The 144,179-nt window shown below is 42.6% G+C and overlaps 4 protein-coding genes across 8 annotated transcripts in view; all 4 read right to left on the bottom strand.

The window, feature by feature from the left end:
* The window catches only part of CD164 (CD164 molecule), a 29,564-nt gene extending 17,303 nt beyond the window's left edge, over window positions 1–12,261 (bottom strand). Inside the window, exon 1 of the mRNA XM_063443526.1 lies at window positions 12,049–12,261. Coding sequence (XP_063299596.1) covers window positions 12,049–12,109 — 61 coding nt within the window. The 5' untranslated portion in view covers window positions 12,110–12,261. The remainder of the gene's footprint in view (window positions 1–12,048) is intronic.
* A 14,554-nt stretch (window positions 12,262–26,815) lies between these two features.
* On the bottom strand, window positions 26,816–64,614 carry PPIL6 (peptidylprolyl isomerase like 6). Of its 2 annotated transcripts, none has more exons than XM_063441295.1 (8): window positions 64,445–64,614; window positions 60,465–60,560; window positions 58,113–58,301; window positions 49,780–49,842; window positions 45,799–45,946; window positions 38,889–38,945; window positions 32,618–32,753; window positions 26,816–27,375 (listed from the first exon to the last, which is right to left on the bottom strand). In XM_063441295.1, the coding sequence occupies exons 1-8, from the start codon at window positions 64,523–64,525 to the stop codon at window positions 27,264–27,266; spliced, it is 882 nt and encodes a 293-aa protein (XP_063297365.1). In that variant the 5' UTR covers window positions 64,526–64,614; the 3' UTR covers window positions 26,816–27,263. The 2 variants fall into 2 exon arrangements, with proteins under 2 accessions (XP_063297365.1, XP_063297366.1); XM_063441296.1 differs by having other exon boundaries at window positions 27,313–27,383; window positions 32,625–32,753.
* Window positions 64,615–68,555: 3,941 nt separating this feature from the next.
* ZBTB24 (zinc finger and BTB domain containing 24) lies at window positions 68,556–100,227 on the bottom strand. 4 transcript variants are annotated; one of them, XM_063443521.1, is made up of 7 exons: window positions 100,147–100,227; window positions 95,648–96,583; window positions 84,353–84,520; window positions 77,178–77,261; window positions 76,465–76,548; window positions 71,493–71,574; window positions 68,556–69,765 (listed from the first exon to the last, which is right to left on the bottom strand). In XM_063443521.1, exons 2-7 carry the CDS (start codon window positions 96,555–96,557, stop codon window positions 68,952–68,954), a joined length of 2,142 nt encoding a protein of 713 aa, XP_063299591.1. In that variant the 5' UTR covers window positions 96,558–96,583; window positions 100,147–100,227; the 3' UTR covers window positions 68,556–68,951. The 4 variants fall into 4 exon arrangements, with proteins under 4 accessions (XP_063299591.1, XP_063299594.1, XP_063299592.1 ...); XM_063443524.1 differs by lacking the exon at window positions 100,147–100,227 and adding an exon at window positions 99,982–100,043; XM_063443522.1 differs by lacking the exon at window positions 100,147–100,227 and adding an exon at window positions 99,924–99,982.
* A 43,326-nt stretch (window positions 100,228–143,553) lies between these two features.
* The window catches only part of AK9 (adenylate kinase 9), a 113,557-nt gene continuing 112,931 nt past the window's right edge, over window positions 143,554–144,179 (bottom strand). Inside the window, exon 39 of the mRNA XM_063443519.1 lies at window positions 143,554–143,787. Within this exon, the coding sequence (XP_063299589.1) occupies window positions 143,585–143,787 (203 nt within the window). The 3' untranslated portion in view covers window positions 143,554–143,584. The remainder of the gene's footprint in view (window positions 143,788–144,179) is intronic.

The following is a 144,179-nucleotide window of genomic DNA, read 5'->3' as shown; positions in this document are numbered from 1 at the left end:
ATTATTTATTTATTTAACACAAAAACTGCACTTTTACTGGTGATATCGTAGTGCTAAGTTTTACATTTTAAAACACTAATATGTGTTCAGTGAAGTCTTTCGAGTATAAGAATACCCTCCATGTAAAGGTTTTATGGTGTTTTGGAAAGTTACAGGGCTAAATATAGAGCTTGCCAATTAAATTCTCTGGGACGATATGCCTGGGTTGTCAGGCAGTTCCCACAAACCATAATTAATAAAATAATTACCGGATATACTCGAGTATAAGCCGAGTTTTTCATTACAAGCCCGGCGGTCCTGTTGGGGGCCGGAGCAAAGTGTTACTTACCTTTTTTTTTTTTCAATTTGACAATTTTTATTGTTTTGCAAAGTAAAACTTGGGGTACAGAAGAGAGTGGGGGGGGGATACAGTGTATGTTCAACACAAATCACATTTCTCCATCTTTTCGTTGGTACAGTAGGCTTAGTATTACATCACAGTGTAAACTCTCTTATTCCTGGCTAGTCCCCGTGTGCCTTACTTGTATTCAGGGTCTAAGATCCCCTCCGGTGTGTATCTACCCTCTCACATTGTCTACGGCAGGCCAGCTGCTCTTGGGTGTTGCTCGTTCTGTACCTATTTTTGCGGTTGTCTTGTGCAGTTATTTAGGCCCTCCCATACTCTTCTTCGGGGGGGGGGGGGGGGGGTTATGAACCAGGTATGAGAGGGAGAGATGGGGGAGGGGGGGGGGGAAGGGAGCGAGATTCCCATGTCCTGTCTGCCGCTCAAGTTCTTGCTACAGTCGGGATCCTTTTGGGGTTGTACCCTGTTGGGTGGTCCTTCTGATGTGACTAACAGTTGTGTCTCTTAAGTCCGGGACTTCTGTCCTGTCCTGTGGGTGTCCTACCCTGTCCTGTCTATATCCCTTTTCTGTCGTTGGTTCGAACCTGATGTATAAGGCGTGTGTGGGATGTCCACTCTAATGCCCTTCGTTATTGTGAGCTTCCCATCTAGTTATGGCCTCCCTGAATCTCTGGTTGTTGCCCTGTGCTTGTCTGGTCACGGCTTCATACCTTAAGTTAGTAGATATTTGTCTCTTCAGGGAGGGTATTGTCGGTGCTGTGGTAGCCTTCCATTCCCTGGCAATGAGTGTCAGTGCTGCTACGAGGATGTGGAAGGTCAGGATTGTCTCGCTGTTTCGTCGGAAGCTCATGTTCATGAATAGAAGACATAGTTCTGGAGTTATCGTGACGTCACTATCTACTGTCATCTCGATAATGGCTCCCACTACCTCCCAATAGGGTCTAATCTCTTTGCATGTCCACCAAATATGGTACATTGTTCCTTCCTCTTCCCCACAATGCCAGCATTGGGTTGGCGTTCCCGGGTATATGTGTGCCAGCCTTGTCGGTACCATGTACCACCTATAATACACCTTCCTCATCAGTTCTAAGTGCGATGTGCAGGAAGACCTCCCTCTGTACGCTGTGAGTGCTTTCGACCATTGCGTTGCCTCAAACGTTTTCCCCAGGTCTGCCTGCCAGGCTACCCTGAACCTATCCGGAGGAGCCGGAGTGGGATCCATTAGGAGTGAGTAACATAGTGAGATAGTCCCCTTCTTATGTTTGGGGTTCAGACATGTTAGTTGAAATTTTGTAAGTGTACTTGGGCCCTCTCTAGTGGGTGTCTGGGATCCAAGAATAGATTTAATTTGTAGGTATGGGAATATAAGTTTAGGGGGTAGCCGGAACCTGTCCTGGAGTGTGGGGAACGGCAGTATGTCCTGCACCTTTACTAGATCCTTTATGTGTGTGCAGCCCCTCTGGGTCCATTCCCTATGTGCCAGGGTGTCATTGATCACGGTTAAGCTAGATAGTGGCGTCGCTGGCGACCACGGTGTCAGGGATGTTAGGGCGTCTTTAACCTTGTCCCACGTCCTTAACAAGGTTTTTGTTGTTTGTAGCATGTTGGGTTGTATCGGCCTCATCTGCTTGGGCACCCAAAGTAGCTGTCTAAGTGTTGTTCCCTGTATCCAGTGGTCCTCTATATCTATCCATTGCGGGGAGGAGCCTCCTGAGTGCATTTCCACCACTGGTGCCAGTAGTGACGCCTGGTAGTAGGTCCTAACGTTGGGGAGTGCCAGTCCCCCTTCTTGGGTTGGCCTGTAGAGGAATTTTGCCGCCACTCTCACTTTCTTGTTGGCCCAGATGAATTTTGAGATCAGTGTCTGAGTCTTGTGTAAGTAGGAGGTTGGTACATCTATCTGCAGCGTCCGAAAGAGATACTGTAGCCTGGGGAGGAGAGACATTTTAACTGCTGCCATTCTCCCCAACCAGGAGAGGTGTTTGTCTCCCCATCCGTTCAGTCTGGTTTCTAGTTCCCTGTATAGGGTCTCGTAGTTAGCCTTGAATAGGCCACCCATCGACTTAGTCAATTTAATTCCCAGAAATGTGACAGTCTGTCCTCCAGTCTAGCTCAAACTTTCCCTGCAGCACTTGCATTATGTCATTGGGTATCCCTATCCCTAGGGCCTGGGTCTTTGTCACGTTCAGTTTGTAATACAAACTATCCCCGTATTCCCTTATTACATTTAGAAGGTTTGGCATGGAGACCAGCGGTTGGGTCAGGGTCAGCAATACGTCGTCCGCAAACAGATTAGCCTTATATTCCCTCTTCCCTATGGTCACCCCATGAATAGATTTGTGCTGTCTGATCCTGGCTGCTAGTGGTTCCAATGCCATGACGTATAGCAGGGGTGAGAGAGGGCACCCCTGCCTCGTCCCGTTGGAAATGCTAAAGGGTTCAGATAGGAAACCTGCGTTGAGTACCTGTGCGGTTGGAGCGTTATACAGTGCCTTGACCGCTGACCTGAACCTTTCCGGCATGCCAAATTTGGTCATAACCGTTTCCAGGAATGTCCAGTGCAGGCGGTCAAAGGCTTTCTCCGCATCTAGGGACATGATCAGTCCTCCCCCTTTGTGTAGTTTGGGCAAGCTGTGTAGTATATCCAGTACTTTGCGTGTGTTTTCCGCCCCCTGTCTCCCTGACACAAACCCGACCTGGTCGTTGTGAATTAGCTCTGGGAGGATGGTGCTCAGTCTGATTGCGAAAAGTTTGGCGAATATCTTCACGTCCGTATTGAGCAGGGATATGGGTCTGAAGTTTTGGGGGTATACGGGTGGTTTCCCTGGTTTCGGCAGTGTAATGATATGTGCTAGCAACGTATCTCGTGGTAGGGTCTGTGTGCTGGTCGCCTCTGTATATGAGTGCGAGATGGGGCACCAGAATGTGTTGGAATTGTATATAATAGGTGTTGTCCAGCCCATCCAAACCTGGGGCTTTGCCCTTCGGCAGGTTTTTTATCACAGAGTGGAGTTCCTCTCTGGTTATGGGCTTAATGAGGTCATCGGCCTGTTGTGGTGTGAGTGTCGGTAGATCTATCTTATCCAAGTATGAATTGATGTGTTCCTGTGTGGGCTGAAATGTGGATTTGTTTGTGTTCAAATTGTACAGGGTGGCATAATATGCTGCAAATTCGTCGCAGATATCTTTAGGGATCATTTTCTTTTCTCCCGATGGGGTCATAAGGTATGCTATTTTTTGGTTCGCCCTTTGTTCTTGCAGCCTCCTAGCTAAGAGTTTGCTAGCTTTGTTCCCCTGTGTGTATTGTCTTGCTTTTAGTCTCTGGAGCATATAGGCCGTTTGCTCTAGTGCTTGTTGGTGTAACTTGTGTGTGGTGGAAATTTGCCTTTTTAATTCAGGGGTCGGTGATAGTTGGTTGCGAGTGTTCAATTGGTGGAGTTCTTTCCTCCATTGGGTGGTTTGGGCCGTGGCCTGTTTTCGCAGGAATGCCGCTCGCTTTATAAATATCCCCCTAATCACTGCTTTGTGGGCAGCCCATATTGTGTTCTGGGGCATCCCTGCGGTGGTGTTCTCCTGAAAGTATTAATTTAGAGCCTCCTCCACTTCTCTTTTAAATGTGGGGTCTGTGATCAAGGAAGCATTCAGTCTCCAAGGGCTTCGCTGTTTATAGTCGTATTGGTCCCTGACTATCAGTAACTGGGGCATGGTCTGTCCAGGTAATCTGGCCTATGTCGCAACTTGATATTTGGTTCAGTCCCTGACCCTGCATGAGAATCCCATCTATTCTTGAGTATGTATTATGGACTTGCGAGAAGTGCGTGTATGCTTTCTCTGAGGTATTAGTGATTCTCCACATATCGTAGTAGTGGTGTATACTAAGGAGTTTCTGTATCTGTTTGCACTGCCTGTTCAGTATTTTATATCTCGGGCTATGTCCTGAAATGTTTGTGTCTAGTTTCGGGTCCCAGACATGGTTAAAGTCCCCACAGATTATGGATATCCCTTCCTGTAGAGTTTGCAGTTTTTGGAGTACATGGCTCAGGAACTGACTCTGTTTCGTGTTGGGGGAGTAAACACTCATTGTATAATTCATGTTATTAATAGTACATTTTACAATTATATAGCTCCCGTTTTCGTCCACCTCTGTAGAAATCAAGGTAAACGCTACTTTCCCAGATATCAGTATGGACGTCCCTTTAGATTTGGTAGAGGACGTCGCATGGAATTGGTCCTGGACGGCGGAATGTAGTTATCGGTTTTGTAATGCGTCTCTTGGAGACAAACGATGTCTGCATCTAGTCTTTGGAGTTCCCTATGTAGCTGATGTCGTTTGACCGGCAGATTTACCCTCTAACGTTTAAAGAGGAAATTTTCATGGGGGTTTATACCCTGTTTATTGAAGGTTATGTCAATAGGTGAGTTCCAGCACGGGGGGTTCGCTCGCCCCAGCAGCATCAAGTCGAGCGACCTTCCCCTAAAAGAGGGTTGGGTGTGGGCATATCTCGCTCAGTGTTACTTACCTTTACAGCTACACTGTGAGCAGAATGGAGCTGACAGGGGAGCTGCACGGAGGTGAAGGGAGCTGACCGTAGCTGCTGTAAAGGTAAGTAACAGCTTGTTCCGGGCCCCCCCACTGGACCACCAGGGATTCACATAGCCCCCCTCCCTGGCCAGGCAACAAGCAGGGAGGGGGACGACAAAAAAAACAATTAAATAACAAAAATAATACAAATATTAAAATAAAATAATATTTAACCCCTTAAGGACCAAACTTCTGGAATAAAAAAAAATCATGACATGTCACACATGTCATGTGTCCTTAAGGGGTTAAATTAAAAAAATTATATAATAAAAATGCCCTTACCTCACCCAGTTTACACACACTACATTCATTATATACACACACTGTAAATAAATATTCAATTAATGTAATTTTATTGGGATCTAATTTTATTTAGAAATTTACCAGTAGCTGCTGCTTTTCCCACCCTAGGCTTATACTCGAGTCAATAGTTTTTTTGTGGTAAAATTAGGGGTCTCTGTTTATACTCGAGTATATACGGTATGTAAAATGGATATACACACACACATACACCTTCTATTGCGGCCATGTGATCATATGGCCCTTGAGAGCTGGAGCTGCTGCAGGGGGACTGCTGGGCTCTCAGGCAGCCCCCCACCCCCCGACCGGGATCGCTGGTCCAAGTAAGTGTAGGATGGCAGAACGGTGGAAGGACAGCTTGGCAATGCTGCCTTCCGGTGTTTATGTCCACCCTTTCAAGTACGGCATAGTACGCCCCCTGTCCTTAAGGGGTTCAATCACAGCTTGACAAAGGCACCAGGCCACCATGGCGACTAGGAATTTTGTCCTGGCACCTGGGCATGTCATTCCATTCAGCACCCGAGGTGACTGGCTAATTGGAAGTGGAGGCAGGTAGGTGGCCGGGCAAGGAAAACAGAGATGGCGAGTAACTAAAATCTTCTTGCTCTGCTCCTTTGCATGCCCTGCTGTCATGCCAGGAAGCGAAATGACATCACGCTGGCCCTGGCATTACTGACAGGATCCACTCCAGCTCTTCCAAAAGTAGGGAGATTGGGTAGAGAAATTAAAATAAAAAATAATTTGTAAGTGTGTGAGAAAATGTGTGAGTGTTGCAGGATCAGTGTGTGCCAAATCAATCAGTGTGTTTAGGTGATAGGTCAAACTTTTAGCTCCCCCCCAAGCCGATGTTGCTGTGGCTGGCCCCACCTCCATGGCTGAGATCAAAAATATATAAAAGTATCTCATATTTTTCAATGCAGGGATGAGAGAGGTCTTTCCATGCCTGAATTGTCCTTCAAATGATAGGAACACTTTGAGCACCATAACCACTACAGCCTGCTGTAGCAGTTATGGCATCAGAAGTACCCTTGTACTATCCTACGGCAATCAACCCTTTTTGGTATGGTTTGACAACTTGCCAGGGTCCCATTGGGCTACTTCCAGTCTTTTTTTTTTAGGAGAAACTGGTTATAGAGTTAAGCTTTGCCATGCAGTGTGAGCTAATTGGTTGAGAGCAGGAGCCAAGAGTACTATACATAATCAATGAGTACAGCCATGTCGAGCTCTGTAAAGCTAATCAGACTCATCTGCAGAATTAGACTAGGAATAGGGGCTTTGGAAGCAGGTGCCCAGGGGAACCTAAGCAAATTTTCAAACAGTTTGTAGTGGCTGTAGTTATGGAGCGTTTCTTTAACCCCTTAATGACACATGACATGTGTGACATGTCATGATTCCCTTTTATTCCAGAAGTTTGGTCCTTAAGGGGTTAAAAGGATTGCTACAATCTTTGAAAATAATATTTATAGTTTGCCTCATTGTGTAGAAATAAAAATCAGTGTGTTGTTCTAGGTGTTATTTTGGTAAGAACATACGCAAAATCATTTTTGTCCTATTCTCATTTTAAATACGGTACAGAGGTTACACTAACCAAATTCATATTTTTCAAGAATTAACATCTGCGGATATGAGTCACATATGCTCACTGCTGAAATTTAACCTGGCTAGCATTACCAATTATGCCTCATCTCTAATTACTATGCATTGCACATTCAGTTTAACCCTCCTGTTGTAAATCAGATGGATCACTAAAGCACCTAGCTGTAAAGTAGTTTGTTCATTTCACCAACACAGAAAATCTATGGGCTGAGGCATAAAATAGTCTTCCTTGTTAAAAATATTACTGTACATGTTATTTGGAAATAGAAAAGGGTCTGCCTTAGCACAGCATCAAGGACACAAATCTGTAATATTGCCAGAGAATGACACTGCAATTTTGTACCAAGAGCTCTTACAATTGGCTATCTGCCTTGCTGATTTAAGAGAAAGTATTTCCCTTGTGTTCATTTACTAAGAGTGTAGATATAAAAATTTTATTTTCTATGATGTTTTTAACAAATGATTTTCATGCAAACACCACAGAAGCATCCATTCAATAGTAAACAAGACACAAACTGAATGTTTGTGTCACATGAAGAATGCAAATACTAGGCATAATCCAGCTTTTGTTACACCTCAAACTGGCATAGCCTTGGTAAGAGGCGAAAATATCACCTCAGTGTCAAATACTCATGTGTCATCCTAATTGAAAAGGGAATTTTGCAAATTACTGATTGTTGTTACTATGGGAAAAGTGAAGACTATGGTAGACCAAGTCCACCTTTTATCTACTGCAACAGTAACATATCTAATCGTTTTGGAGATTTATTGTGATAAATCCAATTTTACTTTATGTTTTTCTTACATTAGACTGGATCAATTTAAAGAAGAATTGTAACTAGTGAAATTTTCATACAACTGCGTAGCTAGTAAAAAGTAAGCTGTTGGTTGTGCTATCAATGTATTTAACGAGCCGATTTGTTTTAACATACTCTGCGAGGCATACCATTTAAAATCAAACTTACGGTAACCCTGCAGTGCCATACACGTATACAATGATGCTGAAGAAACCCTTGAGTGTGGATAAGCTCGTATGGCATTTCATTGCTGATGCCTGAGACATTATGAGACTTCAAAGATGGCCACTACATGGAAGTGCAGTGGAGGTAAGCATGTCGTCGCCACCCCCTCTTTCTTTTCCATACTTGCCTCCACTGCTTTGTTGACTGGGTTGGGGGAACAAGGAACTGACACTTTCAGAGAAGTGACAGGTCATCTATAGCTCTCCCTTTGCCAAGTGAGGTGCCTATTACAATAGAAAGCAGATTTCCAGTTCTTAAAGAATTCACATAATGCTTTGTAAGCCTTAAAGCAGAACTGTCACCGTCTGCGAACTTTGTTGAATTTCAAAAGATCTCTGATGGTGACACGAAGGACCACTTCACACCATAAGTCTCTACTCATAGAAATTGATACTTATTAAATACTCTAAAACACCCCATGGCAGTCAAACAGCCAGAGTCGATTACATCTTGCTTAAGTGTGCCTGCCTTCTTCTGCGCGCATATATTATATCTCTTCTCAGACATCACACAAGCGCTTACTCTGAACATTGCACAGTGTGTGCTCACAGAGTGATAGCTTCAAAGAATTCTAAATGAGACGCCTTCATTACTTAAAGTGGCACTGTCATGGCCGAATCCCTTTTTTTTTTTTTTAACCCACCTCCCGACTCCACTACATCTAATTGACCCCTAAGCCCCCCCATATTACCTATTTTTAATCTTTATTTTCTGCCCCATCTATATTCAGGGCGCTGCCATCTTAATGTGGGTAGATGAAGTCACTGTGGGACATGTCACCTGCCCACACTAGATAGCACTGAGATTCCCGCACACGCCCAGTGAAACACTTGGGCATGCAAACGGGAATTGCATCTATTCATTCAGACATCAAATGGTAAGTTTAATTTTTCTATACAGGTTAGTTATTTTATTCCCCCCTCACTATTTTTTAGGGTGAGGGGGGTAGGTAGGGGGTATTTTTTTATTTGGGTGGGTGACTAGGGGCTTGGGGATTAGGGAGTTATCTACTAAGCGGCTACAAGATGCAGCCACAGCAATGAATGGGATCGGAGTTTCATTCATTCGAATGAAATTCCGATACAGACAAAGTCCCGAATTGCGTTCTAACAGGAATGGAGAAACTGTTAGAACGCAAGTCGGCAGTTTTGCCGGCGTCCTGTCTAAGTGACAGGAAGCATCGCGGGAACAGGGAGGAAAGGCAAGGATTGTGGGAAAATTGCTGTGACCACCGGAAACGAAGCACACTTTGCTCCTCTGCTGGTCACGGCGTAGGAAACCTCCATAAGAGAAATAGTCCCTACTATCTTCTTTTTTTTTTATATATTTTATTAATTTTAGAATAGCATATTAAATGTTTCCAATATATTGCAATTAAGTGTAAGATGTGAGCATATTGACATCGTAGTGGGTATAAAATTAATGTGTGTAACAGTAGAAATCAATAACAAATAACATAGTATAGGGCAGTCTCTGCTGTTTTCATGTTGTCACTTTTTGGTTGTTAGAGGACCATAAGGAGCTGTGTCCAGTGGCAGAGTCCTGAGGACCATTGTTGCATGATGTGTCACAAATGGGGTTTCTATAACTCCTTCTGTCTCTGTGTGGTCTCCGTTACTTGTCGGATCTGGATCTTGCAGCCTTGGGCAGTGGAGTCATCTTTTTAATCATGATGTTGGCTGGCACGCTGTGTCGGCGTTTGTTAACGCTCTCTGAGTCCCCTGGGGTTTTGGTGGGAGGTGGGGTGCTTTGCTGTGGAATCTTTGTCAGGCCGGCCCTTTGTAGAAAGAGCTCTAGGTCGTCCCCCGAGGTGAGTGTGCAGCTCTCTCCCTTAATTTCCGTGAGGAGGGACCCCTCCATGCCCCAGTGATACCCGATATTGGCGTCTCTTAGCTTCCTGGCTATAGGTGCCAGTTGTCTCTTTTCCGTGAGGATGGAGAATGGAGTATCTTGTGGCCTTCAAATGATACTGTCCCCATTTCTCTGGATTTTGTGAGTATGGTAGATCTCACGGAGATGTCTCGGGTCAGCACGATTACGTCTCTGGGTGCCGAGTCGGGTGCCGCCGCAGACTTCCGCACTCTGAATGCCGAAGTGATCTGTGGTAGGTCGGGGTTGTCGGCAATGCCCATGGCTGTCAGGAGGCTGTGGGCGTAGGACAAGAGCTGCATGTTGTCAACTTTTTCGGGGATGCCTCTGAGGCGTAGGTTTTTCCGCCTGTGTCTGACCTCCATTGTGGTGAGTGTGCGTGTCATTTGCTTTACCTGTGAGGTAAGCTCTAGTATGTCTCGGCCTGCGGTGTATATTCTTTCATCCCTGGAGGTTTCTCTCGTTTCTAGGGTGTTGACTTTCTGTCGTACCTCTTCCACCTCTGTCTGCATTTTCTGGAGGTCTCCCCTCCATATCTGCCTCATCTCTACCAGAAGCCGTTTTATGTCGCCTCTTGTGGCAGGTACCTCAACTTCCTCCGATTCCGTGGCAAAGGATCTAGGAGAAGGCATTGAGTCTTCCTCTTCCAGGGAGGCTTCAGATGCCTCGGGTGTGCAGCAGGCCTCAGGCGCCATCTTAGGTCCCTGTGAGTTCACAGGCCTCTCGAAAGCCAGTCTGATGTCAGGCTGTTGGGGCTTGGCACCTCTTATTTTTCTTCCCCATTGTCTCTGCTTTGGGGGGGGGGGGGTCTGTCTCTCGGGGAAATTTCCACGCCCCCCCTCCCCCTACTATCTTCTTAAGTTTTAATGAAAACAAGAGCAGATAGGAAGAAAAGATCCTGAGAGAGGGAGAGAAGAGGAATCGATTGGGAAAAGGTAAGTTCGGCATGACAGTGCCGCTTTAAGGAAAGCCATCCTTCAATCAAAATTACAACAGTAACAAAGTTCTTCAACTGTTGTGGCACAGGATTCTACCAAAAACCTTCATTAGACTCTTCAGAGTGTTAGAGTTACCATAACAATGACAGTGCTGCTGCAGTAACCAACCGATTGTGAGTAATCTCGTGGGGTCTGATAACTAGAACATGTTAGATCCAGTCATCAGGAACCTACAAAAATAACATTTGAACACAATTTTTGGGTCCCAACAAATATGTTTATTTAGCACAGAAAGCAGTACTTAAACAAACACCAGTTGTGTACAGAATGACTACCCTATAAGGGTGTCAAAAACATAAAATACATTACAAACATGTTGATAATTTATTTTATTTTTTAAAGTATAACATCTTTAAATGATCCCAAAGTTAGTGTACTTTCACAAGTGTCACTAGCAAGCAGTCCCCTCCCTCAAACAGGAACCTCTCATCCTGGCCTGTGGGTGTAATCACCTTATTAACATCATTAACATGTCTTTTTAATAAGTAGGTTGTCAGTCCAGTTCCAATCATCACACTGGATAAGTGAAACTGTTGTATAATTACCAGTAGCCATACAAAACAAAAAAATATATATTCACAGCTGGTTTACAGTTGTGCACTCATACAGAGAGCGCAGATCTGTTTAGGACTGAGATCCTTCCTGCGGTTTGTGTCTAGCATGAACATGATAGTCAGAAGTGACAGACAGTCCAGAACGGGTACTTGTGGCTGTCTCTCTGAGGGCTGTTTCTTAGCTGCAGTGGTTTTTGCAAATTGTTACAAGTCAATCTCATCAGTGACATTGTATGCAGGCTACACTTTTGCACGTTACACCAGAACCCTTTACAATTATTCAAAGTAGTTATGGTGTTTCATGGTGATGTCTATAATATACGACCTAAGAAAAAAAAGTTACCCCGTCTTCCTCCCTATCACAAACAGCAAGATGTACTATATAGATATGGGTCATTCACCACTAAATAGGACTCAGTAACCATCTCCACAAACCGCTCAAGACTTACGATACAGAATGAGTGACGTTTTGTACTAACACGTCATGTCAGTTATTACCTCTTAAGACTCCTATGACGTGGATAGCAAACAGAAGCACTGTCACAAAACTGAGTACTGCCCGGAGACCTGGTCAGCATCAAACTGAGTGAGTGCCGAGCACTGCGGTGAGTGCAGGGCTGAGGGGGCACTCGGGGTAGTTTGTCAGGGGGTGAGCGCAGGGCTGAGGGGGCACTCGGGGTAGTTTGTCAGGGGGTGAGCGCAGGGCTGAGGGGGCACTCGGGGTAGTTTGTCAGGGGGTGAGTGCAGGGCTGAGGGGGAGTTTGGTAACAGGAGATCTCCTTACCCGCAGACAGGACAGCGGTTATGCCGATGACAAGCAGCAGGAAGGCGATCTGTCCCTTCATGGCGGAGGCTCCGGTCTGTGCTGGGCTGTTGGTGGGGTGCAGGTGTCACCTGATGGCGCGTGCACTCCGCCTGTCACTTGTCCACCGCCTGGCTCGCGCTCAGCTATCTCTCCCGCAGCCTGGAGAATCTCACGTGACAGCCGACGGACAAAACTGGCAACCAACTGCTGCGGAATGGGCGTGGCAACCTGGGCTGTACCAACTGTAGAAAAAATGGGGGCGATGACGAAGGGGTATACTTTGAAGCGCGTAATGCTGATATGATTATCCGCTCCGCTGGACGAGCAGATTCCAGAAATCCTTCCTGTTATTTACTGCGTTACATATATTCCAAACTGAACAATCAGAGCTTAAAGTTTCAACCCACCCCAGCGTTCCGTGGTACGGTCCGTGGTGACGTTGCTGTGCACGTGGCACTAGAAGGTGGAGAGCTGACTTACACATTTCTCGTGCAGTGATTGCCCATTCTGATTGGCTGTTGGGTAGCGAGTGCTTCGTTTTGAGGGCGGGGTTTCCAGTGAGTCAGGTGACCAGCCCTAAGCGGAGGAGTGATTACTGTGCTGGGTTGGAAATTCCTCGAGCTCGGCGGTTCCCACCCCGTGGCACGCGTACCCCCAATAATCCCGGTAATGGCGGCGGTGCAGCGTCACTGCAGGTAACCTGGCTGAAGGTCCATCGGGTGGCCGTGTACTCAGGGCCGCCCGATGGGAATGTGCCTTGAGGGGCCCCTTGTAATGTGCAAGGAAGGGCTGGGAGGAACCTGCCGCGCGGGAGGGAGAGCCGCAAGCATTAAGTGCCTGCCCCCACCCGCCCACAATATCTGAAAGCCGTCCCACTTGCCATATAAGCCCCGCCTCCGCGAACATAACTCCGCCCACATTCCCCTTTAACACCGCCTATGCCAAGATAACACCGCCCAACTACTACCTTAACTTCGCCCACAATCACGTAACCCCGCCTCCATAACTCCCAACACCTCCAGCCAGCAGAGCCTCCTGCTCCTAAAAGGTATGAAACGGATGGTGGCTAAATGTTTCACTTGTATGTGTGTGTTTTGGGTGACTGTATGTATGTACTGTTTGTATATCTGTTATGTGTGTCAGTGTGCTTTGTATCTGTATGTCTGTGCAACTGTATGTGTGTCAGTGTTTGCATCTTTGTGTCTGTGTATTAGCATGTGTGTCAGTGTTTGCCTGTACAACTGTGTGTGTGTGTGTGTGTGTATATATTTATGTAACAAAACATAAATGAAGATGTAGCACTAGATACATGTATAGGAGTTGTACCAGAGAGTATTCGTATAGGTGACAATTCCACAAAGAATCCCAGAGTGTACCTATAATTATAGAAATCTCTGATAGTGCATAGGCGTGCGCACGGGGTGTGCCTGGGCACACCCTAATCCCCGCGGCACGCGCTATGTATTGATGATACCGGAGAAACTGACGGAAGCAAAGCACATAGAGATGGACACAGGTTTCTTCAGGAAGGAAGAGATTCTTTATTGGATCACCGATCGGGACTCAGAGGGACTAGTGTCACCAAAATACAGCAAGTTCTGAGCCCCGGACAATAGTGCAGGCTCCTTATATAGGCATATAACTCCTCCCATATTAAGCTCCACCCGCACATTCTCTTGACCAATCAATACAAATAAGAATTAACTTCCTGCTTGACCGCATGGCCTGTCCAGCACAATGGAGGAGGGGAATACTACATCCTGTATTCTCGCACATGCTCCGTACACTACTGATCGTATCTTGCCTCGTGCAACCAACTGATCGATACGTCAGCATATGCACGTACACATGCCACGTGGTAATCTCGGCCTACTAAATTTATTTTTACCGAGATTCCACCACATTGAGACCGGCAGGGGAGATCTCAGGATCTCCCCTGCTGGCTCATGCAGAGCCGGCGCTATCCGAGCGCCGGCTCTGCTCTCAGCCTCCCCTCACCGGCTCACAGGCATGGAGGGAGGCAGGAGAGGACCGGCGGAGCTCTTGCCAGCAGCTCCGCCGGGTTCCTCTCGCAAGATCTGAGCGTTGCCGCGGCAACGCTCAGATCTCGCGTGAGTGAACTCTAGCCCTGCGGGGCTAGAGTTCACTCTCCACTGGACCACCAGGGATGGATGGCAGCCGCAGGATCCCCCCTCCCAGGCATAAGGTAAGAAGGGAGGGGGGATAACTGATCTGTCCCCACCTCCACTGGACCACCAGGGAAAGCAGCAAGGAAGGATCCCCCCTCCCTACATAAAGTAAGAAGGGAGGGGGGATATTAAGTAATGTACCCCCACCTCCACCCCCCACAATCACCCACACACATACACAGCACCTACATACATACACAGCACCCACACACACATACAGCACCCATAGACATACACAGCACACACATACACAGCACCCACAGACATACACAGCACACACACACATACAGCACCCACACACATACAGCACCCACACACATACAGCACCCACACACATACAGCACCTACACACATACAGCACCCACACACATACAGCACCCACACACATACAGCACCCACAGACATACACATCACCCACACACATACACAGCACCAACACACATACACAGCACCAACACACAGAGCACCCTCACAAACACACAGCACTCTCACACTCATTACACAAACAGCACCCTCACAAACACAAACAGGACCCTAACACACACACAGCACACTACCAGTACCCTCACACACAAACAGCACCCTCACACACAGTACATTTACAGCACCCTCACAAGTGCAAACACACACAAACAGCACCCTGACACACAGTACATTCACAGCACACTCACAAGCACGCACACACAAACACCCTCACCCACATAGTACACTACCAGCACCCTCACACACACATCACACTAACAGCACCCTCACACAGCACACACACAGCTTTGTGTGTGTGTGTGTGTGTGTATATATATCTATATATATATATATATATATATATATATACGCCGCGTGTGCTTGTGCTTTAGGGTGCACACCCTAATGCAATGGGCTGCGCACGCCTATTAGTGTGATAATGTATGTACTTTATGATTTTATGTTACTAAATAGTCAATACACTCACATTCTCCTGAGCTTAACACCTAAGCTCAGGGATAAACGCTAGTAGGTCCGTAGAGGCGACCTTCCCCTTCTTTGGATTATGCAGTCTTCTACCGTCTCTTCTATACCTTGAACAAAATGTATATATGGTGCAATATTGCGGATTACAAAATATTTGTGCACACTTGAATTAATATGTACTCACAAACGTAGAGCCTCTCCGTTCGGCTCTGTCACAGCACTGAGTGTAGTATAGGGACTACACGCCCATAAGCAGGAACCAACAGCCCAAAATAAGTAAAATTGTATAAAATATACACTTAATTAAATTAAAAGTGAAAAACAAATAAAATTAATACTTAAAATGTCTCTATAGGGCATATGGTCTTCACTGGAGCTTCCCCAGAACGCGTTTCACCGTAGTTCCAACGGCTTCCTCAGCTGGGTCCAAAATTATTCTCCATTTCCCTGGAGTCCTGCTTATGTACCTCTTCCTCATGCTGCTCTAATTTTCACCTGTTCTTTCGCTGATTACTCAGTGGTAACAGCTGATTGTGAATGTGTTCCAAGCCTCCTTCTCATGTTTACTTCAGCATGTGACGTAATACTAAACAGTCCCACGTGTCCTAATTGTCCAATGAGATATCACTATTCTCGTGAGGTGAAAATTAGAGCAGCATGAGGAAGAGGTATATAAGCAGGACTCCAGGGAAATGGAGGATCATTTTGGACCCAGCTGAGGAAGCCGTTGGAACTACGGTGAAACGCGTTCTGGGGAAGCTCCAGTGAAGACCATATGCTCTATAGAGACATTTTATGTATTAATTTTATTTGTTTTTCACTTTTAATTTAATAAAGTGTATATTTTATACAATTTTACTTATTTTGGGCTGTTGGTTCCTGCTTATGGGCGTGTAGTCCCTATACTACACTCAGTGCTGTGACAGAGCCGAACGGAGAGGCTCTACGTTTGTGAGTACATATTAATTCAAGTGTGCACAAATATTTTGTAATCCGCAATATTGCACCATATATACATTTTGTTCAAGGTATAGAAGAGACGGTAGAAGACTGCATAATCCAAAGAAGGGGAAGGTCGCCTCTACGGACCTACTAGCGTTTATCCCTGAGCTTAGGTGTTAAGCTCAGGAGAATGTGAGTGTATTGACTATTTAGTAACATAAAATCATAAAGTACATACATTATCACACTATCAGAGATTTCTATAATTATAGGTACACTCTGGGATTCTTTGTGGAATTGTCACCTATACGAATACTCTCTGGTACAACTCCTATACATGTATGTAGCGCTACATCTTCATTTATGTTTTTTTGGATTATATGTTGATGTAAATAAGAAAGATTACATTTAGGTGTTATAGCTGCTCTGTTGGTAATTGTTCCATATTGGATTGGATTTTTTGGAATTTTTTGAATTTTAGCGCCAGTATATACTCTCTATCCCAGTGTATATTTATGTGTCTGTATGTGTGTCATTGTTTCTGTCTTGGTCTCTGCATGTGTGGTAGTGTTTGTAGCTTTACATCTATATATCAGGGTTGCGCAAATTGTATTGTCCGGCGCTGGGCAGACTGTTATTTTTTTCTTTTACCCCTGCTGCGGGCTAGCAGCAGAGTTAAAGGTTTTGTTTCTTTTTTACCTAGGATCCAGGTCTCCCGCACAGCTGCAGGGGACTTGGATCCTCTTTCAAGGCACAGGCGGCTCTCTAAATAGGCGATGTAGGCGGCCGCCTAAGGTCTCGCGCTGACCCGGGCCTCGCGGCCGCCTAATTCACCTTAGAGCAGAGTGATTTGTCGGGTCCTCAGTCCATGGACTTGATATCAGGAGGAGGCCCAGCGGCTTGCCCTGTGTGCCGCCGCGTGCAAGGCCCCTCCAGTCTGCCCTGTGAGGGAGAGAGCTAGCGCCTCCAGTCTGCAGCTCTGCCCGGTGTGAGCTGCAGACTGTGCAGTATCTTGCGATCTCTAGCCAATCAGAACGTTGCTGCAGGTTACCATGGCAACGCTCTGACTTCTGGAAATTTCAAGACAATGCACACTGTGCAGCTCACACCCGGCACAGCTGCAGACTGGAGAGACAGTCCACCGGACCACTAGGGAGTGTGACAGCCAACAAGACCACCAGGGAAAAACCAAGATATTTCTAACACTCCTTACACACTCTGTCACCAGTCAGCCCCTCCCTCCCTCACTCTGCCACCAGACACCCCCTCACTCTGTCACCAGTCACTCCCTCCATCATTGTACCACCCCTCCCCCTGTCACCAGTCACTCCCTCCATCATTGTACCACCCCTCCCCCTGTCACCAGTCACCCCCTCCCTCACTCTGCCACCTACTCCCTCCCACACTCTGCCACTTGTCACCCCCTCTGCAAACATAGATTCAGTTATTATACTATGTAGTTGCAATTAGACTGAAAATTAGATACAGTAAATTCTAGTAAAAAATATGCAATTGTTGTACTTGAATTAGCTACTAAAAAATTAAATAAAAAGAAAAATGTGATTGCTACGGAGGAATATCTATTAATTTATATATTCTATTATTAAGTAAACGGATGTAATAGTTGTAGGCAGGGAGCTTTCCTTTATGCATCTGATTGCTGGATATTATCCTGCTATACGCTACAATATCCATTTGGTGCCGATCTTGGTATTACCAGCTATCACCCCACTAAGACAAAATCTTGGCACAGACGTGTGCATAGATTTATACCCGCTACATTGGTGATACGCTTTACCTTGATCCTGGAGGATTTAGAAATACCATAAGGCAGCACAAGCTGTCGACTTAGGGTGCACCGGCCCGGAGGGGGGGGGGGTTTGCTAGGAAGGAGTGACCGGCAGGAAGTGGGTGCACAGCGCTCCCTCCTGTCGGGCACTCTGTGTAGCGTGGCCGCTCAGAGCAGCACGCACCGCCGTACAGGAACTTCTGATTCCTGTACCACGGTCCGCTCGGCCACGCTACACAAAAAGGTAGGAGACACACCGACCGGGGACAGAGGGGGGAGAGAGAGGGGCACTAAGGGGGAGGGAGAAGGGAAAACTATGGGGGGTCAAAGGAACCCTATGGGAGTGGGGGAAAGAATGCTATAGGACAGGGGAGGTGGTGAAAGAATGCTATGGGAAAGGGAAGGTGGGGTAGGAATACTATGGGATGGGGGAAAGAACGCTATGGGACAGGGGAGGAGAGGGAAAAAACGCTATGGGACAGGGGAGGAGATGGAAAGAATGCTATGAGACAGGGGAGGGTGGAGAGAACACTATGGCGGAGCGGGGAAAGAACACTATGGGGGAGGTAGAGGAAGAACACTATGGGACAGGGGTAGGGGGGAAAGAATGCTATGGGACAGGGGAAGGGGAAAAAGAATGCTATGGGACAGGGGATGGGGGGAGAATGCTATGGGACAGGGTAAGGTGGAAAGAACACTATGGGGGAGGGGGAAATAACACTATGAGGGAGGTAGAGGAAGAACACTATGGGACAGGGCTGGCACAATTTTGTAGGTATAATGTTAAGAATAAGGTATAAACAAACAGCAGAATTGTCCTGTCTAGTGCTGCATCAGGTTATGTCATAGGTAAAGTACCGTAGTTAGGGAGTGCTAGGCATACGTATTAGAGGTAGTGAGGTGATATAGTAGACAGTGTAGGGTCTTTGTGTCTAGGGTGGCTTCTAGTTTGAGTTGTGCTCAGCATTAAGAGGGTTACGACTGGGTATGTTTTAGTTATCAATAATAGTAGGTCTGGGTGGGGAGGAGGTCTGGGTTTAAAAAGACCGGACAACTCCATAAGGAAATAAGACAACAGGTCAAAAGCAAATATAAAATTGACAGCATTACTGTGGCCCTGAATGTGTCAAAGTGGTAGGCCATGCTCCATTGCAAGTCCTCTTTCATCCTATGCCCAATACTGGGAAACTGTAGGACCATGTTGGAGGGCTGATGTCCCTTCTCCTTGTTGTCCGGCTTAATAGATGTTGCAGGACTCCTTGAGGAAAGTCACTGTGGTGGATGGCAAGGCCCAAGCTAGCTGTGGATTCTCCTTGACCTCCCGTTTAGCTTGGAGGTTGGCTATGAAACTTGATAGGAGTTAGGAAACAATCCCCTGCACCGCTGCCTTCCCTTTTCCCTAGCCCGGACCTTAGCAGGAGCTGTTCCTCATTGTCCACAGGTCCGTTTGCACCGGTTATCAGGGGCGCAATCTTTCCAGAGCACTGGTTCGTGGCGAGCCCTGAGGGCTGGTGGATGATTGGTCGGACTTCAAAACCCCTGCCCTGAAGGGGGTTTAGAAGCCTGAGCTGCGGGCCGCTGTGGCGGACCTGTCATAGTGGAAGTCAGGGTCGATCCGGAGCCAGAATGCTTGGCAGATGTCTCCAACTCTCCATGTCAAGTCTCCCTGTGTCTCTTGACTTCGTAAGAGCTGCACCTCGTTGGCCATCTTAGCTCTATCTCGTGGCCTTCTGTAGGACTGTAGTGTTGGCTATTGGTGCCTGGCTATCTTTCCCAGTGGGGACCAGGATATACCTGCTGGTCCAGAGGTGGGGGTAGGGGGGGGGACAGGGCTGAGTGCCAATATGATTTTGACAGACTGTACTAACCAAGCCAGGAGGGCGGCCGTCCCTTCCCACTGCAGGTCCGTAGTCTGCTAGGCCTCAGCGTCTCAGTGGGAGTGTACCATTCGGGCTCTTAGGTGGCAGACCACTAAGTGAGTACGCTGTATCGTGAGATAGGTCTGTTCAGCAGGTTTATAGCTTAAAACGGCAGGATTTTGCTCATTTTGTGCAGGAGCTCCTGTGATACACGTCCAGCCATCTTGAACGTCAGCCTGCCCCCCCCACCACCCCCCCTTCACTGAGTGCTGCGCATAGCCCACTTCACTAAAACACAAAACAAAAAATCAGGCTTTGTGTAAACTGGAAAAAAATTACTGTATCCTCTATGGAATAGTAGTTCCTTCCTACTGAGAGAAGGGACTGGTGCAGACCGCCAAGTGTAAAGGAAAACTTTACTTTTTTATCGATTTTTTTTTTTTTTATTATTATTATTATTATTATTTATCTGTGTAATGCATTAAAAGTACAGATTCATTTTTACCAGATAGTTTCGGTTTAACTGTAGCTCACAACATACAGTTTTTGTTTCTACAAGATTACAGGAGTTGGCTGGCTCAGAGAAATCTGCGGCTATGTCACTATAAAGATTTCTCTAACATACAATTGTGAACAGGCTGCAGGCCAGCCCCTACATAGCCTTAAGTTGTCTATGCTCGATATATACAGTTCAGTTGGGTACTTACTTCGTCCGATCCTGCCCCCTAGCATGACTGGCAGCCCGGTAGCTGCGAAAAGTGGCCGATCTCCAGGCTCAGGGTGAGGCCTCTACGTAGCCCCGTTAACCCTCCCTTGGACCGGTGAGGGTTATCCCAGTCCCCGCTGGGAAAGCCTGTCCTAGTGTCCTACTAAAGAAAGCCTTGGTGGTCTGCATACCTTGTGGTGTATCTAAGATGGCAGCTGCGCTTGAGCTCCCACTTCATCAAGCAGACCAAGTGTGACATGGATGGAGGAAATCCTTCTCTGCTAGATTTGATACGCTATGCGAGCATCGCATCTGCAGCCTCACTAATACTCCAATTATGGCGATGGCTTGGCCCTGGGAGCCCAGATTGAGTCACGTCTGACCCATCGCCCACATACGAACTCTGTGGTTGTCGGAGTTCGTTTAGGCCTATGATGCTGCTACCAGGAGTAGGAGGATCCGTGGACATCGGGTGTTGGATCGCATTCTGGCCCTGACTTGGAGACCCATGAACTTGGGGCATTGCAGCTGGGTTCCAACTGCCCAGCCAATAATCTGCCAGGGCAGTCATGTAAGGAAGGGACTAGAGGCACAGCCATGAGTGAAGCTGGAGTGGACTTTACATCATGGCATAGGCTGACTATCTACCCATGTCTTAATATGTCCACTTTTCTACAGCTAGTATTTACCCTATAGGCACTCAGACCACTTCAGCTAATTGAAGTTGTATGGGTGCAGTTATTGAAAAACTGCAATAATTACATTGCAGGGTTAAATCCACCTCTAGAGGCTGTCTAACAGACAGCCACTAGAGGCGCTTGCACGTTGTTAAGTGACTTTTGGTCACCTGATGCTGGACATCCTCATGCTCTGCATGAGGACATCCAGTGTCAGCTAAAACACCATAGGAAAGCATTGATTCATTGCTGTCAAATGGGGTAGTACTAATGTGAGCGCTGCATTTACCTCATTTGCCCATTAGGTCCCTGATGGCCCTGATTAGGTCAACTGACGTGGGGACGGAGCCTGACCCAGTGAGGAGGTACATCGTCACTGGATTCAGGTAAGTGACAGAAGGGTTTCTGCACTGTGAGGGGGGCACACGAGCAAGGGGCATTATAGGGTACTATAGTTCTAGGAATACTTTGTATTCCTAGCCACTATAGTTTCCCTTTAAGCATGTTCTTACCCTCAGGCAGGATCCGCACTATAGCTTTTGTAATTATTATACACAAGCTTGGTTTTAACTTGTGGATATTTAATATGTAATTTCTACTTTGTTTATCTGTATAAATCAAAGACATATTCTACTGCCAGTCTCTTAGCTATATTGCTCTATCACTGCATGCCTTTTGTGATTTATCATTTTCTTTTATTGAAAAAAAAAAAAGAGGCTTGCAACAATGGTTACAATGTCTTTTTATATGATAATCTGACATTGTTCGCGCTGCAAATGTCACTGTTTCATTAAAGGAATGTTTGTTATATATTTGCCTCAATAAAAAGTGATTGACAAAAAAAGAAAAATAAACATAACCATTGTCATTTTATTATGATATAATAATGCAGGCTGCCAGTGACATCATACACCGGTACCTTCCTCTGCTCCTTCAAGTACCATTAGATGCATAGAATGAATCCTCCCCCACTGGCAAGGGTTAATAAACTATGGGGTAGGCTTTTAACATTAGGATGAACTACACAATTGACACCAGGATTGAAAAATGTTTATTTATTTATTTATTACTGGTATTTATAAAGCGCCAACAGATTCCGCAGCGCTGTACAATTAGTGGAGAACGTACAATATACACAGACAAAGAGGTAGAGAGAGCCCTGCCTGTAAGCTCATATCTAGTCATTGGATATTGGATTTTATACAAAGTGCTTAGCTAGATGGCCCATGAGCTTACAATCTAAAGGATACAATAGGGATTTGAAACGAGGTAGCAGGGGAAGTTTGAAGGTGATGGTTGAAATAGTTAACAGAAAGAAGCAGCAATTGGTAAAATACAGAGGGAATGAAGAGGTAATTGAGTGAGAATCACAATTACCTACTAACACAGGTTAGTAGCAAAGTAAAAGATGAGGACAATTACAAGTGAAAATTCAAAGGAGACGGAGATGGCCAACAAAATGATAAGGGGAGATTGAAGAATATTGCCATTTGGAAATAGTGGGCCTCTCATATTGGGTAGGAGAGGGATTGTGACAATGAGGTGGGACATGGATACTGATGGGAGTTCCAGAGATTACAAATACTACTCAGTGGAGAGGGCCGTTGTCACTGGGACAGAGAACTACAGACATGTATATATAAATTAAAATATATACATTTATTTAGGACAATCCACCGTGTCTAGGCCTCCCAACTTAAGTAAGGACTTTCCTTCCATCCCACTTTTGTGGACACCAGGAATTTGTCCCCAGAACGTGTAGCTTAAGTGAATCATTGGACATATTCTCTCTATGCTTAAGGCAAAAGGACCACGCAGACCGTATTGAAAAAGTTATTCTTCATAATAGTTTATTGTTATTTTTCAGTGTTCTGAGCTAGTAAAAAATAATCTCCCTGTGCCCAGCACTCCAGACACATGCTTATTATTCTACTTGCAGTGCTGCCTATAAAGTTATCTTCATCATAATAGTTAATTGTTCTTTTTCCATTAGTAAAGTCCCCACCATGGAACTTATTAATCTCTTTTAAAACATACGTATAGGGCCATTCATTAAAGTGCAAATTAAAAGTGAATTTGAAATTTAAGATCAAAATAGACAAACAAAAAAAAATGATCTTCTCTAAGTCAGCTATGCCTTCACTTAAAGGGACACTATAGTCACTAGAACAACTACAGCTTATTGTTTGTTCTGGTGAGTAGAATCATTACCTTCAGGCTTTTTGCTGTAAACACTGTCTTTTCAGAGAAAATGCAGTGTTTACATTACAGCCTAGTGATAACTTTACTGGCCAATCCTCAGATGGCTGTTAGAGATCCTTCCTGGGTCATGGCTGGCTAAAATGCATCCAAACATTGTGTCTCCTCCCTCTGCATGCAGACACTGAACATTTCTCATAGAGATTCATTGATTCCATTCATCTCTATGAGGAGATGCTGATTGGCCAGGGATGTGTTTGAATAATGCTGGTTCTGCCCCTGATCTGCCTCCTTGTCAGTCTCAGCCAATCCTATGGGGAAGCATTGTGATTGGATCAGGCTACCACTTCTGATGATGTCAGCAGATAGCTTATTTTTTCTGAGGCAAACAGCATGCAGAGTAACAGCTTCAGGCTTGACTACAGTAAGATTTTGCTATATTTATGGAGGCATGGGGGGCTAGATAGTGGTTTTAACACTATAGGGTCAGGAATACATGTTTGTGTTCCTGACCCTATAGTGATCCTTTATGCTTAAAACATGGGTCTTAAATTTAAAATTTATTCATAATTCTCTCTTTATCAAATAATCCTGATTGTGTAATTGTGGGTTATTAACTAAATCTGAAATGAAGAGAATTAAATCAAGCAGAGTAAGAAAATCTTTCCATATGTGTTATTTTAGCCTTAGGTTTACAATTTGGATTTAATTCATTAAAATGCAGAGTTTAGTGAGTAGCCTCGGTTGACTGAGTTCTTTGCTAATCTTAGAATAGTATCTTGGCATAAAATTTGAGTATTGTTTAACCCCTTAAGGACCGGACTTTTTTTGCGATGTTGTACATTTGCGACCAGGCATCTTTTTTACACTTTTGTGGTGTTTGTGTTTAGCTGTAATTTTCCGCTCTCTCATTTACTGTTCCCATACAAATTATATATTGTTTTTTTCAGGACAAAAGGGGCTTTCTTTACATACCATTATTTATATAATCTCATGTAATTTAATTTTAAAAAAATGAAAAAATATGATGAAAAATTGAAAAAAATACACGTTTTTTGAATTTTATGTGAAAAATCTTTTACTCATCTACAAAAGCGAATGAAAAAAACTGCTAACACTTTGCTGAACACAAATATTAGTGTTTAAAAACGGGAAAATGTATAACAACAATTATATCATCAGTAAAAGTGCTGTTTGTGTGTGAAAAATGCAAAAAAAGTCACTTTCACTGACAATATCATCGCTGTGATATGTTTTACTGTTTTGAATCACTAATATTTGTGTTCAGCGAAGTCTCCCGAGTAAAACAGTACCCCCCATGTACAGGGTTTAGGGTGTCGTAGAACGTTACAGGGTAAAATACAGTGACAGCAAATTAAATTCTCTGGACTTTCGGCCTGGGTTGGCAGGCAGGTCCCTTAAATTGCAATCAATAAAATAACTTAATTATGTAAAAATATTACATAAATACGCACGTAGAATTTAAATATATATGCATATTTATATATTTGAAGTCTACGTGTATATTTATATAATTATTTATGTAATTTTGTATATGGACATATGAATAGTTCGCATTCTTTTTATTTATTTATATAGATATATATACAATTTCATTCTAAGTGTATTTTGATATAAATATATATATATTAATATCAAAATACAGTTAGAATAAAATTTCGTATAGATATATAATTTTTTTAAATTTTTATTATTATTTTACATTTTTAAAATTTAATTTAAATTATTTATTATTCGTATTTTATAATAATATATATATATACAATATATATAGTTATTATATATATTATATATATACGTGTGTAAATTAATTATAAGTGTATTTTTATATTAATATATGTACATATTAATATAAAAATACACTTAGCATGACATTATATATATGATATATAGACATATATTATATAGGTATAATATATGTCTATATATCATATATATACACATATATAATAATATTTTATTTTTTTTATTAACTATAACTTTAAATTTTTTTTTGATTTTACACTGATTTTACACTGGCAGGGAGACTGCCTGTCAGCACAGACAGTCCCCATGCAGGCAGAGACTAGGACACCTATTGTGACCAAGTGGTCGCCCTGTTGGGCGATCACATGGCCACAGGGGTCCTAAACCGCCATGGGGAGACTGTCTGGGCTGCAGGCAGTCTCCCCACACCGGGAGCACCGCCGATCGCCGCCGGGGGAACGACGGCGATCGGGTAAGTACATTGGGCGGTTAGGACGGTTCAGGACCGTCACCGGTCGGCAACGCAAAAATGCCGATGACGGTCCTGAACCGTCCTCCGTCCTTAAAGGGTTAAATAAGTTTATATTGTTATTGAAGACTTATGTGCTATGCAAGAAAACTGCAAAGTGGTTATAATGAAAATAATTCCTACAATAATTCTCTTGTTTTAACTTTTTTTTTAATGTAATTGGTTGCCAAGCATAACAGAGTTTATATGCCATAAAAAAAAATAATTGTTGTCAAGAGAAAAATGAATTTTACAACACAGCCTAAAGTAACTAATCTTTGACTGTAGCTTAGTTTGAAAAAGTTTCTAAATTAGGCTTATCCAGTTCAGAACAGGCTAAATTTAGCAATTCAGTTTTTCCTTCTATAACACCATTTGAAATATTTTCAAATAGTGTCTCCGTAATTGCTTATTGTATTACAAATCACAGCAGCGACTTTGGACCAGTCTTCATGGTTTGTGGGTAGATAGGACATATCCCTGGATAGGATGTGTTCTGATTCAGAGTGGCAGAACACTTTATTTTGCATCACTGGTCTATAGCATGTAAACAGCAAGAACTGCTTATCTTTTGGTACTGGGTATCAACAACCATGGCATGGCGTTTTCCTCACATGTTGGAGATGTCCAGAAGCTCCAGGTATGTACCTCAATATCTGCCCCTTAATCCACAGGTTTTGGAAATTGATCCATGATACTGTATATTAAGTATATAGAGATGGCGTTAACTTTCTATATGTTTTGTCTGAAGAGTTCGGGTCCGGCCCTTTTATACTCTTTTCTGTTACTTTTTGCATACTTCCACTCTAACTTCCATCTTTTTTTATCTCTTGTTTCTCTATCCCACTCTCCTTCCTTCCTCTCTTTTTATTCCAGGTGGAAGGTGGTTTTGCATCGCACTTGCCTTTTACATTTGTTTCATGAACTTCATCTTTCCCTTGGATTTCTTTTCCCTATATTTGCATTTGTACTTTGTATTTTTCTCTGAAAATTGTCTAGAAGTTTGAATAAAAATATTTTTTTATAATGGAATTGCCAAAGGAATTCCACTTTGTAGGCCTTTTTTCTGTGTTTTTTAATGCCCTAAAATTTGCAATTGTCAGTTCTACACAATTCCCAGTTAGCCAACAAACCTCAGTTTCCACTGGTAATAGCAGTGGCATTTAATGGCATTTTTTTGTTAAACAGTTCAAAACTAGATTCATTGGTTAGATGGAATCCACCCTCACATTCATAGCACAAAATTATTCCCCCTTACTTAAATAAGTACCAAAAAGCAGCCTGGGGTTGATGTTGCTCCTTTAGTTTACAAGTCAATGAAGGAAGATGGATGGCAATGAATAGCACTAACTCATGAAAAGGGATTGCAACTAGAAGGGAATTCATAAAAAATTAAATCTAAATTAAAAAAATGATATCTTAGGCCATAGTTTCCCTTTACATCCTTTGAAATTTTACCCTGTGAGTCTTTCTTTGAAAGGCCAATCAAAATATGTGATTTATAAGAAAAAATATAAAGATATGAAATATATAAAATGTGATAATGCTAAAGATGACATAATATAGATAAAGGTGGCCCAATGTATATATACTTTATAAAACCATGATGTTCAAGGGGTAAAGATGCCACAATCTGTAACTCTGCAATCGAGTGTTGGTCGCTCATTGTATGTTGGGATGTCTTCAAGTTTCTGCAGAACATCACTGCCTTCAATCAGTTGTCTAAAAGTGTGAATGAGAATAAAATATAAAATTATATTTCAAAATCTTATTTGCAAATTAAGTTTCAATCAATTCAACTTCTTTGAAAATGTAAAACTTTGTATAAAAAATATCTGATTTTATTTTGGCAGCAGTTCCTTATCTTTCATGCAAAGAATATTGGACACCATTAAAGATTTGGTATTTTTTGTTGACTTATAGATTGTAAATATGTCCACTGTGTTTCTGGTCTTTTACCTATTTTGAGGGAAAATAGCTAAATGTTCGTCTGTATTGTCGTGAATTTATTGCTATGTTATTTTAAATTATTTAACCACAATACTATTGTATGGTGTCATTAATATCCAGATTTCAAAGACCTTAGAGCTGCCAGACCAGAATTTGTAAATGGATAGTAAAGGCTCCTGCCTACCTGTATATATATGATAAAGGCTCAGTAGATGCCTTTTCTGTGTACTTCCCAGAGTAAACCTGGCATGGCAGGACAGAACCTCAAATTCAGATCTATCCCTATGGACCTGGATCAATTCTAAACAACTTCTAATCTCATGTTCCACCTAATTCTAATCTAACCTAAGCCATGTACTGACCATACATCCACCTCAATGCTGTCTGCAGAGGGATTCTGTAAGGTGATAGGTGATTAATTTTGTTGATTACTTTTTTGTAACAGGAATGCTCATACTACAGTGCAGTATAAGTAAAAAATATTTGTGTCCTGGATCTTATCCCCCACTGTGTATGTATGCACATGTAAGGATGTAACTTTTCCCACATACATCATCCCTCCTCAGTCCCCATGATCTCACTGGTGATGCTAGTCCTCTAGATTGTAAGTTCTTTTGAGCAGGGTGTGGCGGACCGCCTGGCACCCTGAATGGGTGCTTCCGCCTATCGCTGCTTCCTAGTGCTTACCGAGTACCACAAGCACTGCACCAAACACCATCAGCACTGTAGTCCCCACTTCCAGCATTAGAGCTTGGTTGGGGTCTCGCTGTCCTCCACCCACCCTGGACCCAAGACCAGGATCCAGCTTCCAGTGGGTAGACCTTTCCTCCAAGAGAGTGTAGCAATATGCTCTTAAAAGAGCAAGTGGGGGGGTGGGGCCTGACCGCCAAGCGATGCAGACACGGGCGACATGAGCTCTGGCATGACGGGCAAGAAACAAAGATTTAGCAGCAACTATGAAGCCATGAGGCACACCGGAGTGCGCTACTCATACAGGGGAAGCACTCCTGAAGCAGCAGACGCAACCTCGAAGCCCGTCGTGAACGGGGGGCGCTGGAATCCATATGCGGCCTACTGGAGTTGGAGCTGGGGTGAGACGGCTGCTCTCCTCGGCCCAGGAGCTCCTGAGCGACTACACCAGCACCCTACTCCCCACTCATTTGGACCGGTGGGGGTCATCCCACACTCCACAGGAAAAGCAGACTGCAGCAGTTGGCAGACTTACCAGCATCGCCGCCGGCGGGTAAGCCGCACCGCCGAGGCCCAGCCAAGATAGCGATTCAGCAGCAACCCGACTCAAAAGTCGCACACACCAAGCTAGTGACAGGGCCCCTGGAGGCTCTTGATCAGCTCTGTGTGAGATTTTGGACACTACTTTGTCACCAGGGGCTGATCCACGGTCAAGCGGTGAGAGCAGTGGCCCCCTGGATCCGCCCTGCCCGACGCTGCCATTATAGGCCCCTGCCACGTGTCCCCAAAGCTGCCACCCGGCAGGGCAAAGCAGCTAAGAGGCAACCCTACACGTGTCCTTGGACTGGAGTGCTGCGTCAATCAGAGGTACAGTGCAGCACCCCAAGCTTAGCGAGAACTACCACCCACCTGCGCCTCGGTACCGCGGCTTGCGGTACACCTCCTTACGCAGACTGCCCACGGCCGACAGGCCCACCTCACCGGAATGGAGCTCCGACCCCGCTGCCATAATGACATCCTGCCTCTTACGAAACGGCTGGATACAAAGTATTGCCGAACAGATCCTTGCAGCCAAGCGACAGGCCTCGAGATCTGGCATGGGATGAGAGCCTAGAGTGGACTTGCTACATGTGTCCCACACCAGCTTCTCACTTCACGGGGACACCTGTTGCCTCTACCCACACAGCTGACATGCCTAATCCTGGACTGCCGAGGACTCTTTTTTTCCTGCAGATAAGCAAAGTTATTAATGATTTCCTTTAGTACCTTACAGACTCCAATGCCCAGTAGCCTACCAGCCACGAGAGTATACTGCTTTTGCCCTACCACTGGGTTTGGCAACTCAGATCTGCTAGAAATGATCACCCGCATGACCTGCATTAGATAAGCCTGATCTAAAATAGATACAAGCATTGCATGTTAGGCCTTACTTATGGTATTCATAGCATTTATGTTATCAGTTTAAGCTATAATACTTGTTAATAGGTCTAAGCCCTGGTTAGCTTATCATAACATGTCCTATCAAGCGTTAACTCTAAGGCACATATAGTATGCTCCAGCATAATCGAAGCCATTACTTTAGTCTAACCTTGTCTGGACCACCCTTTATTATTAAAAATGTGCCAATAAGCTACGGTCCTACCACATTAATATACAATGTGCACTGTCCCACATGACATATACTTGTTATAATCTATATCTTAAAAATGTAAATGTGCTGTTTACTCTGCCACGACATTGTATGACATTGAATAGCCTGTACACGCGGTCGTGGCACTGCAGGCATGTTGTAATTTTATGCACAAGAAAAATAAAGAATAGAAATAAAAAAAAAAGAGCAAGTGATTATAATCCCAGGGATGTATAGTGATATAGCAATCCCCAGAGTGAATATAGCTGTCCCCTCCACACATGAGACGAGGCTCTATGTTGAAGGCGAAGAGGAACTGGTTTATTGGTAGCCACGACTGGCCTTTTATGCAAGTCCCCATGCAAGGGGCACTCCCCCCTGGACTTGAGATATTAGACTACAGTAAAAACATACATGCGATTACATTGGCTCTCAGGTCCAGGACACTCCCATACAAAATGAGGCAATCCCTCCCCTGTGCCAGGGAGATAATTGGATCAGGAACTTTACTAACTTAATTATCTCCCAGCACAAAAACACACATTTCAGCAGTACCCCGAAAGTACCCTTAAAACCCATGGAAACCCCACAAAAGTTACATCTCCTGATAGCCCCGATCTGGATGACCAACATATCCAAAAATCACCCAGATCGGTTCAGGGGTTCAGGATTTCCATAACCTGTCATATTTTGACCGACCGCACATGGGGCTCCTGCCCAAAAGAGCTCCATGAATTCAGGCTGTGCGGTCAGTCTCTTTCCGGAATACTTAATACAGTCAAAATACCGAACGTAGCGGTTCATGGGTAGGCTCAGTCTATGTCCCTCGTTCGGGAGCTTGCTCTCACCAAACGCCGCTCTTCTCATACAAATCCAGCTGAACATATGTAGAGATGGAAGTCACAGCGGTGTGCACGCCGTTGAGTGTCCGATTATAGTTCCATGCACTCAAAGACCAAACACCGCTGTATGTGTTTGCGGCTAAAGATGGCCAGCGCCATGTGTTCGCATGCCGAAAAACGACCACCCAGCCGAGCACCAATTAATTTGCAGTTAAACATAAGTCAGGGAAGTTAATGGGCTGCAGAATATCTACAGAATACAGAATATCTACAATCACAAATAACAGAATATCTACAATCCGTTCGGTAACATGGAAACATAGCATGTGACGGCAGATAAGAACCATTCGGCCCATCTAGTCTGCAGAATAGTAAGCTCCATATACCGAACCATATAAGGGAAAAGGCATGAACAAAGCCTTTCCATAGTCCTGAACCAAGGTCTAATACATGGGCCATTGTCATGGGGCAAGAGGCTGGCAAGCAGGCCCCTCCAAGAACCAGTGGCGAGGTTACTATCTCCCCCCCCTCCCCTCTCCCGCAAGGTAAGACTAACTAGATATCTGACCTCCTGTCGGTTGAGTAGCCCACCCATAAACAAGTACTGGACCTGATGACTTCTGTGGCCTGGCTCTGTCCCATATGTCACCAGTTGTTAAGTGGGCATCTAGTACTCTTGGCCTCTCTATTGCTCTCCGGCCTGGAGTTGGGGTTACCCGGTGGGCAGAGGCCAGCGGTGCTCTGCCCCGTAACCAGCGGCGCTCTGCCCTGTAACCAGCTTTAAAGCTGGGTAGATCAAAGGGTCATCAGGTCCTGGACTAAGGACAAGGGTGGGGCAGAGGCCAACTGTGCTCTGCCCTGGTGCCAGCGCTTCTGCTGGGGTGGAGTCAGTGGGTATTGCCGTCTCATCCACTAACCCCAGGACCTGGTTGGGAATCTGCACTAGAGAAGAGGGATCGCCTACCTCCTCCTCCTTTTATTCTGGCTGGGTTGGTTGGGGATCTGGACCAGCCGTCCAGCATCCCTATAGGTCTGGTGCACCATTAGGTCCCATCTGCACTATTAAGGCACGGTTCCCCTGTAGTTGGGGAGAGGGACCAGTTGTCTCCTCTCCCAGTATCTCTGGCTGCCGCTGGGGACAGAGACCAGTTGTCTCCTTTCCTTGCATGGTACACTGCCACTGGGGAGTAGGACCGACTGTCCCGGTAACTCTGACTAGTTGGGGATCTGCGCCACCTGCCCAGCATCCCTGTAGGACTGGTGGAGCGACCTTCCCACTTGCGGGTGATCCAACTGTTCAGTATCCGAACAGAATATCTACAATCCGTTCAGTAAGCCCCATATACTGAACCATAAAAGGGAAAAGGCACAAACAAAGCTTTTCTATAGTCCTGAACCAAGGTATAATACATAGTCCTGGGGCAAGAGGCTGGTAAGTAGGCCACTCCAAGAACCAGTGGTAAGGTTACTTTTGCCACACAAGGTCCTCATAAACCTACTGTTCCTGTAACATTTTGTAATTGTCGCATTTATTGTAAAATGTCCCCCTTTATAATATTTAAAGTGCTGCGGAATAAGTTGACGCTATATAAATGCCAATAATAGACTAACATAAACAATACAAACCTATAGAAAGCAACTTCCCCTATACTTTTCCATATAAAGCAACATCCCCTATACTTTCAATACAAAGATAAGTAGTCCACTTCTTATGATAGTTGAATCTGGTTGCGTAAAGTAGAAAAACATTATACAGAAATAGCATGTATGATCTCCTATATTTCACACTACAATAGCACCCATTCAGCATAACATTAATGTAAACATTTTTTACTGTATGATATCTACTCACCCAAAAGCCACAGATTTTCTGTCCAAGTATGGAGTGGCCTGTAGGGTGATGTAGAACTGGGATCCATTTGTATGGCGCCCCTTATTGGCCATTCCAAGAATACCACGTTTATTGTGAGGAATTGCATAATTTTCGTCTTCAAAACAAAAGAAAAAACGATATCCGGTTATTTTTAATACAGTGTGAATCAAAGTGTGTAGTAAAAACTTGAATTTTGTCAGAAACGGTATGCCTAAAGTAATTAAGGCATGTAGGATATAGATTTTGCTACTGTTTAAGAATATCGCACAGACGTTGTTTAGGGTGAGGTTCTTGTATATTAAGCATCTGCAGCTGTGTTCAGTTCTGTAAAACAGAACCACTTACCAATGTGTTCAGAATAGAATGGAACAGCACTGTCACTTGTGGGGATTTGGCAATCCCCACCACCATTACCACCCCCACCCTCCCCCCCCAGCCATGTTGATATGTTCTTTTTCACTGTGCTGCCTAGTAAGACAGTAAAGGTAGATGTAATTACCTTAATGTGTCTCTCTTTGGCATGTGCCTCTATACCTCTACATTTAGCACCTGACAGTTTTACCTGTCAGTAGCCTGCTTCCTGTGCACAAGACTTTAAAACAGAATCTACAGAAGATCATGCGGGACTAGCGCATTCTGCCATTGTCCACAATGAGATACCATAGGCATCTCTTGTTCACTGAGCGAGAAGTTGCCTGTTCACCTTAGCCGTTGCATAGGAAATGGCAAGATGTAGCGTCAAAATCTCCTTGGTATACACACTACCTGACTGGCTGAGCCTTGAAGTTCACAACTGGAACTTTTTCTTTAGTGGCTTTTCTTTGTCTCTACCTGGCAATCCTGCAGTCATTTAATATGTAGCATTTTGCCATATTTCTACACTCCTTATGCTACAGGTCTTTCTCCACATGCCATGATCCACACACATTTTCTACAAGAAATTTTACATACTAGAGGAATTGTACCAATATCCCCAAGTCACCCTAACCCTAAATCACCCTAACTTTCCCTTTTTACTTTTTTTTTAAATTTTTTTAATTACATTCTTTATTTTTCTGTGCATGGATAAACAAATCAGGCTCGCAGAGCCACAATAGCAAAGATAAGCCTCAACAATCATGAGAAACATTTCTTATGGTATAGAGTAGTTCTACATATTTTTTTTTTTTTATACAAGCAAAGAAAACAAGGATAGTAGGTTTGTCAGTGGAGAGAAATCAAGTGTTGTTAACATATGGCAGACCGACTGACTGCATAAGAGGTCATAATAAAAGATCACAGGCTTATGAGACAGGAGACATGCTTTGTTAGCTTTGGTGAAGGTATTACATAACATAGCAGTGAAACTCTTGCACTACAGTTCTGCTGAGTATCGGAAGTATAAGTCAGCCTACCCCCTGCACATACAGGTTATTGCCCTGGGATCCAGAGTACCCCATGTCTGCACCCCTTCTGCCATAGGCCTCAACACAGCCCAGTTTAACAAGCTCATGAGCAGGGCTTTGTCTCGAGGTCCTTCACTTGGATGCTTGTGCACCTGAGTAGAAGTAGCCCTCCGAGGGTGTAGGTGATAAGTAGGGGATTGTCCCTGCCCAGGCTGCGACCTAGGAGGATGGTGTACTCCGGCAGCACCGAGCTTTCTGCACAATGGCACTCTCTGACCCTCTCCTCTTCTTTTTACCCTCAGTGCTGTGTCCAGGCATCGCCCAGGTGGCGTGTAGTGCTGGGTGGTCTGCCGTATGGGTGGTACTGTGTGAGGAGTACTTAGATGTGGGGTATGTGAATCCCAGTTGGCAAGTAGCTCATCCAGTTTGGTCATGAAAGTGAGTTGCAGTGGCCGAGCCTCTGATGTACACGTGGCGTCCGCCATCTTGTCCACTGGGAGCTGAGCATTCTGTATGGTAAGTTGTGCAGGCATTGCTGGAGTAGCACAGGCAAGAGGCGCTGGAATATCCCTCACTGGTGGGTGGGGGTGATAGTGGGGGCAAGTCCTCTGGTTTAACCCCTTAAGGACACATGACGGATATATTCCTTCATGATTCCCTTTTATTTCAGAAGTTGTGTCCTTAAGGGGTTAAAGTAGAGCAGCGAACAGAGGGATCGGCCGCCTCCCCTATGTCCGCCGTGAGTAGGCCTTCTCTTAGGCCTCGGGTTTGCCACTTGTGGGAGCAGCCGATCTCAGCCGGAAACTCTATAAAGTCAGCAGTATAGGATACCTCCCGTCTCTGGGGTAAGTCCCCTGATTGTATTCCGTGCTGAAATATAGCTATTTAGAGGCTTTGTAGCACGGAGCTCACAAGATGAGTGAGCAGTCAGCCTGAGCTGCATATTTTCATTATACCGGGAACCCATCTGGTTCTTGTGGTTTCTATTTTTTTTTTTTTTTTTTTTTGTAAATCTGTTTTTATTAACGAATTTGCATAGTTATACAGGTCTTGTACATTGTGCCAATATTGCCGTATAATAACACAGATCGTGAAATACATTTTACCAGAGACAAACATTACGGTGTTATGTTTTCCTGTAGTTTCTTATTTCTTATCTCACCCTTAGGTGTGTCGAGCTCTGTGTCATGTGATAGCAGGTTTATGGATGGATAGGTGGGGAAGGGCAAGGGTGGGTTAGCTTATCGTCCGACACGCTCAGGTACCCCTCCCTGACCCCTCGAACCCCCCCTCCTTCGCATTTAATCGTTGGTTGCGAACTGTGAGATATATACGTACCATGGTCTCCATTGTTCTGTGTGTTTGTCTCTCCTTCCCAGAAAATCTGCTATTTTGGCTTTGGCTTTTTGTATTTCTTCCACCCTTTGTCTCCACTGCCTGACTGTTGGTGGGTTCGTCTTTTTCCAAAATAGTGTGTAGCAGAACCCCTTTTTGGCTGTCCCATCTATCGTTTTATTTGTTGGCCCTGCTGAAGTTTTTCATGCCTGGATTATACAGATTGACATTGCACCAGCTATGGACATACTTTGTTCAGTATACAAACAAAGTACCTTTACAAACGGACCACCCTGATGTACATTAATCATGCAATTTACCTCCCTGATCGTTTCTCTCATTCCCTTGGTTTATACGAACTCACTGCTGTATCCCCTGGGTGGCCACCATTTTGGCAGCCGAACACGTGGCGGAGGCCATCTTAACCCCACGAACAGCGGTGTTTGGTCGTCGAGTGTCTGGAACTCAAAACGGACACTCGACTAGCCGAACACCGCTAAGACCTCCAGGATGGCAGAAATACCAAAAGTAACTCACGAACGGCCCGGCATTCGGTAGGATGAATCCCACGAACTAGGGGATTCATCCGGTTACCGACTCAATTATGTGTGGCATAGCCTTTCGGGAGTTTTGGGGCACGAATAGAGACCGACTGCAGGGCCAGATTTCATGGAACTAATTTCAGCATCTTTACCCATGCGGTCGGTCGGTCAAAACTTTACCTTCCTATAACTCCCGAACCCCTGGTCTGATCTGGGTGATTTTTTGATATGTTGCTCACCCAGATCAGGGCTACCAGGAGATGTAACTTTTGTGGGGTTTCCATGGGTTTTAAGGGTACTTTCGGGGTACTGCTGAAATGTGTGGGTACCATAAGGTATTTCACACATATTTGGGGTACATCTGGAAAGTGGGGAAAAGTATGTACAGTATAATCGTATTAGCTGTTAAGCTAAGGGGAGGAGATGTTTGGGAGGTAACGTCTGTATGATTGGTGCAATGTGTAATTAATGTGAATCCCTCCATTGCATGGGAGAATTTCATAAAAGCAGGAATGTTGCCATTAAACATTAGTTCTACTCCTCATACTGTGTGTTGTCCAGTGATTGGGAAAGGTGATGGGATATTATTGGATTTGATTGCTGACTGTGCTGTATATTCTCTGGGATTTACTACTTGTTCCTGCATCTTCTGGATATGTTGGTGGAGTTAAGCTGTGGGAAATCAGCTCTCCGCTACATAGCGGTATTAGTGATTTTGCTGCGTTGAGTAGATGTCTTAAGATTGATCTTTTGTATCTTGAGAGTGGTACATCCATATGGTGTATTAGGGCTGTTTCTATGGTCAAGGGTGAGGGGTCTCCCAGTATGTTCTGTATTTCTTGCTCCATTTCTCCCCAGTTCGGTTTGATTTTTCTGCAGTCCCACCAGATGTGTCGGAGAGTTCCGTTCTCTTCGCCACATCTCCAACAAGTACCTGGAATTGCTGGGTTGATCCTGTGTGTAGAAGTTTATAGTTTACCTCCTGGAAGTGGGAGCTGGTTGAGCTTTTGTGCTGTAGCAGAAGTGTTTTTTCCCATTGGTTGTCTGTGTAGGTTCTGGCCGTTAGTTCTTCCCATCGTCTTTTGAACATATCTTTCTTCTCCCATTCTAGTGTAATTAGGCATTCGTATATGGTGGAGACTGTGCCTTCAGCATCCGGTGTGTGGGAGCAGTGTGTTTTGTACCAGGTTAGGTCTCTGTGTATTCTGTGTCTGTGTGGTAGAAATATTTCAGTTGGGCATAGTGGAATTGGTGCATTGTCGTTGGTGCTCTTCCTTCGGTAATGTCCTGTAGCGTCTTCATTCCTGTGTTGTTCAGTACTGCTTGCAGAGGGATATATCTTTCTTGGTTGGCTAGTGGCCATGCGGACGGTGGTTTCTATTTAGTTAATAGAGAATACAATGAACCTACTAATAGATGAACTGCACTGAATGAAATTGGCTGAATATATTAAAATCCATTCAACACTCCGGGAAGAGACCACCAAGACTATCTCTCAGTGTTCAACACAATGCTGGGGTTTAAATAAAGTCTGTCGTAGAGATGCTTTACTCTGGTGTGCATAAGATCCCCAACTACCATTTAGAGCATGGGTCGTCAACCTGGTCCCTACCGCCTACTAGTGGGCGTTTCAGGATTCCAGGTGGGCGGTAGGGATTTCCAAATTTTGCGGGCGGGCAGGTGCAAGCCGGCGGGGCCGCATATGGAGGGGTCCATCGGATGGCCCATGCTGTCTGGGCCACCCGATGGATGTGGATTGTAAGGGGGCCCGGTCAGCGATGGGCGCTTTAACAGTGCATTCGGGCCCCCTGTGATTACATCACAGAGCTGGGAAGAAGTGATTCCCCGGTCAGTCCTCCCAGCTAACACACAGACCGCGCGGGAGGAAGGTGGAGGAGGGAGTCAGAGTGGGAACTCTGACTCCCATTCACCTGAGCCACCACTGGACCCCAGGGTAAGTCACCATCCTGCACCTTAAAGGTAGGAAACAGGAGGGTGACTTAAATATGTGTGTGTTTGTTTGTGTATGTGTCTTTGTATGTATGTCTTGTGTGTGTGTGTGTGTCTGTCTGTATGTATGTGTCTTGTGTGTGTGTGTGTCTGTATATATGTGTGTCTTGTCTTTGTATGTATGTGTTGTGTGTGTGTGTATGTGTCTTTGTATGTGTGTGTGTCGTATGTATGTGTGTCTTGTCTGTGTGTATGTGTCTTTGTATGTATGTCTTGTATGTGTGCCTGTCTCTATGTATGTGTCGTGTGTGTGTGTGTGTCTGTATGTATGTATGTGTGCCTGTCTGATATAGTGGGCTATAGTAAGTAATAGTAAGTGGGATACGTAGCTCAGCCTTCCTACTGGGAATTTCTATAAGGAAGGTTAATTTTTTTTTAAAAGGTGGGGAAAAAAAGGTGGGGAGGGGAATTGAGGAGGGAGAGGAGGGGAGCTGACGCACAGATGAGAAATCATATTATGCGCAAACAGAGAAGTCGTCTGAATATCACCGAAAGAGGAGACCTTCGTTTGTTCCTTACGAAAATCAAACCAGATATTAAATATTTAGTCTTGCAGCATCAACCTCAAGCATCTTATAATTCACTAGTAAAGGTAATTTCAATTTACTTTATTGTTTTCTCATTAAACTTTATAAAGTTAAAAACATCATAAACATGCATTAAGTAGAAATAAAAAGTTAAATGTACGTACATTTATTTTTATTTTTTTTAAAACACTCTCCTTTCTAAAAAATATTCTGCACTTGCGCGAAAACTGGTGGGCGGTAAGGAAATTTTTTCAACCAAAAAGATGCATTAGTGGGCGGTAGGTAGAGAAAGGTTGACTACCACTGATTTAGAGAGATTACTGAATTGGGTAGTTGCTAGATATGTATAAAATGCATATTGAGACACTGAATAACTGATTAACTCTGAAGGCAAACATACCAATCACAAAGCTATACTATTACTACAATACGAATACACATATATGTATACCTTCAAATGTTTCTCCAAAGATAGATTCACCCCCGTTTCCTTTTCCAGATAATATATCTGTTTAAACATACAATGTAATTGTTATAATATTGGCATGTCAGTAAGAAACGACTTAAATGCTTCCATGCTGTAAAAAAAAAAAAAATATATATATATATAGTTTAGTTATTTTAAAAGAAATTGTTTATGTTTAGAATAAGCAGTACAAAAAAGAGCAGGGGCACTTTAAAGAGGGACTGTCACTAAACATAATTTTTCATAATTTAATATTATCAGGTTTATTTCATAAAGTGAGATTTCAAAGTGAATTTCAAATTTAAGGTTGAACTGAAAGTATAGCTACTACTATGGCAGAATTATTTTTACAGTTTGGCTAATTTAATGTTAAATTTGAAATCCACTTTGAATTTATACATTAGTAAATAAACATGAATCGTTAGGTATACCCTTTATTAAACATATATGTATTTGTGGGGTATTCACATGAAACTAAATGTAGAAATCCATCCATCTGAATCCTGCAAATGGGCACCTCCATCGTAGCCCCCTGTCAATCATTGTTAATAAGCTCAGTCATTTGCACATGGTAATTGGCATAGAGAAAGCATACAGAGGAGAAATGAAACAATGGAGGAGATTTATCAAAGTGTCACTGACACTTTTACATTTAATTTTTGGCGCAATTTATTACATTTGTCATTTTTTCTTCATCTGTTGTTTTTTTTGTGCCTGATTCGTAATTTTTTAATATTCGCCACATTGTTAGCAATGGAATGGATTTATGGTTTTTTTCACTGTTTTTTTTTGTGTGTGTGATCTTGTGAAATGGAAACTGGCTGAATTTACTATAAAGTAAATTGTCACTTTTTAAAACACTTTAATAATTCAGTCAAAATAATTACGGAATTTTAAACATCACTTTCAGAACACTTAAATAGCCCTAAATGTTTGTTTTTCCTCTCCATTGGAATTGGATTGTGGTGAAAAAAGGGACACTATTGTTACCAGAACAACTACAGCTTATTGTAGATGTTCTGGTGAGTAAAGTCAGTCTCTGCAGACCTTTTGCAGTAAACACTGTGTTTTCAGAGTGTTTATGGCAAAAAGTACACCCTCTGCATGGAGACACCAAACAGAGGTGATGCTGATTGGCCAGGGTAGTGTTTGGCTCTGTCCCCGGTCTACATCCTTGGCTGAGATCATCAAAATTGAGAATCTCAGCCAATTCAATGCTTTCCTTTGAAAAGGCATTGTGACTGGCTAAGATCATCACTTCTGATGGTGTCAGCCAAGGAGGCAGATCAGGGACAGAGCAAGAACCAGCAGACTGAAATAAAGATAATATTTTACAAGCAAAGTGGGCAGGGGGGCTAGATAGTGTTTTTAACACCATAGAGTCAGGGATACATGTCTGTGTTCCTGACCCCATAGTGTTCCTTTAACACATATTGGTCATAACTGATTTTACATTTTTTTTTTAATTCAACTATGTAATTTAAAAAAAATGACAAATATAAAAGGAACTTTAATTATTGCAAGGAGACTTTGTTTCATAGCAGTCATGTTGAAATATAAATAAAACAAGATATCAGTGTTGACATATGTCTCCTAGTGAAGTCCTCTCAGGGTTAGTCACTAAAGTGAAACTTCAAAGTGTATTTCAAAATTAAGATCAAACTAGTGAATCTCGAAAAATTCTCTAATCAAGCTATGCTTTCAGTTTGGCTACTCTGTCCTAAACTTTGAAATTCACTTTGAATTCTCTCTTTAGTACATAACCATAACTATCTTCTCAACATTTCTAGTTTTGCTAGCAATCTCCCTATTGTATAACGTTTATATATAAGGTGGGACTTATTTGCTCTAAAGAACTGCCATTAAAACCTGCTCTTACGATCTACCAATAGTCAAGATCTGAGAATATCTCTGTTAGTTCATAGATACAATGTCAGCTTTGATTAATTAAAGGGACACTATAGTCACCTGAACAACTTCAGCTTAATGAGGTTGTTCAGGTGAGTGCTACAGCTCCCTGCAGCCTTTTTCTTGTAAGCACTGTATTTTCTGAGAAAATGCAGTGTTTACATTGGAAGCTTGGAACACCCCTGGTTGCAGTCAATCAGATGGCCACCAGAGGGACTTCCGAGTTCAGAGGCCCTAAAAAGGCCTCACGTCTGACGTATTCACGCATGGGTGAATACTTCAGACTGTGCACGAGCTTTGTATCCTGTGTCAGCACTGCGTGGGAGTGGCTTAAGCTGACAAGTCTGAAAAGGCTGAAGACGGAGGAGGAGAGGATTCAAACAGTAAGTCAATTTATTTAGTGAGTGTGGGTGGGTGACTGAGGGTGAGTGGGTGAGGATGGATGATGGGAGTGGATGGATGATATGGACGATGGGAGTGGATGGATTTGGATGATGGGAGTTGATGGATGATGGGATGGGATTGATTTGGATGATGGGAGTGGATGAATATGGATGATGGGAGTGGATTGATTTGGGGATGGATTTGGATGATGAGAGTGGGTGGATGATATGGATGATGGGAGTGGATGGATTTGGATGATGGGAGTGGATGGATTTGGATGATGGGAGTGGATGGATGATGGGAGTGGATGGATTTGGATGATGGGATTGGATAGATTTGGGGATGGATATGGATGATGGGAGTGGATGGATGATGGGGATGGATGGATAATGGGAATGGATGATGGGGATGATATGGATGATGGGGATGGATATGAATTATGGGAATGGATGATGGGGATGGATATGGATGATGGGAGTGGATGGATTTGGATGATGGGAGTGGATGGATGATATGGATGATGGGAGTGGATGGATTTGGATGATGGGAGTGGATGGATGATGGGATTTGATGGATATGGATGATGGGAGTGGATGGATGGATATGGATGATGGGAATGGATGGATATGGATATGGATGGATGATGGGGATGGATATGGATGATGGGAGTGGATGGATATGGATTATGGGGATGGATGGATATGGATGGTGGATGATGGGGATGATATGGATGATGGGAATGGATGGATGATGGGGATGGATATGGATGATGGGGATGGATGGAGAAAGAGTGTGTGTATGTTTAATTTTTTACTACTTGTGTGTTTGCATAGAAACACTATATATAGAGAGATATCTACAGTGTTTCTATGCAAACAGTTTGGCTGAGGAGGGGGGCGGGTATAGAAAGTGAGCTGAGCTGTCAGTCAGGCAGCTCAGCTCGCGAACGCGCATTCCGCGCACATGCGCGGTTGAGCGCTGAGTTTCTTCATAGGGCGGCATTCAATGCCGCTCTATGAAGAATGCGATTGGTGCAGCACGAAACCGCGCATGCGCACCACATCACAATGACGCTTCTCAAGGAGAAGCGTCCTATTGGGCCCCGCGATTTCGTCATTTTGACTAAAAGGGGGGCGTGGCCTAGCGGGGTGCTCGGCGCTGGAACGGAGGTAAGTTTTATTATTAAAACTTACCGTATATACTCGAGTATAAGACGAGTTTTTCAGCACATTTTTTGTGCTGAAAAACACTCACTCGTCTTATACTCGAGTCAGTTGTCTGTATTATGGCAATTTTTATTGCCATAATACAGACAAGGACCGGGATTACCGTGGCAACGCTCCGCGCGGCCGCAAGAGTTGCAGAGGAAGCTGACCTGCGAGCTGCACGAACGGAGGAGAGAGAAGGGAGCTGACAGGAGCTGCGGTGAAGGTAAGTTACAGCTTCCTGCCAGCCCCCCTCCTACAGCCCATCCACTGGACCACCAGGGAGTGAGAGCCCCCCTCCCTGGCCAGCTAACAAGCAGGGAGGGGGGACGAAAAAAAAAAAAAAAAATTATAATAAAATAATAATAATAAAAAAAATAACAACATTACAAAATATATATATTACAATAATAAATAATACTAATTAATAAAATAACCACCGCCACTAATGCTCTGCACTCACACACACACACACACTGCACTCACACACACTGCATTCATACACACACTCATACACACACTGCACTCCATTCATTATATACACACACTGCATTCATACACACACTGCATACACACTGCATTCATACATACACACTGCACTCATACACACACTGCCCTCATACACACACACTGCACTCATATACACACACTGCACTGCATTCATACACACACACTGCACTCATATACACACACTGCACTCCATTCATTATATACACACTGCATACACACACTGCATTCATACACACACACTGCATTCATACATACACACTGCACTCATACACACACTGCATTCACACTGCACTGCATTCATTATATACACACTGCACTCACACACTGCACTCATACACACACTGCACTGCATTCATATACACACTGCATTCATACACACACACACACACACACTGCATTCATTATATACACACACACTGTAAATAAATATTCAGTTAATATAACTTTTTTAGGATCTAATTTTATTTAGAAATTTACCAGTAGCTGCTGCATTTTCCACCCTAGTCTTATACTCGAGTCAATACGTTTTCCCAGTTTTTTGGGGTAAAATTAGGGGCCTCGGCTTATATTCGGGTCGGCTTATACTCGAGTATATAGGGTACTCGGATTTTTTTTTATTTTTTTTTTAATGACAAGTTCATATAAAAGCAAGAAAGAAGGCTGGGGGACCTGTATTTCTTGCTTTTATATGTTGACTATAGAGTCCCTTTAAGCATATGGGAATTATCCCTGTCCATATCCACCAACAGAGGATAAGGACATTGTTCATGTAATAAAATATTAAACTCAAAAGAGAAGTGGAGAGATAAAGATTGAAATAGCCGGCTTATACCCCCAAAAATAGTTCATTGTTTCATTGGCATCTCACCAAAAGCACCATAATAGACAATTTTATTTCTGCCAAGTAACATCTATCTAGACTTGTTTTTCTTTGATGACTTTCTTTTCACTTCTACGACTGCTATTGACAAGTAATGAGATTTCGTTCCTAGTAACATGCATTGCTAACTGGCATACTCCCACAGAAGTAGTAGGGACATCTGATTGTCTTAAACAGCTGCTAAATGAACATAGTATCACATTTTATTCATCAGGGTTCTATTTTAGTGTAATGTAGGCTGTCCAGGACGGTTATAGAAGATGAAACAGGTTGTTTGCATGGTGGGTCCATAATCCGGTCTCCAGAAACTGTGGATCTGAAACTATGGATCTGGATCCGATACATGTTTCTTCTAGAAGACTGAAACCATACAACGATCCCATGTGGACTATGGAGTCCTGCCAGGTTGCTGATGATTATGACAAAATGTTTCTGTAATGGGACCTAAGTCCCAAATCTTAAAGATACAGCTTCCATTATCATCTGAAAAAAAGTACTTTGATAGTACTCATCTATTTGATGACTGATTCTGTATAAAGTTAATTTTTTATCTTTTGTTTTAAGAGCTGAAATATTGCATAATGTACTTATATTGTTAAATTAATCTTAAATTATTCATTATTTTTCTTTTAACCGCCCTTGCATACATCATATCTAATCAGTATTGCTTTGTTAATATAGTCATCTGAGTTACACTAACTGGTAAATATATTTAATTTGTGAGTTACAAATTGAGTTTCTAAAAATGATAATAGATAATGATAGTTGGTTTACTTATTTTCATGTTTGTAGAATGATTATTCCATCTCTGTTTTTACATATACATATTGTATATATTTTGCTTGCTTTATGTAAAAGTTGATTTAGTTTTTTTGTTGATTATTGTCCAAGAGGCTGTACCTATTTGTCTGTTAATGCTTGCACAAATTCAATAAAAAGATCAGGGTCATTTCCTGCCATAATAATGTTCTACGTTTAGAACTCCCAGCCATCCTTTGTAACTCAGTTCATATGAAGCAGATAATGCTACTCTAAGTTTTTGCTTCTACAATAATTTAGAAAGAAGGAATTGAAAATCTTTCAGCAGTTTCGTAGAAGTAAGCAGAGATCTAGCCATGAAAAGGCACAGATTTCATTTTTAGGAAAGTTATCCAAATTTTTTGAACAACTGGACACACTGTCTGGCATCAGCATACTTTAAAATGTATTTGATTGTTCAATCTATTAATGTGTAGCTATTGCAAAATGTAAACAGTGCTCTTTTTAAGAAACAGCAATGTTTTCATATCCAAGGCTGCAGGGGCAGCATGTATAGCCCACAATCATTTCATTAAGATAACATTATTTTGGTGCTAAGACTGTCCATTTTAACTTGGTACAACCATTCTAAGATTGTAAAATTAGCCCAGTAATCCATTCTTTAATTTCAATACATAGCAAAATAAATTCTAAAAAACAACTTAATTAGTCTCCTCTCAGTATCAAAGGGGTTTCTGATGGACTTGGGTAGTGCTGGTACTATGGACAGTGGCCAGAGGTCTAAAGAACATGACATACCAGTAGCTGTTTCTGACATGGGGGAAAAACATAGCAAATTCATTTCCAGTTTTGACTGCGTTTGAGTTGGTGCTTTCACTACACAAAATGTTGTTTAAATGTTATAAACTCTGCCAAATGTGTTGTTTATTATTTAATTGTGCCACTTTGTTTTTCATTATGATTTTATACTAATTATACTAATGATTCATTAAGATTGTTATATTTTGTGTTAAGATTTTGCCAATGACTATATTCCTGAAACCCTCTTTCATGAGCAATTTATATTACTACGCACCCATGTTGTTCTTAACCATCTTAACCGAATATTAATACTGATCTAATAAAAAAAGATACTACCAGCTGTTTAGCTGTAATGTAATTTAAATAACACTTCAGTAACATCAAGGCATCATTAATAATAATGCCTTAGAAGAATGGCTAAAGAATTTACTGGTTGGTGCAATCTTACCTCCTCCTTGTATCCATCCTTTTTTTACTAAGCGGTGGAAGACAGAATTTTTGTAATGAAGCTTTAGACCATTCGGAGAATCCCCTGCTTGGCCAGTACACAAAGTTTGGAAGTTTTGGCATGTTTTAGGGCACATATCAGAGAACAACTACACAACATAGAACAATAATGTGTTAATGCATATTCTGAAAATTCCTAAATGTAAACATTATCCATTTATAACAATTTGCATAGATACAACTGCATTACCAATCCATAAATATGGTGCTCACAGAATGATATTGAATGAACTAGCAATCTTACATTTCACATGATTTGTTGTAATCACTCTTAATCTTCTTAATTGTAGCAACTACATTCAGTATTACCATAAGAAAGATCCTTAATGCAATGCAGCCCAAACTTGGAAACTGCATTGTTAACCCTCCCACCCCTGAGTATAAATGAGTATAAATATTTATAAAGATTTAATATTTATGAAATCCTCATTATGACTGTCTTGGAATATCACTGAAATTCCAAACCCAGTCAAGAGAAAGATGCCGGTTTTCCGTAAAAGTAAAACTCATCTTACCTGCTCCCCGGCCACTGGACCCCCAATGACGATGTCACAGTTGGGTGTCTTTGCGAGTTCTGCAAAGTCCCCAGACGGTGACAGTGCAGCTTTAATCCCTTAAAGGATTACACCAGCTAGTTTTTTGTTTTTCTTTTATTATTCTGCCTTTATTGAACAATGATAGGAAGGCAGCAAACAGAATTGTAAACAAATAATGCAATATCAGTGAGCAAGGGTTAAATACAGTGGCGACTGGTGAAGTTTCAAGATGGCAGGGTGCCAGACTTCTCCCCCTAGGATTTCACTCCTTCCTATATAGTACAGAGATACTAATACAATTTAGAGAGCAGAGCATAAAACAGAGATGCTCATGGAATAGAAAAATCTGGCAACAACATAAAGATATCTATAAAATACATAAAGCTGAATACAATACAGAGATTACCATATTATTATTATTATTATTATTAACAGTGGTGAGAAAAAAACAAACATAATACACAGAGCTGGGCATAATACAAAGATATCGATACAATACACAGAGGTGGGTAGACTACAGAGATATTCATACAACAGGTAGAGCTAAGTAAAATATAGGCATCGGCACACGTGATTTGGCACTGCCACTTTAATGCTTAACTTAAGCACTAATTCATAACTAAAATTAGTGCTCGTGTTTGTGTCTGTTCGAATGCACATGTGTTTTTGTGTGTAATGTTGGTGTTTGCATGCAAGCACACCTTCACATATACACATACAGTATTGTGCAAAAGCTTTAGGCCACCATTAGATTTGTTGTTTTAGTAATGGTGTAATGACAATATATAATTATTTCTCAGTCTTTTATTAGAATACATTCAGAAAATACAGGAAATTTGTATGCAATGCCACTCTCAAAGGGAAATCAGCAAACAAACTGGATACTCGAAATGTAGCATTCAAGCTGTTATAAAGAAATTTGAAGGATCAGGAGAGGTCATGGACAAAAAAAGGACTTGAAGGTCAAGTTAACACTGAAAATCTGATGAGAAGTGTCTCAGAGTTTCTTCTTTAAAAGACCGGAGGAAGTCCATCAAGGACCTAAGTCAGTATTTGGCAGCTTCATCTTGATGCCAAGTTGACCATTCTACAGTCCGAAGAAGCTATATCAAGAATGGTCTTTGTGAAAGGGAAACGGCCACGAAACTACTTTTTCGGAAGGGAAACAGGGAGAAAAGGCTAAGATATTAAAAGATTAGAATGAAGATCAGTGGAAAAGGGTATTATTTAGTGACAAATGCGAGTTTTCCCATTTTTGGCTCCAATAGTCAACGACTAAAAAGAGTTGGAGAGAAGGAAGACGAATGAGTGCTTGCAACCTTAAGAAACATGGTGGAGGGTCTGCCCTGGTTTTGGGCTCCATTTCTACCAGTGGTGTTGGTGATATTGTCCGAATTGATTGGATCATGAATGCTGAAGAGTACAGATAGGTTTTAATTCATCAAGCCATTCCTTCTGGAAAGTGCCTGATTAGGATTGTTTTTTATTTTTTCAGCATGATAACGATCCCAAGCACACTGCTAATGCAGTGAAATCATACTGAGAGAGAAAAACAGCTGATAAAACGCTGACAGTCATGAACTGGCATCCAGAGCTGAATATTATAGAGGCAGTATGGGATTACCTGGACAGAGAAAGAAATAGAAGACCACTTAAATCTAAAGAATCTAAAAGAATATAAAGAATCTAAAGAATATACAAAAATATTCCTTCAGAAAACATCAGGACAGTTTCCCCAAAATAGTTCAAGATGTGCTCAGTGCCGAGGAAGATCACACAAAATACTGACTTTTGCCTGATGAAGTAATTTTCTGAAAATTGTGGGGTTTTATATTTTGTGTACATATATCCTGTTTGTGTCTTAATAAATAAACTGAAAAATAAATATTTGGATGGTCATTAAAACGTTGCTAAAACAAGGAAGCTGGTGGTGGTCTTAGACGTTTGCACAGTACTGTACATTGCCACACACATGCAGATGCACATTGCCACACAAAGCTATATACACATACACTGCAACACACAAATGCACTCTAAGGGATACACACTTATGTACATGAACAGATATACTGACACACACAAATCCACAAACACTGATACATATGCACACAACACACGCACATCGATATACTCACCACTTCTCCGAGTCCAGCTTTCCCTCCTGCTGTGTGCTCTTTAAATTCTTTGAAGGGGCTTCAGTGAGCCTCCCTGCAGCCCTGTCTTTCTTCATTTTGTGGCGGATACTACTGGCCGTGCCAGCAAGTCCAGGAAGTTCCCCTATGTTGCTTGGGAGAGCAACGGGTCTCGTGGGCCCCTGACTGGGGCTCTCTTGCAGTCGCACCCACTGCAACACCGGTAGTTCTGTCCCAGCTTTACACAAAAGGCCCTTTTACCAGTGCACACCTCCAGTCATTACCCTTCTTTGTAAAATTTAGAGGGTTTGAGAATATGACGTTAATATATCAGTGAACAAAGAGGAAACCTCACTCCTAAGCTGGTCCCGGTGCTTTCCAGACCTGGGGCTGGCAAAACCCAATTCAATGGTAAAACGAAAGTGTAGTCCAGGCACTTCAGGATGGCTAATGCAACAAGATAAACATGTAACGTTTCGATCTCCACTGTGATATTTTTCAAGCATGTTACATGTTTATCTAAAATAAAAATGATCATGGCACTTAAATGGATAAAATGACACTCTAAGCACCATAACTGCTTGTTTCATTGAAGTGGTTATATTTCCTGAAGTCTTCTTTCCCTTCAGTGTAGATCCATTTTTAAAAAGGTTTAACGCTATAAAGGAGTCTCCGGCAACCTGTGCTGCTTATGCTAGTGAAGAAGCAATAGCCTAAGCAGCGCTGAGCTGCCACACTTGCTTAAAAGTGGCAGCTGACCACTATCAGCTTATCACAGCCATCCATTGCAGGTATTACTTGGTATGGCTAAGACAGAGTATAATCTCTGCCTTAACCATACCTCCAATATGGAGCCATAGAATGATAAAGAGTAATTTTAAAACATCTGGGGATCTACATTTCGGGCACTCTTGGCCTGGGGTGTCCCTTTAAAATGACAGTCTAAGCACCAAAATTAATAAACTTAATGTAGTGATTTGGGGGCCTAGATGCTTTCACCGCAGTATGACCAATGTGAGCACTGCTGTTTCAGTTTATTGTTTTATTTGTAGAAGAAAGTGCCTCTTGCGCCTGTCTGACTGTTATTATGCCAATCAGTTATTTGAAAATAATTGAGTTTTAATTAATCTGAAGTTTTATTAGTATATACTTTAAATAATGTGTCCTTTTAATATGCAGTTGTTGCAAATGAATAGTAAAATACAGAATGGTGCTACAAAAAAAAACCATACAAAACAATAATAAATAAATTACCTCAAATAGTAGTCTTCCTATTGGTTTCTCCTGTATGTCAATGTCAAGGTACACAAAAACATGCTGGAACGTGACAGGAAAAAAAGAGTTAGATAACAAAATACTAACAGCTATAGACTCTGTCGGTACTGTTCAATATAGTGGGAATTGCCTGGAATTCCGGGTGAATTTTTTTTTTATTTAAAATTTTAGGCTATGAAAGCCCAACTAAAAATAATTTTAGGTTATAATAGCTCGACTAAAAAAACAAAACAAGAAAAAAAAATTTGTTATTCAATATTAACGGTAATCAGAGATATCATGTGACGGTAAGTGAATCCCATTACTTTAAAGGGACACCAAAACAACTTTAGCTTAATGAAGCCATTTTGGTGAATAGCCGTTGCAGCTGGTGAAGTTTTAAGATTGCGCGGCACCAGACTCCAGATATACACACACGACTTGATTTTCCTACAGAAATCTCACATTTGCAGTGCTGTTAGTAATGCATGTGTTTCTAGGTGGGCATATGCAAATAAATTCCACCTTTTTGCCTCATTATTTCCACTTTTTACATGGAATCCTTGGAGTATATGTCTGCTGTATACAACAGCTTTGAAACATAACTCCACAAGTAATGCCAACTTTCAAGAGGAAACCATTACCTTTTTGGTATTTGCTTCACAAGCACTGCCAAGCCTCAGAAGCAAGCCAGTAACCAACCTCCTGCTGATGAGATGCATTAACAATGAAACAGCCATCCATGAGTGGTTATCTGGCATAGCACCTCTTCCTGAGTTATGTTTCAAGTTGTGTTCTTACATTTGTGTGTGTGTTAGTTCCAAGATGGCTTCTTCCTTCTCTCTCCTGTGGGTACTGTAACCATAACCCCTGGTGCTATCAGCCAATGATAGCCAATGAAAAGAGAGGCCAATAGCATGTCTCCACTCATGGGCAGCGGGCTCTGCTGTCGAAATGGCAACTCAATGGAAACTACCGGAATTCCATCTTAGAGGACACTGGCATGTGCAAAAGCTGCTGAAACAGGGCGGATTTCAAACCATGCCCATTTGTTTTAGATGCTCTCAAGTAAGCTTGTCCAAACAGCTACCAATGAGGGCAGAGGGGCCCTTCAGAACTGAAATCTATTACAGAATTAAAGACAAACACATTTTTCCTATATTTAGTTGGCTTAGCACCCCCTCCTCCAAAAAAATAATCTTAGTGTTTCTAAACTACTGCAAATATTTATTTCTCTGCATAAAAACTGGTGGGGGCTCTGCACGCGCCCCTATGGACGACCTTCCATTGGTGTATAGATCATGTCAGGGGAGATGTAACAAGGGCTGCGTAACAAATGTGATTTAACTACTTAATGGCAGAGAATTAAGCACTGAGACTGCAGGAGCAGGATCTTTACAACAATACAGCTTTGTTAAGTTATTTAACAAAAAGAGAAACATTATGAATTGCATTGTATAATTGTGTATAGTACAAAAGGTATGCACTACAATATCTTCAATAGTAAATGGAATGTCACTTGTAAACTGTGTAATATGCTCAAATATATGTGATTAAAGTTAACTTGTTAGAATTCTCAGTCGTACATTTACAATTCTCTAGTTAATGCTCTACAGTTCTCTGTTTAGCGGATAAAGTGTGTACAGACATATTCACTAAAACTCGACATATTCACTAAAACTAAAACTTTAACATGTAGGGGATCAATTAGAAAACTTGAAATTATAGCTACGCCTCAGATCTGCATTATCACTGAGGCCACCCTCTCTTCTTTCGCACCCTCTGTTTTTCCGGGCCTGGGGTCCATTCGGAAATATACCCAATCTACTGTCCATATACTCAACGGGATTTCCAGGAATCTGAGCTCCTGCAGGTCCAAGGTTCTTCTGCACCTAGCAGGAGGATCCATGGACATAGGCTAGTGACTCCCATCAAGGACAAGGCTTGAAGATCTGTGCAGTTGAAGCACTGCGGCTCAGACATATTCAATACCAGGAAGACCAGCGTTTCTCAATTAGTCCTGAGGGTGCAAGAAGACGCCTAGTGTCTGACATAGCGATGTATTCTCACTCATGGCCTATGTGTGGTGTTGGCTGAAGGCAGGGCCGGTGCAAGGATTTCTGACGCCCTAGGCAAAGATCACTTTTGCTGCCCCCTCATGAAAGCAAATACAATTACATACAGGGAGTGCAGAATTATTAGGCAAGTTGTATTTTTGAGGATTAATTTTATTATTGAACAACAACCATGTTCTCAATGAACCCAAAAAACTCATTAATATCAAAGCTGAATATTTTTGGAAGTAGTTTTTAGTTTGTTTTTAGTTATAGCTATTTTAGGGGGATATCTGTGTGTGCAGGTGACTATTACTGTGCATAATTATTAGGCAACTTAACAAAAAACAAATATATACCCATTTCAATTATTTATTTTTACCAGTGAAACCAATATAACATCTCAACATTCACAAATATACATTTCTGACATTCAAAAACATAACAAAAACAAATCAGTGACCAATATAGCCACCTTTCTTTGCAAGGACACTCAAAAGCCTGCCATCCATGGATTCTGTCAGTGTTTTGATCTGTTCACCATCAACATTGTGTGCAGCAGCAACCACAGCCTCCAGACACTGTTCAGAGAGGTGTACTGTTTTCCCTCCTTGTAAATCTCACATTTGATGATGGACCACAGGTTCTCAATGGGGTTCAGATCAGGTGAACAAGGAGGCCATGTCATTAGATTTTCTTCTTTTATACCCTTTCTTGCCAGCCACGCTGTGGAGTACTTGGACGCGTGTGATGGAGCATTGTCCTGCATGAAAATCATGTTTTTCTTGAAGGATGCAGACTTCTTCCTGTACCACTGCTTGAAGAAGGTGTCTTCCAGAAACTGGCAGTAGGACTGGGAGTTGAGCTTGACTCCATCCTCAACCCGAAAAGGCCCCACAAGCTCATCTTTGATGATACCAGCCCAAACCAGTACTCCACCTCCACCTTGCTGGCGTCTGAGTCGGACTGGAGCTCTCTGCCCTTTACCAATCCAGCCACGGGCCCATCGATCTGGCCCATCAAGACTCACTCTCATTTCATCAGTCCATAAAACCTTAGAAAAATCAGTCTTGAGATATTTCTTGGCCCAGTCTTGACGTTTCAGCTTGTGTGTCTTGTTCAGTGGTGGTCAGCCTTTCTTACCTTGGCCATGTCTCTGAGTATTGCACACCTTGTGCTTTTGGGCACTCCAGTGATGTTGCAGCTCTGAAATATGGCCAAACTGGTGGCAAGTGGCATCTTGGCAGCTGCACGCTTGACTTTTCTCAGTTCCTGGGCAGTTATTTTGCGCCTTGGTTTCTGCACACGCTTCTTGCGACCCTGTTGACTATTTTGAATGAAACGCTTGATTGTTCGATGATCACGCTTCAGAAGCTTTGCAATTTTAAGAGTGCTGCATCCCTCTGCAAGATATCTCACTATTTTTGACTTTTCTGAGCCTGTCAAGTCCTTCTTTTGACCCATTTTGCCAAAGGAAAGGAAGTTGCCTAATAATTATGCACACCTGATATAGGGTGTTGATGTCATTAGACCACACCCCTTCTCATTACAGAGATGCACATCACCTAATATGCTTAATTGGTAGTAGGCTTTCGAGCCTATACAGCCTGGAGTAAGACAACATGCATAAAGAGGATGATGTGGTCAAAATACTCATTTGCCTAATAATTCTGCACTCCCTGTAGAGGTTTATTCACTAAACTCTGAATTACAGTGAGTTGAATACCAAATTTCAAAGTTTAAGCAAAAACAGCTGAACTGTGACTGTAGCCGAATTGGATAATTCTTCTAGATCAACTATTTTGGCCTAAATTTTGCCATATGGTTTCCAGTTAGGTCTGCCTAATACACACATACTGCTTTATGCGTACATCCATAAACACACACTGCCGAATACCTACATCCATACACACATACTGCCTAATACAGCATTCATACACACATACTGCCTAATACCCACATCCATACACACATACTACCTAATACAGCATCCATACACACATAGTGCCTAATATCTACATCCATACACACATACTGCCTAATACAGCATCCATACACACATAGTGCCTAATATCTACATCCATACACACATACTGCCTAATACAGCATCCATATACACATAGTGCCTAATATCTACATCCATACATACTTACTGCCTAATACATACATCCATACACACATACTGCTTAATGCGTACATCCATACACACATACTGCCTAATACCTACATCCATACACACAAACTACCTAATACCTACATCCATACACACATACCTAATACAGCATCCATACACACATACTGCCTAATACATACATCCATACACACATACTGCCTAATACAGCATCCATACACACTTAGTGCCTGATACCTACATCCATACACACTTACTGCCTGATACATGCATCCATACATACATACTGCCTAATACCTACATTCATACACCCATACTGCCCAATACAGCATCCATACACACATAGTGCCCAATATCTACATCCATACATACTTACTGCCTAATACATGCATCCATACAAACATACTGCTTAATGCGTACATCCATACACACATACTGCCTAATACCTACATCCATGCACACATACTACCTAATACAGCATCCATACACACATACTGCCTAATACCTACATCCATACTCACATACTGCCTAATACATGCATCCATACACACATACTGCTTAATGTGTACATTCATACACCCACACTGCCTAATACCTACATCCATACACACACTGCCTAATACATGCATCCATACATACATACTGCCTAATACCTACACCCATACAGCCTAATACAGCATTCATACACACATACTGCCTAATACAGCATCCATACACACATACTGCCATCAAGGTGAGCAGGTGTCTGCTCTGCCTTACTTAACAAGCACAGCTATAAGGGCGCCCTAAGGATCGACCCAGTGTGGAGTGGTTGGAGGGGGCAGCTCACCCAGCGCTGCGGCCACAGACAGGGACAGCCCACCAGGAAACATCCAGGTAGGCGCCCTCAGCAGGCAATGCTTAATTCACCTAAGGGTTGCCCCGGCCCTGGCAGACTGACAGCTGAAGATTTTACCCTTTAATAGCCTCAAACACTGTTTCACCTTCTGTTTATTATATGCTTAGCATGTTATTCTTTAAACCCTGGCACTCAGCTAATATACTTGTCAGATGATTTTCTATTACATAGCAAGCCCTTATGCGTGTATAATTACTTAGCAAGCCTTTATGCATGTATAATTGTATCAAAATGTATTTGCACTTTTTCCTATAAAGTGACATCGTTTGCATCTTTTTTCAATTCTATTTTGCAATCCTTAGGTGGTTATGGTTTTCTCACAATTTATTGACGGCTCTGCTGCCCGTGATATTTAGTCAATGTCTTTGGTAACCTCATGCTAATACAGTTGAGCTGTAGACATACTAGTTTCCATATGAATACGCTAGCTAGGCTTTTCATAGTCAGCCATCACGAGAAGTGATAACATGCTGCAAACTTCAATTTCTGTCCCTATATTGTGCTGTGAAACTTCTATACATGAAACACTGGTGCCTATGAGCCGCATACTATTCGCTATGCTGAGTCGATATGCTGTCTGCTCTTTAATGTATAGATGATCACTTAATATGGCGCGGCCTAGCTGGAAGTCTACCTACTCATTATTATCAATGTCCATAAGATGGCTCCAGTGACTTCCTACTAATATGGTCCAGCTACTATGGGCAGGCAAGGCTTCTCATATTTTACTATAGAGGGATGCCTCCTACTCCTTAAGCACCCTCGCTGTGATGTGTTGTGAAACTTTCATATGAAACAACGCAGCCTACATGCCCCTGTGGTATTTGCTTTCAGTTCAGCTGACTGTATATGCTCGTTGCTTTTTAGGGCCTATATGTTCCATTTTTGCGCTGCCTGACTGGCAGTTTATTTCCATTGTTTTTAGTTGCCTCTTACCTGGCCTCAACCTGACACTTTAATTAATACGTTTTATGTTAATAACCAACTAAACAATGTTCACTTCATCTTCTGTTGTTCAATGTGAACAAAAATTATGATTTATGTTTTTTATTCTTCTAAGTTCTTTATTGAATTATGTGATGTACTTCCTCTGCGAATGAAGATTGTTGGCTGTACATTACCAATAAAAAAAACATTTAACACAAAATAGCAAAATTGGAAGCTTAGTATTTAGCGCCCTCTAGTGGTTTTTAAGTTATTGCTTATGTTACAAACTGGTAGCATAGCTGATGAAGGGAATTTTTCCAGTTCACCAAATTTTGCCTGAAAAATTCTAAATTCACTTTAAATTCCTACCAATTTTTTATTTTTGTGAATAACCCTGTGGCATTCTTTGTTCACAGAAAACATCCTTTCACAATGTTTTACACTTTTTGATTTCAAAACAGAACTGACACAAAGGGCCTGGGCCTATATCAGTTTTCTCTGTTTGTTGGTTCTTGGTGTGCTACATTGCTCCTGATTGTGATTAGTGTGTGCACCAGACCCTTGCTTGTTCCTGACCTTGTTCTTGCCTGATACTATGTTTTCAGTTATCCTGTGACTCTTTTTACAGTGAGTTTTACTATTGAGTTCCTAACTTACTTTTATTTCTTGTTTTCTTTATTCCCTGGCCTGAACGGAATGTTAACTTAAAGCTGTTTCTATTTCTATTTCGTATCTAAACGATAAGCCTGGTAACACGCCTCTATATATTTGCTCCAGTGTTTTTTGTTAGGTATATTTATTTATTACTGGCATTTATAAAGCGCCAACATATTCCGCAGCGCTGTACAATTAGGGTAGAACATACAATATGCACAGACAGGGCCGGATTAACATAGGGGCTCAAGGCCCATGCCTATGCAATAGGCCCATTGATTTAAAAAAAAAACAAAAATAAAAAAAAAATATATATATATATATATATATTTTATTTTTTATTTTTTTACACTACACTTCACATGCGCTTGCTTAAAACTTAAGAGGAATGTAGGGGAATAAAATTAGTGTGGATCGGCTGACAAATTAGTTAAGGTAAAGCTGACTTTGCTCACTATGCAAATGCTCTTTCTGCTTCAGTCTCTCTAGCACTGTGGCACGTTCCCTTTCTTCTACACTCACTACATACACTTTTTTTTCTGTCCCAGACTGTATAACAGAAGCTTCTGCCTGCTAGTAAGAAGGTTAGAAGAGGAATGGACCAGCAAGTGCTAGGGGAAAGTCCTTAGAAAGCGTAGAGCTAGCGCATCATTAGACACATTTATGCTAAGCTCAGGGTGCTGTCTTCACAGTATGCTCTTGGTTAGTCATCCTGCATGATTGGCAGGCAGCCTGACGTACATTCACGTCAGGCTGACCATCTAATTCTTCGTGCATCCATTTTTAGGAATGTTTGTCCCTTTGGGTGGTTCTGGTTACGTGACTGGCATCAGTGGCCCACCCTTTTAACCCAGCCACTGAAATCCTGCTTCATTGGACACTGCTTTTAGGAGTAATGGATTTACTTGAAATATGAAAGTAAGAGATTAGCATAGGGTAGGAGTTTTCCAATAGCAGCATCCTATGTGTTTCCCTCCAGCATCACCTCCACCAGATACACGATGCTTGGGAGGTATAACTGTTTTAGTGTTTTCTGTAGATAAGATTCTGTAACTAGGCCCATCATAATTGTCAGCACCAGGCCCAATGGGCTCTTAATCCGGCCCTGTGCACAGATCAATACAAAAGGTAAAGAAGGCCCTGTACGTGAGCCATTGATCTATCCCAAGATCTAGGCATTGAAGCTCTTTTATACAAAGTGCTTAGATAGACAGCCCGTTCTTACAAACTAATGGATATAATGTGGATTTGAGAGGTAGCAGGGGGGATTTGGAAGTGATGGCCTGAAGAAATGACAATTGACAGAGAGTTGAAGTTACTGGTCATTGAGGTGTCATTGAGTAAGATCTCAGACAGCTGAAGGAACATGCTATAAATTTAGTAGGAACCTGGGTGGGTACAGGGAGGGCAGAAGTGCTTAGAACAAATGAATTAAGTGAGTATTGCATTCTTCTGGGTTTGCAAATTGAGGCCTAAATTGAGGTTGTTCACTGTACCTTGTTGAAGATCATTTCTGTATCCCAATATATCTCTATTACTTGCAATGTGGCATACTGGGCAGGAGTCAAGAATATTGGATTTATCTACAGATAAACCAGTCTTTCTACATGACACCAGCTCCAAAGATGTAATGTTATTATTATTTGAGATTTATATGGTATAAAATTACCTTTCTGGCTTTCATGTACTTGATGTAGTCATCGTCAGCCAAGGCCTTGTATAAAGCTAAAGGCCGGTAATCTCTGTAACCCCATGACGTGTTGGCCCACAACACCAGTGATTTTTCATCTCCAACAAACTGACCATCAATAAAGCACATGACGCTTGAAGGGAATTCCCATGTATCTCCTTTAAGTTCCTGAAATAATAAAACATAAAAAATTGGTATTTATACCATCATTATATTAGTCAATAAATATTATGCTGCCATACAGTGCAGCCAGTAAATATTAGCACAATGAGATAAATCCAAATACTTGGATGGTGATAAATAGGTCTTTGCATTGTAGGTGCTCGGTTTCATATGAATATGATTAATCACTAAACTATAAATTGTCAAGAATTTGAAATCAATTGAAATGGAATTTTTTTTTTTTTTTTTAAATACGTTTTATTGAAGTTTCGTATAAGCTGTACCGGAAAGGCAAGCAACAACAGCAAAGATTGTATAACATAATAACAATGAGGTACTAAAAGAAGATATTGCAAAGTCAGGATTCCAACAAGAGTTATGCAATTTCTCCATAACAGTGAGTTAATATAATGAAGATATACCCTACTCCCAAGATAAAATAGAAGGAAAGAAAACAAATAAGAGAAAAGAGAGGGATTGATATTAAATAGGTTTCCCAGTTAAAAAAAAAAAAAAACAATCACAAAGGAACATTGATAGAGTCACCAGGTTCAACTGAATGGTGTATCTGAATAATGAGAGATCGCAGGGTCTCACATTTCAGTAAATGTTCAAAAACTAATTTGAATATCTCCCATGATTCATACTTTAATGGATTACAATGTAAGATTTCCTTTTCAACTAACTGTCAAAATTTAGCAATGTGACATTGTGCATTTGTCAAGACCATGAGGTCTTATTTAGTACACTAATCGTTGATGAGGCTGAGAGGCACACACACACACACACTCTCTCTCTCTTTCTTTCTTTAACTTTTTCAAAACAATACAAAATGAAATTTAGCTCCTTAAGTTTTTAACTTTCTGAAGTAAGATAAACGTGTTTGCCTATTAACTGGGTTATTTACTGAAGTGAGAATTGTCAAGAATTCAATTGAATTTCAAATTTAAAGGAACACTACAGGGTCAGGAACACAAATATGTATCCCTGACCCTATAGTGTTAAAACACCATCTAGCCCTTCTGCCCTCCCCCTCCATCGCCTAAATATATTAAAATATTACCTTTATTTCAGTCTGCTGCTGCTGCTGCTGGCTCTGCCCCTGATCTGCCTGCTTAGCTGACATTATTAGAAGCTATGATCTGAGCCAATCCCAATGCTTTCCCATAGAAAAGCATTGAATTGGCTGAGCTTGTCAAGGAGGCAGATCAGGGGCAGAGCCAGCACAAGCCAAACACAGCACTGGCCAATCAGCATCTACTCATAAATATGCATTGAATCAATGCATCTTTATAAGGAAAGCTTAGTGTCTCCATGCAGAGGGTGGAGACACAGAATGGCAGTCACACTGTGCAGCACTGACCCAGGAAGCACCTCTAGCGGCCATATGAGAAGTGACCAGTGAAGGTATCCCTAGGCTGTAATGTAAACACTGCATTTTCTCTAAAATGACACTGCAAAAAGGCCAAAGGTAATGATTCTCCTGTCCAGAACAAATACAATAAGCTGTAGTTGTTCTGGGGACTATAGTGTCCCTTTAAGGCCAAAACTGGCTGAACTGAAAAACGTGACCAAGTCAGTTTTGCTTCTAAATTTCAAATACACACGTTATACACTCCTGACAATTTTCACTTTAGTACATAACCCCATAGTTCCTTTTTCCCTCTTTTATATTTCAATTATATATAAAAGTCTATGGTGTATATGCAATGTTCTAGCAGTCATCTATTCTGTGTAAACATGGGCTGTTTGGGAAATGTATTTTATATGCACATTATGCCCACATACAGAAATTGGCCTCAATTTAATTATTTTAGAGAAGCCTTTTAATTGATTTCATATTTTTGGATACGTTTTTAAAATGATGTTTTTAAAATAAAAAACTATATCTCAAAATTTTAAAAATGTATCCAGAAATATTACATCATTTGAAAAGCTTATCCAAAAATATTAAATCAAGGCCTTGATTTTTACATTATTGTGCCATTTTGTAACAATTACAGTATGTGACGAAAATAGCATTTTGACTCTGATAACATGAGAAATAGCAGGATGACTTTAATCAATACATTTGGAAGCAATTTGATTTGAGTGGAACAAATTTAGTTTCTATTTCCATGTCATTTTAATGTGACAGATATTATAAAAGTCAAGTGAACAAAATGTTACCTTTTTCTTTTCTGATAGGTAGTGATCCCAATCACATTCCAAGAGTGGGTGTATTATGGGTCTTTCAAACTCTGCATCAAATGAAAGTTTTAGTACCTAAAAAAAAAAAAAACATTCATTTAATATTGTCAGTCCATATACCCTAACTGGATGCCCCTAACATGTTATTTTATTTATAATGTAAATAATAATGTATATTAACCTGCTGGTAGAATAATCACAATATGCCCCCTACCACAGCTAGAGATTCAATACCCTTGTGCCCTTGTGGCCACTATAACCAATTTAACATATTGAATTGGTCCCTGGAGTTCTCTGTCACTGTCTCCTCATTTAGTGTTAAACCATTTTTAAGCAGTTTAACAATGTCATCATTTATTATTGGTATGTATATAGCGCTAACTTTTTCCACTGCGCTTTACAATATTTTGAAAGGGGGAAATTTAACAATAAATGAGACAATTACAAAATGATACAGGAACAATATGTAGAGGAGGACTCTGCTCAGACGATCTTACAGTCTAGAGGAGGTGAGGTATAAAAACACAATAGAAAGGGCATCGAGGGGGATAGAACCAAGCAACAAGGTGGAAAAGTAACAGAACTGGAGGTGAGAGTGGAGTGTGCCCTTTAGCAGAGAGACAGAGAAAAAATTGTGAAACAGAACTCTGGGAGGCCATAAGCATTTTTGAAAAGATGGGTTTTGAGGGACTTTTTAAAATGATTGAAGACTATGGGAGAGTCTGGTGGGGGGGAGGCAGGCTGTTCCGAAGGAAAGGAGCTGCTCGGGAAAAGTTCTGCAAGTGCGAGTTATACTAAATAAGGATTCTGGCCCACCCACAGCCCGGCACCTACAGGAAATAAGGCAGAGATTACACACTTCCTTTTAGCCATACAAATTCATGCTAGGAATGGGCGCTGTCTTATGCTGAAAGCGGTTTGTTGATGCTCTCAGCCAATCACAGCAGCCCACTGCTGCTCGAGCTAATGCTTTCTCATTATCCAAGGCAGCACAGAGGGGATGGGCTGCTTGGGACTTGGCAAGTGGTTTTATAACATTAAAAACTTTTTAATGCTGAATTGAAGGACAGTGCTAGGTAAATTCAAACACTATGTGACGAACCGAACAGCCGCACGAACCAGAGACCACCCAGGTGCTTGTTAAGCCCAATTAATACTTTGTAGCAATTTCCACTGCAGTGTTCTAAGTGTTTGTCTGGGTGGCCGCATTTCATATGAACGACCACGAGGTGGCGGACATCTTGTTTCTGTGAACACAGGCAGCGATGTTTGGGCATAAATCTCATGGAACTAAAATCGTACACAGAAACTCACGAACACCGCTGGACTACCCCAAGTAAGTGTGCTACCCCACTTAGAAAGGCACTGTTCGGTGGAAACGTTCCCACGAACAAGGGGAGCAGGCTACACAAGTAATTTAAGTCATCCGTTCGGTATTTCAAGTACTTTTGTGCTCCCGAAAAGAGACTGATCGTTAGCCCTGATTTCCTGGAACTGTTTTGGCCATAGGACCATGTGCACGGTCGGTCAAATAATTGACTTCCATGAAAATCCAAAACCCCTGAACCGATCTGGGTGATTTTTGGATATGTTGGTCACCCAGATCGGGACTATCAGGGATGTTTGTGGGGTTTTCATGTGTTTTAGGGGGTTTTGTTTGTTTGTACCTGAGAGATAATTTAATTATATGTTTGTGTGCTCAGGTAATTATCTCTCAGGCACAGGGGAGGAGTATGTGGAATGTTTGCTTGTAACTAGTTCCCTCACACGTTCAGAAGGGAATGCCCCTGGAATATGTTTAAGGAAACCCCTTGCATGGGGAGTTACATAAAAGACCGTGTTTGGCTCCCATTAAACACATTCATTTTACCCCTTCATAAAGTCTAGGCTCATGTTTGGGGGATTGAGAGCTCTAATCACTACTCTGCTGAAAACAGGAGCGCTATAATCACTGCAGCACTTGGGAATCGGGAGACTACTAACGGATACACTCATCCGGAGTATAGGGGATCCGTTACACACTACATCCACTTTAATGAGATAAAGCACTTACCGTGCCTACGGTGTCCCTATAAGAATTCCTTACTCTGACAAACCCTGCATATCTTTGTTCCCTCTTAAATTTTTGCTGGTTTACTAAATACTCCCCACTTGGATCTTGAGCCTAAAAGTTGAGGTTAGACTGAGCCAATATGGACAATTTCAGCAAATACTAAAATCTGCAAGTGTAACATTTTTATGTGGTTTTATTAAAGGATCAAGCTTCCCGCTGCAGTAACCAGTCACATGACTGCAGCTCCTACAGGAAAGCACTGATTTAGTACTTTCCTATGGGGAAATGTAATGTTCATAGAGAAGCATTGGACTGGACATTGGCGGAGCAGGATATGCCTCCTCCCTGACATCTTGGGAAGAGAAGATAAGCAGTGCTGAGGGAGCCTTGGCACAGGAAAAAAAAAGTAAGTAAAAAGGCATTGTAACCGTTTTTTATGCCAAACGAGGAGGAGAGGACATATAAACTCAGGGACCTGAACACTAAAGTGTTAATAAAAAAATAACTGATCTGGAAGAATATTTAATGTATATGTATTTTGGCTTTAAAGGCCCCCTGCCCGACGCCATTCCACGCTTCCTAATACTGAAATTTCAGAAGCCGGATTCCTCCTGGAGGGAGTTAAGATTAATCCCCGTGAGGCGAGAGTGCGCCCAAGGGCCTCCTGGCACCGTAACAACTATATTTAGATTAAGTTGTTATATTTCCTAAACTGTCCCTTTTAAATGTGAAATTAATTTTGAATTCCACACAATTCTCAATTTAGTAAATAACCCTGTGTATGTTTTCTATTTTCTGTATTTCACTTTTTTTTTTAAATTGGAAACACGTGAAGTTAATTCTTTGTGGGTAAGTACTCCAGGGCTAATATTTTCCAGCAAATGCTGGGTTTTTTCTGTTGTATTATTAAAGGGACACTCCAGTGCCAGGAAAATAATCAGTTTTCCTGGCACTGCAGGTCCCCTCTCCCTCCCACCTCCCATCCCCAGTTGCTGAAGGGATGAAAACCCCTTCAGTCACTTACCTGAGACCCCCGCCGATGTCCCTCGGCGGTGGTTTAGGGTCGCCACCACTCCTCCCCTTCCTTACGTCAGCCGGTGGGCGAGACTGATCCCGCCGGCCACCGGGGAGACCTAATGCGTGGCAATGCCGCGCACGCGCATTACAGCTCTCCATAGGAAAGCATTGAAAATGCTTTTCAATGCTTTCCTATGGGGAATTGAGCGATGCTGGAGTTCCTCACACAGCGTGAGGATGTCTAGCGACGCTCTAGCACACCTGTGCTATGAAGCAGGAAGTGCCCTCTAGTGGCTGTCTAGAAGACAGCCACTAGAGGAGGAGTTAACCCTGCAAAGAAATTATTGCAGTTTATTAAAAAACTGCAATAATTACACTTGCAGGGTTAAGGGTAGTGGGAGTTGGCACCCAGACCACTCCAATGGGCAGAAGTGGTCTGGGTGCCTGGAGTGTCCCTTTAAGTTATTGTTTTTGCATACAGTGTATAAGAATGGGTGTGAAGGCTTACCCTGTCCATATAACACTCATCAGCACTTTTTGTGTTAGTACAGATAAATGTCATTGTTTCTCTATATTCTTTTCTATACTATCAACTTCTAGTCATATATCACTGCCATTACAGTAAGCAATGTATCTACACTGGGAAATGGGTCAATACATAAATGGCAATAGTGATAACAATTTGGCACTGGAAAATGAAACCCTATAAAAATATTAAAGATAAAAGCTAAATATCATATGTCACAAAAATGAATGGTTTCCTTTTACAGTACACAACTGACATCACTTGCCATCGTATGAAACGCATTATACATTACTTTATTAATAACCCCCCTCCCCTCCCCCTACAGAGCCCTGCGGTCGCCCTTGTATACTCTCTGGGTTATACCTCGGCCGCACATTTAGCCATGTGGAAAGTGGGCTCGGAGAGGCGCCCGACCACCTCAAGCTGCAGCTTGTCCGAAGCCATGCTTCAATCCGTCTGCACTCTGTATCTGACAAGTAACATTCTGTTACCAGGGCAACGGGACGCCGAGAGTAGCTCCAGCATGTCACTGGCCATTGTTTCATTACTATGGGCGACTAGGGCGGATATGACGTCACAGATAGGCATCTTACCCACAGTTGGCAAACCAATGCAGACCATAAGGATGGTGCTTTAGAACATTAAGGATATTTACTGATTAAGCCTGTAGAAATCAGAAAACAGCAATGTGTGATAAAATAATCAAGGTTAGTCACTTAAGGGGTGTATTCACTAAACACCGATTTGTAGGGAACCTAAATCATAGTGGCTGTCTTTTAGTATTCTTTTAGACAGCCACTAGATGGACTTCCTGCATTTACACAGAGTTTAACTCTGTGAAATGATGTTGGACACTTTGCATGAGGATGTCCAGTGTCTTCAAATCCCCCATAGGAAAGCATTGAGGCTTAGTCAGTGCCTGAGCGAACTGTGTTAGGAATTCACTTTTTTAATCCAAACACTATAGTGTTCTTTTAATAATTGATTGCATGGCTTTTATGTATAACCTTGGTTATATTTTGTTACTTTATTGCAACAATGTGTTTTAATATCCTATAATATGTAGCAATGCACTTTTTTTTTTAACATTTACACAAATAATCTATTCATGTTGATAGCATTGGATTGTTGTATTATAAATTTTGGTATATATATTTTTTTCGTTTTCACTTTTAATTTGATTTGTATTATTTTGTAGTGTTGTACTGCCAGTTAGGTACTTGGAGTGACAGTTTAGTGAATTTTCACCCTATCTTTGTCTTAGGCTCAGACCATATGAATAGGTTTGGCCTTTTTCTTTGAACATCTTTGCCTGCCTTTAGGGGTATGCTGTTCCCCTTTTCAGATATATGGTTGAGAAGTGTGTTCCTTTAATCAGTCTAACTAAAGGACGTTGTATAAAACCTATCTATGTTATAATGACCATACGTAGGGAATAAATTGCATACAATTGATTTTATTATTTGGAAAGAAGTTACCAATTTTCTCTACATTGGCATCTCCCATAGACCAACTCTTGCAATGCTCAAGTCTCACATTTAGCCACTAGAGGGAGCACTTGCAACAGAAATAAGTTTCTCATTATGTACATACAGAACCTTTATGAAAGTCAATCACCAAAAACGAGACACCTTAAAGAGACAGTATAGTCCCCAGACCCACTACAACTTCCTGTAGTGGTTCAAGTGTCTATAGCATGTTCCTGCAGCCTTAGCACTGTAAACACTACTTGATCCATGTGCAGCTGCTAAGATGTGCAGCTATATTTACCTGAACTTCTCCTCCATGGGCACCACCATTTTCTTTCTTTGCTCCTGCTTCAACATCCACTGAGAGTCCTGTCACTGTTATGATCTGGCACATACCACCATTCAAATCTCACACATATATCGAGTGAACAGGCAAAACACTTATGGATAAATATACTCAGGTAAAATAAATCAATGTCTGAAAGTATCTGTGATAGTGATGTGTTAAAGGGACACTGTAGGCACCATTGGAATGAATGTTATAGTGCAAGAAGGTCCCCGGTGTTAGCTTACCTCAAGGACAGAAAGATGTCTGGCCACACAGAGTTTCGTCTATGCAGATTTATCTGAACATTAAACCAGTTAGCTTCAATGTCTAAATAAAGTCTGCATCGAGGGAAAAAAAACACTGTGCCTTGACAGCTGTCTACTACATAGAAATGTTGCCATCCCAGTTTGAGTGGCACCACAGATTAATATTCCATTATTACATTCTCAGACACGTCCCCTCCCTTTAACCTGCACCTCATAAAACCCCCCAGGACCAAGTATAAGAAATCGATGTCCATAAGAATACTAAACGTTGCCAAGCAGGTTCTCCCTCAATTCTGAAAACAGGCAATTACTCCCCCACTTACGATATGGTTTACTCAGATGGAAGAGCTCGGGGCAGTAGAGGACCTTAATATGAGTGCGGCTAATGCCTCAGACACATACCTGGAGATTTGGTCTCACTGGCTATTGACTACTGCCACAGCTGATTTCGCACCTAGTTATTATCCAGAACTGACGGACGAAGAGACTTTAAAACCCCTCTGAACCACCTAGCACCATGATCTGGCCACCCCTATCTGCAGCCTCCCTGGTTCCCTACTTTTTCTTATCCTTACCTCTCTCTCCCTGTCAAACTGCACTCGCCTTCTCTGAAGTGAGAGTTGATAAAGTGAGAGCTAATTTCCCCATAGACATTATGTCAGAAACATGGGTTCTGTTCCTGACCAATAATTTGAAATGTATTACAAAGACGATATCGTTAGTAAACGTGACTTTTTGCATTGTTCACACACAAATGGCGGAAAATATTGTTGTGATACGTTTTACTGTTTTGAAATACTAATATTTGTGTTCAGTGACATCTCCCGAGTATAACAGTACCGATCATGTACATGTTTTATGGTGTTTTCAAAACTTACAAGGAACTTTACAGGGTTAAATACAGTGCTAGCAAATTACATTCTCTGGACTTTCGGCCTGGGTTGTCAGGCAGGTCCCTCAAATTGCAATCAATAAACTTACTTAATTATGTAAAAATAAATAAATTTAATTCTAAGTGTATTTTTATATTAATATGTGTATATATTAATATAAAAATACACTTAGTATGACATTTTATATATACACAAGATATATATATATATATATATATATATATATACATATATATATATATATATATATACACACATACATACACATACATATAAAGATTTATTTTAATTTATTTTTTTTATTTTACAGATGCAGGGAGACTGCCTGTCAGTTCAGGCAGTACTATAGACTGCTATTGCGGCCATGTGACCGCTCCTTTACAGCCATCACATGGCCCGCGGGGCCTAATTTGCCGAGGGTGGACTGTTTTGGCTGTCAGATAGTCCCCCAGAGCGGGAGGAACACCGATTGCCAGCGGGGGAACGGCAGCGATCAGGTAAGTAAGAAGGGATGCGAGGACGTACGGTCGTTAAGGAACATTTTTTGTTTGACATACCTAGTATGTCCTCGGTCCTTAAAGGGTTAAATTTCTTGATTTAAAAAAAAAAAATAGTTATTAAACACAGATACAAAGTAGTCCCTTTTAGAGACAGTGCTGCGTAAAGAGATTGGTAGATGCAAAACATGTCCAGTATTCCTTCATTTATGTTTTCATAGGAGCTCATTCTAGCTCATGCTAGGAGTTTCTATTGCCTCCTCTGAGCTAAGCCCTGCAGTGCCAGGCTGGCTCTTTAGTTGAGAGCATCAACTGAGTGTTCTCAGCCAAAGGGTGCCTCCCTGCACCACCAGTCTAACTCATGCAGGTAGCTTCCAGGCTGCACAGGTGGAAGCAAAGTTATGTTGATAAACTGGTCAAGAACTGTGTGACTACACACACACACACACACACTCGAAGGACACTCCTGGAAACTACAATGGGCTCAACTGGTTATGGAATATTATTTCATTCCAATGCGGTGTCTGCTTTAAAAATCACCAATTCTCAAACGTAAATCCTGTAGAAAATAAAAGATTTACATACTGAATTTCAACCAGAATCACTCTATTAAATCTGGTAGCAGTCAAAGTGACAACAAATTACCTTGCTATTTCCAGGCAAACCTACAGACACATATATATTCAACCAGTGGCAGCACAAGCAGGCAATTTTTTTCAAAATCTGGATATTACTAAATCTTTTCAAATATGTCAAGGTTTTTCCTCAATACTAGATGTTATCCATTTATTTAAGCAAATCCAGGCATGGGCTGTTTGGGTCTTAATGAATAACTCTGCCCATTTCATTTTGTATATAGCATACATCATATTTTCTCCAAAAACACGGAAAGCTTTGTAAAATGCAATACAAATCATGCACAATGTGTAAATAATTATTCCTGGTTAGTCTTACTATTTGTTTGTAAATTGCCAGAAAAACAGAATTTGAAATAAGAAAAAAATATATATATACGAAAATATAAATAAAATACATACATGGATCATATTTTTCTGCATACATTCATTATTTTGTATATTGCAATACAAATCATGCACGTTGTTAGAACATTTATTCTGAATTGGTCTCACCATTTGTTTGCAAATTAACTGAAAATCAAGATTTAAAAAAACAAAACAAAAACAAAGCATACAATATATAAAATGCAAACAAAACCATGCATGGTCTCACTTTAACTCATTATGCCTCAGAAAGCAAGGCATTGTGTTACACTGGCAAAACCAATGGCACATACAAAGATTGCTCAGTCCCAGTCTTTCCTCATTCATATTATTATTGTGATGTTCAGCAAGTATTCAATGCAAATAGCAATTTCTTTACTGTACACCATTTCTTAGAAAGACATAACAACTAAAGTTTAAGTCTGATTTGTGGACTCCAAAGCAGTGTTTATGAAAGACACTGTGCTGGTTTGTATCTGAAAGGTCTGTGTTTGTATTTGATGCTCAGACACAGGTTGGGTAACTGGAGTTAATGACAGAGTAGTCTGGGTATGATCAGCAACACTGACATTTTGGTTCACCATGTCTTGAGATACAGGTGTCTGCTCCTGGCTCAGTGCGGTTTGTCTGTCCGCTTGGGGCAAGTGGATTTCCTGTGTCCGGCCCTGTAGTTGGTCAAGTGCTTCTTTGGACAGGGTGATAACATGCATCTGCTCTGGTTGCACGCTCTGAACACGACTCTCCATCAAGTCCACGCTGTGGATTGATTCCACTTGCTCTTGGTGGGCGGTGACTGATAAGCTATGCAATCCTGAAGTCTGATGGGTGATTAGGGCAAGGTTAGCAGTCTGCTCTGTAATGGTCTGAGCTGGGTTAGTGGTGACAATACTGATACCCTGGCTGTGTGCCGGCATGAAGTCGAGATTGTGTACACCGTCAGTGACCACTAGCTGGATCTCCTGTGCTGGTGTTGCTAGCTGATACTGCTGCAGCTGGAGAATGTTTCTAACATCATCACTGCCTCCATTATTTGTCTCCTGAACTTGTGGACATTTTTCTTTGCTGTGGGTTTTCATGTGAGTCTTTAGATTATCCATACGTGTGAATTGCACATTGCAGTCTGGGCAGGAGAAAGGTTTTTTACCGGTATGTAAAACGCTGTGTCTTCTCTTTGCACTGGAATCTGAAAATGCTTTTCCACAAATACTGCAAGAGTATGGCTTTTCTCCCCTGAAAAGACAAAACAACTTCTGTTACCATTGGACAATTTTTGGAGATCAGTTGTTTAATATTAAAGGGACACCATAGGCACCAAAACAACTTTAGCTTAACCCCTTAAGGACACACGACATGTGTGACATGTCATGATTCCCTTTTATTCCAGAAGTTTGGTCCTTAAGGGGTTAATGGAGTTGTTTTGGTGTACAGATCATGTCCCTCCAGTCTCCCTGCCATTTAGGAGATAAAAATCACTTTATTTATGCAGCTCTTGCACCACCTCCCTACATGTGACTTACACAGTTTTCATAAACACTTCCTGTAAAGAGTCATCTAATGTTTAAACTTTAAATAATGTCTTATCTCCTTCTGTTCATAGCCTGCTAAATCTTGCAGGAGGCTTGTGTGTGATTAGAATTCAATTTACAGAGCAGTAGATAAAAACTATTAGAGCAAATTAACATCTTATTGAAAACGAAACCATTTCTTTTTCTCCATGCAGGCTGTCGGAGTCGCAGTCAGGGGAGGTGTGGCTAGGGCTGCACAAACAGAAACAAAAAAGTGATGTAACAAGTCCACAAACAATGGCAGAGAATTGAGCAGTGAGACTGCAGTGCCATGATCTATACACCAAAACTGGTGTTTACTTCAATGTAAAACACTTGGATATTGGGATCAATGATAGGCTGAGAGTGGGGTTATTAAAGGGACACTATGGTCACCAGAACAACTGCATTGTAATGTAGTGGTTCTTGTGTCTCTAGCCTGTTCCTGCAGACTTTGCCTTTTCCCTGAAAATGCAGTGTTTATATTGGTGCCTAGTAACACATAGTGGCAGTCACTCAAATGGCCACTAGTGGTGCTTCCTAGTCCAGTGTTGCAGTGTGCAGCACTGACGTCCAGCTTCTCCACGCTCTGCATGGAGGTGCTGAATGTTTCACATAGCGATGCATTCATTCAATGCATATTTATGAAGATATGAACACTGGCCGACAGCAGCGTTTTGCTGCACATGAGCAGTAGCCTCCCAATGCTTTCCTAAGGGAAAGCATTGGATTGGTTCAGATCATCAAGATTGATGATCTCAGCCATGGAGGCGGAGCCAGAGGTGGCAAGACCAGCACAAACTGGGAGAAAAGGTGTGTAAATTCACCTTTTCAAGGCAATCGAGCGGGGCTGGTCACCTAAACAGCCACACCAGCACTATAGTGTCAGGAATACATGTTTCAGCTCATATCAAGGTTAGTGTTCCTTTAACAATCGAGACAAAACAAGGCTATTGCTGGATGCCTCGTGACTGAGCAAACATCCTCTGCATAATGTCCCAGGCATACAACAGCAGATAACCACTATTCTGTGTCAGATAGTAAGATGACTCCTTGACACTCATGCCCTCAAAAAGTCAATGAGCTGAAGTTGTTAAGGGGGTTGATAAGTGTCTTAAAGAGTTATAAGCGGTGTCAGTTATCATGGCACAGACATGCATGTTCCAAATATGTGCTCTCACACTGCATAGGAAATATTCACAAAACAGGAAGTAGTGGTCTGCTGAGAACCAAGTTACAAACCATTGTCTTGTTTTTTTGCTGCTCAATCAGGTTATTTAGGCCTACAATTTAAATTGGGTTATAAACACATGACAAATTAATATTTAGAGGAAGCATTCCTGGGTTCCAAAAACACTGGTTGTATTCAGTTTACCTTTCTTAGAAGGCATGGAAGAATGAAAGCATTCGTACCTGTGTATTCTGATGTGTGTTTGTAGAGAGCTTTTGGCTGTAAATGATTTCCCACAAATCTCACATGTAAAGGGCTTTTCACCTGTGAAAACAAAGAAACCACAAATATCACTGATCTTAATGCCAATCAGATTGTCAGCTTAAGGCAAATGATATACACGACTAAACAAAGAACTTCTATCAATGTTACTCACTGTTACACTTTAGTCCAGGGGTGTCTTGCATCCAACTCCCTTAGCTGTTGTTTTCCTAAAACTCTCTGATAATACTATTAGCCTATGGAATGTGTGGTTAACAGAAATCTGCTGTTTCTGCCTGCTGTTTGGTGTATAGTGAATATTCCTCAATGTTTTAGGACACTTTGCCAATCCTGTATACTTGCATTACCATATTATTGTAACTGTGCTGTGTATGTGATCAATAAAAGAAACCTGTCAAAGCAGGAAACGCTGTGTGAACTGCCAGGGACTCTACAGTGAAGTACAGTTGTAGTTAAAGGAACACTGTAGGCACCCAGACCACTTCAGTCCATTGAAGTGGTCTGGGTGCCAACTCCCATTATCCTTAACCATGAGCATATAATTATTGCAATTTTTATAAACTGCAATTATTACCTTGCAGGGTTAAGTCCTCCTCTAGTGGTTGTCTACCAGACTTTTGGTCGTCTTAACGACGCTAGAAGTCCTCACACTATGCATAAGGACTTCCAGGGTTGCTGGAATCCCCATAGGAAAGCACTGAATAATGCTTTTCTATTAGGAGATCATAATGCGAGCGTGGCCATTGCCATGCATGCACATTAGGTCTCCCCTGCCAGCAGACGTTGGCGGGGGAGGAGCATGGGCGGAGCTGAGCCAGCGCTGGACCCAGGTAAGTGACAGAAGGGGTTATTAACCCCTTCTGCACCACAGAGGTGGGCCTTGACAAAAGGGGAAGCTACAGTGCCAGGAAAACAAGTTTTTTTTTTTTTTTCCTGGCACTATGGTTTCCTTTTAAAGACTGCAAGAATCAGACTTTGACCTCCTTGGCTGTTGTCCTTTTTAGTTTCTTTTTAGGGAGGAAAGCGCAGCAAGCAAAGATGCCATGGTGAACTGAGAGAGACTGTCCCAGACTACCCAAGATGAAGGCGCAAGGGTAAAGGTTTAAGTATTGCCCTTTTTCTATGCATCTTTTGATTATGATTGTTTATAATGTGTACTGTGTATATTCCTTTAAAAATCTGTAACACTAACCTAAATCAATACCAAAACATTTTTTTATACTCTTGTATTTGTCACACATTCCCTAAAGAATACCCTTGTAAGAGGGTCATAATTTCTTACACAGTGACCCAAGGGGGGGCAACACAAAGTAGAAATTAGGAAGTAGCTCTTTTTTCTTTTCATGACGGATTCAGTTTAATTTAAAGAAAGCATAATAATGGTCTTTTAGACCCGCGTCGGGGCTCCATGAAACCTTGGACTCCGTGACTGGCGCTACTCACACATCTGTTCGGTTACAAGAAGAAGAGATCTTCCCTTTTCTCCCGATTTACAAGTCCAGGTACATCCTACAGAGACTACGGAACTACTGCTCTCTTAGATAGCTTTGGCTTATTTTAAGCCCAGGTGTCCTCAAAGGCACAGAATAGAGTTTTTACAGTGGTGCCACTCATTACACTTACGGTACTGTTGCTCTTATAGATCGACAGCTAGTCTTAGCGCACACAAAAAGTCCAGGTGCCCTGAAAGGCACAGAATAGAGCTTCAGCAACAGTGCTGTTCCTAGAGCATCTAGAGCAGTGGTAGTCAACCTTTTTCTAACTACCGCCCACTAATGCATCTTTTTGGTTGAAAAAATTTCCTTACCGCCCACCAGTTTTCGCGCAAGTGCGGAATATTTTTTTCGAAAGGAGGGTGTTTTAAAAAAAATAAATGTACGTACATTTATCTTTTTATTTGCAATTAATGCATGTTTATAATGTTTTTAACTTTATAAAAAGTTTAATGAGAAAACAATAAAGTAAATTGAAATTACCTTTACTAGTGATTAATGAGATCCTTGAGGTTGATGCTGCAAGACTAAATATTTGATATCTGGTTCGATTTTCGCAAGTAACAAACGAAGGTCTCCTCTTTCGGTGATATTCAGACGACTTCTCTGTTTGCGCATAATATGATTTCTCATCTGTGCGTCAGCTCCCCTCTTCTCCCTCCTCAATTCCCCTCCCCACCTTTTTTCCCCCTTTTTTTAACCTTCCTTATAGCAATGCCCAGTAGGAAGGCTGAGCTAGGTATCCCACTATAACAGACTGGCACACATACATACAGACATACAGACACACATACAGACATACAGACAGACAGGCACACACACACACACAAAGACATACATACAAAGACACATACACATACAGACAGACACAAGAAACAGACACACATACATACACACATATATACATACAGACAGACACACACACACGACACATACATACACACATATATACAGACAGACACACACACACGACACATACAAAGACATACATACAAAGACACACACAAAGACATACATACAAAGACACACACACACAAGACATACATACAAAGACACACACAAGACACACACACACACACACACAAGACATACATACAAAGACACACACACACACACAAAACATACATACAAACACACACACAAGACATGCATACAAAGACACACACACAACATACATACAAAGACAAGACACATATATACAGACATACACACAGACACAAACAAGACATACATACAAAGACAAGACACATGTATACAGACATACACACACACAAGACACATACATAAGACACACACAGGACATACATACAAAGACAAGACACACATATATACAGACATACACACACACACACAAGACACATACATAAGACACACATACAGACACACACACAAGACATACATACAAACACAAGACACATGTATACAGACATACACACAAGACACATACAAGACATACATACAAACACAAGACACATGTATACAGACATACACACAAGACACATACATAAGACACACACAAGACATACATACAAAGACAAGACACATGTATACAGACATACACACACAAGACACTTACATAAGACACACACAAGACATACATACAAAGACACATACACAAACAAACACACATTATATTTAAGTCACCCTCCTGTTTCCTACCTTTAAGGTGCAGGAGGGTGACTTTCCCTGGGGTCCAGTGGTGGCTCAGGTGCATGGGAGTCAGAGTTCCCACTCTGACTCCCTCCTCCTCCTTCCTCCCGCGCGGCTCTCTGTATGCTGGGAGGAGTGACCGGGGAATCACTTCCTCCCAGCAGATTTGATGTCATCACAGGGGGCCCGGTCGCGCTGTTAAAGCGCCCAGCGCTGACCGGGCCCCCTCACAATCCACATCCATCGGGTGGCCCTGACAGCATGGGCCACCCGATGGACCCCTCCATATGCGGCCCCGGCGGTTTGCCGCCGGGGCCGCAAGTGGTGATGGCGGTACCCAGTCACAGCGGTACCGCCGGCTCGCGCCCGCCCGCCTGCCCAATTTATAAAAAAAAAATTGAAAATCCCTACCGCCCACCTGGAATCCTGAAACGCCCACTAGTGGGCGGTAGGGACCAGGTTGACGACCCATGATCTAGAGCATATTTATTTTATTGGTTTAGAGATTTCAGCATACTTTCCTTGTATCAGGTATCTTGTTTTTTTTTTTTCAAAGCACTATAGTGTTTTCCTGACACTAGATCATCCTTAGGACCCCCCTCACCCTCAGGGTACCCCTCTCTTGGCGCTGATGGGGTTAAAACCCCTTCAGTTACTTACTTTAATCCAGCGCCGTGCTCCCTCGGCGCTGGTGACCTCTCCTCCCCCGCCGACGTAAGCTCCCGAGTGGAAGAGCACAAGAGCCGCGCACGCATTCAAACAATCCATAGGAAAGCATTTCTCAATGCTTTCCTATGGACGTTCTGCACGCTGGATGCGATTTTCGCATCCAGCGTCGCAGAAGCGCCTCTAGCGGCTGTCAGGAAGACAGCCACTAGAGGTTGGATTAAACCTGCAATGTAAACATAGCAGTTTCTCCGAAACTGCTATGTTTACATCTGAAGGGTTAAAACCTGAGCTGAAGTGGTCTGGGTGACTACAGTGTCCCTTTAAGGTTCCCCTTGCCTGTAGATTCAGACACACTGCTTGCAACATTGTTGCTTTTCAGCTTGTTACAGTTTTGATTATCTGGCAAGGTTGTACCTGATATAATAGGATTTTACCCTATTCGGTATGAGTTAGTCTAACTTACTGTACTTTCAGCCACTATTTCCTCCAGATTAAGAACCTTGTTATTGATAAATATCAGGCTCTTACCAATCATTGTACTTTATTTTGTATATCAATGTACTTTTTGCCATTATATTTGTTTGTAGTAACACTTGTTACTTGCATGTGTCTTTTGTCTTTATATTAATTTATTTCACTCATATTTTCTCCTTTTTTTTATTTAAATAAATTATGCCAAATAAAAGTTAAGTCCTAACTACCCAGCGATCATGGTCAGGGTCCCTGTTCACCTTTTGTCTATTTTTAATTGATCAATGATTAAAAGCTAAGTATTAACTATTCAACTACCTATAAGCCAGGGCAATTAGCCATTTTTTTTCCTTTTAGACTTTACGTGTAAATGAAAATATTCTGCTAAGTAATATTCTTGTACTATATATTTATATCAATCTGTTTCAACGGTTCTGCAAGTCAAACAGCATCTGTATTTGATTATCTATTATTTGATTATAATTATTTGATAGCACTGCAATATAGAATAATAGAAAGGGAGAAAAACAAAATTGCCCCCTTCCCGGACTAATCTGGTTTCAAAACAACACTCACATGTGTCATGCATATATCAACTCTAAAGGATACAGATATAGTGCACAAAAATAATGTCTGAAAACAACATTACCTGTATGAGATCGCAGATGTTTCTTTAACTGGGCACCATCCATAAACTTGTGCTGACAGATACTGCATTCTGGTAATATGCGACCTTCATATCATTTGAGGAAAAAAAAAAAAAAAAAAAAGTTTCATTTAGATTTAATTGGGAAGATTGCTTTAGTTTAGAGTATAAAAAAAAAAAAAAAAAAAAAAAACTAGTTTCAAAAAAGTTTTTCTTCTATTAAAATGAATACTCTAACAAACTTGAACTGTTATATATTTACATCCATTTTAGTAAGTTTTTTAGGGTTGCTTGATCAAGATTATTAGTGACACTATTGAAAAATGTATACTTTAAGGCTTTGTTGTTTAATAATGCTGTAAAAATAATAGTAGAGCCCAGAAGATATCTAGAGATATATAATGTTAGGATTGCCACATCTTTATTTGAATTAGGATCACCTTTATTTAAAAAAAAAAAAAAAAAAAAAAAAAAAAAATTATATTCAAAGAGTGCTGCACACAAAACAAAGAATCCAGAATAACAGATCGAGCTCCACCGTCTCAAAGACTCTTTTTGGAATCATCAGTCAGAGTCTTTTTATTTTTTCCTTTTTAAAGAAATGCCAAATACATTTGAAATTGAAGAGGTTCATGGTAAATTGTGCCCTTATAGTTAAAGGCTGGTAAGCACTGATTATTCCTTACAGGGAGTCTGATACAGAAGTCTAAACTTACCAGTATGAAGACGATAATGACTTTTGAGCTGTCTCTTTTGGCTAAAATACTTTCCACACTGGTCGCATGTAAATGCCTTCTTTCCTGTTGAAATGAGGACAGGCTAGTAAAAGATAACATGCAGATACAACAGGACTGTTCAACATTTGTGGTTTGTGAAGCCTAGGAAATTAATTGCAATATTGTAATGTCTTTATTGTATCAAAATTTAGTACTTCCCCCTACTATTAACCCTTAAAAGCTTACCCCATTATAACCAATATAAACCCCTGTTTTGCCCTCTTACTTGGGTTCTGCCAGGTGCTGAGCTGCCTCACATACCCGGTGCAAAAGCCAGATACAGATACCACTGGTCATTCACTGGTTGAGAACATCAGTTGAGCCAATGGATGACCCACGGTGCAAGGAATATACACAAAATTGACATTACCAGCTCAAAACTCATTATGGGCTGACTAAATACGCTGTCAGATGTGGAGTTACGCCTCCAACAGCTAGCCTAAATAACTTTATATGTGCATAATTTCTTACTGACACAGCACATACAGACTCCAAGCACCATGACCACTTCAAAGCACTGAAGTGGTCATAGTGATTGAAGTAACCCATAACTAAATATTCTGCCATAACAATCTGTTATTTAAAAGCATCACTGATGACACTTCTGTGTTGTCATTCACAAGGTTTCTGAAATGCAGATGACTCAGTTACATCTCATGCCGTTCTGGGTTTCAGATGATCCCTGTAACTATCTATGGTCAACACAGCCCGTATTTCAAAGGTCGGAATTTGGCTCCAAGAAGTAGATGATTATTACCACAAAATCTGTGAGTGTGCAACAACTGCAAAATACTACTTTTGTCTATTTCTTCATATTTTTAATCTAAAGGGACAAGGTACTACTTTCAAATCTGCTCTTCCAAATGAGGGTCTTCTGACCCCGTAGGGTGCAGGTGATCACGGACCACCTTTCAGAGTATTATGGTCTTTCAAATGAGGATCTTATGCCCCTCAAGATAGTAGCTGATTGCATTAGAGATTAAAATTACCTAACTACTAGGTGACAGTTATGGTGCACAGACTAGTACCCCATATAAGCAATTACATGTCGTCAGTGGATACGGATTTGAAAGAGAGTCACCTCAATGGCAGATATGATTACCTGATAACACTGCATTCACAAGTAACAATCATGTATAGCATGATTTTAAGATGTAATGAAATTTATATTTATAAAATCATGCAATTTTATGGACTTTTAATAAGCTGGTATTATAATGTGCTTCTGTATGAATTCTATTATTTTGTAGCTGGATTTTGAAGGTTGTAGTTTCTATAACGCATTGTTTGGAATTATATGGAATTTTAAATTTGAACAAGTAAAAAAATGGTATACATAAAACGGCCGAGAAATTGGCACCAGAATGATTCTGAGAAAGCTTACAATAGGGCAAAAGAAGAAGGTCATGTGACTCCAGTGCAGTGGATGTGACTGCTCGTTTCTGGATTAGCTAACTAATCAGCAGTGGATGGGAAGGGCAGCCCCAGATATTGGAGAAACGGACACAAGAAGTTAGAGCACTGGACATTTATTATTATTTAAATTATCTATTATTTTAATTGACTGGAGTTAATAAAAGAAGACGAAAGTAAGAGAAGTGAATGGGACTTCTTATATGCGATTGACACTGTGGGACAGAGTGAATGTCCCATGCTAAGGTAAGCATTATTGATTACTTGTGGTGAGGTGTAGGAGACCAAGTTTGAACATAACTGGTGTATGCATTGCAAGTCTCAACCCTACCGATAAACAGAAGAGGTAAATGTAGATTATATAACATTTTCGAGATGAGAGTTATATCTACACATTGGGGAACTGAAAGAAGTCTTGTTGTTCACAATACAGAAGGTATACTGCGCAATAAGATACTTTGTTTTAATAAGTTATAAGATGAACAGTGGAGTACTGGGAGTGCGTTTCAGCAGAATAATGTCGAAATCAGTACTGTGGTGGATTAGTGTGGACATTGGATTTTATATTTAAGTCCCCTAAAAAATGTTGAGAAACCCACTGAAAATAAGGAATATAAATGGAGTTAGCTTTGACTGTTTGGTTATTAAAGGACCACTATAGTGCCAGGAAAACAAACTCGTTTTCCTGGCACTATAGTACCCTGAGGGTGCCCCCAACCCTCAGGGTCCCACTCCCACCGGGCTGAAGGGGGAGGAAGGGGGCTAAACACTCACCTTTCTCCAGCGCGGGGCTCCCTCGGCGCTGGGGAATCTCCTCCTCCTGCCGACGTCATCGTCTGAATGCGCATGCATTCTCAATGTTTTCCTATGGACGCTGGCGGCTTCTCACTGTGAAAATCACAGTGAGAAGCGCCTCTAGCGGCTGTCAATAAGAAAGCCACTTGAGGCTGGATTAACCCATTTGTAAACATAGCAGTATCTCTGAAACTGCTATGTTTACAGCAGGCAGGGTTAATCATAGATGGACCTGGCACCCATACCACTTCATTAAGCTGAAGTGGTGGTCTGGGTGCCTATAGTGGTCCTTCAAGGGATGGTGAAATGTGGAATTTTGGGACTTGTATACTGCAAAACGTATTACTATTAGTGTTGTGCTTACTCTTTAAATTTAAACGGCAAGAGGTATAACATATAGTGTACAGATTAAAGAGACAATGATGCCTGTAATGCCACATTAACAGAAATAAGCTCAGTTATTTCAACATAGTAAAACAGATGTATGGCATTAGAAAATCAGCACAATTTTTAAAAAGTAGTATTAAACAAGAGAATGTGCATGTTAAAGCTTTAAATACAACATAGGAGAGTAAGTAGTGAGAGATGTGTAGTCTTGGGATTGCTGTCATATGTTGCAGAGTTATAAAGAAGGTTTGCTTGGTAGGCTGGTTGGCACTAATGTGCTATGCTAAGTTAGGGCATTGCGTACAGGGAGCAGTGCTGGGTAAGTGCCCGCTGTGCTCGTGTAATATCCTGCATTAAAGAGTGATGCCACTGGTAGCAGCTGATTGTAAGCTAAGACCTATGTGTAAATAGGCCAGAAACCGTGAGTATAACCAAAGATCGTGCATGACGGGGACTATCTAATAAATTATAAAGAGTTGGCTTAAGGTGGTGCTGCTCTTTGTGTAGGCAAGGCGACATGCGACCGTGAGTAGGTGAGCAATCGTTGTGAGGCAGCCTGTTGCATGTTCTGACCCAGGGTATAACCGTGAGGGGCTTAGTGTGCTGCAAAGAGGTACTATGGTTTGTTAGTGGAGTTACATGTCTGGGTGTCTAAAGCGGGTGGAAGTACCCTGGTGCTCGCTAGTATAGGATACTGGATGGTATGCTGCGCAATATGCGAGGTGTAGGTTTATCGATTATAGAATGATTGATTGAGAGTGGTGCTAGCCACCCTACCAGGTTATCCTTATGGAAGGAGGCGGGATGATTATGTCAAAGCGCTTTTAAGTGTTGAGCGTAGATAGGGGCTTGTATGGGGCTAAGTGTTAAAAAAATTGGTCATAAACTTAGGTACATGAGAGCAGGATTATAGCAGGAGTCCAATAGGTTAAATAAGGTCTGTAGTGTCATCAGCATAGCTGCATTATACCTGTTATTCCATGAAACCCACAGAGAGAGATTTTGAAAAATTTAAGTGAAATAAGACAGTGAAGGGAACATAAAATACTTTGAGTCCTGTAATCTGGGATGTGGTTGGCGGAAGGGCGGCATGGTCAGGGAGTCCAGTGTCAGCCTATGCCCTTGATCGGGTAGGGATAACGGCTGTCTATGGGTTGTTCAGTGCTGGAGCTGAGCGTGGCTGTCTGGTGGAGCTGTAGCTCAGTCTCGGGGGTGTTGGGATCCAAGTCCGGGGCAAGGAGCGCTGTCATGTGCTTTGAGCCAAGCGCTTCGTTAAGCCTGTGTATGAGTCGCTTGGTGATGTTCAGGGTGGTCTGGTTGCCTGTTGGTCGGCTGTACCTCTGCGTACCTTTCCTCACGTGAGCTTGGGTATAGCAGCAGCTTTGAGCCGGCAAGCACTGGAGTAGTGTGTCGAAGGGATCTCTCCTGTCAGGCTGCCTCATGTAGGTATGTAGCATCCGCCTTGCATGTGTCAGGGCCTTAGCCATTGAATGAAAAAAGATGGCGTTGTTCCCGTTGCGAGCTGGTGGGTTCGCGTTTGCCGCCATTTTGGTCGGGCCCCGTGGTTTGATTAGCTTGGTCTCTAGTGCGGTTCGGGCTGCATGGTGTGGGCCGGGATCACCCCCACCGGCCCAGGAGTGGGGGGGGGGGGGGGTGAACGGGGCCCTGGTTGCACGTCCATGGGAGTCTAGCACGATACCGTCGGGCAGTATAGCGGGGCAGCGGCCGTCCACCCCGCTCACCGCCTGAGTAGGCCTCATCCTGTGGGGACGACTGTTATCGTTTCGAGGGACTAAAACAGTAAATTGCAAGCCTCTCCTCTGAGCCAGTGCTTCCCTGTGCATCGGACCACGGCTGCTGGTCGTTAATCAGGTGTAAAAGTTGCTTTTTTTAAGGCTTAAAGTCTGAAGATTGCAGGGCCAGGCCCCGCCCCTCCACAATCCAATTTTAAGTAATAAAAAGAAACCTTCTCCTCCACTGTCTCTGCTTACTCATTACTTCAAGTGTGAATCTGTATTAATAATTATTTGAATGAGAGCTGCAGTCTGAAACTATACTATAATTACACTGATATTAGCGCCACAGATATAGTTATATTAAAGGGAATCTCCAGTGCCAGGAAAACAATAAATTTTCCTGGCACTGGAGGGTCCCTCTCCCTCCCACCCACCAATCCCCGGTTACTGAAGGGGTGAAAACCCCATCAGTAACTTACCTGAGGCAGCGACGGTGTCCCTCGTCGCTGTCTCCTCCTCCGCGCCGCTCCTCCTCTGCATTGCGTCGGCCGGTGGGCGAGACTGATCCCGCCCACCGGCCGAGGAGACCTAATGCACATGCGCGGCAATGCCGTGCATGCGCATTAGCGCTCCCCATAGGAAACCATTGAAAAATAATTTTAATGCTTTCCTATGGGGAAATGAGCGACGCTGGAGGTCCTCACACAGCGAGAGGACGTCCAGCGACACTCTAGCACATGAAGGAGGACGTGTGCTATGAAGGAGGACGTGACCTCTAGTGGCTGTCTAGTAGACAGCCACTAGAGGTGGAGTTAACCCTGCAAGGTAATTATTGCAGTTTATAAAAAACTGCAATAATTACACTTGCAGGGTTAGGAGTAGTGGGAGTTAGCACCCAGACCACTCCAATGGGCAGAAGTGGTCTGGGTGCCTGGAGTGTCCCTTTAAACACTTAATGGGCACTTTTGGTAGACAAGATATACAGACAAGCATATTCTAGGGATCGACCGATATTGATTTTTTAGAATCGATACTGATAATCTGAACTTTCAGGCCGATAGCGGATACCGATATTCTGTACATTTACCATTTTGAAAAAAAATAAACAATTAATACTACCTGTGTCTGGTGGTCTAGTTTGTTTTGTGAGGGATTTTTTTTTTTGGAGGGGGAGGCTCAAATAGCTTGAAGGCTTTTAAAGTGAGTCATAACCTTTGTATATCTTGTGTGCTTTTATCATCCACTGTGTGGTAAAATCCTGTACCCTAAGGGCATATTAAGTTATTAGCATGCTTAAAGGGACACTCCAGGCACCCAGACCACTTCTGCCCATTGGAGTGATATGGGTGCCAATTCCCACTACTCCTAACCCTGCAAGTGTAATTATTGCAGTTTTCTATAAACTGCAATAATTACCTTGCACCTCTAGTGGCTGTCTACTAGACAACCACTAGAGGGAACTTCCTGGATTATAGCACAGATAGCTGTGTGAGGACCTCCAGCGTCGCTCATTTCCCCATTGGAAAGCATTGAAAATCTGTTTCAATGCTTTCCTATGGGGAGCGCTAATGCGCATGCGCATTAGGTCTCCCCGGCCGGTGGGCGGGATCAGTCTCGCCCACAGGCCGACCGAGCCAGAAGGAGGAGCAACGCGGAGGAGGAGACAGCGACGAGGGACATCGTCGCTGCCTCAAGTAAGTGACTGAAGGGGTTTTCACCCCTTCAGTAACCGGGGGTTGGGGGGTGGGAGGGAGAGAAAACCTGCAGTGCCAGGAAAATTGATTTTTTCCTGGCACTGGAGATTCCCTTTAACAACTTCTAGCTTGTGTCATTACTACCTTTTCGCAGTTCCCGGTCATGGCTTCACCTGTTGTGTCTTCTCGATCCTCCAGTGAGCACTCCCTCACAGACACAGAGACTGCAGACAGGCAGATGGTAAACGGTGCAATCCCCCACACCTCATGAATGCTGGGCACAATCCAATAACGGGGAGCACCTTAAGGGCCTTCTCAACAAGCGCTCTAAAAGTCTCCCGATTCGCGCTCTTGGTTTTGCCACGGTAACCAGTGGGAACGCTTTGACGGCCAGGGCCTTGTGAATCGCAAGACTTTGAAAGAGGACAGATTGGTCGCGAATTGGATCACCTCATTATCAGTAAGAATATAGGCAGATACCGATATTTACAAAAACCCGGAATATCGGCAAAACCGATAATCGGTCAATCCCTATTATATTCCAATGCATTTTCTGCATAAATTACAAGATCGTTACCAGTGATTTATAAAGAGGCAAAATTATATTTTCATCCAGAGAATTGATGCCCCTATTTATACATGACAAAACCTTACTGGCTTTAGCAACTGCAGATTGACATTGCATATTGCTGCCTAATTTGTTGTCTATAACAATTCCCAAACCCTTCTCGTGTGTGGTTATCCCGAGTTCACTACCATTTATGGTGTAAATTGCTTGTGCATTCTTAACCCCAAAGTGCATAACTTTGCATTTACGTTAAATTTCATCTACCATTTTAGTGCCCAATCTATCCAAATCCCTCTGCAGCAAAGCAATATCTTACTCACATTTTATTACTTTACAACGTTTTGTGTCATCTGCAAACACGGATACATGGCTTTCAATGCCTATTTCAAGATCATTTATAAATGTTAAGTAGAAGCGGTCCCAAAATAAAAAAACAAAACAAGATGTCGCAGATACAAAACAGACCAAGAGTCAGCAATGTGACATCAGTGGGTTCCCTTTATACTAGTTTGATGTAGTTACCTTCATGCAGGTTCATGTGCTCCATGAGTGAATTCTTGGTGGTCAGGGCTTTACTGCAGACAGTACAGGTGTAGGGTCGCTCTCCTGTGTGTATTCTCTCATGGACTTGGAGTGAATGCTTCTGTGTAAAACACTTACCACAGTCCATACATTTAAAGGGACGTTCCCCTAGAAAAGAAAGATGGAAAAACAACTTAAACAGAATGGAAAGTTTTGTACTATAATTCATTCTATGTAGATAAATGTCACTATTAGTAAATTATTATTTAAAAGTACCAACAACTTCACAAGTGAGTTACAGTAAGAAGAAATATAAAAATTAGAATCCCAAAGGAACAAGTTAAACCAAATCCTATGCTTGCTAAATACTCATGCTTATTCACATTAGCTCTATCTAGGGAGGAACCCGCGTTCTCGCTGGATCCATTATAGACCTAAATGCTGAAATCTCGCACAGGCGCAAGAGTACAGCAGTCACATGGAATTCTGGTGCTGAATCTGATATTACACAATCATGCCATTTGTGCCCACAGAATCAGAGCATCCTTGTGGGTTAAGAGGTCTATCCTTCCCTTGATAAATCCAAAAAGCCCATGTATAGCAAGTAGTGAATTTGCAAAAACTTATAGAATTCAATATATTGTTACCGCCTCGATGGGATATAATGTTTGAAAAGCAGTCTATCTTTAAATTTCATATGGGTTTCATCAATACAAATGTTTTGGTCTGGGATTTAATTTTGGAAACATTTGTTAGACAGGAGTTCGATAAGGGGCCGAATTTTGTAGCACATGCCAATGATGGGTGGTTTCTCTGGGGAAACAGTGCGCCATTCCGAACATTAAGGAATCGCAGCATTTACTCGTGGCGATCACTCTTCATAACTCCTGGGAAAAGAGGGGTAACCAAGATGTATTGAGCCAGTAGGACCTGATACTTGGCTTTTTCACAATACCTATTGCTAGAGCCAGTGCCCAAAGTGTTTCATTTCTGTGACATCAGTGGGGTGCCACATGTTTATTCTATTGTAGTGTGACCCCCAGATTCACACAGATACTGTCTGGCATACAGGCTACTTTGCTCAGCCATCAGTTCAAATATGTCATCCGACATAAATACCCTTAAGTAGTTCACAGGCTCACAAACATACACTGTTGTTGTAAGGTCAGGTGTAGCTATGAATGGGGGTAATTCCAGGGTAGTAAAATTTGAGAGTACCCAGCTTTCATCTGCCACTGCAGGGCATCCTAAGCACCTTCATGTAGGTGGTGGTGGGACACCATCCCTGGGAGACATGCTTAGGGGCTCAATGTCAGAGGCTGTCATAGTATCACTGTCTGTGAGAGTGCCACTGTCTGAGTTTGCAAGAATGACGTATGCCTCCACCGTATAATAGCATTTTAAATGAATTCACTTACCTGCCTAATACCCACTACCTCACCTCCACCCACAGAAAACCGTACAATCAACCCAAAATGTTTAAATTAAATGACTAATCGCAGATCAAACAGCTGCGACCAGGACTAAAAGGTTTATTTTTAAATATTTCTAATAGAAATAACAGGATGTCATCTTGATCAGAGAGTGCTCTGATCACTGATACAGTACAGATACAGAGCAGCGATCAGACAGCAGGGAAGCTTACAAAAAAAAAAACCCACTGCTGTAACTGACAAAAAGGGTTAAAAAAAAGAAAAATCTTTACCCTAAAATAAAGTATTTATAGAACCAACATACTAAACGCCCTAATCAGGCTGATCACAGGGTCTGATTAGTTCATACGAGTAAATAAAAAAACATTTTTTAAAAAAAATTCAATTAAATCACTCCCTACACACACTTTTAAAACAGTTTTTACAGTAAGTGTCAATGATCTCTCTGCCTCTCACCTCAAAGTGAGGAAACAGAGGAGAAAAGCACAATGTCTCGACCAATGTTAGAATTCATTGGCTGAGACATTGCAACAGTGATTATGGTGACAGGCTGCCACTGCGATCACGACTCGGATCGGCTGGTTTGGCTGCAGGAGTACTGCCTGGGTTGCCAGGCAGGCTCCCCAATCTGATTCTGAATGCTAGGTAAGAAGGTAGGCTGGAGGGAGGGCCACATTATTAAGGCATGCTATGCTGCCCTAATGGCATAAAATCCTTATTGTAGGACAGCGTAGCACACAAACGCTGCAATGAGGTTAAAAAACCTCTACATTCAAACATCCAGACAGTGAACATGAAAAAAAACAAAAAAAAATAATATATATACACATACATACACACACACACACACACCAGGTCTCATAATTTCTACTTGCCCACTTGCTGCTGGCGAGTGAGAATTCATGAGCCCTAGGCAATAAGGCACAATATAAAAGGGTGACGGTGAAGCGCTAATACATATAATTTGTGATATACAGTGCGGAATGTATAGCAATACCTCTACCTTGGAATATTTTATACAGGTGTCCTAATGGAGGTATGCTGTACCTTAAAAACAAAAGGCAAAATAACCACACATAGTGTATACCATTAATATAAATACGTGGTATATAAAAGATATGGGGAATATGCCCACTCACACTTTCAGGAGCTAACGATTATAGCTCACTGTGATCGCCTGTAGGGTCTGTAAAGGCGACCCTATCCCTTCTTGGCAGTCGTTCCTTAGTCGCTTGTTTCTCTAAAATAAAACACAGACATCTATGGTGCAGTATTGTAGGTTCCAGTGGTGGTATAAAACAAATGAAATTTGTACTTACAAACCCAGAGCCTTCCACATCGGCTCTGGTCTGAGGGTGTATGTAGTTAAGGACTACAAGCCTTCTTTGTAAAAATAGCAGGAGATGCCACAAGTGGTATGAAAAGTAATACCGTATATACTCGAGTATAAGCCGAATTTTTCAGCCCATTTTTTGGGCTGAAAAACCCCAACTCGGCTTATACTCGAGTCAGAGTCTGTATTATGGCAATTTGCATTGCCATAATACAGACTGGGGGGAGAGGGGGGCTGGCAGAGCTGTACTTACCTGTTCTGCAGCTCCTGTCAGCTCTCTCCTCCTCCGCGCCGTCCGGTCAGCACCTCGGTCAGCTCCCAGTGTAAATCTCGCGAGAGCCGCGGCTCTCGCGAGATTTACACTGGGAGCTGACAGAAGAGCTGACCGGACGGCGCAGAGGAGGAGAGAGCTGACAGGAGCTGCAGGACAGGTAAGTACAGCTCTGCCAGCCCCCCTCTCCCCCCCACTGAACTGCCACTGGACCACCAGGGAAGGAGCCCCCCTCCCTGCCATATATCAAGCAGGGAGGGGGGACGAAAAAAAATAAATATATAAATAAAATAAAAAAAAATAATAATAAAAAAAAAAAATTAATAACAAAAAAAAGGGGGATAAGGACCACTATGGGAGGGAGGGGGGTATAAGGACCACTATGGGAGGGAGGGAGGGAGGGGGGTATAAGGACCACTATGGGAGGGAGGGGGGTATAAGGACCACTATGGGAGGGAGGGGGGGGGGATAAGGACCACTATGGGAGGGTGGTGGGGGGGATAAGGACCACTATTGGAGGGAGGGGGGTATAAGGACCACTATGGGAGGGAGGGGGGGGGGATAAGGACCACTATGGGAGGGAGGGGGGTATAAGGACCACTATGGGAGGGGGTGGGATAAGGACCACTATGGGAGGGAGGGGGGTATAAGGACCACTATGGGAGGGAGGGAGGGGGGGGGGTATATGGACCACTATGGGAGGGAGGGGGGGTATATGGACCACTATGGGAGGGATGGGGGGGGGTAAGGAACATTATGGGAGGGAGAAGGGGGATAAGGGCCACTATGAGAGGGAGGGGGTGGGATAAGGACCACTATGGGAGGGGAGGGGGAAGTAAGGACCACTAGGGGAGGGGAGGGGGAAGTAAGGACCACTAGGGGAGGGGAGGGTAAGGACCACTAGGGGAGGGGAGGGTAAGGACCACTAGGGGAGGGGAGGGTAAGGACCACTAGGGGAGGGGAGGGTAAGGACCACTAGGGGAGGGGAGGGTAAGGACCACTAGGGGAGGGGAGGGTAAGGACCACTAGGGGAGGGGTGAGTCAGGACCACTGGGGGGGGGTGAAGGAACACGGGGGTGGGGAGGTAAGGACCACTGAGGGAGGAGGAGGGGAAGTCAGGACATATGGGGGGGGGAGGGGGCGGCAAAATTTTTTTTGCCTACGGCGGCAAATATCCTTGCACCGGCCCTGCACACACTGCATTCACACACTGCATTCATACACACACACACTGCATTCATGCACACACGCTGCACTCATGCACACACGCTGCACTCATACACACACGCTGCACTCATACACACACGCTGCACTCATACACACACACATACGCACACACTGCATTCATTATACACACACTGTAAATAAATATTCAATTAATATATTTTTTTTAGGATCTAATTTTATTTAGAAATTTACCAGTAGCTGCTGCATTTCCCACCCTAGTCTTATACTCGAGTCAATAAGTTTTCCCAGTTTTTTTGGATAAAATTAGGGGCCTCGGCTTATATTCGGGTCGGCTTATACTCGAGTATATACGGTAAGTAATTTATTGTATCACATGAATAAAAAAGAATAATAATATAAAATATATCTATACATAAAATACCACTCGTGGGTTAAAAAGTCCAATGTATGAGTCTCTTTTCTCACAAGGTCCCCAGGACGCGTTTCGCCGATCTGGCTTCTTCAACTGGTGTTTTGGAGAAAAAAATCTTTGTTCCTTCCTTGGACCGGCTCCTGCTATAAATACCTCTTCTTGGTTGCTGTAATTAATTTCCGGCTTGTTGAATCGCGGGCGTTCACCATGGGAACGGTGACGCCCTGCGTTCCAAGCCTCGCTTTCAGTTCGTTTCCTAATCCATTTGTTACTTCCGGTTTCCGTCTGTGTGCCGATACGTCATCATTCTGCGCTCGGCACTTGCGGTCTCTGTGTATGTCGGTAGGCATGGCAACGGGAAAATCGATACACATAATACATGATTACTTTCTCGTATTTAAACTCAATTTTGTAGAAAAGAAAATCCTTTGAATACAAGACCTATCTATCTCTTCTCACTTACATATATTCACTTTAAACTTCTATGTTATCTCTATATATTGCACATTAGTGTTGGAAAGGATTAGAGTTTCTTCTAGGGAGTGGTCTCCCACTTTAGGAATCTATTCCAACATTTTTATGTATAGTATATTATAACACTTACTTCAATTCTGTTGCAACATTTCTATGTATAATAAAAAAAATTAAGAAGATATGTATTACAAATCCTACTTAAAATAAACAAATCATAGTAAAACCATTCTCTACACATTCAGTGGTGTTGGTATCTTTAGTAAAATAGTAAAACCATTCTCTACACATTCAGTGGTGTTGGTGACAAAAGAAAACGGAAGGTGATTTGACAAGTTTTCCATAGAGACTATAAGCAAAATAGGAGGGAGAAATAAAATTTACATACTCATTTAAAGACCTATCATCCTAAAATACTTTAAAAAATGGCACATTTCAAAGTCTGCGTTGAGACCATAGGGGATTAAAGTATTTAGTTTAAAAATCCATTCCATTTCATTTCGGCTCATCTTTGTATTAAAATCCCCTCCTCTCCAATCCCTTTCTAGTTTTTTTTATACCTAAAAACTTGGAGTTCTTTGTTTCACAATTATGATATCTTTTATAGTGAGCGGACACACTGTGGTTCTCAAAGCCCTTAGTAATGTTTCTACCATGCTCTTCTATACGGATATGTAATGCCCTTGTGGTTTTCCCAATATAGTATAATCCACAAGGACATATCATTAAATAAATAAATATTAAATCATTAAATAAATTAAATTATTAGAGTAGCAGGTTACAGGAAACAGAGATAGCGAATTGGACAGAACCCCAAGTAACAAGACATAAAATAGAATATAACAACAATGGGGAGCATTTGGAAAAACTACTACAAAAAGAGCTAAAAATAAAATGGGAGATAGCCACATTAGAGAAATATCTAAAAGAAGGCATCACTCCCAGAGGCCTGAGATATTTCAAAACCCCTACATTTGACAAAGATGTCACAAGCTTCATGGAGGAATGGAATTCTATGTTCTATGTTAGAGAATTTTTCTATAACCTCCATGAACTTGATAGTAAAAAGGAGAAAGGAATATCTAAAAGAACTAGATTTAGAAATTAGTAAAAACCAAAACGCCATTTTGAATACATTAAATCAAGAACAATTTGACCAAATGACACAAGATATAAAAGGAAATTTGGACAAATTAGAAAAAGAGGTAATAGAGGTAAAGAAGAGCAAATACCTTAGGGATATCAAAGATTATAAGACCAAACAAGTTAGAACATTTTCTAAATACAATGTACAAAATAAAGAAGTAGAAAATAAAGAAGCCCGGGAAAATCAACCAAAATATCAGAAACCTCAATATAGAGAGGACACACAGAATAAGATCTATCCGAAATATAGAGAATATAGACCCTATAGATATAGAAACGACCAGGACCAACAGCCCTGGAATAATAGGGTTAATACCAGACCGAGAGCACAACATACATACAATAGAGATAGATACGGTTACAACATAAAATACCAGGTAAAGGAATATAACGATAGGAAGCGGGTACATGAAGAAGCCCCTAGAGAGAGGAGAAGACCTACATATGAAGAAACACAACAAGAAGAATACAGAAAAAGATATAGACATGAAGGAGCAAGACCAAAAGAAGGGATAAGAACCAGAGGAGAAATGAGGGAGAGCTCGAATCTGAGGCCCACCATCCACCAACAAAAGAAAGAGGAATCAGTACAAATCAGCAATAGATTCCAAGTTTTGGAAGACTTTGAAGAACAGGATTTTTGGAGGAACAAAGGAAAGGGAAGGTACAAGAGAGAAGAAATCCAAGAAAATACAACACCTTACAAAAGAAGAAGGAATTCAAGCCTAGAGGTACAAGAGGAAGAAAACACGCCAAAGAAAGAAAGACGAGAGAGGATACAGAGGATCTAACCCTCCTTAAAGGCATTTTTAATTTAAGTCAAAAAACACTTACAGAATCTCACAAAAAAGTTTTAATGAAGGGACTAAAATTCGCCCCTAATAAACCTCTTAACCAGTTTGACTTCTATGTAGACTTGAATAAATTCAAGAGAAATATATGCCTAAAGAAATATTTTACAAAAAATCCTATAGAATCACAATATAATCAAGAGGAAGAAGCAAGGTATACTAAATTAAAAGATAAATCCTTATTCTTTCCAAAACACATGGTCTCTGATAAAATGACTACCTTTGAGACCATGGTTGTGACGGAAATAAGGAAATTAGAAAAGGGGAATAATTTTAATCAAAATCTAACACTTCAAGAGAAAAAAGCTCTGAAAGATCTTAAAATGGATACCAATCTTATCATCAAACCAGCCGACAAAGGGGGGGGGGGATAGTTTTAATGTCAAAAGATTTTTACTGCAAAGAAGCAGAGAGGATTTTAGGAGACGAACATACGTATAAGAAGTTAAATTCGAATCCTAGTAATGATATGAATGAAGTCTTTTTAAATTTTTTAAATAAAGGTCTAGAACAAAATATACTGAATGAAAAAGAGTATAATTTCCTTAATATTAAATACCCTAAAATACCTGTATTTTACTTCCTCCCTAAAGTCCACAAGGATACCCTCAACCCCCCAGGGAGACCGATAGTGGCAGGGATAGACTCAATTTCTAGCAGATTATCCCATTATGTGGACATACATCTACAACCCCTAGTGAAAAAAACTACCTCACACATAAAGGACACAATAGCGGTTTTAAACTTTTTTAAAAATTGCAATTGGAATCCTAAGTGTTTTTTAGTTACGAGCGATGTTTCTGCTCTCTACAGCAATATCCCACACGAGTATGGATGCAATGCAGTGAAATATTTCCTTAACAACTTTTCAGCTATGACCGAGACAAAAATAGACTTTATTATGGAAGGTATAGAAATCATCCTCAAAAATAATTTCTTTTGGTATGGGGATGAATTTTTTTTGCAGGTTAATGGGACGGCCATGGGGACCAAGTTCGCCCCCAGCTATGCTAATCTATTCATGGCCCATTGGGAAAACGTTTTTGTATATGGCCCACATAGCTGGAGGCAGAACTTGGTCACCTATGGCCGTTACATCGACGATATTTTTTTCATCTGGGAAGGAGAGGAGGAGGATCTGATCCAATTTCTGGAACACCTTAATAGCAATACATGGGGGATAAAACTCACAAGCAACTGGAGTAAGTCCCAAGTAATTTTTTTGGATCTGGAAATATACATAGAAGAAAATGAGATCAAAACCAAGAACTACTTCAAAGTAGTAGAAGCTAACAGCTACATAGGGAGGGAAAGTTGCCATTTCTCTCCGTGGCTGGAGAATGCCCCTAGAGGACAATTCCTCCGTATACGCCGAAACTGTACTGACCTCTCAACCTTTGAAGAGCAATCCGATAGAATAAAACAGGACTTTGTGGAGAAGGGTTATGAGGAACTCAAACTAGAAACCACTAGAAAAGAAGTGGAGGGAATAGAAAGAGAAGGCCTTTTGAAATATAAAGAGAAAAAAGAGAATGAGTTAAAAGAAATACCCTTTATATGTAATTATAGCACAGATAACTATAAAGTTAGAAAGATAGTCTCAAAGTTTTGGCCCATCCTTCTGCAAGACCCAACAGTAAAAGAATTTCTCCCAGAAAAACCACATTTTATCCACAGAGGAGTTAACAATCTCCGTAGCACCTTGACATCCAGTTTTATAAAAGAAAAAAAGATCAATAGAACATTCTTAGACACGGAAAAAGGTTTTTATGGGTGTGGGAGCTGTTTAGCATGCAGGAGGACAACAAATAAAAAAAGACACATAAAAAGTTTTAATAACAAGGACGGAACAGAATACCAAATAAAAGACCTTTTAACCTGCTACTCTAATAATTTAATTTATTTAATGATATGTCCTTGTGGATTATACTATATTGGGAAAACCACAAGGGCATTACATATCCGTATAGAAGAGCATGGTAGAAACATTACTAAGGGCTTTGAGAACCACAGTGTGTCCGCTGACTATAAAAGATATCATAATTGTGAAACAAAGAACTCCAAGTTTTTAGGTATAAAAAAACTAGAAAGGGATTGGAGAGGAGGGGATTTTAATACAAAGATGAGCCGAAATGAAATGGAATGGATTTTTAAACTAAATACTTTAATCCCCCATGGTCTTAACGCAGACTTTGAAATGTGCCATTTTTTAAAGTAAAGATTTTAGGATGATAGGTCTTTAAATGAGTATGTAAATTTTATTTCTCCCTCCTATTTTGCTTATAGTCTCTATGGAAAACTTGTCAAATCACCTTCCGTTTTCTTTTGTCACCAACACCACTGAGTGTGTAGAGAATGGTTTTACTATTTTACTAAAGATACCAACACCACTGAATGTGTAGAGAATGGTTTTACTATGATTTGTTTATTTTAAGTAGGATTTGTAATACATATCTTCTTAATTTTTTTTATTATACATAGAAATGTTGCAACAGAATTGAAGTAAGTGTTATAATATACTATACATAAAAATGTTGGAATAGATTCCTAAAGTGGGAGACCACTCCCTAGAAGAAACTCTAATCCTTTCCAACACTAATGTGCAATATATAGAGATAACATAGAAGTTTAAAGTGAATATATGTAAGTGAGAAGAGAGATAGATAGGTCTTGTATTCAAAGGATTTTCTTTTCTACAAAATTGAGTTTAAATACGAGAAAGTAATCATGTATTATGTGTATCGATTTTCCCGTTGCCATGCCTACCGACATACACAGAGACCGCAAGTGCCGAGCGCAGAATGATGACGTATCGGCACACAGACGGAAACCGGAAGTAACAAATGGATTAGGAAACGAACTGAAAGCGAGGCTTGGAACGCAGGGCGTCACCGTTCCCATGGTGAACGCCCGCGATTCAACAAGCCGGAAATTAATTACAGCAACCAAGAAGAGGTATTTATAGCAGGAGCCGGTCCAAGGAAGGAACAAAGATTTTTTCTCCAAAACACCAGTTGAAGAAGCCAGATCGGCGAAACGCGTCCTGGGGACCTTGTGAGAAAAGAGACTCATACATTGGACTTTTTAACCCACGAGTGGTATTTTATGTATAGATATATTTTATATTATTATTCTTTTTTATTCATGTGATACAATAAATTACTTATTACTTTTCATACCACTTGTGGCATCTCCTGCTATTTTTACAAAGAAGGCTTGTAGTCCTTAACTACATACACCCTCAGACCAGAGCCGATGTGGAAGGCTCTGGGTTTGTAAGTACAAATTTCATTTGTTTTATACCACCACTGGAACCTACAATACTGCACCATAGATGTCTGTGTTTTAATTTAGAGAAACAAGCGACTAAGGAACGACTGCCAAGAAGGGATAGGGTCGCCTTTACAGACCCTACAGGCGATCACAGTGAGCTATAATCGTTAGCTCCTGAAAGTGTGAGTGGGCATATTCCCCCTATCTTTTATATACCACGTATTTATATTAATGGTATACACTATGTGTGGTTATTTTGCCTTTTGTTTTTAAGGTACAGCATACCTCCATTAGGACACCTGTATAAAATATTCCAAGGTAGAGGTATTGCTATACATTCCGCACTGTATATCACAAATTATATGTATTAGCGCTTCACCGTCACCCTTTTATACTTTGTCTTAAGATAAGTTTTTGGTGTTATAGCAGCTATATTTTGCGGTGTTATACAACAATTATCCACCCTTCCAAAAAATAGCACCAGTACACTCCCATTTCTGAATAAGGCACAATATGCAAATTTAAGAGTGATGTCGCAGCTGAACCCTCCTCTTCAGCAGTTAGCTATGAGAGGAACAAATATACAGATGGTAGAATTTATGGCAACTCCCATAACATACACATTGATACGTCCCCAATGAATGCTCTTGCAATCACACACAAATTGAAAAGAACAAATCACAACAAATTGAAAATGAAATTGCAAAATTTTGTAAAAAAAACTGCCAGCTTGGCAATAGTCACAGATGGCTTGTTACAATCCTATTTTTTTTTTAGCGAATAAACTCCATTAAATCATATAATTGACAGCCAATATGAATGTGATTTATAAATGGTTCTATGATTTCATTAGATACCCAACAAGTTAAAATGGCATTTCATTTTACTATGGTCAAGGATATTGTGTATTTTCCTACCTGTATGAGTCCTCCTGTGGACTGCTAAGAAGTGATTATATTTAAATACTTTCCCGCAGTCCTTGCAGGGAGCCCCTGAGCTTAGTGGTTTTCTTTTCCCTCCTTCTTGCTTTGTTAATTCACCTTTTTCTGTATCTTCTGCAAGTTTGTAATCACGCAACTTGACAGACCTCTGAAGCGTGCGCATACTGTGCCTTTTCACAGACTCTGGGTTTGTGGACCCCGTCGAGCCAGTTTCTTTTGCAGCACAAGTCAGATCGGACTCTGGCTTATTTAATGAGTCTCCATTGGGAATATTTTCGATCGGCTCTTTTTCTTCTGAGGTTTGATCTTTCTGCACCTTGCCCTTTAAAACCTTCAGGGCAGGATTAACAACCAGACTTCCCAACTCCTGAACATTTATGTATTTCTTTGGTCTTCCTCGCTTGCGTTTCGGTAATCCGCATACGCTTGCACCTGAGACAGATGGGAGTGATGCTTCCGAATGCGGTTTTGTAGGCTTGTGGACCTCTTTATAGTCTGTATAAGCCTTTACTAAATCATCTACTTTCAGTACCTGTGCAGTCGACACGATTTGTGGCAAATTCTTTTCGCTAACCTGGACATTTCCAGTGTAGACAAACTGCAGTAATGCTCCAAAGATCTCGGCAACCATTCCTTCCATCACATAGATAGACTGGCTGACATTTCCTTCATCAGCAAACATCATGGAAAAATACTCACTGCTGGCTGCAAGGAGAGCCTTGTGTGCCCGGAAGTGCACATTGTCCACTATTAGAGTGATATCACAGAGAAAGTTATTTTTCCTCTGTTCCTCCAGGCTGGTGAACACAGTATCTCTGTGCGCTCTAGAGTGGATGCTGACCTGTGGTTCTTTTTCTGGCTGCAAGTCAGGCATTGCTTCTGTCATTTTTAATGAGGGAAAATAGCACAAGTCTGCAAAAGCAAAAAGAAAACTAAATAAAATCTGAAACTTTTCTGAAGCCATTTCAATATAAACATAATTTGAACAAGTTTACATGTACTCCTGGTGTTTAAAGTAATAGTAAAAAGAAAATATAGAAATGCATTAAAATGTCACCCATTACTATAACACAACTTTTATGCATTTTGATCTAAATAATTAGCTTTTTTGAGGAAAGAAAATGTTTTGCACATCTCAGCCTTGCTTCCTCTGCCCCATATCTAAAATACGTTCTTCTTGAAGGTAAACACAGATTCATAAGCTGAACTTGTCTAAACTTTCTTTCTGCATTGGCCCTCCTCATTCCCTTTCCTTATCACAAAACCCTCCTCATTTATATAACTTGTTCAAATAGTATGAAGTTTATGGGCAATCAGGAGCATGAAGTCAGCTTAGCATTAACTGCTTTCGTATCCTGTTTATTTAATAATACACCATTCTCTTGGAAAATGAACCAGAGCACCAACAATGACACCATAGGTAAGGAGTAGACAACGTTTGGCACTCCACATGTTGTGGACCAGTGTTTCTCAACCTTTTACGCCGAAGTACCCCTGCAAATCTAAAACAAATGTAAAAATTCCTAAGTACCCATCCCTCGAGAAATTTCTATTGATTTAAATGACAAATGAAATGTGAAGACACATTTAATTTAAGCCCATATCAGAGAAAAACCCTGATTCAATGTAGTAAAGAATATTTTTAAAATAAATATGATAATGTGAATATTGTGTATGTAGAGAGAATTGTATGAACTAATAATGTGAAGTGTAAAAGTCACAAAATTAAAATATGACACATATAATAGTTACATATAGAGGACACTGACTTGACACACTGACAAACACACGTTGACAGACACTCACAGATTTGACACTTACAAACACTCACTGGCTTGACATACACTGACAGACAGAATCACACACACATTCACATTCTCTCACTCACACAATTGATTATTTTTATTTAAAGGAACACTATAGTGTCAGGAATAGAAGCATGTATTCCTGACACTATAGTTCTAATAGCAATCTTTAGACCCCCCTGTCAGAATAGTAAAAGGTGAGTTTACTCACCTTTCTTCCAGCACCAACTGTCACACACACAATCTCTCAAAAATGTATTTTTATTTTAATTCACCCAGCCTCCATACCTTTGGGAGAGCTGGAGTGAGTCCTTTCCCTGGGGCCCAGTGTGGCTGCCGAAATCGTCAAGCTCTAATTCCTCTGCACTCTTGCACACCGTTTAGTGATGCCTAGGCCGGAGTGATGTCAAAATCTGGCTCCTGACATTACAGCAGGACACGTGACGGTGCAGAGCAAGAAGAGCCAGAAGATTTCGGCTTGCCCCCCTTGGCTACACAACCCCTCAGCTGACTGGCTTCATTCTCCCTCGCCACTGAAAGGGCTGACAAATCCCTGATTTGTCGAACCCTGAATCAATGCATCTCTATGAGGAACATTCAGCACCTCCATGTACAGCATGGAGACTCTGAACATCAGAGCTGCACACAGTGCAGTACTGACCCAGGAAGCACCTCTAGTGGCCATCTGAGGTGTTCCTAGGCAGTAATGTAAACACTGCTTTTTCTTTGTAGTTGTTCTGGTGACTATAATGTCATTTTAAGTCCACACCACACAACCTTCCTACCTTTGGGGGCCGCTGAAGTGGTCCAGAAGAGATCCTTTTCCTGGGTATCCAATAAGGACCGTGTAATCTATGAAATCTTCTAGCACTGCTCTCTCACATGCTGTGTAGTGATGCGGAGGTTGCAGAGATGTCATAACCTGGATTCCGGGATCATCGCAGGGAGCAGTGCGGGAAGAGTATGGATATTACAGCTCCCTTGCCACCACTGCCTCCATTCTCCCCCTGCGTGCTGCCTTCTGAGGGACGCTAAGGTATGCATACCACGGGTTGAGAAACTAAATTGTGGACTACATGTCCCATAATGTTCTTACAGCCTAAATGATGGCAAAGCATCAGGGGAGATGCAGTCCACAACATATGGAGTGCTGAAAGTTGCTATCGCTGCCATAAGTGATTAATTATACCACATCTTCCCATTAGAATAAGCAGGCAGAGGACAAAAACACTGCAGTCAGGGCTAAAGTCTCATGCACCATAACCATGAGCTGCAGTGTGTTTAGTGCACAGAGTGCACCTTTAAAAGTGCAGAGGAGTCTAAACTACACCCATACTCTGGAGAGGCAGCTGCACACATGTTCACAGCACAAAGTTCTATTCATTGAACTGCAAATGTAGATGCATATGGGTGCTTTTCGTTTATTTAGCAATTTCACTCATTTATTGTCATAAGTCGAACTTAGAGATAAACTACTAAACCCATAAAAGGTAGTTTTGAACAATGCAGCATAACCCACCACACAAAAAAACAAAACTGCATGCATTCCCACCACACACACATCACAGATAGTCCGCATGCATCTCCACAATGCAGCATTAATATACACAAATATTAAAAGAGCACTCCAAGTACTATAACCACTAAAACCTGCTGCAGGTTGGAATGGCTGAGCAACATACCTGGAGTCAGCTGGGTGGCATCTACCTTCTTAGCTGCCAAATGCTCCTGCGCTGCTGTAAGCTTGGCAGTACGCGAAGGCGCTCATTGGCTGGAAGCGTACGCAGGGCTTAGTGGAGCTAACGGAAACTCCTTGTTTCATTACACCAACACATCACAGGCGATCAAAATACTCAAAGACTGGGAAAAGGCTGCCTACCCCCACACATAATATACCGAACATTATTCACTAAAGTGAGAATTCAGAGTGAATTTCAAATTTAAGGACAAAATCTACACACTGGAAACAATCTCTACGACAGCTCTGCTTTCATTTCAGCTACACGGACCTTAAATGTGAAATTCACTTTGACTTCTCAAGTTATTAAAACAGCCCTGAGAACCTGCACTTCACATTAAGCCGGTAAGAAATAACTGATCCCGAAAACATCGACCACAACAACTTCAGTATCACGGGCGATAGTACATGGCAAACTCTTTGAGGATTATTGACTCAAGTGAGAATTTAAAGTGAATTTCAAATTTAAGGCCATTTCGGCCGGATTGGAAGCAGAGAGGTGTTTGAGACTGTATCAGGCTATTCCGACTTGGCATTGGGAATTCCCCTTGAATTCTCAGTTTAGTGACTCGCCCTGTCTATGGGATATTAATGTGTGGCAGTCTGGGACTTGTTCTGGCTATATGGCTATAGTATCTCATGGTAGAACATGGTTAATGCTGTATCCCGGGGCAGACGCAGCAAGCTCCCTCCTGCCCGGGTTACTCACAGGTCAATGCGGGCAGCTCCGCAGTCTCTCGGCTTTTATAGCCGTCACGCTCACTCACCTGCGACACGCGCATCTGACGTCAGACCATGGACCAGGCTCGGTGACAAGCAAGCGCGCGCACGGTCTCGCCCTCAGCTGCCGTTTCTTTTTTTTTTTTTTAAATCTATTTTTCAATTTTCAAACTTTACTGATTTACAAGAATCGGTTTCTTTAAAAGACATACCGGTGTGCTATCATTTACGATTTGGAGGAGGGGAAAATCCTCACAGCTTCCGGCTGTATAATGTGACGTCACCTACAACGATTACGGAGTCCTACGGGGACCAAAATGTCTGTGAATGCGTTCTGTAAGCAGAGAAGGAAGTTGGCCCCGTGTATGGTGTTATTAGAGCGGGGAATGAGCTCACCCTGGAATTGTGCCCGGGGAGCGCCCCCATGCGGCAAGGAGGGTATAATGCCTGGTTGATTAGCAGGCTTTAACGGCGGAAACTTGGGTTTTTATGTGGAAGTTGATGGCAGGTTCTGCAGTGTATGGTCTCCACAGTGCCCTCCTCTTCTGGCTGGATAAAGCTGACCCTGTGTATACAAAACAAGCAATGTACCTGCCTGGAAACATTAGGTGTATGTAATAGATCTGCCCCCTCTCCAGCTAGGATAAAGCTTCCCCTATGTATATAAAACAATTAGTGTCCCCCTCTCCTGGCGGGATAAAGCTTCCCCTATGTATATAAAACAATTAGTGTCCCCCTCTCCTGGCGGGATAAAGCTTCCTCTATGTATAGTATGAGAATTGGTAGCCCCCACAATAGTTAGATTGTGGTGAGGTGGGATCAGATAAGCATAAGGGCATCACAGGAGACGGCAGTCAGTGTTGGAGCCCCAACGCGCGTTTTGCCGGACTGCGGCTCATCAGCCCGTATGCCTAACTTAATACTAGCTCCAGACATCTACGGACTTAGCCTGATAATTGGCATCCCGGTTTTCATGGGAACGGCATACGGATCGCAGTTTTTATAGAGTCAGTCAGCGAGATATCTTCTGTATTATAGACAGGTGCCATCGAAGGCACAGATTAGGGATTGTCTAGCCCAGTGGTAGTCAACCTTTTTCTTCCTACCGCCCACTAATGCATCTTTCTTGATGGAAAAATTTCCTTACCGCCCACCAGTTTTCGCGCAAGTGCAGAATAATTTTTAGAAATGAGGGGATTTAAAAAAAAATAAATGTACGTACATTTATCTTTTTATTTCTACTTAATGCATGTTTATAATGTTTTTAACTTTATAAAGTTTAATGAGAAAACAATAACGTAAATTGAAATTACCTTTACTAGTGATTAATGAGATCCTTGAGGTTGATGCTGCGAGACTAAATATTTGATATCTGGTTTGATTTTCGTAAGGAACAAACGAAGGTCTCCTCTTTTGGTGATATTCAGACGACTTCTCTGTTTGCGCATAATATGATTTCTCATCTGTGCGTCAGCTCCCCTCCTCTTCTTCCTCAATTCCCCTCCCCACCTTTTTCCCCCCTTTTTTCTATTTTTTAACCTTACTTATAGCAATGCCCAGTAGGAAGGCTGAGCTAGGTAGCCCACTTACTATATCCCATTATAACAGACAGGCACCCATACAGACACACACACACACACGACACATACAAACAGACAGGCACATATACACACACGACACATACATACTGATGTGGAATCAATCAATCAATCAATTGATTATCTTGCGTATCTGCCCCCGGCCAAATTAAAGAAGTAATGCCAGACACAGGTTTCAGGTTAATGAAAAACTTGAGGAATGTTTATTCTGAGGGGACGGCATGCCCCTTATAAAGCAAAATTACATCATATGCATTGTCAGAGATAACATGGAATAATACATCAATAATTGGTTAGGTGTTAAGTGGTTCATTTATTGCTCTCCCCCAGATTCCAGCACCATCTTGTTAATGAGGGTGTTAATCGGTGTCGAGGGGAAACTCCCTAGTAGCCATTTTAGGTAAATCACATATAAAGTTGAATAATGCTTATTGTAGTTATGCTGAGTAAATAGGCATTTTACTAACATGAATTGGGTTAATATTTTTGTCCACAACACATACAAACATACACACAGAAACAAACATAAGACATACATACAAAGACACACACACATACACACAGACACAAGAGACACACACAGACACATACATAAGACACACATACATACAAAGTCACATACACACACAACACATACAAAGACAAGACACACACAACACATACATACAAAGACAAGATACACACACACATACAAAGACAAGACACACATAGGAGACATACATACAAAGACACATACATACAAAGACACAGCGCTGACCGGGCCCCCTCACAATCCACATCCATCAGGTGGCCCTGACAGCATGGGCCACCCGATAGACCCCTTGGACGGCGGCCCCGGCGGTTTGACGCCGGGGCCGCAAATGGTGATAACGGTACCCGGTCGCAGGGGTACCGCCGGCTCGCACTTGCCCGCCCACCCAATCTCTCAAAATGAGGAAATCCCTACCGCCCACCTGGAATCCTGAAACGTCCACTAGTGGGCGGTAGGGACCAAGTTGACTATCCATGGTCTAGCCTGTACTTCAGAGGATATAAGGCACGTACAGTCATCTTTTAATAGAGACAGTTTAGCTTAATCTATTCTTTGACAGGTGACCTTGAAGGCACAGAATAGTTTTCCGTTCTCGTTGATTCTCTAACATCAGCACTATTTACATCTATTTCTCTCATTATTTATCATATACAACGCGCTGGGTTCTAGAGATAGTCATCTGGCTGCTGATCACAGCCAAATGCAAACTTCGGACAGTATCTCTCTCCACAGCCAGATATTATAAATAGTAGATTCCTTCTCCACGCCAGCACATCCTGTTTTCACAGGACTAGCAGACAGGCAGATCCCTCACTAGATCATATAGGAATGACCCCCATTTTAGGGATCCGTGATGGTGTTTGATGTTTCTGGGTGTTTTGTTCAAATAGCTGTACTTGACATTTTTCAACGCTCACCTGAACTTTCACTACACCACAGGTATCGCTCAGTGAGTTGCCATCAGAGATCCTGACAACTCGAGACAGATACATCATTTTTGTATCTATTCATTTAATACATATTGGACACATAACACTATAATTGCACTACTGTTGCATTGATTTTGCTACTGTGTATTCCTCTTGTCAGCATACCTAGCTCTATTTCAGCTATTCTACTGGGGTGCACTTCTATACCCCGGAGGTTTTTCTCCACCCAATGTTTTATTTGTCTTGTTTTCACTCCCCTATCCTATTGTACATTACCCTTACCCTATTGTACATTACCCTTATCAGAGCACCCTACCACATCAGACTATTTTAGTGTGGTAAGGGGAGCATGTATATGAGTGTTTGTTTAGTTTTTTCGTTACCAATAAAGCATTTAATCGATTTTAAACTTATATATTATTTTTTTCTCTCTCTAATCTATTGGGACAGATTCTCTCTCTCTTTTTGCCTTCCCCTATGTATATATAACAATTACTGCCCCCCTCTCCTGCCAGGATAAAGCTTCCCCTATGTATAGAAAACAACTAGTGACAGCTCTACTAACGATGGACGGGTATTTACAGAACCCAGAGACGACGGCCCCAGGCGAAATATAGCACCTGACCCTTACCTCCTGCAATTCAAGAAGAACCTGCCACTTTAGCACAGATACGTGCAGATATTCCCACCCTGACAGCCACCATAGCCTCAAGGCAGATCTGGCTGAGCTTTCTGATGACCTCCATGGGACAATTAGGTCACAGATGGCCACCCTGAGGAGAGAGGTGATGACACTGGATGGCCTTGGAGGCCACTACCCAGCAATACTCTCACCAGCTCTCCAATGCAGATCTCATAACAGCTAGGCATGGGCGATGCTCCTTGTGATGAGACTTCAAATGGAAGACTTGGACAACTGGGACAGGATGAGTAACATCAGGGTGAGATGTCCCTAACACTTGTGAGCACCATAAGCACTGTACTTGAACACCATAACCACCGTAAACCCCCAAAACTGCCACAGCTTAGTTGGGGTCTTGCCGTCCGCCACCACCCTGGACCCAAGACCAGGATCCAGCTTCCAGTGGGTAGACCTCTCCTAGTCCTGAGAGTGTAGCATGAAAAGCTTTTATAAGAGCTAGTGATTATACTCAGGGAAGTATTGTAGCAATCCCCTGAGTGAATATAGTTCTTCAATCCCCCAAACGTGAGCCAAGACTTCATGAAGGGGTTAACAAATCTCTGTTTAATGGGAGCCACACTTGGCCTTATATGACAATCCCCTTGCAAGGTGTACTCCCATATGGACCTGATGGCAGACTGATTTGAAACTTCACAGACCAATAACAATAATGTTACAAGCCATGACACTCCCACACACAGCACATAATCCCTCCCCACTGCCTGGGAGATAATTGGATCAGTAACTGTACTAATTCTAATCCAATTATCTCCAAGCACAGAAAAAACATACTTTTTTAAAACACCCCAAAAGTACCCTAAAAATACAAAAACACCACAAATGTTACATCCCCTGATAGCACTGATCTAGGTGACCAACATATCCCAAAATCACCCTGATCAGTTCAGGGGTTCAGGAATTTCCTGGAAGTCTTCTATTTGACCGATCGCAGGCATGGTCCCATAGCCAAAAATAGTTCCCTAGAATCGCGGCTAAGTGCCACTGGGGAACTACCCGGGAACTGTAAAGTTTTCATGCCGAAAATAGTTCCAGGGCATTCGCGGCTAAGTTCCTCTGAAGTCTATTCACGGTTTTGGTACATGCGAACAAGATGGGCGCAACCTCGTGGTCGTCCATAGGAATTGCAGCCACCCAGACGAACACTTAGATCACTGCGGTGGAAATTGCAACAATGTATCAATTAAACTTAACAAGCTCGAGGGTGGTCTTCGGTTTATGCGGCTGCTCAGTTACCGAACCATATAATTCAAATAGCAAACGGAGACGTTTATATCACAGTTGACAGGGTCCATAGTCTGTGGGCAGGGGGCTGGCAAGCAGGCCCCTCCAAGAACTCGTGGCAAACTCACTTGAAAAGGGGAATTTGTCACAGTGGATATAACCCTGCAATGTAAACATGACGGTTTCCAAAAAACTGCAATGTTTTACATTGCAGGGTTATTTGGACAGGGCTACTCCACCCAGGCCACCTCATTGAGATGATGTGGTCTGGGTGACTATAGTATTACTTTTAAGGGACACTATAGTCACCAGAACAACTACAGCTTATTGTATTTGTTCTGGTGAGTATAATCATTCCCTTCAGGCCTTTTCCAGTAAAATGCAGTGTTTACATTACAGCCTAGGGATACTTCCACTGGCCACTCCTCAGATGGCTGCTAGATGTGCTTCCTGGGACAGTGCTGCACAGTGTGTAGTACTGCCATTCGGTGTCTCTACCCTCTGTATGGAGGCAATTAACTTTCCTCATAGAAATGCATTGATTCAGTTGGCTAGGACTGTGTTTGGCTTGTGCAGGGTGTGCCCCTGATCTGCCTGCTTGCAGGCTTGACAATGTGAAAGCATTGGGATTGACTCAGAACACAACTTCTGATGTCAGCCAAGTAGGCATTTTATTGGCAGAGCCAGCAGCATACTGAAATAAAAGTAAGATTTTGTATATTTAGGTGGATGAGGGGGGCTTGATGGTGGTTTTAACACTATAGGTCAGGAATACATGTATGTGTTCCTTTAATGCTTCTCATAGAACTGATTTAACCCCTTAAGGACACATGACGTGTGTGACACGTCATGATTCCCTTTTATTCCAGAAGTTTGGTCCTTAAGGGGTTAATTGAAGGAGCCATGAGCTTCTCATCCTATTAGACAGAAAACATCAGCATACTTGTTGATGAAGAAGGAAGCAGAACAGGTGGCTGCAAAAAGGTAGGTAAAAAAAAAAATACTGCTACATCTTTAGAGTACAAGGGGCTCGACAGGAAATAGCAAGGAACATATAGTCCTAAAAATTATGATTAATCTTGGGACTATAGGCACAATTCACACTTCATTGAATAACCCTTTAAATTGAGCACATAACTGGTAACTCAGTGTTAAGCAGTGTAACTTGCCCCGAAGTGTGGCACAGAGCTCATGGAGTATGGATATCATGACTACTACTCGGTTATATTGTTTACAGTGTCCCTTTAAACAGAGAGAATGTAAATTTTGAATGAAGTGATGTCATAATTGTAGTGCTCCATGAAGTGATGTAAAAGGTAATGTCATTGATGTTAACAGTGATTGTTAAGTTAAAATCATCTGATGCCACCAACTTTACTTTATCCTGGAGATTTATCATTGACTACATTTTTCAGTAGTTTTTACCTATCAATGAGTGAGTAAAATACGTTACCTAACACCCAATATTTCATATGGCTAATTAGGGATAGATTATTTATACTTTTTAATTCCTCAAATGTTTGGTCACTTCATGACTTGCTAATAGGCACTTCTGTAATTAAATAGATCATTTAGATGGATATTTAGTTATTTTTACCCACTTACAATGGGTTACCCATTTACCAGTTTAGTGCAAACAACCCAATTAACTCTCTTTGAACTAACTCCAAAATTGATTCTGTTAAAGTTGTTTTCGATTTTTATATTTAGTCCATATTTTAATCTCAATCTTCATTTAATTTTTTTAAATATTGATATAAGCCTGGTTAGTACTGACCCGTTCAATGTTATCCCTACATCTAAATCAAGTCCACATAAAGATAGGCTGAATAGGGTGAGAACAATTCCACTGAGGCCAATGAGCATTTCTGATGCCAAAAAGTCATCAGAAATGCTCATTGGCCTCAGTATCCAATACTCTCACAGTCAGATAACATTATTATGACCCTATTTTTACTCATCATATAAAAAACTAGTAAAATGTGTAATTAGGAAAAATTAATCAAAAGTGTAAACATTGGGTGTTCCAATGTTTAAAGGGATACCCCAAGCACCAATATCACAGTTTATTAGTGCAGAAAGGTTGTTCCTGTAAACATATCTTTCAAATGTTCATATTTTTTTATATTTTCTATTAAATATCTATTGTAATTCTATTCCATTCTCCTTTCCTTTGACCTTTGTTGGCGAAGCAGTCCAAGTACTTGATCTCTGTGAGTTGTAGTGGGTATGATGCTTGAGATGTTTACTTAGGTTGTTAGCTGTGCACACAGTGATGTCAATGTTTTTGACCTACAAAGTGATATATCAAACAGAATGACACTGATGTAAATTTGCAAACAGTCATTTGTTGCCACAAACCTTAATTGATAGTAATATGCTAGTTTTCCAAATCCTGAAATGTATTTGAGAGCCATTTCAGAATTTTAAGGATTTTGTTTCCACCTATCAATGTGATGACGATAAATTATGTAAAACACAGATTGTTGGGTTTCATTTAGTTGGTTTGAGAGCCAGCATGCAAATTTTAAAGGGACACTATAGGCACCAAAACAACTTTACCTTAATGAAGCAGTTTTGATGTACAGGAGTTATATCACTGTGCTTTCGCAGAGGTAAAAGTAAAAAAAAAAAAAAATAAATAAAAATAAAAAAAAATTATATATATATATATATATATATATATATATATATATATAAATAATGCTGAGCATATATTAGCAGGGGCTCTATGGTCCCGGGCTGCAAGGGATGGGTTGGGCGTTTAGATGATGATAACACAATTCTCTCTACATATGTTAAAATTACTGTTTTTGTTATGATTAGCTATCTATGTTGAATGATCCATATATACGTTTTCTTTTATGTTGCAAATCCGGCCTGACACGCACGCATGTCTATGGGGCCTACGGGCTATGACTTTCATAGCAAGGAACACATATGCTGAATACCTACATATAGCACCAGTATGGGGAGACGCAAGGTTCTGACCAAGTAGAATATATGAGTAGATACGTTAATCTCTAACGACCTCACCTTATTGGTCCTGACTCACTCAGAGGCACAGCAGGGCCTCCTTCGACTGCCCCACAGGATTAAGCGTCCTGGTCAGGGCTTGCAGGAACCCTAGTCCACTGATGGACAGGAGATTCGCTGCCTCTTGACGCTCGTACCTCGACAGCGCCGTTGATGGCGAAGGTTCTTTTTTACCTTTCAACCCCCTCTCCCCCTACCCTCCCCACCCCCTTTTTTCCTTTATCTTCTGTTCTTTTTCTCCTTCCCCACCGCAGGCCATGTAGATAGCACCGGCAGATCTTACTATCTTGACTCTCAATGCCCAAGGCCTGGATAAACCTGAGAAACGCTCGGAAGCCTTACAGGATTTTCATGTGGCTAGAGCTTCCATAATATACATACAGGAAACTCAGTTTTGGGAAGGTTCCAGGCCCAAATTGACAGACCACCATTTCCCGATGGGATATTACAGAGACTATTGCACAGGCAAATTGAGGGGAGTGGCAATCTTGATAAACAGGAGGGTCCGTCCCATGAGGGGGCAGCTCCAGGACTGGTGCAAGCATTTTTGCAACCCTAGGCAAAAAAATATCTTGCCGCCCCATTTGCTCCACCCACTAATGCAGACACACACACTGACCCACGCACACATACACACAATAACCCATACAGACACACACACTAACCCATGCAGACACACTGACCCATACATACAGACACACACACCCATATCCATGCAGACGCATACAATCACCAATACACTGACCCGCACACACACACACACACACACACACACTGACCCACGCACACACACACTGACCCATGCACACACACACACACACTAACCCATACAGAAACACACACTGACCCATGAAGACACACACTGACCCATACAGAAACACACACTAACCCATACAGACACACACACTAACCCATACAGACACACACTGACCCATGCTGACACACACACACTGACCCATTCAGACACACACACACTGACCCATTCAGACACACACAAACTGACCCATGCAGACACACACACACTGACCCATGCAGACACACACACACTGACCCATGCAGACACACGCACACTGACCCATGCAGACACACGCACACTGACCCATGCAGACACACTTACCCATGCAGACATACACAATAACCCATAGACACACACCCTGACCCATACAGACATACACTGACCCATGCAGACACACACAATAACCCATACAGACACACACAATAACTCATACAGACACACAATAACTCATACAGACACACACACTGACCCATGCAGACACACACACTGACCCACACAGACACAAACATACTGACTAAAGCAGACTAACACACATTCACTGACACAAATCTTACCTTCATTGCGGTTCCTGTGTCCATCTTTCCTTTGCCTGGCTGCCTTCACTTCTTGTCACAGCCCCGCTCCTGCTATCCTCCCATTCACTTGTCCTCACATACAGGCAAGGGACGGGAGCGAGCAATTGATGCGTCCTAGCGCTGCTGCAACAACGGATGACTGGGAGGGGGGTCTGGCTGAGCGGACTGAGGTGGATGCCCCCGGACCGATGTTCTACCGGGCGCTAGTTAGCAGCAATGTGAGCACTCTCTAGCGCAGGTATAGGCAACCTTTGGCACTCCAGATGTTTTGGACTACACCTCCCATAATGCTTTGCCAGCATTATGGGTGTAAGAGCATTATGGGAAATGTAGTCCAAAACATCTGGAGTGCCGAAGGTTGCCTATCCCTGCTCTAGCGTCTGGTAATATGGCCTGGCGGCACGCTCTGATTAATAATCCAATGTGATGATGGGGTGGCCGCGGCAGCCTACTTGGCCTATAGGAAGCACCGACCCTGGGCGGCTCTAACGGATCCAGAGGGTAGATACCTGTTCATAAAGGGCACAATAGCCGGGACAACATATACCTTTGTAGACATATATGCACCCAATCAGAGGCACTGTAGATTTCTTTCCCGAACAATCCGAAAGCTGCAGAGCTTTTTGGGGGGAATACTGATATTAGGGGGGAGACTTCAATCTGACCCTAGACTCAAAAAGGGCTTCATTCTCAGGAGTGTCCCACGTACCGCCACAACACCTCTCCTCGATCAAAACCCTTCCCAAGCGTTCACAACGATGTGACTGCTTGAGGGCCTGTCACCCAGACGAACGGCATTATACCTTTTTATCGCATCCCCACAACACTTACACTCAACTCGACTACTTTTTTGTGACCCACCACGACCTTTCAATGATCAAGTGAGTGGAACACGGAACCGCTATGTCATGCATGTCAAACTAAAAGGGCTACATAAACAAGGCCATGTGGGCTGCAAAAAAACAAAAAACTTCAGTTTTCATAGAAACATAGGTTTATTTAGGAAAGTACAGTATAAAAAAAGTTGCCAAACTGGCACTGGATGTCCTCACACTCGTAGGGCTTCAAAGAAAACAAAAGGGCGGATTTATTTTAAGGAGACATGCATTTGCATATAAGCAATGTTTCAGTCCAACTACCATGACATATTAAAGGACCACTATAGGCACCCAGACCACTTCAGCTTAATGAAGTGGTCTGGGTGCCAGGTCCATCTAGGTTTATCCCTTTTTGCTGTAAACATAGCAGTTTCAGAGAAACTGCTATGTTTACCTCTGGGTTAATCCATCCTCTAGTGGCTGTCTCATTGACAGACGCTAGAGGCGCTTTTGCGCTTCTCACTGTGATTTTCAGTGAGAATGCTTTCCTATGGACTGGCTGAATGCGTGCGCGGCTTTTGCCGCGCATGCGCATTCAGCCGATGACGGCAAAAAGGAGGAGGAGAGTTCCCCGTGCTGAGGGAGCCCGGCAGGGGAAAAAGGTGAGGGATTAACCCCTTCCACTCCCTAGAGCCCGGCGGGACGGGGACCTAGAGGGTGGGGGGGCCCTAGAGACCCTATAGTGCCAGGAAAACTAGTTTGTTTTCCAGGCACTATAGTGGTCCTTTAAGGAACGTTTGGTAATGGGACTGAAATGGTGAATGTATGCTGTTGCACAGCTGTAAAAAAAAAACATTACGTTATCTTGCTGATTTTGAAGTCCTACGAGTATGTTCTTCACTTTGGCGGAGATCATCACAGGATGATCTCAGCCAATCCAATGCTTTCCCATAGGAAAGCATTGGGAGGCTATTGTACATGTGTAGCAAAATGCTGCGTGGACAATCAGCATATACATGGGGAGCGTTCAGCTCCTCCATGCAGACCCAATCTAATACACTGCCCCCAAATCCAATACACTGCCCCCCTTTACTCTAATACACTTCCCCATCCACCCAATCTAATACACTGCCCCCCCACTCTAATTGAATACAAGGTCCCTCTCCCTCCACTCTAATTTAACGCACTTCTCCCCTCCTACCACTCTAATACACTGCCCCTACCTCCCCCAAATGAATACATTGCCCTCCCCCCAATTTAACACACTGCCACCACCTCCCACCACTCTAATACACTGCCCCACTCTCTTCCCCATTTTAATACACTGGCCCCCTTCCTCCCCCAAATTAATACAGTGCCCCCCTCCCTCAAATTAAAGGACCACTATAGTGCCAGGAAAACATACTCGTTTTCCTGGCACTATAGTGCCCTGAGGGTGCCCCCACCCTCAGGGTCCCCCTCCCGCCCGGCTCTGGAAAGGGGAAAAGGGGTAAAACTTACCTTTTTCCAGCGCTGGGCGGGGAGCTCTCTGCCTCCGATCCTCCTCCGTTCCGCCCCGTCGGCTGAAAGCGCACGCGCGGCAAGAGCTGCGCGCGCATTCAGCCGGTCGCATAGGAAAGCATTATAAATGCTTTCCTATGGACGCTTGCGTGCTCTCACTGTGATTTTCACAGTGAGAATCACGCAAGTGCCTCTAGCGGCTGTCAGTTAGACAGCCACTAGAGGCTTTGGGGGAAGGCTTAACCCATTTATAAACAGCAGTTTCTCTGAAACTGCTATGTTTATAAAAAAAAATGGGTTAACCCTAGCTGGACCTGGCACCCAGACCACTTCATTCAGCTGAAGTGGTCTGGGTGCCTAGAGTGGTCCTTTAATACACTGCCCACTCCCTCCCCAAATGTAATGCACTGCCCCCTCCCTCTCTAAAATTAATACACTGCCCCCCCCCCCCCCCAATCCCAATTTAACAAACTACACAGGAAGGTTCTCCAAGCCCCTCTACCCCTACCTTAAGATGAGCCACCCATCCTCCAGGGCCGCAAGTTTGACATGCTTGCGCTACGTGGTCCGATCATGCACCTGTGTCAATAATGCTCGTATACCCCCTTTAAAGACCCAAAGTGATAAAATGGAGACTGAACGAATACATGCTTTCCCTATTTGACACACTTGCCAATATAGGGACTACTTCACCATTAACACCACAGACCAGAAGACACCCACTTCCTCTGGGAGTGCTCTGGGAAGCACATAAAAGTATGAGAGGCCATTTCATACAAAAGGGCGCACAGTTGAAAAGTCAAACAAAACAAGGTATGAGCAACTGGATAAAAAAGATCCAGATATAGCAAAAAAACATCAGACAAAAATAGTACTCACAAATGCAGCAAAGCCTCTCACTGCTGCTCAAACAGTGACAATCCACAGTACAAATCAAACAAATAGAGGCTGCGCAATATGTTGCTATGTGCACAAACAAAGTGCTACCAAAATTTATTGGAGGACAGAATAATAAACAGACGTTTCGGGTACAACCCTTTTTCAATGCACCATGTCCCTCAACCCCATATGATACACTCATCCTTTAAATACAGAAAATACAAAAAACAAACATCCACAGCCACCCCCCTCTGTAATTAGTGCTGAGAAGAAGTCCTCCTGGGTCCGGCCGCCATCTTGCCGGATTTCCCAGCATGCCATGTTGCTATGCAACAGTAAACAAAACATATCAGGAAATGCTGTAGCCAGGTCTCCTGGCTGTAAGGGAAATCAGCCAGCCAGTGATCGAGATCTATACACCAGAGATAAGAGCAAATATAATAACAACATGAAAATATGCATAGATGGGCAAGCAAAAAGCCCAAACAAACTAATAAAATAAGAATAATAAAGTCCAATGCAAAAACAAAACACAAAAATAATACTTAGAATAAAAAAATTAAATACAAAAGGCAAATGGAGGAATCCAAAACAAAATTAAGGTGATAAACATAGTAGTATAAATATATACAGATTAAATACAATATATATATATATATATAGAGGTAGTTCCTCACAGCAAACTAACAGGGGAAAAACAGACACACCCCTAAACAAATGGGGGAGTAAAAGAGACCATAGACAAAGGAAATGACTGATTCAGGGTCTTAAAGAGACAGAGTCGGGGGCGGAGCCTGACCGCGATAGAAGATGGACGCATAGTCCGGCGGCTCTCTCTCCCCCGTGATCGCAATCTGCCACCATCAGCTACCGCGGGTAAGATACACCCGCAAAAAAGTCAATCTAGCCTCCACAGACCCGGACACTCCCTCCCCCATGGGCGGAGGAAAGAGGAAGAAGGAGAAAACCCCTTCAGTGGCATCGATATTCCGCCAGCAGAGCACACCAAAACTGCCATCTTGCCGCTCAGACATGGAGGGTTCCGAAGTAGAAACAGCACAAAGTAGGTACCCGGCCACAGCAGACTCCCCTCTAACAAAAAGGGACTTACAAAACCTACTGCAAGAAGCCACTGCAGAAACCAAGGCACACACTAAGGCAGAACTGAACCGCCAAATCCAGTCACTTAAAAATGATCTGGAGGCCCTGTCACACCGCACGGAGCATGCAGAGACCAAACTTACCAAACTGGCAGAAACCACATCCTCCCACTCCCAAGATATTACTTACCTACATGGCAAACGTACAGCACTAGAGGAAGAGATAGAAGACCTTAATAATAGGTCCAGGAGAAATAATATCAGGGTGAGAGGCTTGCCAGAAACAGTAACCAATGACCAACTACAGGCCTCTCTCACTGACCTATTTAAAAAGCTACTGCCAGAGGCCTCACTGCAAGACCTCGCAATGGATAGAGCACACAGAGCGCTTAGACCTCTGGCGCTGAATCCAGACACCCCCAGGGATGTAATAGTTGGAATGCACTGTTTCCCCATTAAGGAGCAACTGGTCCAGCAAGCAAGACAAAACCCTCCAATCTTCCAGCAACACACCATAGCCCTTTTTCAGGATTTGGCACCTACGACCCTTAAGAAAAGGAGGGATCTGCGGCAACTGACAAACACCCTTAACCACCACGGCATACGGTACATGTGGGGACATCCCTTCAAGTTACTGGTCCGCAGAGAAAACCAGACACACATACTGTTGAACGCAGCGGAGATGATCCCCTTCACAGAATCCTTAGGCCTCACGCTTCTGCCTCTACAACCGAACAGACCATCTGGCCTGAGATAAGCTGGGAACCAAGCACGCACCCCGGAAGGAGGGGCAAGTTAATTATAAGAAGGGTCAAGAGGGCCTTACGGGGAGACGGATGATGAGGTTCAATAGCCCCCCCCCCCCCGGGACCGGGTAAGGAGGCACTACACCCCACCGGGGACCGCCCTGATGACAGAAAAGGCAACAATAGGCCCCATTTTGGTCAACGGAGGACACCCGCCCACCCCCCAAACGGGAACCCCCTCCCGCAAAGACAGAGCAACAGACAGGAGACCACTAGACAACACCTGAGGAGGAAGGGGAGCACTCCTCCCTTTGAGAGAAACTCTGCACATCTATACAGTCATTCTAAACACGTTGGGTTTTATTTTTTCCCCTTTCTTGTTTCCATGTATATAGTTACCGGCACGCCCAGACTGGGACCCCACAAGCCCTCGACAGAGAGCCGAGGTACATCGGACAAAACACCAGGTACACAAGGTAACACATCACGGGGGGGGGAGGAGAGGTGGACGTGAACATCCCTCCTCTTCTTTTCTTGCCCCTCACACACACCACATGAGAACCACCCCTCACAGCCCCTACACTTCCCCCCCCACCCACCAGGCTTGGCACGCACTTCGTAAGACCAAGCCCTTTCATTTACACTCCCGCGACCCCTCCCCCCCAGCGCAGACCAGACCCTAACACCCCCTCCCTACCCCCCCACCCCGCAAGCCAAGCGTAACAGTAACAGTGACATAATGCCAACCGTGACACTAACATGTGTCTCGATAAATTGCAAGGGCCTGAACAACCCGAACAAGAGGCACCGAGTCCTCAGATGGGCCACCAGAACTAAGGCAGACGTCCTCCTTCTACAGGAGATGCACTTTGAGCAATGCAGACCCTTCCCACTACGTAACAGACACTACACAGAGAGCCACCAGGCAAACTTACCCCAAGGGAAACATAATGGGGTAGCCATCCTCATTCGCAAAACCTGTCCCATACAATTTACTAACGCAGCCTCAGACGCTCAGGGACGGTTCCTTACTGTAACGGGACACCTAGGCCCGAATAAATATGCAATCACGTCGGTATATGCCCCAACGGTACCGAATGCACATTTCTGGACGGCCCTGCAGGCCCACCTGGCTCTATTCCCCTCCCACCACAAGGTGGTGGGGGGAGACTTTAATGCGGTGCTATCCCCATCCAATGACAGACACAGAACGCAACACCGGGGACAGCAACCTCCACCCGAGGTAAAAACAGACAAACTATTCCACTCTTTCTTAACAAACATGAACCTAGTGGACATGTGGAGAACACAACACCCACTGACAACGGACTTTACATTCTTTTCCCACCCACACAAGTCCTACTCACGCATTGACATGTTTCTGACCTCCCCATCCCTAATGCAACATACGGACAGGACAGAGATAGGACAAATCACGTGGTCGGACCACGCAGACATTACTATAACTATAATGCTCCCAAATACGACCAGACAATGGGCTTGGCGCCTAAACCCAACATTACTCCACGTCCCACACATCAAAAACACAATCAATGAAGCCATACAGGACAGACAGCGTCATTGGGGAAAATCCCATTGATAAAGAAAAAAAGCCCCAAAACTGGGGCAGAAATACTTACAAGACTCGCCAACCGGTGGGTGCACTATTACATACCTACAGATAGTTATCAAGCCAGCTGATAAAGGCAGCCTGATAGTAATACAAGATAAAACATACTGAGGTCATGAGACAGCTGCTTGATCGCACAAACTATAAAATTCTTAAAGGCAACCCTACGGCACATATTTCTAAAATTATAGTCACCGTCTTAGAAAGGGCAAGGCATCATTGATTTGGGGTAGATTCCTTACAAAGCTGAGAACAGATGTATTATTCAGAACGATGTTAATACTTGTATTTCCTAATTTGATCTATATTGAGTCTGGCTTCTGCGGAGGCCCTATGACTGTGTTAACATTGCCTTCACTGTCGAGTACAAAAATAAAGAATTAAAAAAAAAAAGAAAGGGCAAGGCAAAATGCACTTATCTCCCAATCACAATACTCATTTCTGTTCAATAAATTTCCGGTTACACCAGTGTTTTATACATTACCTAAAGTATATAAGGATGCCACTAACCCACCAGGGTGTCCGATTGTTGCAGGCACTGACTCCATCTTTCCTACGGATGCTAATAGCCTACTAGATGCCCGTAGCTTCCATCCCTCTAAACAACTTCGCTCTATCCCTTACAGCCAACTCCTCAGAGTGCGGAGAATCGTCAGTGACGAAAGAATAGTGGATACACGTCTCAGATATATGACAGAAAAATTTGTCGAGAAGGGTCATGACTCACGACTTCTTCAAAGTTCACGACAGCAGGTACTAGCTATGAACAGAGAAGACTTGCTATTCCAACACCTAGGTCTAGATCCAAAAGAATCCCGTACGTGTAAGTACATACTCACCATTATCTTCCCAAATTCAAGACATTATATGTAAAAAATGGCATATCTTACAACTGGATAGGCAGATTGGACATTTGTTCAAAGATCCACCCATATTTGCACATAAGAGAGGACGCACTATACGAAATATGGTAGTTAAAGCAGATAATCTTGCTTCTAAAAAGCAGACATTTTTATCTAAGCCAGTATTCGGCACTTATCCTTGCCTCTCATGTAATCATTGCAACGGGATCATTAAAGGGGAGTATTGTACACATCCCAGGACAGGTGAGCAGATAAGACTTAGAAGCTTTTTTACCTGTCAGACTGATTTTGTAGTCTATTTTTTGAAGTGCCCATGTGTCTTAGGTTATGTGGGTAAAACTATTCATGCATTAAAAGACCGCATATCACAACACAAAACTACCATCCATAGCCTTAAAGCTGATACTCCTGTAGCCCGTCACTTCAGGGAAATGCGTCATAATGCCTCCCAACTCAGGTACTAAATCTTGAAAAGGGTAACCCCCCTAACAAGAGGGGGCAATAAGGAGAAGATACTATTACAAAAGGAAGCTCGTTGGAGATACCTACTGGACACAGTGGCCCTTCATGGTCTTAATGAGAAACTTGAGTGGCACTGGTTCCTGTAGGTATGTAATAGTGCACCCACCCTTTGGCGAGTCTTGTAAGTATTTCTGCCCCAGTTTCTGGGCTTTTTTTCTTTATCAATGGGATTTTCCCCAATGACTGTCTCTTTAAGACCCTGAATCAGTCATTTCCTTAGTCTATGGTCTCTTTTACTCCCCCATTTGTTTGGGGTTGTGTCTGTTTTTCCCCTTGTTAGTTTGCTGTGGGGAATTACCTCTGTATATATATATATATTGTATTTAATCTGTATATATGTATACTACTATGTTTGTTTTCAACTTAATTTTGTTTTGGATTCCTCCATATGGCTTTTGTATTTTATTTTTCTATTCTAAGTATTATTTTTGTGTTTTCTTCTTGCATTAGACTTTATTATTCTTATTTTATTAGTTTGTTTGGGCTTTTTGCTTGCCCATCTATGCATATTTTCATGTTGTTATTATATTTGCTCTTATCTCTGGTGTATAGATCTCGATCACTGTCTGGCTGATTTCCCTTACAGCCAGGAGACCTGGCTACAGCATTTCTTGATAGGTTTTGTTTACTGTTGCCTAGCAACATGGCATGCTGGGAAATCCGCCAAGATGGCGGCCGGACCCAGGAGGACTCCTACTCAGCACTAATTACAGAGGGGGGTGGCTGTGGATGTTTGTTTATTGTATTTTCTGTATTTAAAGGGTGAGTGTATCATATGGGGTTGAGGGACATGGTGCATTGAAAAAGGGTTGTACCCGAAACGTCTGTTTATTATTCTGTCCTCCAATGAATTTTGGTAGCACTTTGTTTGTGCACATAGCAACATTTTGCACAGCCTCTATTTGTTTGATTTGTACAGTTGAAAAGTCAAAGGGAGGTGCAAATGACCTCTATGACACCAACAAGCACGACCGACACCCGATGCACCAGGCAAAGCTTTTATGCGACCTGACAACACAACTCCACTCTAGACCACATAGAGACGTTTTACGACATGAAGCGTTTCTCCCCTTGCACGGGAACAAGAGCGGAAAACTCTTGGCAAGAATGCTGGCCAAACGCCGACAAGCCACATACATAGACAAAATCCATGACAAAACGAGGGGTACTACACCACTTACCAACTAAAATCCAAGAGGCGATACGAGCATATTTCTCTGATCTCTACACCCTCCCGCAACCTCAGACAGCTGCGACCCAAAACCACCTGCGGGACACGCGAGATTTATTAGAAGAGAGGAGAAGCTGAGTGCTGCCAGGGCCCCCTCTGCGGTAACAGGGAGCCGGGGGCCCGCGGCTGCACACATAGATTGCGATATTCGCGATCTATGTGTGCAGGGAAAGAAAGTGGGGCCCAGGACTGCCAGAGTAGTCCGGGCCCCCCAGGGCCGCCGGGCCCGTGACAACAGTCATGGTTGTCACCCCCTGATGGCGGCCCTGCTTATAGTGTCTGGTGGAGTGCTTGGAGTCCTCGGCAAGCACTAGAGCATCGATTGGCGGAGGTACTCAGTCGGAGTGCCAGCGTTCAGTCACAAGGACTAACACATGAAGTCAGCTGACAAGACACAAACATACCGTATATACTCGAGTATAAGCCGACCCGAATATAAGCCGAGGCCTAATTTTACCCCAAAAAACTGGGAAAACTTATTGACTCGAGTATAAGACTAGGGTGGGAAATGCAGCAGCTACTGGTAAATTTCTAAATAAAATTAGATCCTAAAAAAAATATATATTAATTGAATATTTATTTACAGTGTGTGTATAATGAATGCAGTGTGTGTATAATGAATGCAGTGTGTGTGTATGAGTGCAGTGTGTGTGTATGAGTGCAGCGTGTGTGTATGAGTGCAGCGTGTGTGTATGAGTAGTGTGTGTATGTGTGCAGTGTGTGTATGTGTGCAGTGTGTGTATGTGTGCAGTGTGTGTATGTGTGCAGTGTGTGTATGAATGCAGTGTGTATGAATGAGTGCAGTGTGTGTGTGTGTGTGAATGCAGTGTGTGTGTGTGTGTATATGAATGCAGTGTGCATGTGTTTGAGTGCAGTGTGTGTATGAATGCAGTGTGTGTGTATGAGTGCAGTATGTGTATGTGTGCAGTGTGTGTATGAGTGCAGTGTGTGTGTGTATGAGTGCAGTGTGTGTATGTGTGCAGTGTGTGTATGAGTGCAGTGTGTGTATGAATGCAGTGTGTGTGTGTATGAGTGCAGTGTGTGTGTGTGTGTGCAGTGTGTGTGTATGAGTGCAGTGTGTGTGTATATGAGTGCAGTGTGTGTGTATGAGTGCAGTGTGTGTGTATGAGTGCAGTGTGTGTGTATGAATGCAGTGTGTGTGTGTGAGTGCAGTGTGTGTATGAGTGCAGTGTGTGTATGAGTGCGCAGTGTGTGTATGAGTGCAGTATGTGTATGTGTGCAGTGTGTGTATGAGTGCAGTGTGTGTGTATGAATGCAGTGTGTGTGTGTATGAGTGCAGTGTGTGTATGAGTGCAGTGTGTGTATGAATGCAGTGTGTGTGTATGAATGCGGTGTGTGTGTATGCATGTGGTGTGTGTGTGTGTGTGTGTGTGTGATGCAGAGCCTTGGTGGGGGGTGGGCAATTTTATTATTATTTTTTTTAATTATGTTAATATTTTTTTATTATTATTATTTCTTATTATTATTATTTTTATTTAATTTCATTATTTTTAAAATGTTATTATTATATTTTTTTGTCCCCCCTCCCTGCTTGATACATGGCAGGGAGGGGGGCTCTCCTTCCCTGGTGGTCCAGCATTGGTAGTTCAGTGGGGGGCTGTGGGGGCTGCAGAGAGTTTACTTACCTCTCCTGCAGCTCCTGTCAGCTCTCTCCTCCTCTGTTTGTTTATTGTATTTTCTGTATTTAAAGGGTGAGTGTATCATATGGGGTTGAGGGACATGGTGCATTGAAAAAGGGTTGTACCCGAAACGTCTGTTTATTATTCTGTCCTCCAATGAATTTTGGTAGCACTTTGTTTGTGCACATAGCAACATTTTGCACAGCCTCTATTTGTTTGATTTGTACAGTTGAAAAGTCAAAGGGAGGTGCAAATGACCTCTATGACACCAACAAGCACGACCGACACCCGATGCACCAGGCAAAGCTTTTATGCGACCTGACAACACAACTCCACTCTAGACCACATAGAGACGTTTTACGACATGAAGCGTTTCTCCCCTTGCACGGGAACAAGAGCGGAAAACTCTTGGCAAGAATGCTGGCCAAACGCCGACAAGCCACATACATAGACAAAATCCATGACAAAACGAGGGGTACTACACCACTTACCAACTAAAATCCAAGAGGCGATACGAGCATATTTCTCTGATCTCTACACCCTCCCGCAACCTCAGACAGCTGCGACCCAAAACCACCTGCGGGACACGCGAGATTTATTAGAAGAGAGGAGAAGCTGAGTGCTGCCAGGGCCCCCTCTGCGGTAACAGGGAGCCGGGGGCCCGCGGCTGCACACATAGATTGCGATATTCGCGATCTATGTGTGCAGGGAAAGAAAGTGGGGCCCAGGACTGCCAGAGTAGTCCGGGCCCCCCAGGGCCGCCGGGCCCGTGACAACAGTCATGGTTGTCACCCCCTGATGGCGGCCCTGCTTATAGTGTCTGGTGGAGTGCTTGGAGTCCTCGGCAAGCACTAGAGCATCGATTGGCGGAGGTACTCAGTCGGAGTGCCAGCGTTCAGTCACAAGGACTAACACATGAAGTCAGCTGACAAGACACAAACATACCGTATATACTCGAGTATAAGCCGACCCGAATATAAGCCGAGGCCTAATTTTACCCCAAAAAACTGGGAAAACTTATTGACTCGAGTATAAGACTAGGGTGGGAAATGCAGCAGCTACTGGTAAATTTCTAAATAAAATTAGATCCTAAAAAAAATATATATTAATTGAATATTTATTTACAGTGTGTGTATAATGAATGCAGTGTGTGTATAATGAATGCAGTGTGTGTGTATGAGTGCAGTGTGTGTGTATGAGTGCAGCGTGTGTGTATGAGTGCAGCGTGTGTGTATGAGTAGTGTGTGTATGTGTGCAGTGTGTGTATGTGTGCAGTGTGTGTATGTGTGCAGTGTGTGTATGTGTGCAGTGTGTGTATGAATGCAGTGTGTATGAATGAGTGCAGTGTGTGTGTGTGTGTGTGAATGCAGTGTGTGTGTGTGTGTATATGAATGCAGTGTGCATGTGTTTGAGTGCAGTGTGTGTATGAATGCAGTGTGTGTGTATGAGTGCAGTATGTGTATGTGTGCAGTGTGTGTATGAGTGCAGTGTGTGTGTGTATGAGTGCAGTGTGTGTATGTGTGCAGTGTGTGTATGAGTGCAGTGTGTGTATGAATGCAGTGTGTGTGTGTATGAGTGCAGTGTGTGTGTGTGTGTGCAGTGTGTGTGTATGAGTGCAGTGTGTGTGTATATGAGTGCAGTGTGTGTGTATGAGTGCAGTGTGTGTGTATGAATGCAGTGTGTGTGTATGAATGCAGTGTGTGTGTGTGTGAGTGCAGTGTGTGTATGAGTGCAGTGTGTGTATGAGTGCAGTGTGTGTGTATGAGTGCAGTATGTGTATGTGTGCAGTGTGTGTATGAGTGCAGTGTGTGTGTATGAATGCAGTGTGTGTGTGTATGAGTGCAGTGTGTGTATGAGTGCAGTGTGTGTATGAATGCAGTGTGTGTGTATGAATGCGGTGTGTGTGTATGCATGTGGTGTGTGTGTGTGTGTGTGTGATGCAGAGCCTTGGTGGGGGGTGGGCAATTTTATTATTATTTTTTTTAATTATGTTAATATTTTTTTATTATTATTATTTCTTATTATTATTATTTTTATTTAATTTCATTATTTTATTATTTTTAAAATGTTATTATTATATTTTTTCGTCCCCCCTCCCTGCTTGATACATGGCAGGGAGGGGGGCTCTCCTTCCCTGGTGGTCCAGCATTGGTAGTTCAGTGGGGGGCTGTGGGGGCTGCAGAGAGTTTACTTACCTCTCCTGCAGCTCCTGTCAGCTCTCTCCTCCTCTGCGCCGTCCGTTCAGCTCTTCTGCCAGCTCACAGTGTAAGTCTCGCGAGAGCCGCGGCTCTCGCGAGATTTACACTGGGAGCTGACCGAGGTGCTGAACGGACGGCGCGGAGGAGGAGAGAGCTGACAGGAGCTGCAGGAGAGGTAAGTAAACTCTCTGACAGCCCCAGTCTGTATTATGGCAATGCAAATTGCCATAATACAGACTATTGACTCGAGTATAAGCCGAGTTGGGGTTTTTCAGCACAAAAAATGTGCTGAAAAACTCGGCTTATACTCGAGTATATACGGTACATGGACATTTGGGCACACTGGCTGCTAACTACAGCAGGAACTGGATTTGCTAGTAAACTCAATTACTAAGAGCCTGAGTGCCCAAACCACAATACAAACCAACTTTTTTTCCCTCAAAGTGCAAACACGGCAATCAAACCTGAATACTGAGGTTTAAGTTTAGAAAAAAAACAACTCATACAGTTTCCCTCCATCCCACCCACCCACCTACGATACAAAAGCAAAGTAGGCGCCTGCTATTTTGGGCAGGCAGGTGCCTACTCTGCATTGCGGCCGGGGGGCCTAAGGCTGCCGACCGGTGCCAGCGGCGCCCCCGGTGACTAGGGTGACCACATTTCCTAACTGCCATTCAGGGACACTTACTTTCACAAGTGCATTTCATCAAATTTATAGAGACTGGCAAAAACATATCTGCCAGTGCATTTTTCAGTATTTCTGCAAACATTAACTGGCTACTTAGACACACACATACTCACAGATACACACTTACACTCACAGATACACATACACTCACATATATACAGACACACACATCAACTGACACACGCATACTCACAGATGCACAGTCACTCACACTCACAGAAACACATACACTCACAGATACACACATACACATACCTAAACATACACATGGGCAAACACACAAATTGTAATTTACATTTGTTAACCATCCTCTGCTCGCATACCTTTTGTTTGCAGGGAGGTTAATTCCTGGTGATACCGGAGAAACTGACGGAAGCCAAGCACAGAGAGATGGACACAGGTTTCTTCAGGAAGGAAGAGATTCTTTATTGGATCACCGATCGGGACTCAGAGGGACTAGCGTCACCAAAATACAGCAAAGTCTGAGTACTGAATACATAGAGTACATTCCTTATATAGCACTGTAGCTCCTCCCACAATTAACTACACCCACACATACCCTTAACCTATTTAATAAATAGAGTCTAAACTCATCCATCCGGTCTAACCACGTGGCTCATCTGATACAAAGGAGAGGGACGCGTAATTCCAGTTCTTACATTCCTGCACCTGGTCAGTACAGTGATAACAGTATCTTAGCTACGTGTAATTAACTAACTGATACTACAAACACATATACATACATATGCCTTGTGGCAATCTTAGCCTGCTAAACTTGTATTTTACTGGAATTACATCACATTCCCCCCTTTGATGCCTCTGATATTTCACAATTACTTGAGGCATCACTTAACCTTGGTTTGCATATACCTCAGGTTACCATGAACCAGACCAGACTTATCTTATGATGTGAATCTTTTAACACTCATCTTCCTGCATTGGTTCTCCTTGATCTAGAGCCTTATACTTATATATCGCCATTATCTGTGCAGCAGCCTTCCTCTCTGCTATACTTCCTATCAGGCTTTGCACAGACCTAACTACTAAGGGTATAAGACACGGTAGGAGTAGACACAACAGTAAAATCAGTAGGACTCCACCTACCACTGCCTTAAGCCCTCCAAACCACTCATACCAGTTACCAAACCAACTACTTGGATTGTACCCTTTCCATACCTGAGTAGGCACATGCACTAGTTTAACCATATGGCTAGTAAGCTCAGCTATTGCTTGCCCTTCGTCATCTATTTGAAGACAGCAATTGCTCAGGTTAAACTTCCCACATACACCTCCCTCTACTGCCAAAAGGTAATCCAAGGCTAATCTATTTTGGTACACTGCTGTCCTCATCCTGGTATTATGCTTCGCTAGAAGATTGAGTGCTTGTGAGGTCTCATTAGTAATAATCTCAACCACCGCCTGTAATCTTATAATACGGTTGAGCATATAAATTGGGGTTCTATAACCAAAGGTACCATCTTCTGCCCACGTGGCTGGCCCATAATAATCTATGATACGCTGGGGAGGCCATTCATTATCTTCCCAGGTGCCTATCTCTAAGGGTCCCCTTTTCTTCCTATGATTCACATCATACACTTTAACACCTAAAGTCTCACCTGTTTCAATCGGTAACAAGAAGAAGGATGGTTTGAGCATACCCAACACACATGCCCCTTCCCAGTCCTGTGGCAACTCCGAATAGGCTTTCTTACCACAGATCCAGTACAAATTTGCTGGGGCTCTCCAGGTAGATGTGATGGATAAATCAAACCACACATCCTTTAAACTGGCATATCTAGCAAACGGGTTAGATGGTTCTGAGACATTTGAAGCCGACCACCAAGTTGTATTTTTAGTATCATCATCATAAGCTTTTTGCCCTAGACAAGTTAATTCTCCTACAGAAGTATTATACATTATTCCTTTCCTTGCTATGCAAACATAACCTATGATGGAGGTCTTTAATCTCCACTCAGATTTACCTCTAACACTCAAATGATAATCGGCTTGTGTAGATATTAGTTGGTCAACTGCCTCAGAACCGGACATTACCTCCTTTGCTTCCCAAGGCCATTGGTCTCCCATGTTAGTACCTCCACACACATAGCAGTTGGTAACATTAAGACTACCGGCAATACTTTCAGCTAGGTCAATGAACAGGTTTTTAGCGTTATGGGGGATCTTATTATCTATACTCATCTCTTCATAAAAGGAATGGTATACTTGATGAGTCTGGGAGGATACCGTATCAGTCTCTATTCCTATAAACAATAATGTCCCAGGATCTAAACCCGTCCCGTATATCTGAAACCCAAATAAATTTCCATACTTATCTAGGAACTTGTCGGGGTTATTAATAAGTATATGGACTGGGTTGCATTCCATAGACTTACAATAAGGGCTAGTCGGCAACTTAGTCACTATCATGTCTTTATCTACTGTCTGTCCCCAAGTCGCCCACCCCACACAAGACCAATATGGACAAAAGTTATAGTCTTTATTTGGGCATCTAGGACTCACATATTTATTTTTACTACTGGGACAAATATATTTATCATTAGACCCATACGTCCTCTCCCATCTAAGATCCCCACATACATTCCACGGTTTTCTACCACTTGATATCGCCTTACATGCATCAAATAGCAGAACACCCGAAGAATGTACGGATTCTAACACCGTCTTATTAATTAGGGTCCCCTGAGGATCTCCATTCCTGAGAGTCAACCAAATTGTACGAGGTTGATACTCTGGACTGAAGCACTTAGGTTCTCCTACTCCTAAATGGCACACACTATAGTCTATATTTAGGTATCTACATCTTGATACCTCTCCTTTACATTCGTATTGTGAATGCCAAATTAGGGTTTGGGAAATATGGTTACCTGTTCTCGTAGTCTTAATGCATACCTCACAGCTAGGAGTGTCGGTACCTCTACCTTCCTGAATATAAAAACACATGTAAATAAACACAATCAAAAGCACATCTTTCGCCGTCATCCTCAGTCTTCGTCCGTGCGATGGAACCTCAGCTTCCAGGATGTGAGGGCTGCAGGGAATGGAGTTCTGCTCGTCTTCACAGGTGTCCCTTCGAGACTTTCCTGGCTTATACACTATGTGTTGGTAAGCGGACAGGCTTTATTATGGCCTTCTCACTCACACCTGTAACAATAAAATTTGTAATCCACAATAATTCCTCGTTACTCCGACTGAGTAGTGCGTTTCAACCGGATCTTGCAGGGATTCTCTGGATCTGCTGTAATTTGCCAAGAATCGACTGCTGCTGGTTTAACCCTGGAGTGATGTATCCACGGAGTTACTTCGGCTACTTTTATCGCTGTAGGGGTAGACAAAAGAACAACATAAGGACCTCTCCACTTGGGCCCTAACGGTACATTATTCCACTCTTTAATCCACACTTGGTCTCCTGGATGATAACTATGAACAGGGGGATAAATATTCACAGGTAATCTATCTTGTACCCATTTCTGTACCTCCTCCATAGTCTTACCCAACTCTACAACCTGCTGCCGGGTAATTCCTTCTCCCAACTGACTCAAGTCCCCCCTTAAGTTACCAAGTACGGGAGGTGGTCGCCCATACATGATTTCAAAAGGAGAGAGGCGCATCCTTCTGGTAGGGGTACTGCGGATTCGCAATAAAGCTATGGGTAAGAGAACGTTCCACTTAAGTTGGGTTTCCTGACACATTTTAGCCAACTGGTTCTTTATAGTTCTATTCATTCTCTCTACCTTACCAGAACTCTGGGGTCTATATGCAGTATGAAGCCTCCACTTTATACCAAGCATATGAGTCAGTTGTTGTAGGCACTGATGAACAAAAGCTGGACCATTGTCCGATCCTATAGAACAGGGTAGTCCATATCGGGGTATTATTTCTCGTAGCAGGAATCTTACAACTTCTCCTGCTTTCTCTGTACGAGTAGGACATGCTTCTACCCAGCCTGAATAGGTGCACACAATTACCAACAGGTAACGATGTCCACCCGATTTAGGCATTACTGTAAAGTCTATTTGTAGATCGGACATGGGGAGTCCCCCCATAAACTGGACTCCTGGTGGCTTTACTGGTCCTTGTCTTGCATTATTCTTAGCACACGTTACACATCTGCGTACAATGGCCTGAGTCAAGTTGGACAATCTTGGTATGTAGAAATGTTTCCTGAGAGATTCTTCAGTACTGTCTCTCCCAGAATGTGTCCCGTTGTGATAATTTTGGACAATTTCTACCGCTAGTGATGCTGGTATGACTATTCTTCCATCTTCTAGCTGATACCACTTGTTCTCCAAATACTTTCCCGGTTCAGTCTTTAACCACTCCTCTTCTTGAGCTGTATAAACTGGAGTCCATTGGGACAGTGGAGTTGGTATAAGAGCAGCTATATGCCCCACATACTCCTGTCTTCCTGATTCAGCAGCACGCTTAGCTGCACTATCTGCCATCCGATTTCCCTTGGTTACATCACCATCTCCTCTCAGATGCGCTCGACAATGTATGATACCGACTTCTTTCGGCTCCCACACTGCTTCCAATAGTTGTAGGATTTCAGCTGCGTACTTGATTTCTTTGCCTTCTGAATTCAGTAGTCCTCTTTCTTTATACAAAGCTCCGTGGGCATGAGTGGTTAAAAACGCATACTTAGAGTCCGTATAGATATTCACTCTTAAACCTTCAGCCAATTGTAACGCTCGTGTTAGTGCTATTAATTCTGCCTTTTGTGCTGATGTTCCTTTCGCCAGTGGCCGAGCTTCTATCACCTTGTCTATTGTTGTCACTGCATATCCTGCATAGCGGATCCCTTCTTTCACATAACTACTGCCGTCGGTGTAATATTGAACATCGGGGTTCTGGATGGGAAAATCACGAAGATCTGGTCTACTTGAAAATACTTCATCCATTACTTCCAAACAATCATGTTGACTTTCAGTAGGTTGTGGCAAAAGGGTAGCTGGATTTAAGGTGTTTACAGTCTCTAAATGCACTCTTGGGTTTTCACACAACATTGCTTGATACTTGGTCATACGGCTGTTACTAAACCAATGATTTCCTTTGTAATCCAACAACGTCTGTACTGCATGTGGGACTCGTACATAAAGTTCTTGACCCAGAGTGAGTTTATCGGCTTCAGCTACTAGCAGGGCGGCTGCAGCTACGGCTCTTAGACAAGGTGGAAGTCCGCTGGCCACTGCATCCAGTTGCTTAGACATGTAGGCAACAGGTCTTTGCCATGATCCCAAGTACTGTGTCAATACTCCCACAGCCATTCTTCTTTGCTCGTGTACATATAAGTAGAATGGTCGTGTGTGATCAGGTAGACCTAATGCTGGGGCACTCATCAAAGCCTTCTTCACATCTTCAAATGCCGTTTGCTGTTCTTGGGTCCATAAGAAGGGGTCGTGCTCTGTACCTTTGATGGCTGCGTACAGAGGTTTTGCCAGTATCGCATAGCTGGGAATCCATATCCTACAGAAGCCTGCTGCCCCCAAGAATTCTCGCACTTGTCTTCTATTCTTGGGTATTGGTATTTGGCAGACAGCTTCTTTTCTCTCTGGCCCCATAATCCTTTGACCTTCAGAGATATGGAATCCCAGATACTTGACAGTTGGCAAACACAACTGAGCCTTCTTCCTGGACACCTTGTATCCTGCCTTCCAGAGAATATGTAGTAGATCGTGCGTTGCTTGCTGACATTTTTCTTTTGTAACTGCTGCTATCAACAAGTCATCTACATATTGTAACAATACACATTCTCCTGGGATAGACTCGAAATCCAGTAGATCTTGACTTAGAGCTGAACCAAATAGGGTAGGTGAATTTTTAAACCCTTGGGGCAGTCTTGTCCAAGTCATTTGGCGTTTTGAGCCCGTTACAGCGTTCTCCCATTGGAAAGCGAAAATACATTGGCTTTCTGCGGCAATTCGGAGGCAAAAGAAGGCATCTTTGAGATCTAAGACTGTGAAGTAAGTAGCCCCGCCCGGAATTAAAGCAAGCAGGTTATATGGATTGGGTACAACTGGATGTATGCTAACAACCGCATCATTGACTGCTCTTAAGTCCTGTACAGGTCGATACTCATCTGTACCGGGCTTTTGAACAGGCAGCAATGGGGTGTTCCAGGGGGAAGTACAGAATTTTAGGATACCATACCGTATGAACTTATCCAGATAGGATTGGATGTTCTTCTTAGCCTTCTGCGGAATGTGATATTGTCTTAGGCTCACTGGATAAACCCCATGTTTCAGTTCAATTTTTATTGGTGGAATATTGCGGGCCAGTCCTGGTGGGTTGTTCTCTGCCCAAACTCCTGGTATGTTAAACAATGTCTCATCACTCCTAGGGTTTTGGCTAGTCAACACTGTATAAAGTCGCCACTCTTCTTCCTTTGGTACGGATAAAGTCATAATACCTGAAGGTCCATTAAACTTTAAGGATGTTGTTCCATTTGGTAGGAACGTAATCTGCGCTTGTAATTTTGATAGCATATCACGTCCCAGCAATTGGACTGGACATTCAGGCATATAAAGGAATTGGTGTTTTACTACGTGGCCTCCCAATGTACAGAGTCGACTTTTAAGAACCGGTTTTTCAGCACTTCTTCCAGTTGCTCCTATCACAGTAATAGTCCTTCCAGATGGAGGAGCAACTAGATTAGTCACCACTGAATGTTCAGCACCAGTGTCGATCATGAACGCACTCCTTTTCCCCCCTATTGATACATCGACCATAGGCTCCGCTCGACCAAGGGGGATGGAGCCCGGTCGGTATCAATAGTCCTCCATGACAGTGTCAGCCAATCCTACAAAGTCCCTACCTTCTCTATCGCGGGACCTTTGCGCTGCTGGAATATACCTGTCTTCCCTAACACTTCCTCTGTTCCCATTACTCCCTCTATAACCATTACTCCCTCCGGGGCCTCCTCTACCTCTCGCTCTACCTCTAAAGTTTCCGTAGCCTGCCCTGGGTTGGTCTCTCTCGTACTGCTCTCTTTGCGGACATTCGTTCCTCCAATGCCCTTCTTCCTTGCAATACGCGCATTGATCCCTACTCAAAGGCTCCCTACTCCATCTATTATTGCCTCTATCTGGGCCCCGTTTATCTACGCCTGCGATCGCTACCGCTAGCATATCAGCCTTTTTACGCATCTTGCGCTCTTCCTCTTTCTTACTTTCTGTATCCCTGTTCATATAGACCTTATTTGCTACCTCCATTAGTTGGGTGATGGACATACCTGCAAACCCTTCTAACTTTTGTAGCTTGCGCTTAATATCTCCGTATGCTTGGCTGACAAAGGCGGAGTTAACCATTCGGGAATTGTCTGCGTCTTCCGGATTAAAGGGGGTATACAAGCGGTATGCCTCCAATAATCGGTCATAAAAGACACTGGGCGCTTCATCGCTTTTCTGGATCACCTCAACTGTCTTCGACATGTTAATGGCTTTCTTTCCTCCGGCTTTCATGCCAGCAATTATAGCGTCTCTATAGGCTCTGAGTTGAACCATATCAGCACCATTTACGTTCCAATCGGGATCGGTGTTGGGATAGTGTGTCGCGGCCCATGCTGCTGGATTGGCTTGGTTCAAAGCACGGGCTCTATCCTCTAATGCTTTAATGGCTGCTTGATTTATTCTTGTCCTTTCCTCATTGTTAAATAAAGTCATTAGTAACTGCTGGCAATCAGCCCATGTCGGATTATGCGTCTGTACTATTGAGGTGAACAGATCAGTCATAGCTTGTGGTTTCTCAGTATACGAGGAATTATGGGTCTTCCAGTTTAAAAGATCGGTTGTGGTAAATGGGACATATACGAAGACTGGGTCAGCGTGTGCCATTTGACCTGCGGCATCGATATAAGCTGACCCGGGATTCAGACGAAGAGGCATCTGATAGTGCTTTAATTGTTGGGCACCAGTCAACTGTCGGGTTTGGATGGGGCTACGTAGAGAGGCGTCAGTCATGGGTTCCGGTCGGGGAGAGATAGGGTATGGGGATGTGGGAGGTCGGTTTTGGGAAAAGGTCGTAAATAAAACACTTCGAGCCGAGCTAGATGAAGCTTGACCGGAAGTCTGAAGTGGCGCCAAATCAGGATATTCGTTTCTAATGGGGGTGGATTCTGGTTCCGGAAGGGGAGATTTAGTACGAGGGGGGGTGGATCCTGTACTGGAGGAGGAAGCGGAAGTGGATGAGGGTAATGAGGGGAGGGGTGCAGGACTTCCTGCGTTTGCGTCACTTCTTCTTAACGGAAAGTAAGGGGGCGGCAAAGGGATCTCGGACTCAGGGGGCGTGTCCAAAATGGGCCTAACACCAGTCCTAGTGGACGAGCAAGTCCTAGCTACCATGAGGCGACACTGCTCCTCGTGGCATGTCTGGAGCCATTTTGGCGAGTCATTTACGGCCTGTCTCCAACAGTCAATATAAGGAAACTGGCCGTAAAGTTCAGGCCTACCCGATACAGCCACGTGTAAGCGCTGTACCAGAGTTGGATCCAAACTGCCACGTGGCGGCCATGCCGCAACCAAAGTAGGCCACTCCCTAGTACACAAAGTGACCAAACGTACAGGAGACATCTTTACCCCAAAATCACAAACTTTGAATCCCTTTTTAAAATTCTTAACCATACATCCTAAGGGATCCGGAATCGTTGACTGCGACGCACCCATACTTAACAATGGAACGTCGTCGACAACGAATACTATACACGCGTACTATTCAACAGTCACACCCGTTTCCTCTGGCAACAGCACCACGTGGTACGGTTACCAAGTGAAACGTACACAATAACAATAAACACTCAGGGAATTCCCGTACACACACAGCTGTTACACCAGTCACTATATAATCAATATTATGCCCTTTGGCGTAACTATACAGTCACCCACGCTATAATTCTCTATATACGAATTACCCGTCTATAACACACCCCAGTAACATCGTCTTTTACAAATAGCGGTTACAGTACGGTTAGCATAGGTCAAAGCACAAGTTAAGGTCACAATACAATTATTAGTGGTTATGGTGTTAAACATGCAATGGACGACAATGATTAGTACTTATTATACAATGTCAGTAAATATACAGGGTTATGGTACTGATGTAGAATTATTAAAAATCTTTATTGAACTTGTATTGAATTATTGTACTAACTCCATTTTAACTGCATACTGTGAATCCTCCATTTTGTCCTCCTAACCTGACTTCTTCAATCCTCCATTTTGTCCTCATAACCTAACTTGTTCATTTTAAAACTACATTACATGACAGAATTTCCCAGCACATCTAATACAATAGACAAAGACTGTATTCTCTATAAAGACATGATTAACTCAGGAACTGCTGACTTTACTGACTTTCCCCTAACTTGCAACATAGTATAATTTGAAGGCCACGAGAACACAGTAGTAATGAAATGTTCTATTCATAAGAGACCTTGCACCTGGACATGAGGCCCGATATCACTGACTGTGTAAAATGACGCTCAAGCCCCCCTTTCCACCGAGTAAACCTCATGCTGGGAAAGATGGCGCCTGAGCCTTCTGTCCACACCCTTGTCCAGAACAATACCACCTCCCGGTGGGAGGACACCTAGCTGGTCACTCAAATCCCTGAGCCAATTAATAATATTGATGGGTGGACACTGATATAGTCACATAACGTTTAATCCAATTAATGATGTTTATTTGTTATTATCTGATATTCAATGATGATGTCATTTTGCTTTTAAAAAGATCTACACAACTGTTTTCCAACCAGATTGTATTAAATTTTCTGAAGTGCTTTTAACCTGAACTCCATGTGTCAGTGTGAGCTTACTTCTGCGTATACGCAATTTAATCATCTCAGATTTGGACAGGAACAGATAGACATTTAAACATATTTGTTTATTTCTAAATTAATCTACATCAATTTGGCGCATCCAACGTGGGGCATCGGGCTATGTCTGGCCGGTGAGCCGTCCTAAGGGAGATGCTGTTGGACGGGGGAATCCTGGGGGTAGGAAGGGAGACTGATCACCTCCAAGTACACGGTAGAGACTTCTGCAGAGCCACCGGTATGTTCCGGCCCCTTTGATTGACCCGTCCACGTGTCTGTGACTGCTTCCCGGGAGGACATCAAAGACAGGTAATATCTTGCCCGGTGTCTCGTTACTCATTTGTTTACCTGCATTTTAGTCTATCTGTTGCCTGGGTGTGTTTGAATTGTTTGCCTGTTTCCCCATTTTGAGATAAAGGGGGGGTGGACCTGCAGGGGATTTGCCTGGGGTTCTGTCTTGCTTGTTTTCCCCTTTTTGGGATAAAGGGGGGTGGACCTGAGGGGATTTGCCTGGGTCTTCAGTGTGTCTGTCTATCTGTTTGTATTTTACCCCTTTTGGGATAAAGGGGGGTGGACCTGTGGATTCGTTCCTGGGGGTCTTCTGTTGCCTGTTTTACCTCTTTTAGGAACCACGGTGCTGTGGTTGTAGGGAAAAAGGGGGGTTGACCTGTGGATGCGTTCCTGGGGGTCTTCTTTGCCTGTTTACCTCTTTTAGGAGCCTCGTGGCTGTGGCTGTAAGGAAAAAGGGGATTGTTGGAACTGTGGATTTTGTGTAGACTCATAATTTCCTGTGATCCTTCTTGTGACACTTTGAGAGCCCAGCTAGCCTCATTGTGCACGTGGTAACCCACAGTTTCGAGTACTGGGGCTAGTGGAATTCCAAGTTTGGTAACCATTGCCCCGAGTGCTGAGGCTGGGGGGTATTCCAGTTTTGGTAAACCTCAGCTTCGGCTGGGGGGATTCCAGTTTTCTTTTGGTAACCACAACCCTGAGCGCTGGGGCTGGTGGAATTCCAGTTTTCTGTTTATTTGTGGTAGGGGACTTAGTCTTGTGGCAGGGGACTCTGTTTCCTGGGGGGATTCAAGTAGGCATTGCTTGTTTTCCGCATCACGTGGTAGTGAGACTTATAAGTGGGTTTTATAGGGGCACTACGGGAGTGAGGATAGAGGTGGCCACATTCTTGTGGACTGCTGTGCAGAGGGAGGCTGACGGAACTCGGACCGGTGTCAGTTGTTTTCCGTGGCCGCTGGTAGTGAGACTTATGAAAGTCATTCTCCGAGCGGGGACACTACGAGGTTGAGGGAGGTGACTTTGGAGTAAGCACACGAGTAAAGGAAAGGGATTACTGTTGATTTCATTTGAACTGTGATGCATGCACTGTATTTCAACTGTATTGTTGTCTTGTCTGTTTAATTAGGAGTCTCATGAACTCCTGTGTCTGTCCCTAAGGATTTTTCCTTACTCTTTACCTTTTCTATACTTCCTATATTATTATTCTATCCTCTCCTATTTCTATTGTGAGAGAAGTGATTGGTCACACACTTCTCACCTCCAATTAGTGACTAGTCTACGTTTTGGGAAGACGCACTGGGGGGGGACCCACCCCTCTCGAGTGTCAGTCCACCATTGTAGACACTGTTTAAAACCTTTTCCCCCTATATCTGGGACGCCTGTATAGGAGGGGAATGGAACAGGGTTAGAAAAGCCCAATAAGGGCTGGCTAGCGCGTGTGATCTAGTTGAAGATAGAGATTGCTAAAGTGTGTAAAATTGCTGTGCCTTCATGTGGTAGATTACTGACAGAGAAGAAAGCAAGCTTACTGGTACAGAGTAACAATGCTATTCAGCAGGAAGGTAGGGTTGAGGAAGAACTAGATCACAAAGGGTTAAGAATGTATGTATATTATAATAATTGTTTTTGTATTTTGTGTTAGCCATTACCCTGGTAGAGGGTGGGGGTTTTGTATTGAGTTTCACTGAAGAGTATTAAATGTTGTGTTTTTGTGTCTCTTTGCTTGCAATAATTGTAACGTAACTGTCCTTCCAGCGCTGACATGGTTAAAAAAACTTCATGCTGGCTCTCTCTCCTCACCCCTCCCTCCTTGCCTTCTGTGAGAGGCTAGGGGGGAGAGGGAGGGGTGACATTCCTGGTTTTTCAGTTCTGCGTTCAGTAAAATTATTCAGAGGCTGCTGTTAAGACTTAACAATGGAATTTTTTGCTAGAAAATATTCTAATTGTGTAGTTTGTTATTTTAATTGAAGTTGATAGGATCGTGTTGGAGTACAGCTCAGTGTTTATTACAAAGGTTAGGAAAGTGAATCTGATGCAGGGATAGAGAATTATTTGGACGAGTTAAAAATGTAAAGGCAAGTGTGATTTGTTGCATTGCTATGCAATGTGGATAGAGGGAATATGCAAAGTTGTTAAGCTAGATTGTGAAGAGGAAAAGTGATTAATGGCTGTAGGTATATTGTTTGCATTCCGTGAGTTTATTTATTTATTTTATTTATTTATTTATTTTCCGCCCGTGTATTGTGTCATGCTCATCCTATCTTAAAGACATGCTGTCTTCCTTAATTCCCATATATTATGAACAAAAAGGTTACGGTTACTAGGATTATCCTGCTATTAGTTTCCCTGTGTCAGGAAGGTGTCTGTGACAAGTATTGGTTAATATGTAGATAGAATATATATGTCTATCGTTTCACGTATAAGTAACAAGTGTGTTTTAGCTTTGTGTACAAAGATTGATAACATGCTGAAAGAAGGGTTATCTTAAAGAACATTTACTAAAAGAAAGTTCTAATAAACCAAGATTTCTTGAACAAATGAATAAGCCAAGTTTAAAGACTGACTAACATAATTTTTGTTGTAAGCCCAGATATTTTATTATTGCATATGCGTAGGAATTGAGACTTTGGGCATTATAGTATATTAATTCTAGATCTGTTACTAGCAGCAAGTGCTTAGCCTTATGCCTATCCCACGCATGCTTAAAACACTTCTACTGAGTTAACCTCTACCACTCCAGTTGGAAGGCTATTCCATGCATCCACTACCCTCTCAGTAATGTAATACTTCCTGATATTATTTTTAAACCTTGGTCCCTCTATTTTTGAGACTATGTCCTCTTGTTATGGTAGTTTTCCTTCTTTTAAATATAGTCTCCACTTTTACTGTGTTGTTTCCCTTTATGTATTTAAAAATGCTTTTATCATATTTCCCCTGTCTCGTCTTTTCACCAAGCTATACCTGTCAAGATCCTTTAACCTTTCCTGGTGAATTTTACCCTGCAATCCATGAACCAGTTTAGTAGCCCTTCTTTGAACTCTCTCTAAGGTATCCATATCCTTCTGAAGATATGGTCTCCAGTACTGTATCCAGTACTCTAAGTGAGGTCCCACCAGTGTTCTGTACAATGGCATGAGCATTTCCCTCTTCCTACTGCTAATACCTCTCCCTATGCAACCAAGCATTCTACTAGCATTTTCCGCTGCTCTATTACATTGTACATTGTCATTAACAGCCAGAAACTGGAGTACAAGAAATGTGAATTAATGTATAGCCATTTATAAGCTTAACAAAATCTCCATTATCTTTTCCATTTATTTTGCAGAAGGCAATGTTATTTGTCTATTTTGTATGTTTTAAAAATACATTATCAGTAAAGAGTAGAATAAATTTTATCCCATTTACGAGACATAAAATTGTGATAATGTATATTTGTGATATAAGTAGAAATTACATTTTGAGATGTTAGATTATAAATTATTAAATTAAGAACGAGAGTCAGGGATAGCGTCTGTCTCCGCGGGCACAAGACCCCGTGTGGAGAAGTGGTGGGCAAGCCATCATGGGCCACCCATGGGAGTGAAACGTTCGAGGCTTGTGGAGACAAGATGAGCATGTTAGCCTTTTATTATTTTTCTCTAGGGAAAGCATAGGGCCAGTTAATAGTTGTTGTACATGGGCTATTTGCAGCCTCCATTGCATTTCTACCTAGTCTTGATTTCTGATGTATCCTCCATTGCTACATCACCTGTCTGCTCCCTTACCTGCCCACCCCCGCTTATTCCTCCCACCGATCCCTCCCCTTCATCTGCAGTCCCCCACTTTCCCCTACTGCCCCTCCCTCTACTCCACCTTCTCCTCCTCCTACTCCTCCTTCCTGCTCTTACTCCTCCCCCTCTTCCTACTCCTCCCTCTACTCCACTTTCTCCTCCTACCCCTTCCTCTACTCCACCTTCTCCTCTCTCCTCCTACTTCTCCTCTTCTCCTCCTCCTACTCCTCCCTCTACTCCACCTTCTCCTCTCTCCTCCTACTTCCCCTCTACTCCTCCTTCTTCTTCCTACTCCTCCCTCTACTCCACTTTCTCCTCCTACTCCTCCCTCTACTCCACCTTCTCCTCTCTCCTCCTACTTCCCCTCTACTCCTCCTCCTCCCTCTACTCCACCTTCTCCTCCTCCTACTCCTCCTTCCTGCTCTTACTCCTCCCCCTCTTCCTACTCCTCCCTCTACTCCACTTTCTCCTCCTACCCCTTCCTCTACTCCACCTTCTCCTCTCTCCTCCTACTTCTCCTCTTCTCCTCCTCCTACTCCTCCCTCTACTCCACCTTCTCCTCTCTCCTCCTACTTCCCCTCTACTCCTCCTCCTACTCCTCCCTCTACTCCACTTTCTCCTTCCACTCCACCTTCTCCTCTCTCCTCCTACTTCTCCTCTACTCCTCCTTCTCCTCCTCCTACTCCACCTTCTTCCCTCTCACTCTATCCGCTACTCATTCTTCCATCTCCCCACCACCATATCTGTATCCTTTATATGCTTCCTCCCTTCTTATTCCTTACCAATTTCCTCCACTCATAGACGACTCTGCCTCTACCTGACAACATTATATTTTGAAGAAAAGTTGCTCTGGCCACTCTTCCGCCACTTCCCAGGGGGGAATACCACACTAACGAAAAATTAAAATTATTCAGACATGAAAGAACTGTTTTGGGCACTCTCAAAGAAATAGTGCGGTCCTGACCCAGATTCCCATGGAAGTAAGACACCTGTAAGGGAGGTGGCTGTCCCTCATGTTTTTTTCTTCACTAAGTCCCCAGAAATCTCATGAAAGGAACTTGACTCATTAGAACAAAACATGAACATTCAATTTACAAATCTCTACAGAGGGGGGTCAGCAAGAGAACTGTGGATAGAAAAGCAAAGTAGCTTTACCAGATCCTGACTCCACTCTGTTTGCGGATAAAGAGGGAAGGTACCATACTGGATTTGCTGTTGCTACAGAATATCAGGTACGTCAAGCATCTTCACTTTCCTCACTCACATCTGCTCAAGACGCTGAATTGACAGCCTTCTCAGTGGCATACAAAATGCCTGAAGGAAGACATGCCAATACCTACACTGACTCAAGACATGCCCTGGGTGCAGCACATTATTTTGGATCAATCTGGAAGATAAGAAGCACCACTCAGCTGACTAAAAGCTGCCAACCAAGCCACAAGTGCACCAAGGGAAGTGGACAGAATGGTGTCCGCTAAAGAAACTTCTATACTCACCATGTAGATCCTACCTACAGATCTCAAGCTTCTAAAAGAATGACAAAGCAGCTGCTGACCCTGAAGAAATACAAAGCTGGAAAAACAGAAAGGGGCAACCCTTGAAGACGGGCTGTACTCCAACGCTCTTAAGCTCTGTTTACCCAAAAACATGTACTGGGCAGTGAGCCCATGGAACTTTATACCTATCCAAGACCCTCATGAACTCTTTGATCTCTAAAATACCCCTAAGCACCTAGCTAACTCTCAATATCCCTTTCAAGAATCCAGATGACAAAGAGCTACTGGGTCAAATATGCACTAGTTATCATAGACATTTTGTCAGGATGGCCAGAAGCCTAGCCGGTCATCAATGTGACAACCAAGACCATATACCCAATAGTGCATTGTGAAAGTTGCAGAGATCACTCAGTGGATTCATTGTTCCAGATTCAAGACTCTCTCTGCAACATGAGAAGTGACATTTGTTGATTTTGACACACTTTTGACTCTAAAGAAAAAAAATGACTTGTTAAATAAAAAGATACCAGCAAGTAGGTGTTTGATGGCCATAATAATGCCTGACCACCTGCCATCGATGGAAAGCCGAGGACCCCAAAAGGAGACCTCGTGAAGCTGAAGGGATCCAAATGCCAAGCTTCCTCAGGATTATTTGCCCATCCTGAGTTTGTGGTGATATTAATATTGACTAAATGATCCGAGTCCACCTACGCTGATGTAGCGTGGGACAGGTTTAATACTACACCCTAGCCAAGGTTATTATGTCAATACACATAATACATGACAAGGTACTCTTGACACACCACATTCATGCTTCAGAACATAAAAAGGAGCACCCCTCTAAAGGGAAAGTTTGATATATATATATATATATATATATATTGATGCCATAGGTGTGCCAAGGGGGGTACCAGATGATTTTGCAGTAAAAGGAAAGTTTGAGTCCATTTTCCCAACCGTCACTGCTAATAATAATAATAATATTTTGATTTGCATTTATTATACCTATTGCAACCAACAACGTTTACCTGTCACCATGACTACTTGTGCCTATATTCCAGATAACACAAGTCCATATGGTAATGTAAGCTTGTCTATTTATGATGTCCCTCTGAAGAACTAAGAAGACTTTAAGAACCGTTACTTCATAGGGTTTCTGTGCCTTGGGTTAACACGTCTTCCTGATACTAACTTAATAAAGTTTTTATCTCTTAGAATATTAACATTTCATAGGGGGGACTGATGTAGAATTATTAAAAATCTTTATTGAACTTGTATTGAATTATTGTACTAACTCCATTTTAACTGCATACTGTGAATCCTCCATTTTGTCCTCCTAACCTGACTTCTTCAATCCTCCATTTTGTCCTCATAACCTAACTTGTTCATTTTAAAACTACATTACATGACAGAATTTCCCAGCACATCTAATACAATAGACAAAGACTGTATTCTCTATAAAGACATGATTAACTCAGGAACTGCTGACTTTACTGACTTTCCCCTAACTTGCAACATAGTATAATTTGAAGGCCACGAGAACACAGTAGTAATGAAATGTTCTATTCATAAGAGACCTTGCACCTGGACATGAGGCCCGATATCACTGACTGTGTAAAATGACGCTCAAGCCCCCCTTTCCACCGAGTAAACCTCATGCTGGGAAAGATGGCGCCTGAGCCTTCTGTCCACACCCTTGTCCAGAACAATACCACCTCCCGGTGGGAGGACACCTAGCTGGTCACTCAAATCCCTGAGCCAATTAATAATATTGATGGGTGGACACTGATATAGTCACATAACGTTTAATCCAATTAATGATGTTTATTTGTTATTATCTGATATTCAATGATGATGTCATTTTGCTTTTAAAAAGATCTACACAACTGTTTTCCAACCAGATTGTATTAAATTTTCTGAAGTGCTTTTAACCTGAACTCCATGTGTCAGTGTGAGCTTACTTCTGCGTATACGCAATTTAATCATCTCAGATTTGGACAGGAACAGATAGACATTTAAACATATTTGTTTATTTCTAAATTAATCTACATCAGTACCGTGCACTATAATACAGCAACACACTATTAACACTCTCGCTAGACGGCTGAGCTCGCGCTATCTAACAAGATATACACTTTACTAAAACAATCGTTAACACATTTACAATTCCCAACTAAACTATTGGCCAGTACCTTGAATGGACTACCTAAAACTATATACACCCGTTTTGGTTAGCCACACTGCCCAATCACCACATATATAGCGAGCTAGAGAACCGAATTTACACAGGCGCCTCTTAGTCGCACTATCAAAAGTCTAGTGGGTTCCAAATTTACACGCCTTCCCACTTAGCCCAGATAGGATGAGAACTAGCGAACCGAATTTACACAGGCGCCGCTTAGTCTCCCGGTCCCTCCGACCTAGCGAACGTAATATACACCCTAGAACGCTAGTCTAGACAAGACACCGGTGTCCGGCTAGGGCTATTTACACCAGGACCCCGCCTGACTAACCAAATCAAACGGTCTGACTAAAGAGCGTTCGATCGAGCGGTGCGCCTTCGCTCCTTCCCTCCGACAGAGGGGGCAGATACACAGATTCAAAACCCCTTTGGGCCTACCGCACAATCGGTATACCCCTAGTGGGTCCTGCCGTCTAAAACAGCAGTTGTCTTACCTCCTCGTTCCTGAACCTGAGTTCACACTCATCGACGGGGACACCCCAGCACTTCTCACGTAGAGGCCGATGATCTCCTGGACAACAGACCAGTGGCGCCGAGACGAAGGGAGGTCCACGCAGAAGTTCAGGGGTGCAGCCGTAGAGAACGTGGGCAAAGATAGACCGTCTCACGCCTCTGCCTCTCAGCTACCGTTGAACGATGAGCTTCCCGGCCAATGCACCAAATGATACCGGAGAAACTGACGGAAGCCAAGCACAGAGAGATGGACACAGGTTTCTTCAGGAAGGAAGAGATTCTTTATTGGATCACCGATCGGGACTCAGAGGGACTAGCGTCACCAAAATACAGCAAAGTCTGAGTACTGAATACATAGAGTACATTCCTTATATAGCACTGTAGCTCCTCCCACAATTAACTACACCCACACATACCCTTAACCTATTTAATAAATAGAGTCTAAACTCATCCATCCGGTCTAACCACGTGGCTCATCTGATACAAAGGAGAGGGACGCGTAATTCCAGTTCTTACATTCCTGCACCTGGTCAGTACAGTGATAACAGTATCTTAGCTACGTGTAATTAACTAACTGATACTACAAACACATATACATACATATGCCTTGTGGCAATCTTAGCCTGCTAAACTTGTATTTTACTGGAATTACATCACACTGGGGCTGGCTGATGATGATGGGAGTCTGAAGAAGAAGCTGCAGAGCTCTCTCTCCTGCCTCCTCCTCCTCAGTTGGTTCTTCAGTGTCCTGTCAGCCTGCGCGGTCTGTATGCTGGGAGGAAGTAACAGTCACTTCCTCCCAGCACTCTCTGCAACTTTAAAGGGGCCCAGTCAGGTGAGGTAGTTCTCCTATGGGAGCTGCACTAATTTCTCAGGAGGGACCCAGGACAGACTCTTAAAATGCGGGACTGTCCTAGGCAATCCGGGACACATGCAGTGCCATCTTAACAGCATTATGGGCCCCCGGGCAAAGAAGTGCACTGGGGCCCTGTCTACACAACAACTTACATGAATACAAATTTTAATTATTCATAACATTAAGCTTATATTCATTGGTACCTCCAACAAATGCAATACATAAATACAGACTGCTGAATAGGCAGACATGGACTGCTGAATACATGCACACAGACTGCTAAGTACACACAGACAGACTGCTAAATACATACACAGACCGCTGAATACACACACACAAACACACACAGAGACTGCTGAATACACACACACAGACTGCTGAATATACACAGGCTGCTGAATACACACAGACTGCTGAATACACACAGGTTTCTGAATACACACACACAGACTGCTGAATACACATACACAGACTGCTGAATAGACACACACAGCCTGCTAAATACACACAGACTGCAGTGAGGGGTGCAGTGTATGTGTGTGTGTGTCTGTGTGCTGTGTGTGTGGGTGTGTTGTGTATGAGGGGTGCTGTGTGTGTGATGGGTGGTGTGTGTGTAATCATAGTAGAAATGTGGAACTGCATGCCTCCCCAAATACTATGTATCTGGGTGCAACCAGACCAGTCCCAGGGACCAAAATACTTAATAGAAAAATAGAAGAAAGGTCCAGGCACCCCAGGATACAAAAAGTCAAATTTATTGAACCCACTGCCACTCACAACGTTTTGACCTACCTACCTAGATCTTGATCCAAGGATAAATCTGACTGCCATTCTGGGGTCAAGAGGGAATTTTTTTCCTAGTTTGTTTCAAAATTGGAAGTGCTTCTTTTGGATCAACAGCAAAAAACAAATGTGAGGAAGGGTGAACGTGATGGACACGTGTCTCTTTTCAGCCTATGTAACTATGTAACAGCATGCAACTTTTCAGTCCACATGTATGTGGACTCTCTTACCAATGCCCTACGTTCTCAGACAGTGATGGAACTGCTTTGTTGAGCATTTGCATACTCCTTCCTAAATACTTTGGCAACTTTTTATTGGTTTCCAATTCTTGCATTTACAGTTGAATATTTGGGTATCAAGAGCCCAAGTACTACTTTCATGTGCTGTCATGTAAAAAAGAAAAGAAAATTCTAATTATATGTAACTTGGATGGATGGCTGACCTAAAATTGACCTTAGGCAACATGCAATTTAAAGGGCTACTCCAAGCATAATGACCACTTTAGTGATTTGAAATCGTTGCTTGAGGTCTGTATTTGCCAGTGTTGATGTTACCTGCGGAAGCATCATTAGCCATCATTAGTGATCTCAGCTATAGGATACTCTAAGAATGTGAGGCACAAAAACATTTTGTGTGATCCAAATTTATTAAATATTAGATTTTCAAAAATGGCATCAAATGTTCTGTTTCTTCACTTTGGTTTGAATGTATATTAGTGTATATCCATTAAATGCAAATAGGGTTTACATCTTTAAGTGCTAAGAAGTACTGCAACTTAAAATCAAAATCAATGGGTCTCCTTTGAGGATCCATGTATTTTTGTGTCATCTTATTTCCAAGATAGGTAATGAGCTCACAATGCTCTAGAAATTGCTCCATCTTTTTCTTGTATTTCCTCCTTATGTAGTCAGATTTCCGAGGATTGTGTGCTAGAAGATAGTAATAAATAACATTAGCAGTTTTAACGACAGCAAAGGTCAGTACGTATTTTAAAATGCAGAGACTATGTGTAAGCATGTGTCTTATAAAACTGTTTTCTCTCTGTTACATTCTCTCTAATAGAGTTATTCATTAAAGTCAGAGTGGCCCAGTACTGATTAGGGCAAAACTATTCGGTGCAGTACTGGGCTATTCCGATTGTACAATTTTTGCTTACAAGACAATCAAACAGAGAACTCTATTAACATTTCCAAGCATGGGAAGGCCTTTTAAAAGACTTTCTCCACCTTGAAATCTCAGACAATGCAGAGCCCTTATAGGGCTATCATAGATTTTTTTTTTTAAATTTTATTTTGCATGGTTTTGATTTTATTTTTAGTTC

This window comes from Pelobates fuscus, chromosome 2 (genome assembly GCF_036172605.1).
Source record: "Pelobates fuscus isolate aPelFus1 chromosome 2, aPelFus1.pri, whole genome shotgun sequence".
NCBI lineage: Eukaryota > Metazoa > Chordata > Amphibia > Anura > Pelobatidae > Pelobates > Pelobates fuscus.
Note: the sequence above shows the minus strand (reverse complement) of the source record. Positions and strands in the feature narration are given on the sequence as shown.

Excerpts from the sequence above, each read along its gene's own strand:
- PPIL6 (XM_063441295.1), bottom strand. The coding sequence starts at position 64,525 with ATGGCTTCGGACAAGCTGCAGCTTGAGGTGGTCGGGCGCCTCTCCGAG. Across the intron at positions 58,302-60,464 it reads ACCTATCAGAAAAGAAAAAG|GAACTTAAAGGAGATACATG; the intron begins GTAACATTTTGT and ends TTATTATTTCAG. Across the intron at positions 38,946-45,798 it reads AGGATGGATACAAGGAGGAG|ATATATTATCTGGAAAAGGA; the intron begins GTAAGATTGCAC and ends ATGTTTAAACAG.
- ZBTB24 (XM_063443521.1), bottom strand. The coding sequence starts at position 96,557 with ATGACAGAAGCAATGCCTGACTTGCAGCCAGAAAAAGAACCACAGGTC. Across the intron at positions 76,549-77,177 it reads TCATTATCGTCTTCATACTG|GTCGCATATTACCAGAATGC; the intron begins GTAAGTTTAGAC and ends AATGATATGAAG. Across the intron at positions 69,766-71,492 it reads ACACACATCAGAATACACAG|GGGAGAAAAGCCATACTCTT; the intron begins GTACGAATGCTT and ends TTGTCTTTTCAG.